The following is a 144,179-nucleotide window of genomic DNA, read 5'->3' as shown; positions in this document are numbered from 1 at the left end:
TACAGACAACATACCCCTCTGGCAGATCCTTAAACTTCCAAGTGTTCCGTTCGTTTTAATTACAATGTATAATGAAGTAAAAATGACTTCATCCAAGAAAAATCAGTCTATACTTAAAGGTCACAAAAAAATCATCAAACATAATTCAAACACAATTATCAGTGAATCATGACATATAATATATACTGCTGCTTGCAAAAAAAATAAATAAACAGAATTATAAGTGTACAATCGCGATTCAAAAGTGCATTATTTTGTACTTGGTCTCACTTCCCTAGAAATGAAGCCCTCGGGAGACCGAGCCCAGTCATAGCGGTTCGGGTGCACTCAAGTGTAACGACGGCTTCCGATTGGTTGGTTCATTTGCTGATACAGAAAGATGATCTGTTTGATGGGCATTATAGGAGTATGGCGAGTCACAAGAAAGTAAAGTTCTTCATGGATAACAACGTCTGTTATTGTACTTGATGCGTCCTTTCAGTATGGATTTATATAGCGTTGTCAAACAAAATCATATATACACTAGAAGTTGTTATCCATACAAAATGTATATAGTGATGTTGGGTTTTGTAAAATAAATTTACATGGTCTCTCAATTTGAGTTCTATCCAGTCAAAAATCATCTTAGTAGACATGGTGAACTACTGCGTGGCTGGAAACTGTCATTCATCCACATACAATGCAGGACTTGAAACTGACAAGAGTTTGTACCAGTTTCCGTCAGATACCAGTATCCGAGAAAAATGTATGTTATTATTGTATGATATATACTTGTTAGTATATAATGTTGTGTTAATTATAAAAACAAAACATGTTGTAATCTGAATAAAATTATGAGGAAACGTGTATTGCTTTGCTAAATACGGTATCTGGTTTGAATTACTAAACATGTTTTGACTGCATAACGGGGAGAGCCACATTCCATGTTCATGCAGCCGTAACTATTGTCTGGAGAACCACGTCTTTTGAGGCTCTCTGTTTCGGAAATGTGGCTTTCCCGGCCTGTAACCGTTTGTGTGCAAACCACAGACATAAAGACCATGTCATGTGTACAAGTAGCACACCTGCCTAATTACATAATGTGACAGAGACAGGAGACGGGTGCACAATATATTTTGTTTATGGCGTATAGCCTGATAGGTGTTAAGTTCAAATCACATGTGGTCAATGATTGAAATTTAGTGAACTCCGATTTCGCTGGGTATTTTTCAGTGCGTTCTTTTTTCAACTTTATAGGTTGAATTGGCATTTTTGATGATTTGTCTCGGTAAGTGCATACCGAAAGGTATCAGAATCTGCAAAGTTGTGTTTTACGTTGCGTGTGACCTTTAAACTATCAATTACGCATACGGATGGCGCATCAGAGGTCACCAACCAGTCACGAAGCGTTCGTTTTGAGACCGAATCCCCACATGGGTATCGTGTGTGAAGCCCATCTGTCGTCCGCCTTGATAATTCATGAATAATGCTGACAGCAATGCAAACGCCCACTTACTCGCGATGGCCGGGAAGATACAGATATGAAACGTAAGCATTGATATAGAAATGTTATGTCGTATACTTGATTTAACTGCATCACTGTAGGTATGGAGCCGAGAATTTGTTGGTAAGGTAAGAATAATAATTAAATACATCTGAAATAAAATTGCCACTTACTGTTGCAATGTTTTGAAAAGAAATCTATCCACTCCCGACATGGACTCTGCTTCCCGGCACCGTATCTTTAGCTTTGGCGGTACTTCCGTACTTCTTTGCACAATAGCTCTCCCGGAAATACACAATTTAGCCTTCTCGAGACATGTGAAAAATAAAATTCAGCCTTCTCGGGACGACACCCATTCAATCACGACTAAGACGATTAACACAACCTTTGAGTGCTGGGTAATGCTTTGAATTTTTACGGGGTAACTGATTGATTGAATCAATCTGAGCGGAAACGGTACTCAGTACAACGTGACTTTCACAAAGACACAGATTGCCATGTTTATAATTACTTGGAAATATCTTATCTCATCTATCAAATCATTAATGCTCGTATTCATAATTATTCATTTCCACAGGTAAGTCGATTAGCAGATAATTCCATGGCTATTTTGAGGTGACTTAATTTTAAGCTCCTGCTTGTTGCAAACAGTCAAAATATTCAAACAAAACTTAACACCTTATGCAACTTAGCTCCCATAGTTTCGTCATCAAAGATATTGATATTTCTTACTGTTTGTATGATGAAACAAAGAGGGTTCATGATTCTTATAAACGCACGATTCGTGACAATATCACTTCAGATTTGTCACGATTATAAACTGACAACTTACAACGCAATTGTCTATCGAATTCATAGGTAGCTCAGATGACCTACTTATATCATGGACAAAAGTTACTGCTCTAAAACAACGTTTTCAAGATTTTTCAATACGTTTGCTGGTCACATTCGTGAATGTCAGAACAAGTTGGAGCAGAGAAATAATAACGGTGGTCGCTGTCATTTTACATACAATGGATGTTTGTTGAACCTGACCGGGTCTAAGTGACTACCAGCTTGTAATGATAATTGTCAGATTGTTCCTCCGTCGGCCAACTTTCTCACAATGTTATCGCAGAAACATTTGAACATTTTATCGTTCCATGAATCACTAACGCTGGAATGTCTCAAATGACTATTTTCAGTCTATCTGTTTTGATAACCATGGCGTCAGCTCCAGTAATGTTTGCAAGTGATGATTCACAATAAGAGATATTTCGAAGCAGAGTTGCCGTGTCAAAAGTAGAAACATCTCATTGTTAGGCACTTATGTTTGACAGTTAGTCTGTAACCACATTTGTAGATTTGGGTAATGGGTATTTTGAAAAAAATGGCTGCGAACATAAGGAGACAGCATCACTCTCCCCATAAGAACTGCATTTCACTGAGAAGATTCTCAACGGCATTACGATTAATTATTTGTTAGGGATATTTGTTATTTGTCCATCGCTGATGCCTCTAGTCAGGAATCGGTGGCCATTTGTGAACACGCGAGTGAGTGATTTTATTTTTAATCCGCAATCAGCAATTTTCTAGTTATATTGTGATTGTCTGTGATTAATCAAGTCTGGGCCGGACAAGACAGCGATGAACACCAATCTACTCAGTTGGGACACGATGCCAGCTAGTCCGATTACTCGATCCCTTACAACAAGCATGGGTTACTGAAGATCCATTCTAACAGGGATCTTCATGTAATGTGAACAAGTATAAACTGTAAGAACTTCATGACATACTTGCCGGTTTTGCTTAGAGCACATATTTTGCGCCAGGGCGTAGAACGCCCACGAACTGTTGCATGAGATTTTAACCTTTATTCGGGAGACAATCTGATTTCCTTGTAAAACCAACTCCTCCGCTGATACATGCAACGTTATTCTGGGGAACAGGTAAACGTCGAGTTCAAACGTTTTGATTAAACTCACGGTGCGAGAAAATGTGTCTTTGCAAAACTGAGGTCTTCCTTAATGAGAACCACGGCTTCTTCAGATTTCTACATGTATGGAATGAGAGTACTCTCTGCGAGGAGTTCAGATTGACGAATACAGCACATGAATGCTGACTGATTACCACCCTAACATGAGTGAACTAATGACACAAACCTTCTAAGCGTGTTGATCTTTCAGGACTTCATGGACTGAAGAGGCTTTGACGCTGAATAAACACGTCTGTTAGACTTATTTCAAGGTCAAACTTGGCAAGTCGTGTGACAATGCGCGGTATATTTGGGCTAGCTGTGTCAGAGCGGTTTTACCCAAGACGTCGGATAAGAAAACAACGACTAATCAGTCAACCCTGTTGAAAATACGTGCACTTATATCGTCCTAAAGTAAAAGACCTTGAATAAAGAAACGCCCCTTGAGGTTCCATCATCAATTAGTGACAAATGTAATCTTCAAAACTCTTGCTACTGTAATTACTGCCAAGTGGCGAGTTACAACTTGAAAATATCTCTCTTGTCCTTTCTCGTTACACACATCAAACCAACTTGCGTAATATATACTTCGCTGAAACGTAGTTTATATGATTTAAATCAGTGTATGAAATAGCGTCTGCCCGGCGGCCCGCCGCTTGCTAGTTACATGGCGGGCTTACAACTTTATTTTATAGCCAGTCCTGTGGACCATTCCCTTTTCCATGGGTATATACTTCACCATGTCTTTGACAAAATATACGTCTATATGTATAGTTCATGATCAATCAAACCGTAACTTCCACAGGTCAGTCTACCCTATACTTCACTATGTCTTTGACAAAATATACGTCTATATGTATAGTTCATGATCAATCAAACCGTAACTTCCACAGATCAGTCTACCCTATACTTCACCATGTCTTTGACAAAATATACGTCTATATGTATAGTTCATGATCAATCAAACCGTAACTTCCACAGATCAGTCTACCCTATACTTCACCATGTCTTTGACAAAATATACGTCTATATGTATAGTTCATGATCAATCAAACCGTAACTTCCACAGATCAGTCTACCCTATACTTCACCATGTCTTTGACAAAATATACGTCTATATGTATAGTTCATGATCAATCAAACCGTAACTTCCACAGATCAGTCTACCCTATACTTCACCATGTCTTTGACAAAATATACGTCTATATGTATAGTTCATGATCAATCAAACCGTAACTTCCACAGGTCAGTCTACCCTATACTTCACCATGTCTTTGACAAAATATACGTCTATGTGTATAGTTCATGATCAATCAAACCGTAACTTCCACAGATCATCCTGTCCGTTTATCTAACACTAAACCTGATTGGTCTAAAGAATGCCTCCAGTGACAAAGTTGGTTTTGTTAAATTTGTTATTGCGCATGTTTTCACAAGGAGAGTTAGAAATCCCCTCTGCTTATTGCACGAAGAATATGCAGAGACCACTCTTGCCAAACATACTGACCATTCTGACTTTGCCTGTTTGTCTCAATTTGTAAAATTTGCCTTTGCATATATTTAAGTTTACCTCACTGTAAGTAATTCTTTGACAAGAGTAATTTAACACCTTACCTCAGTTTCCTATTTTTAATACAGAGCTAGTTACATGTTCACAGGGCCGGCAACATTTTTCAGTTATCAGCCCGGTGGGCTTCCTTGTTTTATTAGGAATTTCATACATTGTATAAATGCAATTGCATTTAAAACCGGCGTTATGTCCTTTAAGAAAACATAATAAGCAACGATGATGCAAATCCCCACTGGGGATCATCTGGTTATTGATATAATAGTCTTTGCGACAGATATTTTATCTTCTATGTACAACTTAAAAGTTTGGCTGGGCTGAATAATAAAATGACGGTTTATTTACTCCATCATTCATATAGTTCATTTTACCTGCTACACAAACATGTTTTAATTGCTCAACAGAAATTGCACTCAGAAATGTTGAAGTTATATAACGCTCTAATAACCGCAAATGAGACACGACAGTGGCCATCAGCTACGTCTGACATCCGACCATGAATCTTGAGACATCTGTTACATCATGGATTATCAGAACACCTATCTGGCATACATGTTTTATCAGCCTTCATCTCAGCTCACATATTTCCCATTTAGGAATTGGCAAGCATGTATAATCATCTTAGGCACAAAAAAAGGTCCAGGGGAGTTCACGTTGTTGTATAGAACAACCATATTGTACCAACTGTTCGACATCTCTCGTGAATTAATCAAAATTCTTATTGCATCGACTATGTATTATACTATATAAGTCCTACTGTATCGGTCATACTAACTGTAAATTATTTTTCGAAACATACCTACTTTCATATTCGTTCATATTCATTTTTTTTTTTGTTTTTTGGTTTCTAAACTCATGGGCAAAAGAAACTTATCACTTTAAAATTTCCATTTACGCTTCTAAACAAAACTGAACTAGGTAAAACATACTGAGAAAACATTCGCTAAAACACATTTTTAAGCTGAGTAGCAAGCAAAAAACCCGAGATATTGTGATTTTCGTGAAAGCACGAAAAACAGTGAAAAAGGTTTTTTGAGTGTAACCAAAAGTTCTCGTGCACATTGGTTGCATAAATACAGCTGTTCGACAGTGCAATCATGCATTATCAAAAAGCATATCAAAGTTATGCCACGACTGTCATCGGAGCAACGCAATAGGGCCATCGGTATGGCCCATATGGGGGCGTCACAACGTCAGATTGCCAGAACATTCCACTGCAGCCAGGCAACAATCAGCAACCTCCTGAGACGTTTTCAGCAGACAGGTCAGACCACTGACCGTCCAAGATCAGGTAGACCAAGGGTTACGACGCCCACCGAAGACCGCCATATCCGTACGATACACCTACGGAACAGATTCGTCACAGCGACGTCAACGGCGACCACAGCCTTGGGACACCGCATCAGCAGACGAACCGTACTAAGACGTCTCCGTGCTGCTGGTATCAGAGCTCGCCGTCCATTCCGTGGAATGCCCTTGACCCGCCAACATTGTCAACGTCGGCTGCAGTGGGCACGAACAGTACGTCGGTGGCAGCGACGTGACTGGCAGAGAGTGCTCTTCACTGATGAAAGTCGTTTCAACTTGTACAGAAATGATGGCCGAGCCCGTGTATACCGACGTAGAGGTGAGCGATTGGCGAGGAACTGCATTCAAGAGGTGCACCCATTTGGAGGAGGTGGTATCATGGTGTGGGGTGGGATTTGTGCTGATCAGAGGACACAGCTTGTCATCCTGCATGGAAATCTGACAGCCCAAAGGTATAGGGACGAAGTCTTGAGGCCAGTTGTTTTGCCCTTTGTGCGTCAACAGCCAAGAGGTGTTCTTTTGCAACAGGACAATGCACGTCCGCATACTGCCAGAATCGTTGAAGATTACCTCAACAACGCCAACATCAACGTTTTGCCCTGGCCAGCACGTTCCCCAGACATGAATCCCATTGAACACCTCTGGGATCATCTCGACAGACAGCTAAGACAACGACAGCAACCACCAGCAAATCGCCAACAATTGGAGCAAGTTCTCTTGGAACTGTGGCAGAGGATTCCTCCTGACGTCATCAGGCGTTTGACGACATCAATGCGGAGACGTGTACTAGCGTGCATTGATTCAAGGGGTGGACACACTAGGTACTGAGTGCTCAGACACTTCCAAGATTCAGTTTTCCACACACTCTGTGAATGCAATCCTCTGTGTAAACTTTCACGTCCACCCCATGTGTCATCTACCTCACTTCCTGCATGCATGAACATTGACAGGGCATCAACAAATACAGTTTTTGCTGTGTAAATGGCTTATCTTTCTTATATAAACATTCTTTCTGACATTTTTTTGTTTTTGTCGTTTTTAACACAAATAATGTCGGGTGATAAGTTTCTTTTGCCCATGAGTTTATTTCCGTGAGTTCTTTAACTCACTCTCAGACCTACGAGTCTCCGATGATTTTAATTTTCATGTCAAAAGTGGCAATGGCATCACATTTCTGAAGTGGCTTGTCCCCACAGGGGAACTTCGGAAAATGTTCACCTCGGTCATGACTTTGATGTCGACAAGACGAAAGCTGAATTGATCAGTAATCAAATAGATGACTGTGTAAAGTGCTGTTCCGTGTCATGCTAAAGGCAAACACAATCTAATGGAGCTGTACCGTAAATATCTCTGTATTTCTATAATTCTATGAATGCTCCATGGTGAACATTACTGGAGAGGACATTGACAAATAGACAGCCTCATGTTTATCAAGATGTGTCCGAAGAAAATACCCTGTGACCCTACTTCAAGAAGTGCTCCTTGATCTAGAAGGCGAGAAAACCATTTCCGATTCCAAATATTTCGACCTGATTTCTTGCCGTAAGTGTTCAAAAATACTGACGGTATATAAAATGATTTCTCAGCTAGCTCAAAATGCATATCTCCTAAACGCATATGCAATGTCTGCTAAGAAATGAGTATTTTATGCGATTCCGACAATGTTATGTACTTGTTCATCATGAACCACAACCGAATTGTGGGAATATGCCAACTGATCGGCAAACGGTTAGCATATCCAGCAACAGATACACAAGCTCCACATGCAAACACCAATTGTCCTATTGAAACATAAGACAAATTATAATCAGGTGGTTCAAGTGCTGGAAGCCTCCGAACATAATATCGGTCACTAATGAATCACAAATGAACATCTTCACATTTATTTCATAATTCTGTCTTTGTAGTACCTTTTGAAAAAGAGTGGAGCCGCGATCTTCATAGTACCTGAATTCTCTTGTACGACCGAATTTGTGAAATACCGAGAAAGAATTTTGGAGCTGCTTGAAGAGGGTAGACATGTAGGGGGAAAACAAACAACTCCATGCATATTAAGCGACGTTTCTATACAGATTCCAACTCCAGTATCAAGTTACGGAAGGAAAATTGTCCATTGGAATTTTGTAGCCGTGTGGATTATGGTTTAATCGCTTGTATATGTATAGCTTCTCCATCATCTGATGATGCAATGTAGGCTGAATTGGAGCTGCATCAGCTGGTACGACGTCAGGAAGTGTAGTCAGGTTGTAGAGCAAGGTAGGGACAATTCCATACTTTTGATAACAATTTCTAGAAGACCTTATATTAATTACAAAATATGTATAAAGCTTTATTTATAAAAAACCTGGAAGAAATATCCTTTGTGGAAAATCATATCTGCAAAAATATTTAAAACACCACCACAGCATAAAGGGGTTCTTCTCTTCCCAATACTTTCATGCATTTAGTATGTATCCATACATACTCTATGTCATATTTTTCCTGTACTGACTTACACGTGTTTCATAACATAATAATAATAACGTAATATTTGTACATCATCTATCCATATGCACCAATTTCTGTACATATCACACGGTAATCGTGAGAATCAGTTTAACTAAATAATTACCAAAACATGATAAGTAAATTAGAACATAAAACTGCTTTTTTCAATTTTGTGGTCCTTTATCGTTGATTTACGACCGTTAAATGTAATTTAGAAGCCGAATGCGCCAGCAAAATCGAATTATTTGATTTTTCTCAGGCGAATTATTAATCTTCCCTGCTGTGTGAGAAACAACTTGCACCAGTTCGAGCCGTGAACTCGCTAAGTTTAGTCGGCGCTCTTTTCTTCCACGTACGTAATTGTTGTATGTACGTATGTAATTGTAATTGTTGATAACCACACTACTATTTCTAATCAAGAAAAGGCCCGACATGCCAGCTTACATGAAGGGAACAGTGGAAGGGGAATGACTGTGCATTACGGTCGGGACGGAAGTGGGCAGGGCAGGCCAGGACATGTGTTTGTTTGTTGGGTTTTTTTTGTGTTTTTTTTGTGTGTTTGTTTTGTTTGGGGGGGGGGGGGGTGTTTGTTTTTGTTTTGTTTTGGGTTTTTTTTTCTTTTTTGGGGTTGGGGGGTCTGTTCTTTTTAATTTGTTGTTTGTGTGTGTGTGTGTGTGTGTGTGTGTGTGTGTGTGTGTGTGTGTGTGTGTGTGTGTGTGTGTGTGTGTGTGTGTGTGTGTGTGTGTGTGTGGCAAACCAATCTCATTTTACTTCAAAAACATCCAAGATGTTGCGGAGCTAGAAATCACCGATGGCCGACAGGTTTGTTTACAAACTACAGGATCAGCCAGAAACACGATCAACAAGAAACTGGATCAACGAGAAACTGGATCAACGATTTTGCCGATGGCTATAGCTTTTTCAACCAAAGAAGTATGTTGTCTAACATTACCTAGACCAGGTATTATCTGGCGGTAACCCAAAGAAATATGTTGTCTAACATTACCTAGACCGGGTATTATCTGGCGGTAACATATCAGTTACAAATGACACCTGTTTACATTTTGTGAAAAACGACCCTAATCCAACTGGCTCCTTCCCTCTATTTAATATTTTAGGTTACATTACCATGACTATTCCCTCAGCGTTTATCTTTTTCAACTGACGCAGCTGTAAGGGGTCACGTCAGAATGAATCAAACAATAATGCTGTTTTGGCGATAACCTTGAACGTCACATGAAACAACATTAAACAGTTCCTTTTTTCGAATTTAAGAAAAAGACTGTAAAGTATCTGGGAAACATGAGCGTGGGCAATTAACCATGAAAAATGATTTGACAAGTACTATCAGAAGAAGACTCGTAAGAGATTTGATGATGATGCAGATCTAGCCTCTTCACCATCCTCCTCGAGTTTGTTTGGTTTGGAGCTGCGTGCCATCAAGAGCGTGGCACCAAGGTTATCGTACAAATATAACTATCCTTAAAGAGATCCCTCTAACAAAGATACAGCCATGCTGAATCAGGTGCCTGTCGTGTCTCAACTAAACGGTACTTGAATCCAATGTCAGCAGCCCCAAACTAACCTTGATCGTAGGAACTCGCCATGTTGTTTGTAGAGCCCCGACTAAACAAACTATGTTACACAACCTTGTAGATCTGATATCGTGTCCACCAGTCAGTCAAATGGTTTATTGGGCGATGGGTTTATCCCCCGTCAGCAGGAATTGATGAGGAATTGATTCCTAATGCATGGGATAGCAACGTCTAACGTCTGGAGATAGGCTCAAAGACATGGCTAATATTGCCAGCTATCATGCACCAAGGACCGTTGATCAAGCTTTAAGTCGTGTGTTTGTCTAGTCGACACTCAGCTCTGTAACAGGTCTCCATGACACAGCTAGTGATTAACTGGGATGTTAGGCAACGTTGTTCCACTGTTGTATGACACAGGCTGTAGATAGGTTGTACTCATACGCCAATGACAGTCAAAGGAAATGGAACGATTGAGCTTGCGATGACACAAAGATAATGGAAGCCTTACTTACGAATAAGTACATGAAACTTTACGAAGATTGTAGACACCTGTCTCCATCAGCATAGCTTTCAAGGCAAGTGATTCATTTGTTTGTTCCTTTCTTTAACGCCACAATTTGCAATAATACAACTATATGCTGGGGTTTCTGGATTATTCTGTACCAGACAATCCAGTGATTGAAATCATGCGTAGCTATTTACTCACTTGGGATACAGTGATATCCATCATGCAGGTCAGCAAGAGTATCGATGATCATCGCATCCTGTCAGTCGCTTCTTGGGTAGCAAAACCGGTATATGTCTGTACGTTGCTGAAGATCCATTCTAACCCGAACCTTAGGTTGCTGAAGATCCATTCCAACCCGGATCTTAGGTTGCCGAAGATCCATTCCAACCCGACCTTAGGTTGCTGAAGATCATTCCAACCCGGACCTTAGGTTGCTGAAGATCCATTCCAACCCGGACCTTAGGTTGCTGAAGATCAATACAAATCGGGATTCAACGTTCACTGTTACAGTGTTTTACGCGACGTTGTGAGTCATCCAACCAATTCAAGTAATATTCAAAACGTTGTTATCAGTATGTTACTGCGACAAAAATATTTTAAACAAAAGCCGGAGGTTGGTAACGCTTTCGTTAAGTTTATGCAACCAAACCACCACGTGATCTATTAGTCTTTACAAACTAAATTATCAAATTATCTCGACTACAGTACGTCGTAGGCCATATTATTTCCAACACTGTTTAAAGTTAGGTCAATAAAAGTCATCGTAAATCAGTAAAAGTTTTAAGTGACCGTTTATTTTATCAACGTTCACCCGCAATAGCGATAGGTAAAACAACGAATATGCAAAATTTAATTGGGCTTGATTTATTCAAACAATTTGACACAGGGTATGGAGATTTTTTTCCAGCACGTTTTGATTGAAGACAAACATATACTGGTAACGCCCATTTTGGAATATTTCCTAATAGTGGTGTCAGGACAAATGATCGTACCTTATCTTACACGTATAATGACATGTTCAAGGACTCCTGGGTTGTAGACTAATTGTTGAAATTCCCAACCTGACATCATTCATTATAACCAATATATTATTACGTATATCAGTGGCAGCTGAGACGACACATGTTTTTGTGGGTTCTACATCAATAACACAAGCAGTGTATAAATTCCTGCAACACTCTCCAGGCTCCCCGAGTTAGCGCTGTTGATAAATTACATGCAGCAACTTTGATGATACTCCATAGATGTAAACCTCTCCTTTGTCAGATCTCAAGGGTAATCTGTCGTGAAACCTTGTCAAGTAGTATAAACACTGATAAACATGGAATGTGTAAAAACTACAAAGAATATACATTCAGAAACAAACGAAACACATCAAAGTAGTTGATATCCTACAGCGAATGCTTGGGGAAGTTATCTTTGAGTGACCGTGTATCACAAATCGACAGATATCGGAAGCCCTACCCTGTACATTCCTTGTGTAATGACAAATTATATGGGGGCAGTTGGATACGGTCTAGGAACAGTTTCTACTTTACACACTGATACATACCCTATGTGAGTGTATTTAGATGAGTATGTTTTGTTGTTTGATATACTGATGAAGTGCTTACTACACTTCTCTGATAACGTTCTTGGGGTAGAATGTCATGTGGGAATGTTTTAGACGAATGTGCGGATATATAATTATCATTCCAGCTATTTTAATATGTTGACCAAGATACTTTGTTCTCGCAGCATTGTACATCATCTGATTAAGAAGTATGTCCACGGTCCAGGGCCCCTTTCACAAAGATATCTCAATGCTACGACTGTCGTACCTCCTGTATATCGGTCCAACTATTTTAGTCCCGGACAACCTGAAAACAGCAAGACAGACAAGGAAATACATGGATACAGGACACGCAGTTCTTTCAGGTTAACGTTTCGTTAAGCTGTCTCAACTCAAAGAGAGCTTTGAAAATCTAGGCCCAGTAACATAGATTTACGACAGTCATAGCACAAAGGTTGCTTTGTGAAACGGGGCCCTGGGCTATTTAATTCCTTTATCCCGTCAGAGCTATTTTTCAAGACATGCAAAGATTGATAAAGTATTTGCATGTGTACCCATGGGTGATTGAAGAGCTGTGTTCAGTGCAATGTGATGATCACCTGGCAACAGATGCAGTTGCTTGTGCAACAGTTGCAGATACTACATTCCTTGTAAATTACCATGCCAGACCAGTCATGCATTATAAATACAGACAAGGAAGATGGTGTATTTTCAAATATACCTACGCGAAAGAAGAGTTTAACAACATCCAAAAGTGAAGTATTTTGGGTTTGAAAAATGAGGGATGAGTGTAAAGTCAGAGAACATACACGTAACTGCTGTGCTCGCGGTTTGTATTCACCAACCGTCAGTTTCTCGTACATTCTCCTTAACCGACACTTGTCGACTTGCCATGTTCGTGTTTTGTATTAAGAACCTGTGATTACATCAGAACGCTACTGGTTGTGGCGGTGATTATAATGGCTGTGTTACGAAGCTTTGCGCGTCAACATAGACAACCAAAAGTAGAATTGATATGCGTGCAATATAAACCAGACAGGCAATAGTGGATCGTGGTTTTATGAAATCTTGGCATTTTAATTATAAGATTTCAGGTACCTGAGTGCAAGACCTTCTTCTTTAATCAGTGCTGAATTGACAGCCACACAGATGATGACTGATGGGTCACCTATGTATGCCTCAACATGAACGAGACGATGGGGTAGCCTTGTGGTGAAAGTGTTCGCTCGTCACGCGGAAAACTGGTTCGATTGGCCACACTCGTTAAGGGTGTGGAGCCCATTCTGGTGTTCCCCGCCGTAATATTACTGGAATATTGCTAAAACCGGCTTAAAACTAAACTCATTCACTCAACATGAACATCTGTCAGTTTGGGTATGTTGACAATGAGACTAACAATAATTATAAAAGAACATGTTTAGAACTGTGTAATTCGAGTTGTGTATATTTTATAGAACTGCTAAACTGGGCAATGTCCATTGAAAAAGTAAACATGTCGGAGAAAGCTACCCCAAATGCACGAATGGACGATTATTTTTCTCAGACTTTTTACACGACAGGTTACAATCAATAGGGACTCATACCGGCTTAATTGCACTCTTTCAAGTTGAACTGCTTATTTTCGGAGAACATCTATCTGCGTGGCTCCTTTGTGAGTGAGTAAGTTTTGTTTTACGCCGCTTGTAGCAATATTCCAGCAATATCACGCCGGGGAACACCAGTGACTCAGTCTATCCACGTAGAGGTGCCATGGTAATGACGCTAAGTATACTAGTATATAACCTGAAATGAAACTATTTATACTTGGTTTCATTTCTAACATGATATATCCTAAATTAGCGATACTATGTAAGGGAACATTGACTGCATAATTTGCCTTTAGCCAGCACTCAAGCATTTCTTATGTGTACTTTGAAGGGGTAGGGTTTCTTTCATCTTATTTTATAACTTCAAAGTGAAAGAAGACACGCTTACCGCAGAACGTGCCGAAGCTACATTTTCTGCCATATACATGTTTCGGTCTATTTTGCCTTTTCGAATATCTACAATATATACTTCATGTATAGTAGGAGCATCTGGTTGCAAATTCATTTCTTACTCAAAATCATCACTGATTCAATTTTGTGATATATGTTTATACTCGATATTAACCAGACACATATTGTCTTATTGTTAACCACATTCATTCAAACTGGACCAACGTTGTTTATAATTGTCTACATACAAAATTCTATTGTTCTTCGTGTTCGATCTTTTCGTCAGTGACACCCAAATGATTCCAAAATGTGAACACATGACGAGTGTTCAGTTTATATAGAAACCTATTATACCCTACCTAGCAAATATCTAACATTACAGCTCATTTGAACGGTACAAAAAGTAAACTCTGCATCTTCGTCTGTATCTGCGAGCTTGTTCTAGGGAAAGGAGCTTCAACGGGCACGCACAGCGACCTATCTGTTTTAACCCTCAGTGTGCACGCAGATAAGCAATCTTAGCACTTCAAAGTACAAACTTGAATACGTGTTCAATCAATCAGCGGTGGATCTGATTAAAATCACAGTTGTACCGAAAATAGTATAAAACGTCCTCAGCAAACAATAACCTTTCTCGAATATTCCCTAAACTGGCCTATTTCAGAGAAGTCGATGCATTGTAAAGTACGCAATTTGTGGATACCAGTGCCCTAGCTTATGATACTGTTATGAAACTGGGAAACATTGGGACATAAACTAAGTGTTCTATGCTCCCGAGGACAATATCAAGAGTTACTGATATCGGATTATTGTGAATGTTAACCTGTTGCTTATCACAACATACTGTGTTTATATAATTTCAAATGTTGTACTAGCTGGATAGATATCACAATGTAAAACTGAACGTTTTTCTAGGCAATAAACAAGACGTTGAATAACCATAACAAGCGGACATTGAAACCTTCTTTACCAGTTCTACAACGCTGAAAACCATGCTCAAAGCGAATGGCAGGAACACCTCTAAACAACAACAGCCACCGAAAGGTGTCGTCTACAAAATCAACTGCGACTGTGGCGAGGCATATGTAGGTGAAACCTCCCGGCCCATAAACATCAGAATCAAAGAACACTTATCATCTACAACCAAATCAGATCGGAAATCTGCTATATCCGACCACATCATCAAATGTCCCAATCACAGAATAATTTGGGACAGTGTAGAGATATTATCCAAAAACCACAAGGGCTTCACCCAAAGAAAACTGGCAGAAGCAGTTCAAATCAGGAGACACAAGCCCTCAATCAACAGAGATCAGGGATATCTCATCCCTACTGCATACAATGAACTCATAAAATAACAGATTAGAGCTCACCAGCCACCATTACTAATTACCCTATCAGCCATGTATACTTTGTCACAGCTACAACCACCATTGGCTTCCTCTTATTGTCTCACCATTACTACCACCCATTGTTGTTGTTGTTGTTAATCCCCCGCCTTTGATTCATACCTACGTGTTGTTATTACTTTATCCCTGTCCATGTATATAAGTCTGTTCTGTGATGTATTACTCTACTCTTGCTTGACAACCGTATAAGGATCCATACCGAAACGTCGCATCATATGCAATAAAGAAGTTGTTGTCCATAAAGAATCTTACCCTCTTATCACTTACCAGCTTCTAGTAATGCCAATCAAACAAATAAATATAATCGTCAATGTTTTACTTTATCATACCTATTTATGTTGCACGGGCAGTGGCATGTCTTGCTCCCTACACACATGTATTCTCACATCCGTCACTGTGTTGTTGTTTTGCATTAACCTAGAAATGGCAATGTTTTGTCAGTTTAATGTCCATTGAAGATACTGGGGTACTGAAGTATCATGTACCGGGTACCAGGGAGAAACTGATGTGAACCTTGAAATATCATGTACCGGGTACCAGGGAGAAACTGATGTGAGCCTTGAAATATCATGTACCGGGTACCAGGGAGAAACTGATGTGAGCCTTGAAATATCATGTACCGGGTACCAGGGAGAAATTGATGTGAGCCTTGAAATATCATGTACCGGGTACCAGGGAGAAACCGATGTGAGCCTTGAAATATCATGTACCGGGTACCAGGGAGAAACTGATGTGAACCTTGAAATATCATGTACCGGGTACCAGGGAGAAACCGATGTGAGCCTTGAAATATCATGTACCGGGTACCAGGGAGAAACTGATGTGAACCTTGAAATATCATGTACCAGGTACCAGGGAGAAACTGATGTGAACCTTGAAATATCATGTACCGGGTACCAGGGAGAAACTGATGTGAACCTTGAAATATCATGTACTGGGTACCAGGGAGAAACTGATGTGAACCTTGAAATATCATGTACCGGGTACCAGGGAGAAACTAATGTGAACCTAACAGCACGACTATTTATTTCAGGAAACTATTACTATTTGCGTCCTAAAGCCATTAAGTTAAAATGTGTTGTTTCGACATTCAACACTGTGAGTCCAAAATATTTCATTATCCTAATCCTTTTTTTGTTGTGTCTAAGGCAGTATCCAGTAATCGATTATGACGTCTGTCTTTGTATAATAAATATGAACGTCTCCTCCCGTTAACATGTCGAATTTGTGATAAATTATATAATTACTCATTTATATGTGATGTGTCCTGGCCTTGAGTTTGTTTACAATGAAAGCATTTTAGATTATCAAGGCAGATAAATACTAAAGTATTTGATGTCGAAATGAATGATCATTTAAAGATCTTAAATGTCATGGCGATCGATGTTTCTCTTTGAAATATGGTTGGTTTCGTTATTACCCTGCCATTCACTTTCTAAGAGACGCGAGAGTTTTTTAATAGTACAGATGTGAGCGAGTGAGTTTAGTTATACGCCACATGTTGATCAATAGCATGAGCATGGTTCTAAGCAGTTGCAACTGGCAACCACGTCAACGAGAATGACCACCCCAAACGACAAACACGCACTGAAGACCAATTTTAACCAGGATCTACAAGGTAGGGACTTACTGGTAGCACATCCAGGTAATCAACAATGTATGTTGACTGTTCTACCAGCTTGTGACAACAACATGATCATCGTTTGTTAAATAACTTTTGTCATCAGTAGTATTCTGTCCGAATTGTTAGCTTGTCTCTTGCGATGCACTGTATAAACTGACTCAGAGCCAATTGTATGAGTGACGTCTAGTTTGTCCATAATGACTCGCGAGACGGTCGCGATAATGTGAACTCTGATGTCTCACGGTCGCGATAATGTGAAGTCTGATGTCTCACGGTCGCGATAATGTGAAGTCTGATGTCTCACGGTCGCGATAATGTGAAGTCTGATGTCTCACGGTCGCGATAATGTGAAGTCTGATGTCTCACGGTCGCGATAATGTGAAGTCTGATGTCTCACGGTCGCGATAATGTGAAGTCTGATGTCTCACATGTGAAGGATGTAAAGCAATGGGTCATTATCTGGTTGAAAATCTTTAAAGGGAAAATATTACTGTTACCATATTGCTGTTAATGATGTTGGATATAGCAGTATTCAGTATAAAAATACTCTGCCAATCTGACCATCCTCGTGTGTATGTATCCGTAGATACGTTACCACAAATTACAATGGACCACACAACATCAGGGAAGCGAAAAGAGATCTTTATGTGAACTTTAACCTGTAGCTTTCTCCATAATGCAATCTTGCAATTTCCTAATAGGATATCACGTTTCTTTTTCTTATCACATACAGTACACTTATCGTGTTCCTGATATCCCCCATATATCACCGCTGTCAGCTGCGGAAGGAGCAATAGTTAATACACAATGGGAGAGGCGTATCGCACATACTGGTCGCGATGTTAGATCAGTTTAGGTTTTTGAAACTGAGTTGTTTATCATCAGTGTTAATGAAATGTAATTTTAGTGTGCTTCGGTACAAGAACCCTCACTCTTGAGCAGGGACTTTGTCACTAGAGGGCGCCATCATTACTCCCGGAGTGCTCATTACTCCAACAGAGTAGACCAACCACGCATTCACTCTCCCCGGGCTGAAAGTAGATGCAGTGGTTCAAGCAAGAGTCGTCACTGCCTTAAGCCGGGTTTGTTTCCCATCATTCACATACTGGTGGTGTAAACCACATCAGTACAAAGACCAAGATTCATGCTACATTTTATTTACTCACCAAATGGTTCGGATACAACATGAAGCAGGAAGTTTTGTATTTTTCATGTATTTCAACGAAGACTTTTACTATTTTCTCCAATCCAAACTGAATGTGAAATAAAATGATACAGGTAATATAATGGGCAACATTTGATAAACAACTCGAAGGCATTACTTGTCCCCACAAAAATATTTATTGTACAATCATATTTTGGCGAACACCTGGTGCCAACAAAATATACATATGCTTCGGCATATATTGACAAAATGTATCGATAACGACGTCTTTATTTACTCGAGTGCAGACTCTTGTACCTTTGTACAAGCAGGAACGAAAAACACACCGCACTAATACGAGATAAACAAAATTGTTGTCAGTATTGTACTTCTCAACTTCTAAAATGTCACTCAAAGATAATATCCCCTAAACATGGTGAGAATAGTTCCATCGACCTTGCTTGCAGCTCAGAAATATTCTGGTTTTCCTTGGTTTGTTTTATTTTGACGATGTCTAGCACGGCGTGGTGTTTATTCCTTGCCACGATTCAGTGAATATAAGTTAGAATGTTCGTCTGTTAAAGCAGTGCCATTAATATCATTACAATCTGATGCTTGACTCAACAGGAATCTTGTTAACCTTGCTCAAGCTCATAACTTTTAAATGTCGAAATATCGTACTGGAGACCTTCTTGGAAGTTTCCTGGCCCCGAACAAACGGCCATATTCTGTCAAAATCGGTGGACAGCAATATGTCATCATATTTCTGAACATCAGTACTGTATCTTTTTATTAAGAATCGCTTTCATAGGAAATGAGCCTCAGGCTATTGTGCAAAAGCTACATGACGTACATTTGTTCTAAAAAGCAGGAACAGAAAAGATGACCACCCAACCGATAGTCGTTACGCACATAGCAAAAAGTGAGCCTTCTTTGTGTACATGAAACATCATGGGTTTGTTCCTGGCCTTGATTCGCTGTATCAATGGCATAAGTTGAAAAAATACAGTGTGTGGCATTGACATACACGTAAAGCGTTAACCCGACAGTCTGCCTCGGTTATCGGTCTATAACACATATAACTGGGAGAAAATGTCGATGCAAAATATCGAAAATGAAATAAATTGGTGTCTGAAAATGAACTGCCTGTTTTCACCAAGCGGTAGCTTGAACTCTAGGTGATAAATGTTCATTTTAAAACCTGATGTTGATATGATCAATATTTGTTAATACTCCCATTATTTCAGCAAGGACCTTTGATAATTTCCATTGGCTGAATTAACGACATTTGTACTTTGGATTTCAAACATATCACTTACGGAACCTGCGTCTCTATCAACAGATTATTTTATGATGTTAATAGGGGATATGTTCGAATAATAGAACATGAACACATAAGCGTGAAGCTGTGACGTGATTTACTTTTGGTGACTCATAATGTTTGTTCTTAATAAACCACACATGTGACTGGGTTAGTCACTCACATGATAGGACTCTCGTTCACATGAATGTTGCCATGTAATTGCAACGCGAAGTAATGCCCCAGAAATATATTGCAATATTACTGCACTTGGGCACGTTATGGACTCATATTTATTACACTGCATTTGCTTGTGTAATCACGGAATCACTGATCGCTGGTCTCGAATGTTTATTAATATTATTTTGTATTTTAGTCTGAAAATAACACTTGATCATGTAACAAGTTCGCCTACATCGCGAAGTATGGTGACGTCATTGGTTGAGATATTATGATGACAATGGGCAGTCGATTTTCAAGGAGAGATTTGTGTAAAGTATATATCAGCAGTGAACAACGTACATTAAAAGCTGAAACAATGTAAATGAGCCCTTAGGGCACCTTAACCTAACGTGCAATGCCTGATAAATAGTTCATACTTTCAACGCAAAACAGGGAACACTATAAACATGACATTAGGATGTACCGCTTTGATCAATTACATAATTTGGAAACAAAAAAACCCAAACCTGATGTACAGACTGTTAGATGCGTTCATATGAATAATAATCACTTCGTGTTCGGCATAATTATTTAATGTTTGGGACTTAATACGTCACAAATGTGACTAAAGGATAACGATGAAAAACACAGAGGGACAAACGAATGGATAAAGAGTTTTACGTGATTGTAAACTGCTTACAATTGTAAGCTGTTTATGTCACAGTTACTGAAGTCAATATGTAATCTGGCTGGACTTCGTGTGAACTTGACACAGTGTAATGATTACGTACAAAGCAGAAATACAGACTGAGCGCTTATCGTAAATTTAACGTTTTCAAATGAAAGTCAAATACACGAATACATTATTGACGTGTATTGTTATGTTTGAACTTTACTTTATGTCGTTTCAAGAAATATTTACAATTTATTTTAATATGAGTAGTCAAGTCAGATGAAGTTGTTATATATACATAGTACGTCTACAGCGAGCATACAATATACATGGATGTTTTATATATTACAGGTTTCAGACATTTTGGTCTCTTAAGATTAAACGTTGACAAACATATCTACATAACTTATGTAGTACATCACAACACTTGGAAATCATTAGCCGTCTAAAATGGTGAACATCTGCATTACGGTGATATATACATGGTAAATAACGCTGTCTTAGATTCCTATAATCTTTACATACTCATCTCCAATTCCATATTGTTACACAACTGACACAATCGCTGACTTAACTCAATTCCCAACCAGCCTCTCTCGTTAACGTTTAATTTTAAAATTCCACACCTACGTCTTATCATTATATATACCCGCTCAAAAGTTATGCACCACCAACGTCAACATTATAATTTGACTCCAAGTACAACACTGAGGATATCCTGTGAATACAGTTTACAACGAGGTTATGTTATCAAGAGGTAACATGCATAAGCACATGGGGACGTTATGAATGTGCCGTGTAGTTGATGGTGCATGGTAAACATGGTAACCACATGCATGAAAAAGTTGTCATGTATCGTTTCGTAGCGTCGCTACAATCTGAAATCCATTTTTGCCAGCTGTCTAACTATGCACAGACGACGAATTAGTGACAGCGAACGGTGGCAAGGCATTGGTATCCATAATACAAGTATGTCAAATAGGAAAATTGGGAGGCAACTCAGTTTTAACTATTGTTACGAGTATGTATTTTCTGCATATTTTTGTTATTACGTAAGTAATTATTATTATTGGGTCACAACATTTAGTGTTTTGAATATTATTTATGATGGGTCACATTTCGTTTTAATAGCTGGTCAACACTTTCAGCATTCTGGTTTTCCGAAATTTATCTGCTCCTAGTTTTCAGTGTTTACTTCCGGGAGACTTATCCTAGGGCATTCTGCAGTGTTGACGATGTTCGTTTGTGCCCGCACTTTCGGGAAATGACTTGGTAAATATATATATAGGCTGGTTGCCGTGTTGAGGTAGTCACATTCATTCATATTTGCTGTAGTTACTGCCAACCCTTGAAATCCCGTCAACTCCTGAATCTTCATTATCTGCTGTCGCACCGATCGCTGTGTTGACATTCTGCCATAGCTGTTCTCTCTCACACCAAGGCTTTGGTGAGTTTGCTATATTATATTTTGTGACCCATTAACTTAGATTTTGTCTCTCTTGAATTGTACCTGAAATCTGCATTGTTATATTGACTTGTGACTTTGTATACCTTGCTCTCATTGCATAATAACAGGATTTGAACGTTAATGACTTGTCACTGTTCTATTTTGCTAGTTCACAGGGGATTTCTTAAATTGTTGTCACGGTAAATTATTAACCGTAACACTATAAGCTAATCAGTCGACTGATACGACAGCACAGGACGGTTTTCGCTTACGTGGTTGATTCGAGAACCCCGATATGGCGTTCACTAGGAATTACCTACCATCAACACTACATCCAGCCAGTAATTCAATTTGTTGATGATCTGAGGCTACTGCTCTCATGACTGTAAACTTGATCTTCCCAAGTCCAAGGCAAGGTTGACAAAGGTACCAAGATTAGATCATTGAAAGAGACATTTTGTCAGTCACGCAACCTGTAAGCCGCCCAGTATTCACGGATGATAATGCCCATCCCCACAGATCCCTTAAAGTAAAGGATTATCTTCAAGGTAACACCACTGACATTCCTCCTTGGCCGGCGAGTCCCATCTGAGTCCCACTGAACATTTATGGGACATTTTAGGCCGTAACGGGTGAACTACGGTCCCTGATATTCAAAGTCTTGCAGAACTTGCACAGACACTCCATGCGGAATAGAACAATATTTCTTAGTTGCAAATCAGAAGACTGATTTCCATCATGAGGAGGCGTGTTGAAACTTGTATCCGTGTGAGAGGGATTATACTGACACCCATTTGTGTCTACAAGGAGAGAGGGTTTGCAAGTCGTTTCATCACTCACATTTATGCTAAGGAAAAGTTGACTGGTTATTGTCGTAAAAGTGCTTGTCGTAAGAGGCGACTAACGGGATCGGGTGGTCAGGCTCGCTGACCTCGTTGACACATGCCATTGGTTCCCAGTCGAGCATATCGATGCCCATGCTGTTGATCACTGGATTGTCTGGTCCAGACTCGATTATTTACAGACCGCCGCCATATAGCTGAAACATTGCTGAATGTGGTGTAAAACTAAACTCACTCACGAAAGCTTCAAGTAGGAGGAAACCATTTTAAACATGTGATGTTATTGGTACAGTGCTTGTCAAATTCTACAGCTGTTGAATTCCGACATCCATGACATTAGTATTACATCATGCTTTGACAGTAAACTAGTGCTAATACATAAATGCAATGTTCACTGCAAAATGTTCTTTACATGTACGTGCGTGTATGTTGTTATAGTACCACCCACCTGCTACTCAACAGGATGTATACAAAGTTTAATCTAAGCCACATACATATATGCAAACCAAATATGTTCGCCCTTTTCTAACATCGTCTTCCATTACTTACGAGGGTTGGCTGAAAAGTTCTCAGCCTGAGTGGTTTTTCCCCACCAGGTAGAGACAGGTGTTTGCCACCAATGAGGACAATCATTTAGTGAATCATAGACACAAGAACTACAAACGTACTAATAGTTTTATCTCAACTTCAGCTCTTTTGGTAAACCTACCCTCAGAAATCATCAGAAATGGACAAAACTGAATACAGGGCAGTCATCAAGTACTTGCAAAAGAAAAGGATGTCCCAAACACAGATACATGCTGACATGGTCTCCACTCTAGGGGATGATGCTCCTTCATTTTCCACAGTGAAGAAGTGGGCTGCAGAATTTAAACGTGGCAGACAAAGCCTTGATAATGACCCACGCTCAGGAAGGCCTTCAACAGCAACCACTCCAGAAAACATCACGCGAGTGCTCGATATGTTGATGGATGATCGACGATTGACTACTCGACATATTGCTAGTGTAGTGGGCATCTCTCATGAGGGGGTTGAACATATTATCACCTACGAATTAGGAATGACTAAAGTTTCTGCAAGATGGGTGCCAAAGCTCTTGACAGCAGAACAGAAACGTGTCAGGTTCCAGACGTCCCTTGACAATTTGCGTCGTTTTGAAGCAGATCCCGATGATTTTGTGGCACGATTTGTAACCATGGATGAGACCTGGATACATCACTTTCAACCAGAAACAAAACTACAGTCAAAACAGTGGAAGCATCCTGATTCCGAAGAAAGCCAAGTCTGTTCCTTCAGCTGAAAAGGTCTTCAGCATCAGTCTTTTGGGATTCCAGGAGTATTCTGCTCATTGATTATCTTGAAAAAGGTCAATCTATCAACGGCAGATACTATGCTGATCTACTGAACCAGTTGCGAGAAACAATCAAAGCCAAACGACGAGGGATGATCGCTAAAGGTGTCCTCTTCCACCAAGACAATGCGCCTGTTCACAAATCGGTGGTGGCCATGTCAACAATTTGAGCTTTGAACTCATTGACCATCCTCCTTATTCACCTGATTTGGCTCCTTCTGACTTCCACCTGTTCCCCAAAATGAAAAAGGAACTCGCCGGTCGCCATTTTGCAAGTAATGATGACGTCATTTCCGCTGTGACTGAATTTTTTAAGGTAGCTGAAGAAGATTTCTTCCTGACCGGGATTCGGGCCTTGCAGCATCGCTGGCAAAAGTGTGTGAACTTGGAAGGGGACTATGTAGAAAAATAAATTAAACAAACGTGGACTTTGTAACTTTTTTTCACAGTGAGGCTTAGAACTTTTCAGCCACCCTCGTAGCATGTCTGGCTGCAAATGAAACACAAGTCGTCTTTCAAATTCAGAGTTAAAGAACACCACATTCTAAACTAACAGAACGGCAAAGAAGAAGAAATACTATTGCCAATCTAGAGTCAAGTTAATATCTTATGTCACGTGGGCATCATTTACACCCCAGTACGACAGGCGATCACTGAGATGTATACACCTCCACACTGGGATCAACTGTCACGTTTCCTAGTGTGTCATTCCTCAAACCTGCTTGTATAACCTGCCATCCTGAATATATTCATCTGTTGTGAAGAGTTTCAGTTACGTAGCTCCATCTACAGTTTTCAGTTTCGTAGCTCCATCTACAGTGACATGTTGGTGAGGTTTAAACATGATCCGCACTGATTCGCAGTGATGTGTTCGTTATCGGTAAACACGAGTTTTAGAGATATGCCAGTCGGAGGAGATTGGTCTTGAGCAGAATTTTTAAACTTGAGAAATTGTCACATGATTTCAGATTTCTGATAGTTGATTCCATTGGTCTGCTGGTGTGTGAGAGAAAGACTGTTCGACATTGGCCTTTGCTGTTGGTCTTGGAGCTTGCAAGTTGTTTGTCTGAGATCTCAGAGATCTAGATGGAAAGTATGGCTTGGGAAGTTCTTGCAGACAAACTGGTGCTGTACCCTTGATGCAATGGAGTGTTATACGCAAAGTTTTGTATGTAATCCTCTCTCGAAGAGCTAGCCAGTACAGAGTATTGGTGTTATAGGTTCTCTTTTGGGACACATGTTTGTTTTTGTATGTATTTGTGCTTGCATTTTTCTTTTCTTTTTTGATTTATTTTTTCAAATCAGTAGAAACAAATATACAAAATGTTTAATGCAGACATTATACATACTGGAAATTTCATAAATAATACGTTGGGGGTGTATGCAGTAGTGGTGACATTTTTTCTGCAAAAATACAGTATACTTTCATTCTCACTGGCAATAGATTTCAGTGTCGAGACTCAAAAACTCCAAAACAACACTTTGAAATGTTGTGGTACCGGAACAAACCGCCGAATTTCGCTCCCCACTCATGCACTCTGTCCACTGAACCACATTTCGGACTTAGGGAGATTGTTCGTCTAACTTGTAGTGACCATTTGTGTGTTAGGCGTAATATGTAGTGAAGTATATGATTTCATTACCGGCAGGCGTTAATGAACTATTGGAAACCCTTTGGGTAAATAACCTTAACAAATGTTCAGCTGTACCAGACAGAGATTCTCTGTTCTCTGTTTGAAGTTCTGACTATGCTCTGCATCTAAAGGCGTTTTGATATATAGCACCGAGAATCACTGCATCATGTCTGCAAGTTTCCAGATAGAAGGCACGAGCTGTCTGTGATATCTCAAAATATGAGCATAGAGGAAAACATCCATGTTCTCCTCCCTACACAGGAAGCTGCCACTATTGAAGATCTGAGGTTCTGAACTGTCTGTCTAGACATAATGTTACATGTATAACAAATAGACAGTGTTCCCCAACCTCATGTCATGCTTGGACCGGTTAGTTTAAGTTAAAAGTAATTCGGACAGAAATTACAGACAATTGTCTAGGCTGTGTCATCTTGTTTTCTGTTTAGAGGCACTGGTTTACTTATTCGTCCGTCGATCGAATAGCTCCTTATTTGGGAATACTCCAGCTTTATTACAGCGGTCTGTAAAATCGTCATGGGAGTGGCATTTTGAGCATAGGCCTAGGCAAATAAGATACGATGGCTTTCATCAACCAACTCAAGCATCGTGTTCACCCCTTAGAAGGCTTAAGATCGAATCTTCTGGATCAATTCATTAATTCGTTTCTCAAAGGTTTTTATTGTATGGACTTATCTGTAAAAAGATTCTTATGATTATGAAAGGGTTCAGGTTGTTTCTTACTAGTATCTAGTGAAGTGCACAATGTAGTCTTTCCTGGACACGTCTGTAAACTATGAAAATATACTGCTTTGCTCAACCGCCGGTTGCCTGCTGCATTTAAATAAACGGTTTAACTTATATATTTGAATCCACCTTGATGTAGTCAGCAAAATGATGTTCGAAAATGGATACGGACAACTGCATGATTCCGAAGTGTAATGATGGATGATTTGTAGTCAAGTAAATTGGTTTCAATGGTTTCAGTGATTCACATCTCGGATACAATTATTTTGTTCGGGGATCATCTCTGCCCAATTAAAGATGGCGTTACATGCATCACAAGCACAACCTGCAACACCGTACAATTGAATCACGTACTTCAAAGCAGTCGCTTGATTTAAACTCTGCACAATCAACTGTGTTAAGGGCACTTTACGAATCACGAGTGCAGAATTAATCCATCGATCAATCCGCGTGAAGACCGACTCCTCAAATGAAGGGGAGACAACTCTGAAATATTCGCCTTTGGAATGGCTGACACATAACATGCCGTTAGTCATCGCTGGTGTTTTCTTCAATGAATTTTTTCCACGAGGCAACAACTCGACAATACTTCGGGGCCAAAAATGTCCCGTGTATGCGCCCTTTATAAATCACAATTGTTTTCACAAGGAAACGATATAACAGAAAGAACACTAATCTCCCGCAGTTAGCAGCGCCGTATTTCAATCGTCTGATCGATATGAAAGGCAAAAATCCAATAGCCTTGCCCATTGTAGTTGAAAATTCCCGATAAGAGGATTTGTAGGAAATTTGTACTCAAAAGATTCATATTGATTCAATTTGCAAACGAACAGATCTTGTAAACATCACATGCTGACAGTGAGTGGACATTGTTCTGATGACCCCAGGTCAGTAACTGATGTAGAAGTGATGTGATTGTTGGGCTGTTATAATTTCATCATCTAGATGTTCCACATGCACAACCTCTACAGTGTGTAGGCGTTCGGGGCGGTAGCCTCGTGGGTAAGCGTTCGCTCGTTACGCTGAAAACCCGGGTTGGATTAACCACACATGGGTGCAGTTTGTGAAGCCCATGTTTGGTGCCCCTCACATTGATATTACTGTAATATATACACCGCTAAAAGCTTACTTACTCAAGAGTTGAAACACACAGACGTTTTCATCAGTTCAGTTCGATACATTTTGTCAGCAGTCGTCACTAAGACAAAATCTTATGTTTTGTATCCCGTTAATTATACAGTGTACTCTGCCTAATTCGGACTCCCTTTGGACCGTCAAGAAAGTCCGAATTAGACAGATAGTAGAGTGTTGGGTTAAAAAATGGAGTTACGTCCCTTACTTTGACAGATACATGTACACGTGACAAATACAACAGGAACCAGATAAACAATTCATTTCTTTTTATTGACATACATGTACTACTTAAAGAAGTCTGTCAGCAAGGATTGAGAACTGGTTGCCATCCTTTGTTTGATGACCATATTTTCAGTGTATTGTGGCTGTTGTGTAGCAAACACATCCCTAGATATGTTTAGAGGCACTAGTTTACTTATTCGTCCGTCGATCGAATAGCTCCTTATTTGGAAATACTCCAGCTTTATTACAGCGGTCTGTAAAATCGTCATGGGAGTGGCATTTTGAGCATAGGCCTAGGCAAATAAGATACGATGGCTTTCATCAACCAACTCAAGCATCGTGTTCACCCCTTAGAAGGCTTAAGATCGAATCTTCTGGATCAATTAATTAGTTTCTCAAAGTTTTTTTTATTGTATTGACTTATCTGTTAGAAAAAGATTCTTGTGATTATGTGAAGTGCACAATGTAGTCTTTCCTGGACACGTCTGTCAGCAAGGATTGAGAACTGGTTGCCATCCTTTGTTTGATGACCATATTTTCAGTGTATTGTGGCTGTTGTGTAGCAAACACATCCCTAGATATGTTTGAAAACATTTGTCACAACAAAAGAAAACGATACAGAAAAACTGCATGCAGAAAAGCTTTTCCACATAAACATGAGACATCGACTATAAAAAGGCCAAACCAAATTCACCATTTCATTGTGAAATTTTCCTTTCCTGACATGTTGTATCCAACGATACTCTCGAGACAAGGAAGATGCTATCGCTTGATTGTACTGAATTTCATCATTCAATTTTGTTATTTGGTTCTTTTTGTTGTTTGATTTCGAATTACTCTCGACTTTCCTGTGGTATCAGAGAAGACGTCAGTTACAACACCGGATTTACATAATCTGAACGAGCCATAAATGAAATAGTCGCTACTAAACCTATCGGTGAGTCGGTCTGTCAGCAAGCCCGACATGTAATAATGATTTCATGCTTGAGAACATTACTTTCCAAATTGTGATACCGTCAATTTAAAGAGTTTGTAATGCAGTCCCATTTCTTGCAGCGTGCCAGACAATAATCAGAGGCTTTGAAGATGAGGCATGCACAATATCGCCTCTAGTTAAACTATGGGGATAGACTAATTTTGTCCGAGATCAGAGCGGTGTTATAAATAGATGTTTCAACGCCAACGAGGAGGTTAATTAACTGCTGGGGCGGCAACAATTTTATTTCATCGTATTAGCTGGTGTTCCATTCTTAGAAGGAAATACGTCATCTCAGGTAGAAACCAATGATTATTTAGTTAAACTTAGAAGAGCGATCATTCCCCATTCAACGAAGACAAGCTAGTGGTGTTTGAGTGATAGGGAACTTGTGTCTAGTCTGTCTCACAGTCCCTGATGCACACTGCTGTATCTGTTGCCTAGAACTCTCTGCAATGCTAAGGACTTAAATGGAGCAAGTCTAGATTTACGCGGCTTCAGAATGTGTGGTCTCCCTGAGGCTTCTTTTCAATTTAAATGGGTTCGTTTGTTACTATCACTAAGCATTATTCTGTCCAGCGTTTACGTCTACCAGAACGACCGTCACAGACGTATTTCTTTACGAATAGGTCCTTAAACTGCTGGTAGCATGTTATAAAAGACATTTTACAAATCCGGCAGAGGTTTTGAAGGCCTTGCCTGGACATCATGGTCCCAGAAGGATAAGTATCATGTTCAGGGATGACCCTCAACACTTGCTGGGCGTCAGAAAGATATTAATTTTGTTTGGAAGAAATCAACAAAATATCATGTGAAGGCGTAATTTAGCAGCCACTCTCCATGTTCGGAGTATGTTACACGGGTCACACTCAAGCTGTTCGTGTTAAACTGAAGCCAGCTATCCATTAAAGGGTGCCATTATCGAGCTGCCGCCCTTTTCTCCGATACTAAATTTGCTTGAATTATTTCTGAAGTGCATTCTCCTTCTTGATCTTCAAGACATATGGCATAAAAATTATCAGAAACAGAGGCTGTATGCTCTAGGAATAGAATATCTGCTGGCGAACTGACCACTATCTCTAGATCTATTTGGAGATAATCCTTGTGATGTTCATGCAGGTGAACTGCTGGTCAAGCAGACGCCCACTGAACTGTACAAGAAGTGGAGACTGACTCTAGTAATACCAATACCCAGTTTGGCTTAGAAAGATTTCGTTTTCTTAAAACGGTTTGGCGCCAATATTTTGCCACCCAATACGATTCCATCTGTATATGCTGAACTATTCAGTCGAAACAAGTGCCGCTATATATTCTCGGTCAGATGTTTATGTTTATTTTATTGACTCTTACGGAAAGTACATTCTGATTCTGAACAATTTCAGCTGATATCTTTGAAATGTGGCTTCCGAAGATCCGGGAGAGAATAGGTCTCTGTCATCCCATGCTTGAAGTAAGAGGCGGCAAACGGGATCGGGTGGTCAGGCGAGCTCACTTGGCTGACATGTGGCATTGCATCCTACTTGCGTAGATTGATGCTCATGGTGTTGATCACTGGATTGCCTCGCCCAGACTGGACGAACGCCATACAGATGTTATATTGTTGCGTGCGACGTAAAACAACAAACCAACAACCGTGAAATATGAAATCATGACCTTTGTCTTCTGCAGTTCCACTTTCAAGTAATCATATTACATGCACCGGCTCATTTTCGAACACGCAAGGCATAGCCATAAACAAATATTTTTTCACAAATAAAACAGTTAGCTTTTGCTTAACGACGAGTTACTCTGTGTTTGAAACGACTCCACTCTACTCAGACTAACGCTTTGTCTGTGAATATGTATAATTGGGACAGTAACCTATAATCCCATTAATACTGAAAATCAGTACTTGTTTCATCTGAGACTTTAACATATGATAAGAATGGTTCACAAAAAATGGCAGTAGAGCTTGGTCTGTACCTGTGTACTGATGTCAACAGAACCCACAAAACGTGGTTCAAGAATAGATGACTGGGATTAGTGTTTGATGGCCCCCAAAGGAAATCGTTATCTGCTTATCCCCATCGCAGCCGTAGCGGTAGTCCGATAAAACAGTAGACCACAGACTGTTGATTATGCGGGATGATATCAGCTGAGACGGATTAGTGGATTAAAGTCTCATTCTTCCAAACCAGCGTCTCCGGTACAGTACTATGTTATGTATTTAGTGATGGAAATGCGGAACATATCCAGTCGCTATTTCAGCAACAATTCCTTGTTTGTTTCAAATCTCTGTTACTTGCTCAGTTAAGGCTCCTGCATTTAATTATTCAAATAAAGCTTTTATAGGAGGGATTTGAAACTTTAGCCTTAAAACAGGCATTGTACCGGATAACTCTTCATGACACTGTTTCAAAATGTTTTATTCTATTGAAAGAGTTGTTTGTCATAACCACTTTATTGTTGCAAGGTTTTCTAAACAAATTATTCACAGTTAATATTCAGAAAACATCTAGTTTTGCAGATGAAGTTGAAAGTATGTTATATCTCCCTACTAAATCCCAGCCCCCGTCCGCCGAGGTCCTTTTTAATACCACAGGAATATGCTGTAGTCTGTCTCACAGTCCCCAAACAACATTTTTTACTACTGCCTAGCACTCCGTGCAATGATGAAGCCTTAAAGGAAGCAAGTCTCAGGTTTGGATTTTCCCCTCTCACTGAGCCTAAGTTTCAGTTTGAATGCGTCAGTTTGCAATTGTTACTATGAAAACATGTAAATGTTCAGAAACTAAGCGTTAGTCTAGCAAATACTGGTGCATGAAGCACTGGTTCAGTCTTATCACACTGAGAGGGAAATAATCTGCCCCGTTCATTCACCAGATCTATTCCAAGCCATTATTAGCCCCAACCTCTTGTAACTGCCACCTGGCTGGCTTATTGCATATATTTACGAGGGTGTCCATTTCATCTGTGTCTGTTATAAGCTGTGTTAAGGAAACGCCTGCTATTGTACATATACCTAATCAATTTCAAATTCCGCCCAACTCCAAATATTTACATACAGTCTGACCACGAAATGATTACATTGAAATACGTTTATCATTATAAACAGTTAGGGCCGGTGGCATGTTTAAAGTGGCCCCGACTCGGAGGTCCCATTTGGGATTAAGTATCTGGCCTCTGGGGTATAAAGTAAATGGATCCTGTTTGGTGTAATTTGAGAATTGGGTAAGACGACGTAAGTCTCTGGAGTGAAGATTGCTTGTCTAACTTCATGAGTGTCTCGGCTGAGAATCGATACCTTGTGGATTTTACAAGACGGGTTGTCGACAAGGCGATGATTGAGTCTGTTCCACATCTTCTGCGACACAAAGAACATGTCAAACGCCATGTATATGACTCTACATATACAACAAGTGACTGACGAAAGTCTGCCATTGGAAATTTAATCCACGCAAAACGCTACCACTCGAAAATAATCTGCCCGGATAGTTGTTGACGCGTTCATTCGTCACGTCGAAGACCCGGGTTCGATCCCCCTCACGGGTACAATTTCAGGCGCCCATTTCTGGTGTCCCTCAGCCTGATATGCAAATTGTTGTGTGCATAGCAGGGGCCTTTAAGCACCTTCGCAGCATGGTGTTTATGTCGGCAATGTTATCACTCATCATTATATGGAACATGGCAGTGATTATGTCATATTTTACGCACACTCACTCACATATTACAGAGAACTACAAGGCAGTGAGGGAGTGAGTTTAATTTTACGCGCACTCAGCAATATTCCAACAATATGGCGTCTGTCCGTAAATCATCGAGTGTGGATCAAACAATCCAATGATCAACATCATGAGTATCGATAAACACAATAGGGTCACGATGACATGTGTCACTCAAGTCAGCGAGTGTCACCACAGACATGCATCGGTACGGTAACTGAAGATGATTTCTAACTCGAATCTTCCAAGGTGCTAGCTATTCTTGAACCGTTCGTAGCCCGTCGAATATATTAAGCCCATTCTTAACACAATGGCTACGATCGAAGTCAAGAATTCTTAGGGATACGAACGTTTCGAGAATAAGGGCCTTGATTCTTTTGCTTTGCTGATTATGGGCAGTATTATCCCCATTACTCGCTCCAGCATGAGAAAGTATGCAATAGAAAATTGAATTTGACCCCAAACATGCAAACATTTCGGTTCTGAAAATAGTTGCCAAAAGGGAAACATAAAGTTCACATCCAACTACATTTTATGATATCCGGACCGGATACACCGCAATCGGAAAACCATCTCTGGTTATTTCACTTTAGAAAATATCAACATAGGTTTTTGCCTTTCAACGGAACTGGGTTAAGAGGTACAGTGATCGAGTGTCGATTCCATTCGCTGCTTTGATTATAGGTAAACTGTTTGATTCTAGATTCTATATTACCTCCGTTACTCACGTAGAGTTAGAATCCGATGACTCTTGCTTCGAAGAGTCTTCCTGGCCAGACCTATCGTCATTCCATTCCAGAGTTTTGAGAGGAGGAGTGGGGCGGTATGGTAGCCTATATGTTACACCGAAGACCCACGTCCGTTTCCCACATGGATACAATGTGCTGTAATGTGTCCCCCGCCGTGATAGTGCTGAAATATTCCTAAATGAGTCATGAAACATACTTTCCCAGTCATAATAATTATACTGATCAGTACACTTTCTTATGAATCACAAACATGAATAAGGTAGAGATGTTTTAGGTGTTGACGACATCATTTACTACACTAAACTATAACGATGCTACCGAGTTTCATCATCACTGCGAGTTTAGATATAACAGGTCTGTGGTCTGTCAGTATGAACGGAAAAATGTTTCTATGAGGAGGAGTTTGCGTGATTCATCGCCCGCTTAATGGCGAGTTCATGATGAACCTACATGTAATGAAAGAAAGATAGTCAGTGATAGCAACACGTGACGGTTGAACTATAGATAAATTAAAACTGTAAATGATTGCAAAACGAACATTTGTCATTTTCCCTCCCTTGCATGGAGCGAAATCTCTTCTCGTTAAGTTGAAATCAACCTACATAGCTTCAACAAAACCAGTGACGGCTACCATCTGGGTCTTGATATAGTCATTTTTATCGAGAAGACCAGATATCATTACTCTTTGATGATGATACATACAGCCGTCATGTTGTTCGGGTTTTAGACTGTCTTGGGCATGTAAACCTTGTTTCACGGCAGATATGTCAATGAATACTTTACACTGGTCCATGTCTTTCTTTATTTTAACGTCTTCCGCGTGGCCCCGTTATTCTTTACCTTGTATTTGACGGCTGGACAATTTCCGTGCCTGTGTATGTGTTTGTGACATCATCAATGTGGCAGGATAAATCCAGTTTGTGTCTTCACTCAGTGCAGGTTGATAAAGATTCATACAGACGTGTTTCTGAAACGTTGAATCATAGAATCACTGGGATTTGTCGCTTTTCTATAAATTTACATCTTTTAAACCTTTTATTGATTGATATTCAGATATGTCAAAAACATGCATCACATAAGCTGGAACCGTGTCAGAATTGATCTACAACCCAGGCGACTAACGGGATCGGGTGGTCAGACTCGCTGACTGACCTGGCTGACACATGTCATCGGTTCCTAATTACCTAGATGCTCATGCTGCTTGTCACTGGATTGTCTGGTCCACACTCCATTATTTACAGACTGCCGCCATATAGCTATATATAGCTGTGTAGGAATATTGCTAAGAGCGCATCGACACAAACAAGCAAACAATAAGATGGAACTTACATGTAACACATGCAGTAAGATCCTCTGAAACAAACACTTCAATATCGACAGACTATTGAAACCTGTTGCATTCAGTTCAATATTCCAATTAGTTTAGGTAACATTTTATGGGTATTTTTCAAATGCATGGTTTTTTTACGCCACACTCAGTATCGTTTCCGCTATAGACTGAACCAAACGCAGCAGTTATTTGTCGTGGGTCCCCCACGCTGTCAGGATGCCATGATGGCCAATCAACCAAGTCACCGATCTGCAACTGGTCCAGTTTACTTGTACAATTTGTATTCAGTGTTGAGTCCCGTCCAGCTAGACCACCATTGCCACAACCGCCATATACTATTGATGTTACGATCGTGTTTGTTATGAGAACGCCATGAAGAAAGAGGTCTTGAAGATATATGCCAATTCGACGACACAGTAACCTGTATGTCATATCTTTATATAAACATGGTGACACTGGATGTTTCTTTCATTAAATGCCAAACAAGTGATATGCATTCTTGCAAGCAACGTAATATCTGAAGAATATTTAGCATATGTCCTGTGGACTGCTACCATTTTTTTCGCAATTTAGAGTTCTAGTATTATGTCCTCCCAGGTTTTCGTTTAAAATGGAATTCCTTTTTCACTTCAGTTAACAACATTGTATGATCGTGATGATGTGATGATGGTCATCAATTTTTCCAAAGACAAAAATAGGATGTTTGCGAAATAATCAATCAAAACATGACAAATAGGAACTATACACCTGGGAAAAGGTTTAAGTATTGTAATAACATTTTAATTTACGTCTACTCATGGAAATGATTTTTTTCTGTGAGCAATGTCTTAGACGTGACTGTTATCTCCTAAGAGCGCTGGTTGATTCTCAAGCTTATGGCAAATAATATTGTCCCAGAAAATGCTTGTAAATACAACTATGACATCAGGCAAGCGAAAAAGGCAATTGACCTAAAATACAGTTAGCTAATGCGTTTGGGGTGGGTTTAGTATTTAACAAAACTAGAACACAAAGTGGTTTTCATTTACCATGTATCAACACAAGTGCCCTGAGGACACTTGATTATACAATACTATATCATTATTATTATCGTTCCGACCATACACATAAACAAGCTATGGTTGTTTTACAAGGCTTTGATATATGGAATTATTTCATGGAAGAAGTGTTTGATGTATTTGTCGCTTTCGATGGAAAATAGATGAGGACGAACACAATGTCAGATTCTGAGTACAGTGGATTTTGTCTAAAAACGACATTCCTGCATCGACGCATTTGTCCGGACCATAGAGCAGTCCGGATTAGTCAAGTTTTGTCGTAACCGTAGAGTACATTATGAGTTAGCTCCCTTTGTAATGGACAACGGTAATTGTGCATATCATTAGCGTGTGTAAGAATTCCTGCCCCACCAACAATCAGAGACATGTCGCCTGCTCATCCTGAAAGAAACAAAACAACATGACATATGGTGCTTGTCAAACTATGAAATTACGTCGGAAATCACTTCCTGATACTTTTGTGGCAAATACTGAAATGTGTTCAATTGACCTATTGTAAAATAGTTTAAAACCTTTGCAGAAATGTTGAATATTGTAAACAACATTTGAACAAACGGCGCTCTTTCATTGCTTTTATTAACAGAATGTCCGATATGTATTTGAAAGGAAAATCGTAATGCATCACAGCACAGCACAAATGCAAGATAGCAGGTCAAACTGGAATGAAACGAGGAAATAAACGTGTCTAAAGAGACTCCCACCCATCAACCATTATGTAGAACTACAAAGGTCCTCTATCTAAACTGCCTGACTGGGATACATCCGGCAGTGTCTGCGTGCATTCTGTTTGAAGCGTTGGACAGCCATTAACCTTCTTCTTCACATGAAGAGATGACTCAGCATGTCTCTTTCGTCCCCAGGTAACCTGCATGAACGTAGTTTATACATGTCAATAACTGCAACTTCATAGCAAAGTCATTATCAATATCAACATCAATAGGGATAAAAGGCGCGGTTCTCGGACGTCGCTGTCTTTCATTGCGTCTCAGATCTCGGACTGTTTCCCTGAGCATACAAAGGTAATGGCCATTCACGCTCAAACTGCATCCTGCTGAAGTAGACACAATAACTCTGTGACCCAGTTGTCTTTTACATTCTGCAGTCGTATCAGTTGTGTCGCTGTCAACAACGCTGGTTGTGTTGTCATGGTGATAACGACGTGGTGAAACAACGCTAAACATAGCCTACTTCATGTAAGTGATCTGTTTTCGTAAGATTTTATACATATGGCTTGTTCGAAATAAACACAAATAGAGTCCGTTTAGATACAGGGTTTCTTTGTTGTACAGGGTTATAATTATTGGTCAGGATGCTATTTCATACCAACTAGTGGTTCACTGGAAATCAATGTCCATCTCGACACGCAGGAGATCGAAAATGTTGTTTTTCCTGCGATATTTGAAAAGGATTTTTTCGAACCCACCAGTGTCCAACTGCTGATCACTGGACACTTGTTGTCGGTACCTCGTTCAAAATGTCACTGATTGGTTATCTATAACGATTCTCCATCAGATTCTTATGTTATGTTTGAACCCAACATCTTGTTGTGTGTCCTTACGGATCACCAAACAGGATCAAATATTTTCCCTTGTAGAATACCTTACACTTGATTCTACTTGAAACCGATGTCCTCAGCGTACAGTTGTTAACAAACATTGTCCACTATCTAATTGCAGGGACTTGTGATCGAGGCTTTCCCTTATACACAGTGTATCAGTGACCAGAGTGACAGGTTTGGGTCTCAAGTTGATTATCATCCTCAACTGGCCAGTATATTACACGTTCTCGTCGGAATCGCAAATTTTGTAAACCATTGGAATTTGGGGGGATTTCAGGGGGACAGAACATTTGATAATTAGGGTAGGGATTGAAAACGTTTTCAGGTTCTGCTGCAAAAGCAATCATTTTAATCCAATAAATAGTAATATTTAAACCTACGTGTGGGTCTGGATATACATTAAAGAAAACCGTTTGACTACAGCGAAACATTTGTGCATATTTTATTATTATATAAAGCAAATGTACCATGTCATTCATGCCTGTTAGAAACACGTATTCATGACTTTGGGAATGTGTAGGAATTTCATTATATACTTCTTCAAGGGTTTAATGAAGTTTCCACACTTATGTCGCGAAAACCACTTCCGTGTTGCACGTGTATAAACCATACCGTCATCATAACCTCGGATTCCGCAAAGGTGTCGATGTCCATATTACGAACTATTTTTTACAGTGTTAGTATTTATTAGATCTCAACATAAAAACTTGCGTCCAAACAAACTCCACCAAGCATTTTTGCTTCTTAAGCTAAATATGGTAAAATTATATGTTCTACTGCAAAAGTCAATTATTCAGCAACAGTATTTAAAGGAGAAAAACGCCCGTGCTCGTGATCTAAGATCACGTGACAGACACTGGGGTGCATTGTCCAGTATTCGATCACCATTGCAGAAACGGCAACTTTCTGGGCAACACATATTGTTCACTGTTGGGTGTGACCACCTCTAGCAAGGAATCCGCAGTCGAAATAAGTCTTCTGACGTCTTGATTAGGGATCCGACGCCATTCCTTTAAAAATAGCAGAGCAGCTGCCAAAGCGTTTCTCGTCAATGGCTGGTTTTGGCGTTTCCGAATACGACGTCCCAGTTATTCCTAACCGTGCTCAGTTGGGAACAGATCTTGAAGATCTTGAAGCTGCAACCACCAAAGTTCACCCTTCGCAAGTTTCGCTGCTGGCAGCGTGGCACAGTCCTGGTTCATCTCAGTCTGGCACGTTGGCTTTGGCACGTCAACGTCATTTTCTTGAAAGGTCGATCGGCACGGAGACCATGAATGCGGAGTCGTCTGATCACAGCCTCTCTCCTGACTGGATGTCCAATGCTGCTTGCGCTTGATGACGTCACACTGACGTAACGGTCCGTCAAGTGAAACAGCCGTAAATATTGGTCTTCTTTTTGGATAGTGACCTTCGGTCTGCCACTCTTTGGTCTGTCCACAGTACTGCCAGTCTGTCGTAGACATGTGACAAGTCTCCCGATGCTGGATTTGCAGCATCCTATGGTCCTAGCCACATGCTTTTCTCATTATGGAAGGTTCTGACCTTTTAACTAACATACCATTGAACGCTGGCCCTCCCTGGCCTCACTTGGGTACTGGTAGATTAACCAAGTGTCTCTTTAAGTGGCATTTAAAAGCTACGTTGATGAAGAGTAACAACCTTTATGGACAGACAAAAGTTTTATTGCAAAAGATGATATATTGCACCCACTGCAATAAAGACGTTGTGTATCCATAAAGATTGTTTCCCCTCTTTCCATGCGTAAAATACTAATAAAATCTTAAGCAAACTTTGTGGATAACAACTTCTATATTTTGTGAGTGCGACGTTTCGATACAAATTCTTGTACCGTTGTCAAGTTGATATCTGTGATGTTTGGTCAATAATTGTTTCTTAACCCTACATGCTGCAGTTCACCTAACTATGGTAACAGATAGGAATAATATATTATTACAAATAAGCAGGGGATAGTTTGTTTTCGGATTAAACTGCATGAACATGAACTAGTATCTGGCAGGAAACATGTTCACTTTTGTGAACATAGAATATTTCAGAAGAAATGACAATATAAAATCAACATTGTGACAGTATTGAGAGAACGTAACCATTGTCATTCAAACCTTTGTGATCAGAGCCAAATTTGTATGGATTCACACCCTCAAAGACAATCCATTACGCTCCTTATAGTCTCTGAAGAAGTAATAATATCGATCATGTGAAATCTTCCATGTATCCGAAGGTCCTTCGTCATGTTGTAGGCCTGTACACGAATACTCTACGTTGCCTAACTGTTACATGTTTCTCAATCACCATTGATCCACACCTCTGTGGGCGCCACATGGCAACAACTCTGGCAAGACAGATTGGTGAAAGCACTGACATGAAGAAATCGCTGACTAAATTCGCTAACTAGCACCCAGATAAAGGGCAGGTTGTTACAAGTAGCTGACGAGAGTACATGCCAAGATGCTGCAACAAGGTCTGCACAGGTGGCGTTTCTGAGCAAGATATCCACACTTCTAGACAACTTTCTCTAGACGATCAAGTGCTGTGGGTAACGTCAGGACGGGAATAGTCGACGTTGGTTGGTTGGTTGGCTGGTTGGCTGGTTGGCTGGTTGACTGGTTGGTTGGTTGGTTAACTTCGTATTCATTCAGTCCAGCGGTCTGTATATAGTCTTGTCTGGACCAGACACACCTGTGATCATCAACATGAGCAGCGATCTACGTAAGTGGAATACGGTGACATGTGTCAACCAAGTCAGCGAGTCGGCCCGCTCGGTCCCGTTAATTGCCTCTTACAATAAACAATGGTTGCTGAAGAACAGTTTAACCCAGATCTTAATGTGTATCGACATGGGGCATTCTTTGGACGAGTGCAAGGACGAATCGAGTGTAAAGACATGAGACTTTAATGTATGCCTCTAACGGTTTGAGTGGTATCACGACCAAATGCATAGAAAATGAATTGAAGTGTAGCTTTAGAAGGTGTTCAAGCTAGTCGTAGTTTTAACCCAGCCACTGTTATCAGGGAGAAGAACAGATCCTTGAACATCAGTAACTCAGTGACCGCTTTGATCCCGGGCCCTCCCCACATCAGACATACGTTAATGGTCTCGTGGTCTAAACTGTACAGTTTCGCGCTATCGAATCTGGATTCTGCATTCGCGCGGAGATTTTATCGCCACATCTGAGATGAAACGTTAACTGGCTCAAAAGTATATTTAACAGAGAGATATGCAAGTCCACGGGATTGGTTCCTCTACCAGTATATATGCCATCAGTGCGAGTGGACTTTACAATATTTGTAGAGTGAGATATCTCTAAGTATGAATGTTTCCTTGTCTGCAAAGATTTTTCCGTTTTTTCTTCTTTTCTTTTACGTCCTATGTTTTACTATTTGGAGTTACTTAATAATAATACTATAAGAATTCATGAGAGATTCATGACATACTTGACAGATCTAACAAAAACATGACAGAAATACGAATCATGTTAAATGGTTAGCGCGTGTATTTGTAGCATTCGAATAGAGAAAAGAAAGATCTACTTTCAGAATTAATCATGATGATTTGAGGTCGATTCTTTGGATACTGACTCAGGCAGACTTCACGTATACAATCAAATCCAATGTAGTCGCTTCTTCAGGAGGATATCGGTCATGGTCGTGTTGTCATGAAAAGGGGGCCTTCGTCTAGCCCAAAGACTAAAGTAAAGTGTCCGTTCGTCGTGATTGTGGGTCAGTCTTTTTGATATTTTGTTGCCTGAAGTGTTAAAATTAGTCGTGAATAAATTCCAGACGTATTATTCCCTAAAAGCTGGTCAACTTAACCTTGATTAATCAATGTATTCTGAGTGCTGGCAACCCATTAATACTTTTACGATATAACGTCTTTGAAACAATGTATATGAAAAGTACATGCCTTGCGATGGTGTTAAGAGACTTTTAAATAAACCAACAATTCAATATTCAATGTTACTCTCTTCTTCATTGTACGTCTCCAAGTATCACGTATGTTTATTAGCCTCTATCAAATAGTAGAGATGTTTTTGAAAGAATTACATCGAATAGACCCATGGATGTCTTGTGTTGACGGCTGGAAAGGGTTTTTTTTATGTTAAAGACGAAATTTTATATTTGGATTTCATTTCAGTGTCGCACACAAAAACTATATCAACACAATTTCTGTCTCAGCATCGTGAGGAGAATAATATGCGGCAGTAAAAATATATCAGTGTTTCATGGCGTGGGCATTACTGTCACGGTCTCTTGGAATGGTTGGCGGTCAGATCAAAGGCGCCCAGAGTTCATAATTAGAAAACAAATTATTCCTCCGGGATTTTTTTGTGTGTTAAAGTTGTATGACAGAAGCATAATTACTCCTCGGCTCAGTTCTCTCATTTTCTTCTGTCTGAAATGCAAATTAACAGCCTAAAGAATTGTCAGTGTGAAAAGGGGAAGTTTTACTGTCTGGCTCGCTGCGTCACGATTGTTAATCGGTTGTCCTGATTTTATTTTAAAAATGGTTTCTGATTGCTAATAGAAATGTCCTAAGAAGATTAAATAAAATCGATTATTTAGAAGTTTACAAAGTTTTGCCTTCTGAAATAGATGTAAACTTTGTGAGATGATCTGCAATTTTCCTCACTCTAAATGAGATGACGTAATATAAGTTTTTTGCTTATCCGTAGTCGGTGTATTAACTTGATAATGTTTCAAATGAGGGAGCCTTTCTTACAATCGGCCGCACACAGATGGACACTGTTAAGGTTTCCCTTTGCGTACTTGATGAGCGCATATATGCCAACTGTTTGCTGCAATGTGGGGCGGCGGGGTAGCCTAGCGCTTAAGCGTACACATGTCACGCCGATGGCCCGGGTTCGATTCCCGACATCGGTACAATGTGTGAGGGCCATTTCTGGTATCCCCTGCTGTGATGTTGCTTGAATATTGCTAAACGCGGCGTAATTCAATATACATTCTCTTACTCACTTGCTACTGTGTTAAGTTGGAAAAACAACGTATCAAACGTGTGTATATTTACGACCCAATGCCATTCTACACGAAATACATATGCGGATCCTGAAGTGGAAGTAGAGAGCATCTGCAAAACATCCACACCAGTTTCACATTTGGTATCCACTGCCATACGGTGGATTGGCAGAATCTTTCAAACATAAATAATGCCACAACCGATCGGAGATTTATTGTCTGAAAAGCAATAAGATATATCTAACAATATTTGGAGTGTAAATCGTGTCGCGCTTTTAACAAAATGCAAACGGCTTCCTTGCCTGTAAATGCAGGTCAACATAACCCAAATAAAAACGTTCAATGTTACTTTTCTATGTATTTAATGTCGGTAAAGGAACGCAGTTCACTGACAGGCTTCGCTGTCTTTCCCCTGTCTATTTAAGGCTATCAACGTCACCATTTGGCTTTTATACTGCAGGATAGCAGACTCAGACTTTTTTGACGAATGGACAGCGAAACGAGAGCTGTTTTGTTGAGACGCTGAGTCATGTCTCTTGGGTAATATGAAAATTTGATCTGTGGGAGTCATTCTCAAAACATTACATATTCTTCGATTTCAGTCGCAAACATTTTTTCAGTTTTCAGTGTTATTTTAGCTGTTCTGTGCTGTGCGTACAGACCGTCAGCGTCATTGTGGTAGCTGTAGTTTGAGTTTATGTTGCTGGTGGAGAGGTTGACGTTTGAGCCATCAGTGGAACCTTTTCAACCAAGTACGTGGTGGTAGGAATAGGCAATCACTTGACAGTGTGTGTATGTGCGCGCGCGCGTGTGTGTGCGTGTGTGTCTGTGTGTTTGTGTGTGTGCGTGCGTGTGTTTGTGTCTGTGTGTGTTTGTGTGTTTGTTTGTGTGGGTGTGTCTGTGTGTGTCTGTGTGTGTGGACACCGTCTTACAGGCATTATGTATTCAGAGCTTCTGGCAAGGAAGCCAGTTAACACCTGTGAGAGGGGTACGCAATGTGTGTGATCTAAACTGCCAGTTTTCACGTTCAGTGTGTGTGGAAACGGCGGTCGCTGACTGGGTTAGATCGCTGATTTTGCATGCTGGCGTTGAGGTGTCTCCCTCTGAGTATGTGGGTTTGAATCCCGAATGAGACTCAACCTCGTGGAGTACCAGGATCTGTACTATCAGAAATTCAACGTACTTTACATTGTGAATGGCAGTTTAAACTATCCTCCCTCGACCAAATGCAGACCTTGGACTTACATGAGTTCGAGTCAGTAATTGCCTGGATATATGCTTGGAGCAATATTGCTAAAAGCTGTGTACAACATGTATCATCTGATGTTCGGTAACTACGACACCCCACCATGGACCACGACAACCACGTCTGGAATGTCCCTATATGTCCATACGTCAGCTTCTTTGTGCCTTGGGCGGCGGTGGTGTAGACCAAGAGTTAAGGTGTTCACTCACGACGGTGAGCCGTGTTCGATTCTTTAAGTGGGTTCAGTTTATGAAGCCCATTTCTGGTTTGTTCCACAATGATATTCCGGGAATATTGCTAAAAGCGGTGAAAAACTAAACTCACTCACCCACTCACCTTGTCCCAATTGTCAGGAATGTGAGTGCAATATTCCTTAATACCAAGGGATGCCTGGATTGAGCTTCTCACGATATGCCTTTGTTAGGAATCGAACCCAGTGACACGATTGAACCACCTTGACACCCCCTCGTGAATGCATGCCCGGCATCCATCTGTTGTTATATAGGGGGGGCTTCAACTCGGTCTAACCTCATTACTGTGTCCTGCTACATGAATGAGTGTGGTTTTACACCGCTTTTAACTAATTCAAGCAATATCACGGTGATAGACACCACAAATAAGTTGCACATTTTGAACCCTCGAGGTGAATCGAACTCGTTTCTTCACTGTGACGAGCGAACAGTATAACCACTGGGCCACCACCACTGGTCCCCCGGAAAGATAACTGGAAGATATTTGGTTGTATTTTGTGATTATGAAAAAGGTCTAGTCATGACTGTTCAACATTTCGTGAAGACGTTCTCACGGGTTAAAGTTCGTCTGCTGCTTCTAACATTCGCGTGATCAATTTTCGATTGTCATCACTTCGCCAAAAACAGATGCGACATTATGAAAAGGAAATACTAGGTAGTAGCGCTAGCCATCATGCTGCAGTCACACATGGACCCGGACCCGTGAAGATCCGGGTTAGAACTGGTCTTCACTAAGCCATGCTTGTCGTAAGAGACGATTAACGGGATCGAGTGGTCAGCCTTGTTGACTTGGTTGACACGTCATCGTATTCTAATTGCGCAGATCGATGCTCATGCTGTTTTACATTGGACTGTCTTTTTCAAGATTCGATTATTTACAGATGATCGTCATATAGCTGGACTATTGATGGAGTGCGGCGTAAAACTAAATTCATTTACACACATATTTCCGCTACCATAGTTACATCCAACATCAGATCTACTATCCGCTACCATAGTTACATCCATCTACTATCCAATGTTCATCTCCCTGGCGTGAAATACATGTGCAGATGTTCACTGATGAAATTCTGCATTTTGTGTTTTGCATTTATTTATTTTAAAATATTAGCGAAAATAGGGATCAGAAATTGATACGAATTAATCTTCCAGTTTAAACACTCATAAGACACTTCATCCCCCAAACGCGATCCGTTTGATAACAAAAATGCGAACTTGAAAACAGAAAACGGAACGCATTTCGGGGAAGTCAAGCAAGTTCAACGCTTCCATGTTGATAAATTACCAACGCACCCACACACTGCTCTTCTTGATCAGATATTAAAATACTCCAGCTCGGACTTTTTTTTTCGTACTCTGCATCCTGAGTGTGTGAACATCTTGTAAGAATATTATTTCTTTCTTCACATTTGTGCTGGCTAATCCCAAAAAATACCTTATGAATTCGTGTGAGAATAAATGAAAGCTTGGAAATATAAGCCGGCGATATGAGAGCTACCTTTATACACTTCACGTTCCACGTGATACACAGCATCCTGTCAGCGTAATTGTAGGAGCGGAATGTACAAGATAGCAGCTGGATGAATCCCTCCCTCATCTATTGGACACAAGCCTGACCGAATGAGCACATTCTTCATCAATGCAAATCACTGTGAGGAGTTAGCTTAGTCTAGCGGCGTATGGACGACTAAGAGGCTCAAGAATGGCAGTGTTGGGAGCGGTGCGCTTGGAGTTAAATAATCCACACAAAATCGTTTGAGCCGGATTGAATACATGTGCTTAATTTGTGTCCAGTCGGAAAATTGTACACAGGAATGTTAAAATTGACAAGTTTGGACTCGGATATTGTGACATATTTTGTTTTAATTTAGCAGCGGATTTAAATCAATTTAGAAATATGTGACTACCGACACCGTGTCAAACAACGATATGTGTTCATGGAGCTTTGCAAGGTAGACAGCGAGCTGAATTATTGACAAGACTTTAACATGACACCGAGTAGGGATTAAATGAGCCAGCCGGATGTCCATATAAACTCGCTTTGTACAGTTGAGACTAAAGGCTGACCCGATCACAGGCCATCCCGACAGACTACCGTCCAGTAGGAGGAGTGAACACTTGGAGATTTCTCCAGTGTCCGCACACACGTGCCATGCGTTTATTGATTTCTTTGAGAGAATGAATGATACACGGCAGCGGAAAAGTCGACAGTCTTTCACCATTTCTTTGTCACCCTTGGCATTATCAGTCTGCTCCGGATGCTAAAGAAAAACTTGAGGTCCAAGACTTAAAACAACTGGACGATATGCAGATTGCATCTATCGCTGAAGGATGTTTTAATGGTGAACACCGGACAGGTCTTCTTGAATGGGATGTTGCTTTTTATATGTAAATGAAAAATATGCTTCTTGCAGGATAAATCAACTGAGACACGTTTGAAAGAGCGCAGAAGAGCACAGTGAAATCCCAGTCAACTTACAGGCTTTGGAGTATAACAGATGTAAGGACTTAAGCCTGAAATGTCAACTATAATTGCTGCTTTGGCATCAGGCATTTCTTAAAAGATCGACTTGAGAACTTAATGTCAACGCAGTTCATTTTCAGTTCTTTACACATGTTGTTTGGAGTTTATACTGTATTGAATTTCGAAGTGATCTGTGACTTACAACTAGGTGAAATTCATGGATATTATGTTTACTCCTTAAACGTGATACGGAACTCAGTCACAATGTGGATTAACATTTGCTGAAAACCTAATACGAAAAACTATTGTGTGTGATTTTCTTTGCTGACGCACTAAGATTAGCATCGGGGGATAGTAAAACCAATTGCCTGGCGCTTTGGTAACATCATCACATTGATCGTAGGTGGAGGAATCAAGTGGAAACGTCGCTGGAGCTAGACTCTCAATAGTTCACGATGTGTCAAATAACTGGAACTTGTTGAAAAGTTTAAAAGCATTGCCCTGAGAACTAATCAAAAGCAACGTTGTGAAAAAATCCAAAACGTTTACCTCCGCTGTAGTGACGCGCCTGGGGCGATAAGGTTGATCAAAAAGACGAATACTACCCAAGGAGGGAATTAGAAAAGAAACATGAATTCATCGATGTCGGATGAGGTAAGTGTAACATTGTTACGTGCTTGGTTGGACATATTGGCGTTTGGGCAATGAACCTTTAACTGGTTCGGTCATCAGTATACGGGTGTGCGGTACTCGTGTGACACCATTACGTCATCTGAGATTGGCGTGTCAGTCCACAACTCAAGCGTAACTTAGCCGTGGCGTTGTGTCCTAGCAATTCCAAAGAACTTAAGAAAATACCCAATGCTCTGATTTTGATTTGCGATTGTGTTTAATATGTTAGCTGAATAGAGCTAGACGTCTTGTCTGACGGTTGGTCAAACACGATACTATCTAGCGATGACAGGCCAATTACATGTGTGGTTTGTTTTCATTGTACTTGGGGAGTAACCTTTTGAATTGATTTTCATGGCTACCTGCCGCTACAGGTTTTACTGGATATCTGTACATGGAGCTGTATGTTATGTTTGGTTGACGTCGCTGCTGTCGGCTAATGCGAAGACGTTTGTCATATTGCGTTTAATACTATTGACGGAATGTACTTCTCTAAACAACTCTGAAGGAATTTGAGTGTTTACTGAGCCGTAAACATGTTTGTTGCGTGGTGGACTTTCATTTGGGTAATAGCATCCTGCCTATTGTATTTAATCGACATCGTATTATATGGCGTAGTGACTGTGCGTGCGTGCGTGCGCGTCTGTGTGTCGTTACAGTGCGTGCGTCAGCTTATGTTTGTCGTGACTGTGTGCGCCCGCCTGTGTGTGTATGCGTATATGTCATTGGATATGTGTCGTATATTTGATATATATCTCACGGAAACAGGCTTTTTCCTCCCGCTCAATACCGAGTTCCTGACAGGGTACGGTCTTTTCCCTACTTATGGTACGACGCTGCCAGCTAGGTACCTATCTCCTGACCTTCGTAAGTAGTACCAACATCATTGATAAACTCTGCCCGGAGGAGGTGATCTGGATAACGGTATCTTCTATTGAATGTGATGGGGAACAGCGCCCCTTCTGGAATTCACACATTTGTTTCGGCGTTGTTACCTTAACTGAACCGCAGGTAGTTGGCGTCAGGTCGCCAATAATATTCGAGTCTTACTTTTATTGACATGACATGAAGCGTATCCTCACACATTCATGTTAGAGAAGAACAGACGTAGATATATTTTAGATTACAGTGTACATATACTTTTATTGACATCACATGAAGCGTATCCTCACACATTCATGTTAGAGAAGAACAGACGTAGATATATTTTAGATTACAGTGTACATATACTTTTATTGACATGACATGAAGCGTATCCTCACACATTCATGTTAGAGAAGAACAGACGTAGATATATTTTAGATTACAGTGTACATATACTTTTATTGACATGACATGAAGCGTATCCTCACACATTCATGTTAGAGAAGAACAGACGTAGATATATTTTAGATTACAGTGTACATATATTTTTATTGACATGACATGAAGCGCATCCTCACACATTCATGTTAGAGAAGAACAGACGTAGATATATTTTAGATTACAGTGTATATATACTTTGTTCATATCTCCGTACAAAATATAGGTTTACTTGTATGTCCTGTTGTATCCAGGAAGATGGGATTCACATCTTCAGCTTCTAATACGATTATATGTTCATTTGCGTGAGTTCCTCTATTATTTGTTTTCTATTGTAAATCATCATGGTTCACTTTGAAACAAGACCTGTTGCTTTCAATGTGTCCTTGTGACAGAATGTCAGTCTGTGCCTCACACGGTCAGAAGTTGATGTAGAACGTCAACGTTTACAACCAGTCTCTCTTGTCTGCAAAAACAAAGTTCATTTACTCCAGCAGTCGCAAAAGACAAGCCAGCATCGCCAATTAGGCTGATAACTGATCTGAAATATGCTTGTGAAGTATGTATCCAGAAGGATATGATGGCGGTGTGACTGTTAACCCTCAAGAGGCAACGTTGGTCTGTATTATTCCCAGGGAGATGAGCACGATTTTGAGCGCAGGAATCCGAAGATCTGCTGCATAATACGGGTTCATTTGGTTCACTGAAGAAGTTAATAAACAGTAGTAGTAGCAGTAGTAGTAGTAGCAGCAGCGGTAGCAGTAGTAGCAGCAGTAGTAGTAGCAGCAGCAGTAGTAGTAGCAGCAGCGGTAGTAGTAGTAGCAGTAGTAGTAGCAGCAGCAGTAGTAGTAGTAGCAGTAGTAGTAGTAGTAGCAGTAGTAGTGGCAGCAGCAGCAGTAGTAGTGAGTGAGTGAAGAAGTCAAGATTTTAAGTATCGTCGGCAATATTTCAGCTATACCGTGACTAAAAGCAAGCTATGACTTCCTAATGAATATAGGTAAATTACAAAAAAAAACTGTCGGCTGAGGACCGTAAAACAACTAGAATATTACAGATATAAACACAGATGACAAAACAATATTAAAGCAGGATTGATTTGATCACCAACAACTGAAGGTAGATCACCATTCTAGGGACCGTGATCACCAACATCTGAAGGTAGGTCACCATTCTAAGGACCGTGATCACCAACAACTGAAGGTAGGTCACCATTTTAGGGACCGTGGGTACTTAACGTTCACTTGCCTAGCAGCAGCAGCAGCAGCAGCTGCTGCTGCAGCAGTAGTAGTGGTAGTGCTCTGATACAACAGGACATGTCCGTAGCATTGATTCATTGTAGGTCATGATCAGACTGTTTTTGAAGGTCTTTTCAATTCAATGAACTTGGTGCCATTGTACAAAGCATATACAGACATACGAATGGCGTAACTTTAAGGTTGCTTTATACCGCGACACCCAGTTTAGTATCTGTCCAAGGAAACAGGACGGCGGGTTCGCCTAGTGGTATATTTATGAGCATTATGCTAGCACCCTTTCTACATGCTGTATGTTCGTGGAATGAGGGGTATTTTATCGTTATTTAATCACTGGGAAATAAAGTTGATTGATTTATTTTGAACGCTATGTTTTGTGAATATATTAATGATGTTTTATGATCGGTAGACTCAATCAGCATCTAAGATAGTTAGTGGCTGTATCCTCGAAGGAAGTTAAAGTACTGTAACATGTCCTCCTGGGAGAGTACGTAAGTCCCCAAACTCAAGGCAGTTTAGCGCTAAACACTTGTTAATCGTAGAGTGTTGTTTAATTGTGGCTACATACCAGTACAGTCACCAATGGCTGAAGAGATGGTATGTATCCAGCCAAGATCCATGCAGGTAGCCAAAGTACTGTAAGTCCCCATGGTCCCTAGGGTGGCCTTATTTTATATTCAGTTTGTATTGTCCACGTTTGCAGTCATATTTCAGAGATGTGTGCTAGTTTTAGTTCTTGTTACTTTGATATTCTAGTTGGTTTTACTGGACTTCGTCGACAGGTCTTTACAATATACCGTTAATCGCTGTGTCTATGCTCATTTGTTCTCGTCGCGATATGGCTGAAATATTGCCGATGTGACGAAGAATTTTAACTCAGTCAGATTTTATTTTACGCAACACTCACCAATATTCTAGCTATGTGGCGTCAGTCTGTAAATAGTCGACCCTGGACGTGACAATTATGGTTCAACGTCATGAGCATTGATCTACGCCGTTGGTATACGCTGGCATTTGTCAGCCAAGTTAGCCCCCTCACCCGATCTCGTTTGAGGGTGCGGGCTCATGTATATATATACTCCTTAGTTAAACTTACTCGAATGCCATGTACATACTGATCCGCGAAATTACATAACGTGAGCATGCTTTATGTAATATCTACATTGGAAATGGCTACTTACTGGTATGGTACAATAGGTCAACAGACCCCCTCGTTCACTGCGATTAGTTGCTGGTAAGTACGATTCTGAGCAGTTATCAACGTCGGTCAGTTGGAAGACGAGTCTAGTCGTGTACTGTACTTCTATAAAGACGAATGTCATGCTCATTTGTAAAAGTACACTTCTGTGCATGTAGTTGCTAACATAACAAAGTTGAGCTGACAACACGTCAAAACACCCACGTCACACATGCTCATCTGACTGTACTTCACTAGCATTACCTCACCTGTAGGGTACTCTCGTTCACGTTGACATGATGAAGTGATCACGTTTCATCATTTAAAACAGCTCCGCATCACGATACATTAATGTTTTATACATTGCAAAGTATTTACGCGTAGATACCAGAAACAGGCAGCCATGTGGAAAATAGAACCCGGATGTACAGCAAGATGAAGCTATGTAACCACTTATCCTGCCTCTCCAGGGATGAGATGGTGGTGGGGGGGGGGGGGGGGGGAGGGAGCCAAACCAACATTACCGTTGCCCATACACGTAGTATGAAGATAGCAGTGATTGTGCTGTGTTGCTGTGTTAAACAAAGACACTTTAACGCAAAGATGTAACTGATTTTAGTTGTTTAACAGTGTTATAAACGATGAGTTGTATGTAGAGGTCGCGATCAGGAACGACGTATGTAGGACTTCGTCATGTAGTGAAGACCAAGTAAAGTTGTAACAGTACACAGTGAAACATATAGTCAGGAGAACTACTTGGTCCTGTGTTTGTAGTTTCGGTGAAAAACTGAAGTATCTTGTTAACATTTTCCAAGGATGATGGAATTATCTGGAAATGGAACTCGCGTGACGGGGCTACCCCAGTATCAGCGCCGGGCTTCTCTGCTTGTTTATCATCAACTGGAAATGTGATGTTCACCGCTGACCTAAAATTAAAAATGGCTCTATTTATTTATTGCTCTAACACCATGAAATACCAAAGGTAAAAACACAACCTTGAACAAGGTAACCACTTGCTAGCGCCATTGGTGGTACGTCCCTTAGGTTGGCTGTTTGGTTGTATAACGCCGCACTCAGCAATATTCCAGCTGTGTGGCAGCGGTCTGTACATAATCGAGTCCGGCCGAGACAGTGATGAACAGCATGAGCATCGGTTTATACAACCTTGACACGATGACCTGTGTTAGCCATGTCAGAGAACCTCATCACCCGATCCTATTATTCGGTTATTATGACAAGCATGTGTTGCAGAAGATAAATTCAAACACGGGACGCATCCCTTGTGGGAGGGATGTTGGGTCCCATGCTCCGAATCTTAGAATTTATCAGCATGCTTTTGTTTGTTATTCGTTTGCGGGGCTCTAAGTCGTTTGTTAGACATGTTGAAGACCTCGGCTCTTTTCCCAATATCTGTCCAATATGTGAGACCCATTTGTGTTCTCTAACATGGAGTTCTGTATTACTCCTCAAAGCAGTGTAAACCATATTCGTTCACTGAGTCACCATATCCGAACTCCTAAAATTCATCAAACATGATATTACTGCACCTGTAGTTCTAAACTAACATGGCACACGGTGGCTTGACCGAGGCAAGTTGATTCAACTCGTTCAATCAATTTCGCCTAACGTCCTTCCAATACCGTATGTCATTTCTCCTGATTTGGGCAGAACTCAGATGAGAACTCAACATAAACATCACCTTGATCTTTATTTCAACCATTGTACCATGACTATTTGACCATGTGTCCATTCGCCCCAAATACGATTGGACTGGACAGGCGGAAATAATGATGCATTATTCCCCATTAACGGGAGGTTCTGATCAAATTGTTCATCATGGCCACAGCGTCGAGACATTCGAAGACATGGTTCACAGTCAACGGTTGACCTTCCTGTGAACCATGTGTTGCTCTGTAGACGTGTATAGTCGGAGTGCAGACGGTGGGAACGGTATCTGTTTTCAGAGACTGTTTCTACAATTTTCAGAGACTACATTTATCATATACGACAGTTGACATTTGACATATGTTTCATTGTCTGTGTGTACAGCGACATAGCGATCCGGCTGTTGTGATGTAGCTTTAAATGACTTTGTGCATACGTACCTAAGTTCGCTGACTTGACGCATAAGGACCTTGTCATCTACATGTTGTCAGCATCAAGGTTTTCTGCCATAAATAGAAAGTGGTTATCTGTGTTTCAACGAAGCCTGTTTTGATGAAAATTCGCTCACCCCTTGGTGACGGCTTTCGTTTTTAGTACCAAGAAAGTTAGACGATGTAAAACAGCAGAGACAGGACGTTTGTGCCAACTGGAAGATAGGTGTCCGGACAAGGAAAGGTCGAGGTTTGATTCCAGCCCGTGTCAAACCAAATCGCGCTAAAAGATGCTTATTGTTACCTTACCTGGTCTTCGGGATCCGACTTTCAATGGTCATTTTCATCCGAGTTTCAATGGCCATATAACAAAATTTTAGGACAAAAAGAGCGGGAGGGGTTAACAAGGGCTGTTAGACAAGCGATGTATTGTGTGTGTAGGGTACCTGTGTTACACCTTGTGGCGTTAAGGGGTTAAACAAGGACTGTTGATCGAGGGATGTATTGTGTGTGTCTGTGTAGGGTACCTGTGTTACACCTTGTCAGTACTAAAAAGTGATATCACTGAATTGTCTGGTCTTGTGTCAATTATTTACAGATATTTGCCACACAGCTGGAATATTGCTGAGTGTGGCTTTTAATCAGAACTAAAACACGCCGACACAACACATACAACCATTAACATAGACTCTCTCACACACAGATATACACACAACCATAAACATACACTTTCTCACACACAGATATACACACAACCATAAACATACACTTTCTCACACACAGATATACACACAACCATAAACATACTCTCTCTCATACACACAGATTTACACTCACATTCAAAACACTAACACACACACGTAAGTACAGATTGCACACACACACGCACACACACATAAAACCACACATACACACACACACACACACACACACACACACTTGCACATTTCAAAATAAATGCAACAGGTTTAAACGCAACTTTCAGCATTTTTTCACAGCCCTGACTTTCGCATCAAGGACCAGCATATTTGAGATCCCCCCAGAAGCGCCAGGAGGGTTCATAATTCCCTCAGACGACCAGGAGGAAGTTTATTTCACATGAATCACGGGAAAGACGCTGAAAATCTGACAAGCAAAACTTGTATACCCAGTAATGTGTCGTTAAATTTAATGTTTTGTCGAACCTGACGTTTATTTTTTCAAACCAAGTTCATTCTAGGGATAAAGAGTTTACTTCCAAGACAAAGCTTCTCGTCAAAGCACATGTTAATCAAATAGTTCCCACATTCAGACAAGTCCCACCGACGTAAACAGGACGTTCTAGGTTTCTGTGATCATAAACACAAAACAATGTTCAGTTCATAGCAGGACACTCTAGGTTTCTGTGATCAGAAACACACAAAGTATTCAGCTCATAGCATAACCTGCCATCGACATAAGTACAGTCTGGCAGCTCTCGTCTCCGCATGGCAAAAGCCGTTTCTGTCTTTTAAGCTATTGTATGTGAATGTTGTTTAGCTTTTTGCGATTTTACAGATGATAGAACTCTGCACCTGAATTTTGTGAAAACCATCAATTTCTTGTCATCTTCAAGGTGACACCGCGTATCTTTCGAGATCTTACCATGATAGATTGTATTTGTACATTTACAAAAGAGTTTTCGTAATTCCAATTCCAAAAAGCAGTTCCGCTTACCATGGAGTCTAACTAAATATGGGATTCATCAGTAAATTGTTGCATTTTGAGCATGGAGAAATATGACATTTATCTTTTAGTTTTACAAAAAGGAGAAGCCATTTGTTTCTCTTTTATGATGAAGGAATGATCGGTAAGGATCAATCATGTAGTTCAATCAATCATCTCAGTGAGGAGATTATGATGGGGGTAGACGTCCTCAGACTCTCTCTTGGGATGGCCTCAGTCGGAGGGAGGTGAAAGGGTGGGTAGAGGACGGCAGTGAGGGTGGGGTAGATGGACGGCAGTGAGGGTGGGGTAGATGGACGGCATGACTCCATTTGTTATCAAGAAATTGAAGTTCATGCATCATGTACCTAAACACTTGAAAGCGCTATGTGTCAATATTTTAGCTTATATTTTAGCTAGTATTATAATTTAATGGGGCATATGGACTCTCTTTAGTCTCCTATTGATGCAAAAGACTTACGACTTGTCTGAAATCGGTAAAGGAAGCTTCGAGGCCAGCAGCTGCCAAACGGAGAAGTCTTGAAGTTGGCGATTTTACAAGAACTAGTTTCAGTTCGTATATGATATTCGTGAAGAGCGCCCGTAAAGGCATAACTCTTAGAGCTTCGCTTGAAATAATGTTCGACCGGTAGAGAGCCGATTTAATATAACGTTGAATATTTCATTCGAACTTTTCAATCTAAAATTATAATTTAAATACGTCATTTTTTAAAATAAATTATGTGGTAGCTTCCCTTAGAGCTGATAGTTTGTATTCTTGGCAGAAATGCAAAATTTATTTGTATGGCGAGGTATAGTGCCTTTAAGTGTGGCACTGCGATACTGTGGTATTTCAAGTTCACCAACTTCACAGCTAAGAATATTTTCTGTAATTTTGGACTTGTTTCAAAGACAAAGAATAAAAGAAAGAATCAAAGACACCAACTCAAAGGATTTAAATAGACTCTTGGATCGCTTGTACTACCATGCAACACACATTTTGCCATCTGTGCACGTTGTTAGAGGACAGGCCTGGAGCTATCTGACTCCCATGTTCAAGCGAACTGGACTCATACTATGGCGTAAAAAGGTCAATGAAAAAGCAACTGTCTTACGCTGTCATCATGACCTAATTTAAAGAATTCTCCGATGAACAACTCAATCATACTCTTCAGAAAAAAGTGCTGATTATTGAGTTTTGTTTTTACATTTTGATTTAGAAGTTCTGAGATTGGAAACGTCACACACTTCAAGACGTTGATGACACTCCGAGTCGCCTCAGACATACTTTTTCGTCCTGTAGAATGGTTCTTCTTGAAGTGCCAGTAGATTCGTCCTCTATGAGTAAAGAATAATAGCTCTGAAATATCTGCAGAAACGGATTCGGATTAAAATGTACAGAAGTGGTTAAATTACAGGACTGCATCTCCAGTATTGAGGAGCTCGGGGCAACTGAAAGCAGGCTGTGCTTTAATTTATTCACCCAGTTCCTACTTTAGCGTTATGTCACCATGTCCAGTATGAAAAAATAACTTTACCAGAAACACGTTCGTGAAAGACCTCGATATTAACGCTACAAATAACAAAGAAATATTAATACAGCTGATAATTGTAGAGCACAATGAAGATTCTTTACCAATGAAAATACTGCAGAGGAATTGCATGAGACCACAAAGAGGGAATGCTAATACAGTGGTTGATAAATACACAAGTACTGATTTTAGCAATTTACACAGGTTTAACAATCTTCTGTGGTCAAGCTTGAGACATATACCTGGTTATACCTATATATCTCTAGTTATGATGTGATTAAACTGAATTGTCTATATGTGATGTGAGACGAGAGAGACTGGCTCTCTGTATAGTGTGTATGTGATGTGAGACGAGAGAGACTGACTCCTTGTATAGTGTGTATGTTATAAGAGACCAGAGAGACTGGCTCTTTGTATTGTGTGTTTGTCGCTTCTTGAACACTCTGTAACAAACTGGATGAGACGATGCAGGATTGTGTTCCGAATTATTCCAGATTGCCCACAAACACATTATTGCCTTCGAATCTTAACAGAAACAATGTAACAGATTTGCAGCACTGTTGAAAATGAAATGCACCACCCTGAAACAACATTGATGTATGGTTGTCATTTCCCTGTAATAGTACATTTACCCACGGAGACGGGTTGATACGTACTTCACTTTGTGGGGGCGGCAATATCAACTGACACCATTGATTGTTCAGATTCATTATTAAAAGAGCCTCTGCGTAAACATGTTTTTACATATCGACTACGAAAAATAATAAAAAAACAAACAAACATGCATTCTTTTAACAACAGACTTGACAAGTAGTATTTTGTGTCGATCGGTTTGGCAATTGTGTTTGCAAGGATTTGTGTTCAGGTCCAAAACTACCGCTAGATGATCACGTTAGCTCACTGCAACTACCGCTAGATGATCACGTTAGCTCAATGCAACTACCGCCAGATGATCACGTTAGCTCAATGCAACTACCGCTAGATTATCACGTTAGCTCAATGCAACTACCGCTAGATGATCACGTTAGCTCAATGCAACTACCGCTAGATGATCACGTTAGCTCAATGCAACTACCACCAGATGATCACGTTAGCTCACTGCAACTACCACCAGATGATCGCGTTAGCTCACTGCAACTACCGCTAGATGATCACGTTAGCTCAATGCAACTACCACCAGATGATCGCGTTAGCTCACTGCAACTACCGCTAGATGATCACGTTAGCTCACCGCAACTACCGCCAGATGATCACGTGTGACGTGGGTTGACGTGCTTTTGCCACGCCATGTAACGATGTGTTATCAACACAACCGCCTAAAGGTCAATGACACCATGTACAGATTACACATGAGCAGGGTAATAATAATATGTACACCTACAATACGACAAGTCGTCATAGGCATAGTGCTAACCTCTTATTCAGAGACAGACGTTCATTCGGTACATCTGCCCGTTATGTAACTGCTGGGGATCAAGCTTACCTGCAACTGATCACAGTAAACAAGGGGCGTCTGCTGACGCATCATAATTAGTGTGTCATCACTTCAATTATTACATAAACGTAATTTGTCAAGTCAGCGGATCAGGATTTACACGACGTTGCCAGGTTTATCCACGTAGAAAAGAGCGTGAATGGTATCTCACTTATACGTCTGAGACATCCTAATCTGTCCATCTCTCCATCCTGCCAGTCCTGAATTCAAATAGGCAGGGTTTAAAAAATTTAGCCATGTTGTGGCTGTGGACCTCTCTGGTAGCATCTCAGGAGCATGCATCACATGACATGCACTCATAGTAAGTTTAGTTTTACGCCGTCTTTAGCAATCTTCCAACAATATCTCAGCGGTGGACCAGAAATGGTCATCACCCATTGTACCCATGTGGGGAATCGGACCCAGGTTTTTGAAGAGCGAACTCTTGAACCACTGGGCTACCCACCGCCAGATGCATGATATCTGTGTAATAGAACCCAGTAGCCAAGGAAGGTCCAACTATGTGAGACACCTGACGTTGGTTCGACACCCCATTACCGTATAAACGATGTCCCTATATCGTGCACACGATCTGCCGTTCTCGAACGATAAGCGCTATAATCTGCTCCCGCTGTTTCTTTTTTTTCATTCTCTATTATCCATTTCACCATGACCTCATCGTCGTACCGTGTGCCGTATTAGATGAACGTAACTGACGTACAAGTTACGGGCAATGTAAATTATGCTGTAAACTACCCATAGACAAAATCACTCGCACCTGTGGGTCAAATACAGCAGGCGAGTTTACGACGGGTGCGTGTAGAATATGAACGGTATGTCGAGATACTGGGTCTTTATAACGGCGTAGATCACGCGCGGAAACCATAACAGTTACAGTAGGCATATTATGTAAATAATGGGGTCATTTGCACCAGAACTAAACAATAGGGTCTAACGTCAGTTGTGACATGTGATCACGTGATCACAGGATCAGGGTGATTCATGGCATTATTTCCTGTTTGCTTTTAAGTTGCAAACCCCAAAGTTAAACTGTAAACTTTTTCAATTGCTGCTAAAGGGTTAGTCACATACTATTCTGACGAAATTCTTCCATGGACACCCGAAATATGGCTATGAAATTCCGAAAGATGACATGCTGTAATGGGCTGAAAACCGTCTAAGATCAAGGTCTAAGTTCAAACGTGTTGAAACGTCACGTCATAGTCGGTGTATGAGGAATGGATAATTCTAAAGATGCGATTCTTAATATTAACATCAGTGTTTACGAAACCTTCCACAACTTGGGTTGGTTCCATGTATAAGAACAGGATTATGGCTGTATTATTTCAAGTTGCCATGGCAATCTTTCCTGACATTTTGTAATAGTTGATCTAAACAGAATAAGTTCAAGGTCAGTAAGGAATATTTGAAGACTTGTAGATGAGAGGGTTATTAAAGACTTTAAAAAATAAAAAAAGACAATTGCGCTTTGTGTACTCACAAGTACATCAAGTGACCAAACTGTTTCTAAATAAACATGGTTCATGCCAGGCAATGTCAAACATCTGAAAGTTATGTCCTATTACTGCTTGAGTAGTGGTCTTATGTTGTGTTAACGAAGTCAAAGTGACGTTTCACCAATTCCTTGTTAGTTCTCATTCTGTAATATGTTTCACCTCGACACTAACTTGACGTAGCGTCACGCCTGACTTTGGTGGGATTTTATTACCGTTTTACGATCAGCAAGAATTGCGGAGAATGTAGTGTGTTCTCATGGTGCTCTTAGACAAGGTCTTGCATCTGTGGGTGACATCAGCAAGGTTTACGACGGGGATGTGTAGAATATGCTCGGTATGTCGAAATACGGCGTCTTTATGATACCACGGGTCACGGGCAAAACCATAACTGTTCAAAGTCGGCTTATTATATTGTCAATGAGCTCATTTTTACCAGATCAAAGCTATTTACAATCAACAGTGAAGCATTTCTGAAAATATACTGTTTTAGGGTCGATAGTGGCAGCCCATCACGTGATCACAAGATCGGCGTGATTAGCTGTATTGTTTCATGTTTGCAGAAAAGATGCAATCGTCACTTGTGAATGTTCTGATGGCTGCTTCACAAAGATTATTGGCATCTTATGTGGTCGATACCGCTTAAACGCCAAGGTCACGAGAAATGAAAAAGCAGTAACGTTTACCAATGATATCACAAAGATGTCATTAAAATGAAAGATGATTATTTAGAACACTACCTTGTTGGAAGGTCAATGTCATTGTCAGTTTCGGACCCACCGTTACCAGCAGGTAAATGAAACACATTAACTTTAGCATTTTCAACTGTGTTTATGAGAAAGGCCAAGGTCGTCTTTAAGATAACTGCCAGTGAAACCTGCTCCTGTTTTGTAGCTCAGATGAAATGTGAATTCGTCTCGTTTCAGTCAACAGTCTAGTATTTATAAGTATATAGACTGGCAAAACAAAAATTGTGATCAGGAATCAATTTCAGAAATGGAAATCTTGACTGTGAACACCATGAAACCTAATGTTCCTGTGAGGCCTGCATGCATCGGGTTCTCCTCGCTAATGAAGCAGTCAAGTCATTAGAAACCGAAAATCCAATTGGAATCTGGGTGGGACACATTAGCATATTACATGGCAACAATTACCAGAGTACTGGATAATACCAACTGCGTATCTTCTACACCCAAAAAAGAGATTTGGGCGTATTTCGGAAGTAAACCACATGCCACAAAATACGTGTATGTTGTTAAAGGGTCTGGTCCATTAGAGGTACTCCTGTATTGTGACAGGTCATTACACTTTTAAAAAACCCATCTAATTATATAATGTCAAAGATACTAAACAGAACGCCTAAAATTGCTTTTTATGATCCCGTATGGATTTGAGGTTAAACACAAACGAGCCGTGAGGTGTAAGTGAGGCTAATTTGAGCTTACATGTGCTCATTTTCATGGTGCAGACATATGGCACGTGCTTCTTGCAGATCTGATTACATTCATAGTTGGATAGACATTTACTTTGCTCTTTCCCAAGCTCACTACCCCAGGACTTTAATAATGGAAATAATGTCAACCCTTTACATCCGAGTCAAATTAAATTAACTAAAGTAATATAGTGGTTATTTTTTTACCATTATGCACGAAGGATACACTGCGTCTTTTAAGTAATGTTTTTCCGCTTCATTCATCTTTTCGGAGCTCAAATTCTCAAGAATGGACATCCTCAAGATCTAAAAGACAAAGCTAGACAGGTCATATCGAGATATATCATATAATGGTATTTGCTTGTACCCTGCCTTGTACTTTATATTTAAGGATGAGAGACGGACAGGTCGACTTGGCCCCTGTGTACAGGGTCTGACTGCTTTGGGAGTGTAAAACCTCGAGATGGCGTTACAGTAGGGGTGGCGTGCGTACCAACACGTGCGTGCATGTAGTTACACACGTGCACGAACCGACGCCAAGCCTCACGTCACCTAGCGTCAGACATAGCATGTCATGTCAAACATGTTGTGCGCCAGCAGTTAAAACTCGAAACATCAATCGCACAGTGACTCCTGTACCATATGATAATTGTTAGTTTGGTTTTACACTTGGCCATATGACGGCGGGGGACACCAGAGATGGGCTTCACGCATTCTCACCATCATGGGAAGTGAACTCCCGTCTTCGGCGTGACGAAGGGTGACGACTCTTTGACTGTTAGGCTAGCTCACCGCCATGAAACCTAGCTGTCGAACACGTGTTCGCTGCTAATAGCGCATTATAGTCAGAGCGAAACTTGGATACAAACTCACGCACAGTGTCGGCTGAGAAAATAACTAGGGAACGTATCTATATTCTGAGGATTGCAGAGAGTGAGGTTCCTGAGCCGACAGTTGGAAATAATACGTTTCGTGGCATTCCAAAGTGCTTTACGTAGTCACGGGGGTCATGCCATTTGTAATCACACACTAATTATTCTTCTCGTTTAATATACGTGTCCCTTCTCAACAAGTCAAAAACCATTGTAACTGAGTTATTTGAATTGCACTCTCCCTTTAAAGGGTTGGCGTAGGTATTTCCGATCCATAATGTCACTAGGTTCTCCTTGCGCTACATTCGCCGCCGGGACTATTTTATTACAAATAATGAATATTCATGAAGTGTCCCTTTCCTGGAAAACATGTTGTATTCAGCTGAAATAGCCACGTGAATCGTGACAGATGGGGATTGTTTTGAGCAAGTTATATAAAGAAGATCATTTAGAGGCAGGTTATTGAGACACGATGTCTGACTCGGAACAGAGCCTTTCCGACAGTTTCCTTGTCGGGACGAATTACAGTAATCAACACTCTTTCCGCTCTGCTTGAACAAAACACAAATGGTTTAGCAGAACATTTTCACGAAGCACTTTTCGCTGTTATTCTGGTGAGGCTTCTGACTATCATGATAATATGTTTTTAACTATAGTGCAAATTTACCCAGTTACTGAGCCTAAAAACGTACAGTTGCCTCGGGTGTTTTAATGGCTGTCCTTCAAAGTCTTTGCTTGACACGTCATGTCCTGGTTGAAGGCCGGGCTAAAAGTGCGTGGACTTCGACTTTCCAACAGTCATCTTGTCTCTGTATGTCGAACAACATCCTGTCTTTGGTGGTAACGCTTCTACTTTTGATGACCATGTTCAACAACAATTTCATAGAGATACACTATCAACTATCAATTTCTTTGACAAGGACGTTTTATTGTGGACGCGTGGAGGACATTTGAAGGTGTAAGAAATATGAAAGACAAAGCGTAAATGTAAACGATATCAGATTATCTGATATCTGAATGATAAACACTATAGGACTGGTAGACTAACGCTTAGTCTCTGAATATATAATTTGGATTTTAACAAATAAACCCGTTTAAATTAAAAAAGGAGCCCAAGATTCAGGACCTGGGAAGTCTTCCTTCATGTAGGGCTTCAGCGCTGCTGAAAAAAAATAATATGGTTTAGGGACTGTGATGCAGACTAGACTTGGTGCTTTTGTCCACGTGCATGACCTTTACATCGCAGTTGTGCTTGTAATCTGTCCTCATGGCAGACAACTGGTGGATGTCGGGCCTTATTTCCAAGTTTAGGGACATTAGTCAGTTCAGCTAGAGATCCGTGAAGGTCCCTGGGTTGAACAGGCCTTCAGCAACCCATGTCTGCCATAAAATGCGACTATGCTTGTCGTAAGAGGCGACTAACGGAATCGGGTGGTCAGGTTCGCTGACTTGGTTGGCACATGTCATCTGTTCCCAACTGCGCAGATCTATGCTCATGTTGTTTATCACTGGTCCAGACTCTGGTCCAGACTCGATTATTTACAGACCGCTGCAATATAGCTGTAATATTGCTGAGTGCGGCGTAAAACTAAACTCACTCACTCACTCAGTTCAGCTAGCCTAATTAGTACCATGGTTCTCAATGCCTTGGGCCAGCCAATGCTTGAAAATGTATATCAAATGAACACAAGACTAATTCGACTTAGAAGTTGGCCAGAACACGGACAAACGTGTCAAATTTTATCATAACTACGGAAACACAAAGTGCTAATTTTCATTGGACTTCAGCGGGAATGTCAAAGTCAAGAAAATAGCTAAGATGCTGAGAGTAGTGTCCATTGTCATAAATATATGCTAGTGGTTTCATGTGACAGTTTTAATCTGTCCTTGAAATTCAACACCGTGATAAGCATTACAATTGTCAATAAAACACCTGAGGCTGGGATGGGAGACAGGCGAGGGGGTGGGGATGGTATTAGAGGAGGGGGTTGGGACAGGAAAAACGTGATGATGGGGGAGAGTGGTTCCTTTGTGCTGGAGTGAGTGAGTTTTGGTTTACGCCGCACTCAACAATATTCCAGCTATATGGCGGTGGTCTGTAATAATAGAGTCTAGACAAGATCACAAGCATGAAAACTGATCTGCGTAATTGGGAATCAAATCAGCGAGTCTGACCACTCGATCGCGTTAGTCGCCTCTTGCGACAAGCATGGTCGCCTTTTATGGCAAGCATGGGTTGCTGAAGGCCTATTCTACCCCAAACCTTCACGGGTCCTTTGTGCTGAAAGAAAGGGGAGAATTTATCTTCTGTTTTTAAGCCTTTTCTCGTGTTTTGGTATCACGTTATCTCGTGGATCGGACAACGGTGTTACCATTGAACCCTATGTAGAAATTACTTTCCAATGTTTGCAATGACCACTAAGAAATGAGCAAATATTGCCTGATTAATTGTCAGTTTTTCAGGGTACCAAGTAAATTGTTCGTGTTTTATATAAGCTAGTTTATGTCATTTCAAAATATTACAGACACAATCATTGACCGTGTATTGACAAATAAATTACCAAAGTTGTGGTCAGTGTATCTGTTGACAAACATGTTGAAGCAGGGTGAATTTTGTGCAGACAGTCGAGATTGCATGCCTCGCTGTGTTAGAGATTCTGTGATGTTCAAGGAAAAAACGTTAGCTCGTTTAACCCTTGATGACACCTTCTGACATGTCTTCATACAATGCATTGAGTACTCTACCCTGTAATAATGGATTGCAGGATCTATTTGTGACAGTTTAGGTTCCTACATTTTACAATTTAACGACAGGTAAATACAACCCTTGACCATCCCGTGAAACAATGCATACAGGCTACTCAAAACCAGGTGTTATTTCATGTACTTCCATTGTGTGTGTACACACACACACACACAGAATATATATATATATAAAGCGAATCGCTAACAGCTATTAAATGTGTATATGTACACTTGAGACTGGTTAACCATTTTCATTTCCCCGTACAGGAAGTTGAACTTTGAACCCCAGTTCAGCAGTAACTCCGAGATCCCGTAGGACAAAGCAAAATGGGAATCAACTGCAGAATAATTTTTGTCCCCACAACGCGTTTTGCGAGAGGCATCAAATGCGCTCCGGCCGTTCGTGCGTCCGTGCATACGTACGTCCGATCTCAGCTGTCTTTACCTGAGCAGAAGTTCAAAACCGTTTACTATTTCTCAACCAAACTATTCACACAGATAGATCTGGTGTACTTGTGTCTTTGGTGTCTTTCCCGGAGCAGAACTTTAAAAATTTCTGCACCAAACATGGCACATGGATGGATATATGTGCTTGTATACTAGTGCCCTCTGGTATCTTGGAATTCTACATATATTCTTGTGTGCTTCCATGCCAACACCTTTTGCATCTACTGAATCTGGTGACAGTGCTCCTTTCTGAAGCAGAACCTAAAAACCTTAGGATACTCTTAGTCCAATTTGCCATATGCACACCTAAACATAACTAATAGACATATCTATGAAGAATATTTTGCGGGGGATATTGATGATTTTTGTCTTCTTGTTCAAGTTAAGATTGCTCCTGTTTCTCATTAAGCATTGCTTGAGGATTTTATTAGAATTTTAGTTATCGAGAAATATATTGTTAAATGGGATACTTTTAAATTATCAGCCACTAAAATAATTTAAAATTCGCAGAGCATTTGTAGGAATTGTCCTCCAATTTGATTTATCAAAGAAAGCTATTTCGGCGCCATTACTTAATGTCTTGACATTCACTTCATGCTCTGATCGCGACTCGCCGATTAGCTTTAGTACTGCTTTGTGGCGTCAGGCACCGGGGAAATCCTTCTTGTACGAATTGTGCGAGAGGCCACTAGAAGGACAGGCCATTATGCGAAACCTTTGTGCCATCATTGATGGATTAATCTGTGACCCATTCATATACTTTTTACATCTATTTTGCATTGTGACTCCAAAGCTAGCAACTCCCTGGTCTTCACGTGTATGCTGAAGCGATTTCGACAATGAATGATGTCTAACCTTTAATCGATTGATGTATTCTTAAATGTCATCATGGTGTCGAACACGTGGTGGTTTAATCCAGTTACTACCATACCTCATTTACGACCTGCCACAAACAGTTCTGCAATTTAGATCGATATTCGGTCTGCTTCCGGTAAGCCTCTCTTTCGTCTAGTGGTCGTTGTTAGGATCAGACTTGACCTGACAGATTTCAAATTGATTGCAGTGGAGATGACCAATTCAGACTGTTGTGTAGTCACACGTGGGTGTTGTGGATACACTCCTGTGGACACAGGACCTGCTGCTGATTGCATGTGGCACGTATAACATCTTTGATTACAAGATAAAGTCTATTTGTTGCAGAAATACATTCATGTGGAAGATTTAACATTAAACAAACAAACGTAAATATTTTCCTTCGTGGGAACTTCGTGTCATTTCGTATTAATGACGATTCTTTTAAAACTAGAAGCTGGTATCCTTGATTTGTGTGACGAGGCGTTAAAAATAAAATGTTACGAGAGGAGGCAATTAAGTCCATGTTAGTACAGACAGATGTATCAGATTACTGACTTGAACTAAATGACATGTTGTACAAGATTGTTCACTGGCTCAAATAGAAGGTCTGTCCCCCACAGTTCCTGAACCACATTATTTTCTGGTTCGCTCGGTCGTTACTGTACTACCATAGTTCTAAATGATGCAAGTCTTGATCTTTCAAAGGATCACATTTGGAAGATCGTACCTTACTCAAACTCTATTCCTAATAAAACCATACATCTTCAGAGACTAGGTGGTTGTCTTCTGGACAAGTTGTGGAATGTGATAATTCTTTTTGACCTGCCAAAAGTACTTACATACCTGGCAGCTTGTTATTTGACAAGGAAAAGCCACCTGAACATTTTCATTGTATTTTCACCAGTGCAGGCATTGCAGGAGGGAATCAATCATTGTACCCTGACTATTCCTCTCTGCAACCTTTGCAATTCACAAGTCACAAATATTTATATAGTTACGGAATTGTTGAGATACGATACAGTCTGTTCCGGTTACGAATGAGTGTTTATTTCTTGTACACGTTGATCTCAATGGGGATGTCAGAAAAAGAACTTCCTGTGTGAATATTCACCGTCACTACTGCTGAGCTCATATTTTCTAGGTTAGGTTTTCTTATCCTCTGTCTTCGTACGAGTGTTTCAATATAGGGACAGTGTCTTATTGCCGGGCACTTTAATAGGGCAACTATCACACAGGTTGTGAGCAGTCCAGCTCCCTGCAAATGTGGTATAACACAAAGAGCCGGACATCGACCTCCATTTTATCATCGGCATTTGAGATCGTATAAATGCAGCTTCACCAGTTCTCGCACACTCCGTAACAGCCGGAAATCATGCGCTGGGATCCCCTGACTGACATACCACAATGAATTCCGGTCATCAATTATGTGTTCCCTGCCGGAGTGGAAGGGTGTTTTAGAGGGGCGTTATTTTTGTAGCAGCTGTTTCTGTAATGCAAGTGTCTCACGCCGTGATGTTGCGGTAATGCCCTTGTTCTCGACACTTGATGTGTTGTCCCTTCTAAACTACTCCAAGATTACAACTTCTGGTGATATTACGGTACAGCCCTTGTTCTCAACGCTTGATGTGTTGTCCCTTCTAAACTACTCGAAGATTACAACTTCTGGTGATATTGTGGTGGTACCCTTGTTCTGAACGCTTGATGTGTTGTCCCTTCTAAACTACTCCAAGATTACAACTTCTGGTGATATTGTGGTGGTACCCTTGTTCTGAACGCTTGATGTGTTGTCCCCTTCTAAACTACTCCAACATTACAACTCCTGGTGATATTACGGTACAGCCCTTGTTCTCAACGCTTGTGCGTTGTACCTGCTGTATTTAGAATAGATGGGACTATTTATATGAATTACGGTTATATTGAAGTTACGCTTGTCCTACTATTGATTGTTGTGGCACTGATTGTTTCACGACTTATGACTGTTTTGAAACAAACTATATCACACGACCAATGGATGTGGTGAAATAGCGTTTGTAGTACTAATATTGATTATGTGACTGCATTTCGTAAGACTGGTTGTTGCTGATGAATGAGTGATGATTATTGGTGTGTATTATCACTAGTATAGAATGTACTGCACAGTGTTACTGTTGGTTGTATGTGAAATTACACGCAGTCCGTCTGGTTTGTTCCACAGATCCTCCATCACGACATTTTATATGCCGACCAGTCATTTATGAAATACAAAGTGCTAAGTGCAGCTGTATTTCCCTCAGGTGAAATGGTGCACTTTTTGAGACTAAAGTCATTTAATTGTGCATTTTCAGAGATTACTAGTCACTCTATAAATCCACTAAGAGGCAACGGAGTGAGTGGGTCAGCTGAAATCTAAGTCACGTCGGCAGTATTTCAGGCAGCCATATCGGGACTAAGAAAGTTGTAAATTTTTAAAATAAATAAATATAAAGTTTGATATTATACTTGCCTGTCTGCAGAGGTCTGTAAAGCAGCTAGATTATCAAAGAAATACATTTAACAAACAAGATACTAAACATAAAATATTTTAAATATAAAGGACAATACAATATTATTAAAGCAGGCTATATATTGGCAACAGCTGAAGCCAGATCACTACAATGAGACCATGGAGACTTACAGTGTATTTGCTTCCTGCATGCATGGCAACTGCGTCTTGTACCCCACCCCTTTCCTCCAAACCCCCCCCCCCCACCTTCCCATTCCCACCACCACCTCCACCCCCACTCGTCATTGTACACCACCAGCCATCATGTTACCCATTGCAAAACCAAACACAGCTCACCTATTATTTTCATTTATTTTCAAATATTTAAAGTGAAACAACTACAGTGTGTCGTGGAAGCCGAGTGGTTGACGGTGTCTTTCGTCAATCTGAAGACCCGGATTCGATTTTCTGGATGGGTATGCTGTTTTAAACCTCACTTCGGGTTTCCCCTGCTGGTTATGGCTGGAATATTGTGGTCTCTGGTGGGATAGTTGCTAAAACTTCACTCACTCATTCACTGGAAACAGCGTTAGTAGGTGATTGTATTCATTAAATAGCATCATTGTATCAATATGTTTCCAATGTGCACCTGGACGACTTCGTCAGTTTAATAGTTTAGAATTCAGCATACATTCGATGTGTGTCTCTGATCATAATCCGTTGGTAAGTGCTAATTACCATTTCCTCAAGTCTCCGGATGTTACGTTTACACACATGCACGGATCGCTGACTTTGAACCACGTTGAACGAACAAATCCTACTGACTTGGTCAGAGAGCCGCTCCAGATAAACGAAACGTGGTACAGGTTACACGGATTACAATGACTTTGTCGACCGTGAAGAGCTGTTGTCCTACTTAATCCAGCAATAGTATTAGGCTTTAAGAGAATTAAGGTACTATTAACAAACTGCATCTGTCTTTCAGGCTGTCGTTTAACAGTATCGAAAGAGGTTTACAGCACGTATAATGTTTCCGTTTTCAGAGTTGCTGCATTTCCTGTTGCCATTCTGTGCACATAATTGACGTACCATACGGTAACATACATACGCAACTCCTGTAATGGAACTAGTGTTGCTAGTTTGCCAATCTGCGCGAGTTTCTAACACTTGATGGTAAGCAAACAGTGCCAGACACTGATAACTGCCGCCGACCCCCGTCTGTTAGTTGAAATCGGGGGTCAGGTGGTCCTATAAAGACTCTGTAAAATTCCGACCAAGATAACCTACCCTGTTGATGAAGGGCGTTCAGTACCTTTAATTACTGCGCTAATGTTCTGTTCACAGTGATCTTGAGTTATTGTAAACCCTGGCATGTAATTAATCATCAACGACCCTGTTTGTTTTCAAATTTCTTCCAACGGGCAGTGTAGTAGAATCGCCTATCACCAGTATGGTTCACTTTGTGGACCTTGCCTCCAAAAGCTTCACAGTGGGGTGTTAACGGGCATTAAGTGCTTTAGTTCAGTTCATTGTTGCTTTTTGTTGTCTGTCTGATGTAGTTGTGTGTTGAAGTCTTGTGTTAATGGTTACATAAACAGTGCTCCAATGATTATGTGGCATTGAATCGAAAAACCAAACGTATTGTGGGTTTGTTAGCGTGAACCAGAGAGTAATTCCTCTAACAGACAACCGTTTTTATTGGTTGCTTGAGCAGCATTAGACTCCTGAACGATGTCGTTCAATCAACACAGCTGTTGTTTGTTTTCCGTTTTTATTTCGTTTTCGTTAGTGATTGAATAGACAGTCAGTGACATTCTTATTGATATAGTTCTGAATAAAAAATGCGAATGGACTCAATGTTCATGCATATAGCATAGTACAAAAATGAAGTTTTGAAGAAGTATTTGATGAACCAGACGGTGTACGAAAACGAAATATTCCAGAGATAATGTGACACATACCATGTATGGTGGTGAACAGCAACTTGAGCCCCAGCATGAGGAAGGTGAATGGAAGCTGTAGAAGCCTAGTGGCACACTGTGCTAGCTGGCTCATTAACATAAACTTCTCAGGTACAGTACTGGACAAAACAAAGATACCTCGAATACTTCAGATGAGAAGAAGGTATTAATACGTTTCTTCACTCGAAACATCTTCCCTAACCAATTTTTAGTTTGCAAAAGAGCTCAGCACTTATATACATGTAGGTCTTCATCTGACCAATGTTGGAACAATTGCAGTTCATTTTGAGCAGTTCCTCAAAATATTAAGGTCTACAGATAGCGTGACTTTAACACCTTAGATGTATTGACTATTGGTCCGAGAATATATGTGTATATTGAGAGTAACTGATTTTGAAATATGTAGTAAAACTGATTATACCCATCTAGGGTGGGACAGTGACAGACATCAGTACCCAAAGTGACTGTCCCAATGTTAGTCAGGAACCACCAGCAACAGCTGCCTTAAAGACACTTCTAAATTCTTACTGCTGGGTATTGGGGGTAGCCTAGTGGTTAATGCATTCGCTCGTCACGTCGTCACGTTGTTCGAATTTCAATTTGTGAAGCACATCTGTGTCATGATGTTGCTGGGATATTCCCAAGAAGGGCGTAAAACAACACTCACTCACTCACTCACTCACTCACAACAAGGGTTAATACCTTTTACTGCCACACTAATGTCCTGTTAATTCAGTTTGTTAGTTTTTATGACATCATGATTCCGTTTAATCACCAACAAGCCCTAATTTGTTTTCGAGTTTATGCGAACATGTGCTATTTAGCGGCATCGCGTTACAACCAAAGGGCGTATTGCAGACCGAGAAGCGTTGCATCTAAATACTACAAAGAGGTTCATTTCCGGTAATCAAACGTGTATGCCTGTACTACTTATCTTTGGAAAGGTTATTCACTTTCGGCGTCTTCTGTCCATGTTTATATGTGTAACTGGCTAACGAGACAGAGGAGGATCTCAAGTGGTAATGTAACACACATCACGGTTACTAGTGAGGGAGCTACTTGAGAGCAGATATAGAGTCAGAGCCGAGATGGGCCTGTGTAGACTTGTACCGTTGCTAAACATCTACAGGTAGACAAATGCTTAGTCTGTCAATAGATACAATTTTCATAGTAACAAACAATAAACCTATTAAACATTGAAAGGGAGCGCCAGGGAGAGCAGAGATTCAGAACCTGGAGAAATCTGGATTTGCTATGTATATTTAGAGCTTTTAGTAGGTAAAAGTAGGTAGGTAAATAATGTGGTTCAGGGAGACAGACTAATCTACAGACTTAACTCACAGGTACACCTCTAGTCCTAATATCTGTATTCAAGGCACTACCTAGACCAAGTGAATGGATGTACTTTTCAAGTCTAGAATAATTTGTCTATTCTACATTGCCTCAACTCCTGAGCCCAGTGTGTTGCTTTGGTTTTGATTTTCGGTTGGTTGTTTCTGTTGTTTGTTTTTTTTTTCTGATATATGCTTTTAGTTATATTTGTAAATACCATAGTGTTAACGTCTGGAATCAGACGCTAGTCAAGGAATAACCAATGGCAACATAACTCTCTTTTTGTTTTGATAATAGATATTAATGTTTAACACGCGCTCAGATTTCATGGTAACGGCCAAGGAGTTATGTACTGTGAAACTAGTATTCAAACCGTTCATTAACGGTTTTAGGGATCCTTCATCCAAGTTTGTGAGATAGGTTATAACAATGGAGGTTACTTCAATGGAAGACATCGCACAGATCAATATACATACCAATGTCTGAAACATTTATTCAGTTTGGCTTGTACCGTATTTTCTTGTGTTGTTTTGCCTGTACATGTGTTTGGGTCATGTGCCATCACTGATGAGCGAGCACGGGGTGTCTTTACTAATTGACAATGCGATTCATGAGCACAATGCTGTTTGATGTCTTAATGGTAGAACGGGCTAAATATCCAAAAGTTATGCATCTGTGACAAAGGTTATGTCTGATGCAATACCCTATTTTGATTTATGCCATAGGTTCCCGAATTATTTCAGGTGAACAACTGACTAGACTTAACACATGTGTATGACGGGTGCCACCGGTGGGGCAGGATACGCTCCCCATTTATGTGCCACCGGTGGGGCAGGATACGTTCCTCATTTATGTGCCACCGGTGGGGCAGGATACGTTCCTCATTTATGTGCCACCGGTGGGGCAGGATACGCTCCCCATTTATGTGCCCTAAGTGGGACAGGATACGCTCCCCGTTTATGTGCCACCGGTGGGGCAGGATACGCTCCCCATTTGAGTGCCACCGGTGGGGCAGGATACGCTCCCCATTTAAGTGCCCTAAGTGGGACAGGATACGCTCCCCATTTAAGTGCCACCGGTGGGGCAGGATACGTTCCTCATTTATGTGCCACCGGTGGGGCAGGATACGCTCCCCATTTATGTGCCCTAAGTGGGACAGGATACGCTCCCCGTTTATGTGCCCTAGGTGGGGCAGGATACGCTCCCCATTTGAGTGCCACCGGTGGGGCAGGATACGCTCCCCATTTATGTGCCCTAAGTGGGACAGGATACGCTCCCCGTTTATGTGCCCTAGGTGGGGCAGGATACGCTCCCCATTTGAGTGCCACCGGTGGGGCAGGATACGCTCCCCATTTAAGTGCCACCGGTGGGGCAGGATACGCTCCTCATTTATGTTCCACCGGTGGGGCAGGATACGCTCCCCATTTACGAACACCTGGTGTCATCACTATTTCATAGTGATTCATAAACACGTAGTCTGTGTTCGTATTGCATGCTTCAGATCGCTTTGTTTGTTTGTAAACAACATCATACAATTGTTTTACTGCTGAAACAAACATCTGCTCATGACATAGTTATAACTGTACAATCGACTCTCCTTTTGGCAGAGAGTTTTTATGAATATTGAAAGGGTTTTGTCGCTTCTATATAAGTTCCTTACAAGACTGTTTGTTGCTGTCATCATTATCATCACATTTAACATGTGTGAACAAGGTTGTATCCACGTGCGATCCAGCCCTCTATATGTACCGATACATCCTTGTCAATCCTTGTGGATGATTGTTAGAATACCTGTAGCGCTAAAACAAACAAACAAACAGTAGATTTCGTAACAGCAAACCAAGACGCAATGTACAAGCGTCAATCAGAGGCAAAACACATAGCAGTGAGAGAGAAGACTGGCAACGAGCAGTCGGACTACGCGAGTAGATTATCAGCGAACGCTTTTAGACTGTTGTATGTGGGCCAGGTGTTGAGAAGAAACATACCCGCATACATTCCAGCAGTCGTTCCTAAGTTACCATACAATTAGAACTGATTGGATGGTTTGTGGTTTGCAAACTTAGTAGCGCTGGGTAGAGTTACATCATCATCGTCATCATTATCATCATCGTCATCATCACATCCATCATCATCATCATCATCATCATCGTCCCCACCATCACTATCATCGTGCCCACCATCACTATCATCGTGCCCACCATCACTATCATCGTGCCCACCATCACTATCATCGTCCCCACCATCACTATCATCGTCCCCACAATCACTATCATCGTCCCCACCATCACTATCATCGTGTCCACCATCACTATCATCGTGCCCACCATCATTATCAAGGGACAAGGGGTAGCCTACTACTTAAGGGATCGTTCATAATTTAATGCTGGGGTGATGGAGTTTCATTTACAATGTGAATGACACCCCGCCCCACCTCACCCCACTCCCCACTCCCTACCCCCTCTCCCCTTTAAATTAATGTACAAAATTAATACAGATATGTCTGAACCTGAATGCCCAAATTCAAAGGGGCTCAGTGTACATATTTCAGTGTAAACTGTTCTCTTTTGCCACCATCGAAATGCGTGTGAGCGTGTGCGTTTGCGTGTATGTGTGTGCGCGCGTGCATGCTTGCGTGAGAAACACAGATACATACAAGGCAGACGACGGGCTTAGTTGGTGTTCTCATTTATCTGTCCATGCTTTTGGACGCACTAGGTTCGTGCTGCTGTAGTCATAATTAATCGTAGCTCGACACCTCCGTAACAGGAGTCAGTGGTAGGTGCAAAACGCAAATATCCCTAAGCACAATCCCGTGAAGATACGGGTTATAACTGAGTGTCAGTCACCCATGTGTGTCGTCAGTATAGTGACGGGATCTGGGGCTCAGTCTCGCTGACTGGTTTGACACATGTCGTCAGTATAGTGACGGGATCTGGGGCTCAGTCTCGCTGACTGGTTTGACACATGTCGTCAGTATAGTGACGGGATCTGGGGCTCAGTCTCGCTGACTGGTTTGACACATGTCGTCAGTATAGTGACGGGATTTGGGGGGCTCAGTCTCGCTGACTGGTTTGACACATGTCGTCAGTATAGTGACGGGATTTGGGGGGCTCAGTCTCGCTGACTGGTTTGACACATGTCGTCAGTATAGTGACGGGATCTGGGGGGCTCATGTCGTCGTATCGCAGTTGTGTTGCTGAGTATTGATGACTACGGCATAAAACTAACACACTCGCTAACCCTCACAGGGTTACAGAGCAGAGGTCAAGTAGGGGCCACATGTATAAAACTCCCTTACAATTTGTTTCCTCTGCCTTCTTTCCGTAACCACTCCGTATATCGCGTAATTAATCCCGTGATTTCAGTAACACTTTGTTTGTGGCGTGTAGCTACCACCAGCTTTCATAGCTTCAGCAGGATCATTCCGCATGGTTAACAATTACCATTTAATATGCATCCTCCCCGGAACTAGGGTTGAATACTGTGAAGGAACGAAATGTTTTGTCGCTGTTCATCCTTAACATGGGATATTAATTCTCACTGGCAGAAAAGCTTCACAAATTCCCACTTTAACAGAAACCAACGACCATTAATCCCGGGGTCCGTTGCAGGTGATCATATCGCTTGTGTTTACCACCGATACCTGTGTTGCAGCATGGCGTTTTTCTGTTAATAACATATAACGGCCATTATCCTAAAGGAAACTTTTTGTGCAGTTTCCGCACAGCTGATTAATGGTAGGTGAAATTCACAGCATGACATCCGGTGTGGTCTGCTTCAATGGATGATGCTCAACATGTTTTGTTATGGAGTTGGAGTTTTAGGGTGATTGTTGTCTTATGCCGTGTTTGGCATTATCCCTGCAATATCACAGCTTGGCACATCCTATACTGGTTTTGCAGTGGTACCCATTACTGGCACTGAACCCAGGTCTTCGCCGTGACAAGTGAACACCTTACCCACAAGGCCCTTCCACCTGCGTCATTGATGGTTTATGTTTGTATAGTTTTCTAACAAAACATTTCTATGTGTTATTTATATCTAAATACAAATGGACATTTGCTAAGAATCATTTTAACAATTTGTTTAAAATCTGTTGTGTATCGTTTCATCCAGAGAATATTGTTGCTTGGTGCCAACTGTTGTTCGTGTTTGCAAACTACTGTGATTGAAAAGTAAGTCTCCCATTTTAAAAAAATATCACGTCCGTCTCTTCTTCCAGTGAATTGTTTAATTGAGTGGCATCTATAGATGATTTAATTCCATGGTAAACGATAATACTGACAAGGAACATCATCAACATCATCATCATCATCATCATCGTCGTCGTCGTCGTCGTCGTCGTCGTCGTCGTCGTCATTATTATCATCCTTGTTACAATATACCTAGATTAGAACGGCCTACCACCATGGACTTTCAACAGATGATTTTGAACAGATGTATGAACCCGGGTTAAAAAGCAAAGATTCCTTTGTACGGCGAGAATTAACGGATTAACGCACACTCGTGTGTTACTCCGCCTCCACGAGGGACTACATCGAGAACACTGGCCACCCCATCAGTTGTCTAGATGACGAACAGCCAGACGGCTGTCAACACTAACATGCCAAAGCAATCAATCGGACACAGAAATGCATATTGCCATTTAAAACGTCACACACAATGGGACATTCCTGTTCACGTAGTTGTCACGTGACAGGAAATAACTGGTTCCGGCCTAAACGAAAGTCTCGTCTGTGAGAGCATTGGAAAGCCTCTTTATTACAATCATTCTCCTGGCTTTGTGTATTCGTTGCTGGGCAACGAACATTTTTGTTATTGTTACCTATTTTGATAAACAAAGCCTAACTTCCTTGTACAGTGTTTGATTGCATGCAGCATGTTTGTAACAGGAATGGTTTGAAGTTAGATGCCTTGAAAATACACTTTCTCAGATAGAATTTAATCAAATGTCAAACGCCGACTGATTCCTGAGCGATGATAGATTGGGTGGTAGGCGACTAACGGGGTCAGACAGTCACTCGTGCAGACTTGGTTGATACGTTTCCGAAGTTCGATGCTCATGATGTTGATCACTTGATTGGCTGGTCGAGATTACTTCCAGAATATTGCTGGTTATGACGTTAAACAGCAGATAATTGAACCAAACCCATTTCAACCTCAACCAGCAAGAGAGCAGGCCAGCAAAAATGCGGCTTTTAACAACAAACAAACAAAACAGGGTAGACTCACACAAATGCAATAATCAAGACTTGACATTATTGAATCTGATAAGGTGATTTTTGCGACAATTCTCACATGATAACTGCCGCGAACAAAACACAAGGATAAATTGTTCCTGACAGGAAGTGACGTCATAGATTAAGAGTAGTTGATATGCGTAACATTCTTACAGAGCAATACGCTTGCCGTTGGTCATCAGATTTTGCACGGAAATATCCATTTTCTTAAAAGTTGATGCGTAATTATGTATTTATAAAGACATCCAGGAACGCCTTCAGTGTCGTAATGCTTCATCCAGTTACCTGAAAACTAAGCATGTAAAGTACTTACTTCTATCCAAATGGCATAAAGTACATGATAATCAGCTAATCTAATACTTCCTTGTGTTAGCTCTTCCACTGACTAGCACATTGTCTTTTATTAATGCCTTTCGAATTTGGATGGATACAAGTAACTTTTTTTAAAACTGAAAAAAGACAATGACACGGAAACATCATCAGGGGAATTACATCACTTGGACCTGTCATTGTAATAAGCGATGGGCAGAAGGAAAATAATGTTGTTCAGGGACTGTGAGACCGATTACACTGTACACAAAATGTACATTTTTTCTGCACATCGTTATAATTTTCAAAGCAGACATGCCACTGTACATGAGCTGATACACAGTAGATAAAGCATATGATTTCAGTGTAGAATTACTTGTTAACTCTCAACTTCTCGTGTGAAACATGACAGTGGTGCCGAATACTGGAATCTTTGCTAACGTGGATCTGTTCATAGTATTTTCCTATCAAAAACCTACATTAGGCCATTACAAAATGCATTGCAGTGTGTGTGTGTGTGTGTGTGTGTGTGTGTGTGTGTGTGTGTGTGTGTGTGTGTGTGTGTGTGTGTGTGAGGGAGGGAGTAGGGGGGGGGGGGATGTTAGCACTGTCCACCCCAAAATCTACATTCGCCCTGAAAAGTTGTCTGTCTTAAGAATGTCAGCAGTTCACTTGCTTGTAACATTACACAGTGCCTGCAGCTGTTGTTTCCAGGATATACCCATGGATACGCATCTGTGTAACTTTTAACCAACAAATGAATTAATTACGACAGACAGATGGGAGAATCCTCTATCGTGCGAGGACCCCAAGCATGCGAAACGTGCCTGCCTGTTAGGATGGTGATTACACTAATGCCATGAGCCGCTGGGGGTGGGGGTGGGTGTCTGATGGGGTCGGGCAGATGTTCTACTATGTACCAGCTGTGTGACATGTCAATGTTTAGTGAGTGTTGTGTAAGCAGGAAATGCTACATCGTGCGTCCTTAGTCTTCAGATCAACAATGCTGTCGTATCTTTACGTCTTCAGTGCTTGTCAGTGCCTTCACTTTGCCTTCAGCAATATGGCAGCACTATCGGTCAGAACGAGAGGCACTGGGCACTTTGAGTGAAGGGTACTGTAGGTGTATACAGAGACCCACCCTAGTGAAACCCACAATACAACAATGTACCCTAGTCAAGGTCAGAATAAAGAAACGTACCCCAGTCAAGATCAGAATACAGAAACGTACCCTAGTTAAGGTCAGAATACAGAAACGGGCCTTGGTCAAACTCAGGATAGAGAAACATGCCTTACTCAAAATCAAAATGCAGAAACGTACCCTAGTCACTCACTCACTCACTCACTCACTCATTAGTATGTGATTGTATGAATGTCACGTCTAATACCCCTATAACTCAACTATTCATCCCCGCAAAATTGCTGATTCACCGTTAAGACCATTGAACAACGTAACTATGCATTATCTTACATAGTCATTTTAGAATAGATTCAGCAAAACCAGAAACCCATGTATTGGTGACGCTTTAATGTGACGTATAACGTACGAACTTCCTCTTTTGATAGAATACACAACAAATTATCGGGTACGAACACCAGATTGTGTGTCATGGCACCGTCAGCTTGGTTTACATTGGTGACACTGGTGAGTTGCAATACCAAGATATCCGCCTTGATCCTTACACCCTCTTCCGTGCCCGAAGTACAACGATATATAATCACCGTTTCATGTCATGACAAACAAAACGATTGGTGACTCACAAACCTAGTTATTGAGATGATAGGACCGCCTTTACGACCCAAGGCAAGGGAGTTGCGATGAACTAGATCCTTTGTCTCAGATGTAGGTCCTTGGTATAAGCCAGGAGATCGGTACACAGGTGTCATACAGATATGTCCAGCCTCTGGTGGTCTGTATATCCTTGTCGGGATATCGTTGATTGTTACCAACGGAGACAAATGATACGTCTGTGCACAAGTTGTGAAAGATGGAATGTCGGAAATAATAATTGTGGAAATCAACTTGTTAATAACCCAATATCTCACTGGGCGGAGTAGTGTGTTGGTCGTCGAATAGAGTGACTAGGAGAAGGATGCAGTGAAGTGTTGACGACCCACTCTCACTCAGTGATTCAGATGGTGTAGTCTGTCTCGCAGTTTCACAAGCATGGTATTTTCACTTACGCCTATTGTAACACAAGCACGTTGAGATTTCCCGTAGCTTGTGGACCTTCCATATACCGATGGAAAAAACATAAGGGAGCGCACAAGTGATTCTTTATTCTTTACCAAGCTTTTTTTCACAAGCTTTGTATCGCGTCGCTTGTGAAGAAACCTTGAAAAAATAAAGCAACACTTGCGTTTTTATGTGAACCCTTATTTGTTTCGCTCAGTATATCTAACTAAGATCCTTATAGGTTTACATGCATACATTACATTACATATTCTATCAATATTATGGGTTTTTTTCAGGAGTTATGTAAGTGTGCAAACAATACTTTAACACACATGTAGCAGATGCACTAAAATCATTGTGTGTACAGTCCCAAGCTCTCGTAATCCCTGGGCCTCCTTTCACAAAGCGCTAAGGTGATCGTAAGTCATTATGGCAGCCTTAGTGCCAGTGTTAAAGAATGGGAGTTAACCTTAGTGTAGGTTGCCTCGTGAAAGGAGCCCATGAACCATATTGTTTTCCGGCTGTACATTGACACCTCAAGATCACCTCAGATCAGGAGTCTGAGTCTCCCATCTCACTAGGCACTTTCAGTAGATTTCTTTGTATCAAACTAATAATTATGACAGTGCTAGTTAGACATGCTGGCAATTGTGTTGACAGGGTGCCTGTCCCTGAAGGTGTGAGTTCGAATCCCGGATGGGGCTTAATCCAACAAAAATAATAGAATCTGTTCTCTACTGAGAAAGTGTAATCTCGATTGTAACATGTGTGGCATTACACTGCCCCTGTATCCACTAGGACTTCCACTGTTAGAGATGTATTCTGTGATGAGATCAGTCATATAACCTGGCGTAAGATCTTGTGGACACTTGTAGACAACACGAGCTTAAAGTCAACACGAGAAGCACTGGGAAGCCGGAGTAAGAATGTGACATAGAGGTTTTGTGATGTGAATTTACAGAAAAAATGCGAGCAGCTGCATTTTGAGTTCATGCCTCTTTCCCTTAACGGCTATCATCAGGCAAGGTAACGGCAATTAGCATGTTTAACTTGCTTTGATGTGTACTGACTGCCCGGTGTCCGTATTGTGCTTTACACAGCGGGCTGCTGTTCTCAAACGGGAAGTAGGCAGGATAATGATTTCCCAACTGCAATCAAGGTCTAGACATTGCAATTAGTGTCCAAGCAGCATGCTAAATCGAGGCACGTATCCAGTTATGCTATATCTTTAGTTTCAAACGGCCAAGTGAATGCTGGGCAGTCTAAACTTGCCCACTTGAACCATAACTGAGGAGTATCAACTATCATAAACACCAGGCGTTTAGACACTCAGTTTAAAATGAACAGTTATCTAGTCGTTCGTTTTATTTAAAGTACAGTTCTGAGATTCCCAAAAGCACATTTACGATTTCAAGATGAAATTCATTCTCAACACGACTTAAGGTTAGTCCTTGAAACACAGATATTATATTTCAAAAATGCTTTTTTCGGAAAGTGCTTAGGCTTACAATGATAGACTTTTCTTCGTATTAGATATATTCAACTAAATCGGTCATCAGAATTAGTTACGTGGCTAACTGTCTGTCGTTGTCCAGTTGTTGTCCATCTTCAACTGTCACCTTTCGTGCCCGAGTGGGGCTTTAAACAGCATTCATTCATCAATTCATTCATCTAGTCGGTAAGCTCCCTATGGCGACTGAACATCCTAATACGACGGTGCAACCAACAGTTTCATCTTTGTAAATGATTACGTGATGCCAAACGTTCCACATATATTTGGCTCCTCATCATAAGCTCCTTGTCTCTACATGTTTTCCCGTGATAAGACTTCATGAAGATGTTCAATAAGGAAAGAAAAAGAAGGAAGAACACGATCAGCAAGAAGGATGAAGCTGGTGCTTGTGGTGCGCTGTACTGTCACGTGTATGTATATCGTTATATCTCACTTCAGGACAGCAAATTGTACCTTGTGATCAGGATATGCATGTATAACGAAAACCGGACAACCGTCAGTGGTTGTTCGTTTCCAGATTGGAACATCTGTCCCTAGATGTAGCAGTTAGTGTTTTGTGGGTTAATGCAGAAAAAGATTAAGACTGCTCAAGATTTCAAAATTTATGCCTTCATGCCTTTTAATACGGAGTCAATTGGTATAGTAATATAACACACATCTCCCTCGACATGTCGCATTCACTGAAACTGGCGGAATGCGAATCAAAGGTCAGGAGGTTGAGGAAAACTGGTATTTAATAAGATCCAGACTGCCACAAAGTGGCCAGAGTGTTCGTTATAATGTCAGGTGTTATTCAACAGATCCAGGTCGTGCCCGAATTCGTGTAATCATCATGGGTCAACGTCGTATGTCACGATGGGATGGCATTTCAGAATATTTTTGGTGCCTTTCTGGAGCCGAAATCATTTTAAGGAATGTTATCTGCTTCAATAACGAATGTCCTCAGGATAATAGCCAGCTTGTCTTAAAGATTAGCCGTTCTCAGAACTGCCCTTAAGATTTATTTGTCTTTAAATATTAGGTCGTTCGATTATAGGGAAAGACAAACTGGTTTATGGAACTTTATGACATTCTATGACGCTATATCTCGTTATCTGACATTGTATGACGTCTCGAACCTTTCCATGTTATCAACAGCTTTGAAATGATTTGTAATCCTCGAATACCACACACATTATTTCAGTATGAACGAGTAGATATTTAATGCAAATCGAGCCAAACTGATCTATGATTTATAACAGTACATATAACCAGAAAAGACAGTCTTCACTGATGTCTTCACCTGCTGTTGTTTCTTGTTTTATGACTACATCTAAAATACATCAAAGACACTTCAAACGTGACGTTTTAATCATGACAGCAATTTGTTGACCCAAATTTATTCACTTGAGTCTTTCACTTATTTTCACACTTTATTTAGGAAAGAACACTTTGTGACCCATGTTATACGAGGATTACATGGTCATGTTATCAGCAGTAAAACCTATTGTAAAAATGTTTTATTTATCTTCAGGTTTTCTGAAACTGTTAACTCAAAACTCCTATATTTTCATAAATGATACCGGTTTTTTTTTTTTTTGTTTCATCACCGTAAATATGGACGACAACGTGACACTTTCAAGTTTTGTTTGTGGTGTGACTCGCTCTCCTTTTCCCTTTATACGAATGTTGAGAGTAGTGGTGGTGTCCAAGGCAGGACGAGCATAAACTTCTTGAGACTACCCTTTGTCGTCACTGACTCTCTTTACATATGATTTACTGTAGTATTTTGTTCTTGCGGCGAAAGAAATATGTTTGCCCAGATTATCGAGAAATACTATGAACTGGCAACACGTTATATGAAAATCGTTATTTTCACTTCCCTAACGAGATATACAACAGTTTAAAAGAACCTTTTAGTGTTATTCGTTTTAATCGTGATACAAAAGAGTAATGCTACGAAAAGCAAATGCAATTTCCTTTGTAGAAAAGTGGTCATGTTCGGAAACTGAGAAATATCATTTGAAACAAAATGGCTCACGTGTTGTTCACATTACAGGAACTACTTTCATTCAAAAGAATTGTTACCACACTCTTGTAATAACACCCCTCGGCTCCGACATCCAAGTTAACTAGCTGGCCTGAAAGTGGTCCCGTTGAGCCCACCTCCAATCGATAATTGTCGGGTGTTTCCGGTTTTAACTATATTTCTCATTGATCAGACGTAATCTGTGCAATCGGAACGTATTCATCAAGATCAACCAGGATCTCAGCAATTGACGTGTCACCTTCCTGACATACTACTTGATTATATCAGGACTGCCCTAATGGCTGCTCTCAAGCGTTGACAATCACGAACTCAAAAACAATAAACAAGCAATGATTTCAGCTGATAAAAATGATAATTTCAAACAAGGAAATGATTTTATTGAATCCAATAAAAGCAGTACTATTTCCAGATAGCCCTTTCAGTTAAAACCTTGCGAGTTTTTATGATAGGAATCTACATACATGTCTAATTCGACTTACGTCACTGTGAAGAGTTGTGTCCCTTGTATCTGACAGGTTCCGGGCTATGTTGTTCAGTGTGATAATGGAACTGGTAGGTTACACAAAATCAATATATGCCCAGGACGTGTATAAGCTGACTTTTCCCACAGCTTAAGATTACTAAGCATACGGTTATTATTAGTCACATGTACTCACTAAACTCTGTGTCTCTCTCTCACGACCTTTTAAAGAGTCTCCTCTGTCGAACTGCTTTACAGTGAACAACAAAGCCTCCCATAATCATTAGTATATTATCAGTTTGATAGATTCTGAAACAGACGGGACCAAGTGAAAATAAAGAAAAATATGTTATCTTTGTCTGTGGGTTGCTTTCAAGCATATAGCACTTGTCACAATGTTTGAGCCGCGTCGATCACATCTAAAGATTCCAAGGTTCTTTTCAAAAGACGGAAAAAGTGAATGAGTTTAGTTTCACGCCGCACTGAGCATTATTCCAGCTACATGGCGGCGGTCTGTAAATAATCGAGTCTGGACCAGACAATACAGTGATCAACAACATGAGCATTGATCTGCACGAGCGGGAACCAATGACGTGCTTCAGTCAAGTTGACCACTCACCACCCGATCATCCCTGACGACAAACATTGGTTACTAAAGACCAATTATAACACGAAACGTCATGGGTCCACATTACGCTTGAAGAATTCAGGATTTATTTTTAGAAGCCCAGAATGTAACACACACTATCAAGCTGTGTGCTCTCGTCTAAGTTACACACAAAGACACACTCACGGACACACTCACAGACACAGACACAGACGCATGCACGCGCACGCACGCACACACACACACACACACACACACACACATCAACTACCACGCCCCGACTCCACCTCAAACCGGAACTACCCCTTCCCCACCCCCACCGAAAACCCGGCCCCATCAGTCAGTGGCTGAGTGACACCACAAACCTCTAGACGTAATCTCACTGATTTCACGGTCCCTCGGCTGAGCGAGACAACATTTGCGTGAGCAATCGTTGATGTTTATGTCGCTTTGTTACATTGCACCTAGCAACATAGCTACAAATTCCTTCACTGCAAAGTTATTGTTTCAGGAACTGTTTTTCGACATACCACAATATAAATCACTTCAAATAATTACTCTATGAATCAGACTGACTGTATGTTTTTTGGGGGAGAATTCGAACTTTTTACACGTACTTAAAGAACTAAATCAAATAATTAGTAGCCCGGGAAGTTGTCTTATAGCGTCACGTGAGAAATTGAGTTTATTAAGCACGTTCACATAAACCATTCCGCATGAAGGTTTTGTTCTGGCCTCATTTCTGATCTTCTTCTACTGATAATTAGAAGTCGCTTTTCTCTTGCACTCATCAATTCCACTTTAACTTTAAGATTCTTCCATTTATGAAAGGCTTTGGGGCTATTTATCAGGATTGAAACAAGGCCTCCCTTTAATTATGCTATCAGTTCGAAATTAAATAAAAGAGTTGAAATGAGAATGAAAATGAGCTAGTCATTAAGATCAAAATGTCAGTTTTTTCCATTGACAAATAAACCAGGTGTGCAGTAGTGGATCCCGGGGTACGGAAGGGGGTGTTCACGGGTGGGGGTTGGGATGGGGGTGGGGGGTACGGAAGGGAGGTGCTCACGGGTGGGGGTGGGGTGTGATAGGGTGGGGCTGCACACGATTGGGCGGGGGGGGGGGGCGTTTTCACATTTACAAAGCGAATACTTCCACAAATTTCGCAGAAAGTGAAAATCACGGAAATATGAACCCTGGTAACCCTACTCCCGCTGAAGGGGTCGTTGCCGGCACAGGTACTACAGATTGTACGCGGATTGTACAGATTGTTTCGTCTCACTCCGAGTGACACCGTGCATAGTCAGATAATCGTCGCTGAGTATAAAACATACTTAAAACATACAATCGATTTTCTCATGCAAGGGTATGAAAAACGTTTTGTTCAAGAAAACGGCGCAGAATAAACTAATCCTAGGATACATTTCTGTAGTCTGAGTTCGGCTTGGGTACAAACCAGATGTACATCTGGACTTCAGCCGTGTCCATCGAATACCCCTCCCTTGATGCACGCTTAATGCCTCTTATATGGGTTGATGGGGTAGCCTAGTGGTTAAAGCGTTCGCTTGCCACGCTGAAGACCAGGGTCCGATTCCCTACATACATGCAAATTCTGGTGCCCCATGTCATGATATTGCTGAAAGCTAAACTTACCACGCTTGTTGTGATTTGTCCTATTGGGGCTATTCGAAGGCGCCCGGCTGATTTTGTATATTATCTTGCTTATTCGTCCAAGTTGATGTCAGTCGATAAACGTGAAAGTTTCATCACTTGGGGTCTCCGTTCCCTCCATGCCAACCACACTCCATCCTCGGACTCTACCCCGGCATTCTTTGTAGGATATAACATGACCCGAAGATACATGGTTGGTTTTTAAGTTGAAAATAGCATGAGCGGTAGGCATTATTGAAAATAGTAAGCCCAAGGAACTTCCCCAAGGGAAGAGGGCTTACTTTTCAATAATGCCTACGGCTCATGCTATATTCAACTTAAAAACCGATCGAAGATACACACTTTAGACATAATTTCAATAGTTGATATTCACTGATGAAATCAACTGCGATGAGACAGGCAGCCGACGCCTTGCAGGTGCTCCGCACGCCCTACCCGTTCCCTGCACGTGCGCTGCCCGCACTGCCAGTCTTGGGAGAAACACACGCTTCGAACCTGAAAACAATTCTTCCCAGCGATCCGCCCCAGCCTGGTGGACATAACCGCCAAGCCAGCTAGCGAGAGATTGCGGGTTCGAAACTGGGTGTACACTACATGTTGGAAAATGTAAATAATGTGACTTTATGACCATATTCAATGATGGCAAGACAAAGTCGTATCAATCTCCAAAACAAGCAATAATTCAAAGGCCCCAGGCAGAGGAACAGTATTTAGATAATGCCCTAGGCAGAAGGACGTTATTACGATAATTGCCAACGGAAGCGAGATCGTATCAGATTTGATGGATATAACGAGAAAAAGCGTCAAAAAGAACAATAATGTGACGTCACTTTGGGTTTATAAAAGACAGTTGATAACAGCTTCACACCACGCTCATACCTGCAACCTTCTATATTCTAATGATCCTGACTATATTCTCATTCACTTTGACATAAGTAATGGAAAGGTAAAACAACAGTCGCAAGAAAGACATTTTCTCCACAACAACACCCACTTGAAGTATGACTAGGAAATTGGATTGTATCATATTCACCAACACCTTGCATGTCCACGTGAAACACATCATCTTCCTGATGTCGGAGGACGCCAGTGTACGGCGGTGGCCTCATCACTGCTTTACCAATATTGGTAATACATGGACCTTTAGGGAGTTCTCGCTAGTTTAAATGCAAAACACTCCAGACAATGTCGTAATATGTACAGCCTCGTTCAGCTGAAGTCTGAAACAGACTCTGACACAGTTGATAGGTCAGGAAAAACCGTCTTTAGTGATTTGTCAAGCAGCTTATCTGCAGATTAGGGTAGCGCTAGTAGGTAGGTAGACGCAGCTACCGAGGAATGGTCCGTGGTTTCTGTCAATGTTGATGTTTTGTTTGTATATTTGTTGTTTACGCCGCACTCAGTGGTAGTCCAGCGGTCTGCTAATAATCAAATCTGGACGAGACTATCCTATGTTCGACAGCATGAGCATCGATCTATACCAGTTTGGATACGACAACATGAGTCAACCAAGTCAGTAAGCCTGACTACACGACCCCGTTAGTGGCCTCTTACACAAGCATGGAGATCAGCTGTAACCCGGATCTTCTCGGGTCAGCCAAGTCAGTAAGTCTGACTACACGATCCCGTTAGTGGCCTCTTACACAAGCATGGAGATCAGCTGTAACCCGGATCTTCTCGGGTCAGTCAAGTCAGTGAGTCTGACTACACGATCCCGTTAGTGGCCTCTTACACAAACATGGAGTCTGCAGATCAGCTGCAACCCGGATCTTCTCGGGTCAGCCAAGTCAGTAAGTCTGACTACACGATCCCGTTAGTGGCCTCTTACACAAGCATGGAGATCAGCTGTAACCCGGATCTTCTCGGGTCAGTCAAGTCAGTGAGTCTGACTACACGATCCCGTTAGTGTCCTCTTACACAAACATGGAGTCTGCAGATCAGCTGCAACCCGGATCTTCTCGGGTCAGTCAAGTCAGTAAGTCTGACTACACGATCCCGTTAGTGGCCTCTTACACAAGCATGGATTCTTCAGATCAGCTGTAACCCGGTTATCCTCGGGTCAGTCAAGTCAGTAAGTCTGACTACACGATCCCGTTAGTGGCCTCTTACACAAGCATGGAGATCAGCTGTAACCCGGTTATTCTCGGGTCAGTCAAGTCAGTAAGTCTGACTACACGATCCCGTTAGTGGCCTCTTACACAAGCATGGATTCTTCAGATCAGCTGTAACCCGGTTATCCTCGGGTCAGTCAAGTCAGTAAGTCTGACTACACGATCCCGTTAGTGGCCTCTTACACAAGCATGGATTCTTCAGATCAGCTGTAACCCGGATCTTCTCGGATCAACCAAGTCAGTAAGTCTGACTACACGACCTCGTTAGTGGCCTCTTACACAAGCATGGATTCTTCAGATCAGCTGTAACCCGGATCTTCGCGCGTCATATTACTGTGTACTCAGATATAGATGGAAGTAATATTCGATGTAAGTAAGCTACTAGTTAGAAAACCCGATAACTCTTATTTTAAAGCACGCAACTTGTTTTCACATCTCCAATATATTTCTGCAAACAAGAGAGTCGTTTGTACGATTTTAATTATACCACGTGCATATGTTGATGAATAATTTATTATTATCAAATGGTTATAAACATCGGCTGTTCACGTAACGGTAAACTCTCGAAACTGTATGTAAATCCTGTTAGTCAATAGACTGTCTTAGAACATGTATATTTTTGACAAATAATTCCAATTAAATGGGAAAAGAGACACGGTGAGGTGGGAGACTGTGAACCTGAGGGATCCACACTTCCTTCATGTAAGGTCTTGGCATTGTAGGAACGGACAGGCAGTAGGGCGTTTCAGAGAGTATGAAGCAAACTAAGAGAGTGTTACAAAGAACAAACGCAGCCAACTGTAAGTGTTCAACTTATTTCAGCAGTTGCTATTTCGAGACTACAAAGCTGTTAATTACCCTTGTCATTAGAAGTTCCGATTTCGGCTGCCAGGGTCGTTCCTACTCTCATCCTCCGTTATTTGCGGAACCTGTTGTCAACATTGTCCTCTCGCTAACCGCAAGCCTGTACTGAATACATGTCGATGTATTTGGCACAGCGATACATTAACCATTATTATACTAATTGTCAGGTAATTGATATAACATGGATGTAATAGTACTAAGAACGATTTACATCCCGCAGCAGGTAAACTCGTGTAAAGTTACTTCCTTCCAAATATCTTCCTATGTAATAGAACATGGAACAAAATCCTCCACATGTTTAAGCTTGATTCAAGTCATCTTGCCAACTGTAATGCATTAGGATCTACCGGATGACCCATTTGGAAACCATAAAATGTTGTTATTATTAATACGGAAGCTCTAGGATGTGTGCATTCGGCGGCATCACTTAGATATATCAAACCCACCGCACCGACCTCATAGCTCTTAGAAGTTATGGAAATGTCGGGATTTCTAACCCTGAGTAATCCCTTATACTTCAAGACCAACGTCGATAACCCAAAGCTCTGTGATCTACGGTGAAGACAGGCATGGCAGTTATCTCGATCTAGACACACATACATTGTTAGATCTTGTTGGTAAAACATATTTTATTGCAGGCAAGAAAAATACAATTATTTTTTCAAACCATTAATATCGGCATTTACTGTAGTTGTTTTGTCAAAATATTTGCAGTAACCTCCGACTGCCTAAAATATTCGAATGCATACAAGGGAGTGGGGCGGTTTGACTGTTATACAGATACGACGCATGGAAAGAGCTAGGGTGTTTTGGGGGCACTGTTGTCTGTAAGACTTAGTGAAAAGGGTTGGGCGGTTTACAGACTGTCTTACAGATACAATGCATGAAAAGGGATGGGACATTATTGGCAAGCTCTACACTTCATATGTGAAAATGGCAAAAAAAACTAGTGAAATAGTGTCAGTCTTGCAGACATTCATCTGTGTGTGTGTGTGTGTGTGTGTGTGTGTGTGTGTGTGTGTGTGTGTGTGTGTGTGTGTGTGTGTGTGTTATTTTTCTTTAATTTCGAAGCAACTGTTTGAAGATGTCAGTAGTCGTTTGTATACCTGCATCAGCATCCCCGGACAAATGACGTAAAGAAACTGCACATCAACATATCACAAAAAACTGCTCGTTTTAAAATCAGTCACGTCATTTTTTTTGCACATGTTCCAACAACAAAAACGCAAAACCTTGCATCTTGACATGGCCAAGTCTTCCCAGTCAGTATATTCTTGTAAATATTTTCCCATGTGGCTAAAACTAATCGCTGATATGTTGTCCTTTGTCAGGAGTCATAGACTGCCATGACTGCAGTAAAGTGATCACGAAAAGTTTTGTATAGACATCTATGGACTTTGAGATTTCGTCAAGCATAAAAGATCGATAGATGTGTAGCATGTGGCCTCGTGTATTTTCCACATCAACTATGTCTTATAGGAAATCTGTACTGTCACACATGGCACATGAAATGAGCCAGTTTTCTCAGTCCTGTGGTCATATTACCAAGAATGTGTTTTCATCAAAGCTGCAAACGCTAAAATGTCAAGCTGGTGTTTTCTTCGAAATAATTCACACGCCAGAAAGTTTGATGTTCCTTTGTGGTATTCTCCCCTAATCCCTGACTAATCCTTCACGGTTGCCCATCTGCACGGTAAAAGTTAAAGAGTGAGTGAGTGAGTTAGATTAGTTTACGCCGCAACAATATTCCAACTTGTCAGAAATCGAGTATGGACCAGACAATCCAATGATCGACAACATGATCATCGGTTTATACAAATGGAAAACGATGCCATGCGTCAAGCAAGTCAGCGAACCCGACCACACGATCCTGATAGTCACCTCTTACGACAAGCATGAGTTGCTGAAAATCAACCTTCACGGGTCGTGAACTTTTGTGAATAAAGTTAGACTGTTCTTCAAAACGTGACGAAAACATTTCCTTAAACTTTTTCTGCCCCTCCACACCGCACATCAGAGTCTATTCTGTGTTCCACGGGCTTCTGTGTATGAGGTAATTAATGACTATAGTCTGAAGTCCGCATAATCGGCACAGGGAAGTATTATTGAAAATTTACGTTACGTTTTGTGAGGAGCATGGAATTATACATCGCTTTGTAACGGGAAATAAATTCAAAGCACAAATGTTCAAAATATCCCAATCGTTGTCCTGTTATATTGTTGTAACACCAGTGTTGATCCTGAACATTTTATTTTGTGATATTTTTATCACAAGCCGTATAACACACTGCGTTATTATTCGACAGTTTCTTCTTCACCTCCGAATTACGTTTCCCCCTATTAAACCGTAGTTCAATCACAGCACGTTATCAGTTACAGTGTATTTTGTTCTGGCTTTTTTATAATTATTGCGGTTAATTTCAAAGTGAACCTTCCACATTAATTTTAAAGGTATTTGCCATTAAACAGACTTCAGTGATTTTCGGAGATGCTTCCTCCTGCCTTTGAAAGTACAGGTGCACAAGCACTTACAATAAATCACCGGAAACGTCTTATATCCACGAGAAAAGAGTGTATGTGTGAGTTTCGCATGGAAGAATGTTTTCCCAAAATACAGAAGCCAAAATAACGGTAGTAAATGTTGTGCGCTGATGACCCTGCTGAGACATCATTACACAAAGCGCCCACGTTATACGTCGTAACTGTTAACGACCCAAGAGATGCAGTAAAATTAAATAGGTATATGACGCAAGGGTTGTGACTGTCAGTAACATATCAACTTCACATGAAACGTTCGGTAGTTTATTTTTAGTATTTCCAAAGTCCATGAACCCTGTCTAGACCATATCCATTTACATTTGAGCTTATCGACGATGAGATTCACATTGATATCAATATTCTGATATAATACTAGACGGCGTGGCCTTTTGAAACATTCGGAAGCACTTCGTTTGATGTTTCGTACATTATAAATAACATCTCTACAGAAAAAAACCATTTCTATTGAAAAATGCATGTAGAATTACACTTCAAAAAGGAAAAAAATATGTAATTTTTTTTTCAACTTTTCATGGAAATAGATACAAGAAACAAGTTATTGATTTTTTATATATAAGTTGTCAAGGAAAATTGGGGAGACGAAGACATCAGCTACTGAGATAAACCCCCGAGAAATAAACTTGTAATATCTAACCATGTCTCGCAATCAGGGGTTCGAGCCTGTAATTGTTGTAACAGCGCTATTCTAATTCTATACTTATTTACAGCTTGAATGCTGCTAGTGCGGTGTAAAACTAAACTCATCACTCACTCCGTCCAAGGTGTAAGACTTAAATGAATGAATTGGATTTTACGTCTCTATGATCCGGGTTCGTTTTATTCAGTAATATCAGTTTCAAGTGTGTTAATCATTAACTGTTACCTTATGACCGTTGTTGTTTCACATGTACATTTGTAGCTGTCTGTTTCCTGTTGTTTCGTCAACTGATGACGCATAAGGAAATACTGAACATCGTGTCCTCAGATGAAATAGTTCACATCCATAAACCGATCCTCGTACAATCACCCGTGAAGATCCGGGTTAGAATATTGGCCTCCGGTAACCCATGCGTTAGAGGTGACTAAGGTTATCAGGTGGTCAGGCTCGCTGACTTGGTTGACACATGTCATCGGTTATCGATTGCACAGATCGACGCTCATGCTGTTGATCACTGGATTGTCTGATCCAGACTCGATGATTTACAGACCAATGCCATATAGCTGGAATAGTGCTGAGTGTGGCGTAAAACTAAACTCACTCACTCACTCCTTGTGCAATCAGTGCGACTAGAGGATGTGAACCTCAAATAACGAGTCCTGAGAGGTCAAAGGTAGGCAACTCTGTACAGTGAAATGTGGAGGTCGCTGGACCACCTGTTCCTCCGTATAGCGTGTGTGCACGTACATGTTCATCAACTACTTAGTCAGCTGTCGATACAGGTGTCAGGAGGATTGGCTATACACATCCCGATAGATCCCTAGCTCATTCATCACCGTCTCTGGCTGAATCTGCGTTTGGAGAATCTTTACCAGTTAACATCCGCGATTAGATAACAGCACCAACAAGCTCCTCTGCCTCATGTTTCGGGAACACCTGTTGTTATTACTCTTTCGGGGGATCTTTCTATGTACGTTATCTCTGCTGTTTTGGGGGATTTGGGTATTTTTTTTCATCCAGTCGATCCTTCCCCCGGGCTAGCCGAGACCGGTTATTCCGGCACTGATGGAAAACATTTGTTGTTTGAAAAGCAAGTTAGTCGAGTTTTGTTCTTTCCCTATGGTTACTATTGTTTTATTTGTTTGTTTGCTTGGGTTTTCTTTTTACTTTAGTTTTTTTTTTATTTTGGGGGTTGGTTTTGTGTACTTTGTTGGTTTGTGGATGGGTGGGTCTTTTAGTTTGTTTGGGGGTTTGTTTTGTTGTTGTTGTTAATGTGTTGTTTTTCATTTGTTTGTTGGGTTTTTTTCGTTGTTTTGGGTTTGCTTTTTTTATTTTATTTCGGGTGCTTTTCTGGTATGTTCACGTCTACAAGCATAACGTAAGATAGCGAATGCTCAAGTTGTGAACAGAAGGAATAGTTCAACTATGGAATCACTGTCAGTGTCAGTGCTATGCTGCATTCTGTCGACATTTGTAAGATACACTGCAGGGGGACTACTTAGAGGATGCCCCAAACACAACCTCCATTCCACTTCGTTATAGACCGTAAATCAACTTCGCCACGCATTTGAAACTAAATGTCATAAAACGAAACGTTCATTCTTAAAAGCAAATGCTAAGCCTTAAATGGCGCTGGTAGGTACAGCAATGGACAATGAAAGACGCTGATAGAATGAATGGAAGTACCGCTGGTTAGTTAACCCTGTAATTGACAAGCGAGGCAGATCGGTAATTAGCCCCGAGACATGATTGTCATGGACACATGGAAGTCAGCTGGAATAATTGCCTTGGTGTATCGAATTGGTATTTAGAAATGGCCCATATTAGGAAGATAGGTGTGTGGATGTCACCTTGTTAATTATGAGGAACATATCCTTACGCCTTCAATTGGGCGATAAAGAAGAATGAATGTGCGCCTTCATCACTCGATGTAGGAGAAAGGATATACTCCGAAACGCTGAGTTCCCTCTAATAAAGAAGCTGGCATCCACGAAAACTCTCTTTCCCCGGTATCATAATGAAACCAACAGGTTCCAAGAGCTAGGCAGGGATATCCCCTGGCCAGTGTGCATTTCTGCGACCTACTGGAATGTCTGCTTGTTTGTCCGGTGTGGTCCATAGTGCGACACGGTTGATACGATGCTGCCATCAGGGAATCCGATCATGTTATGGTACTGTTGATACGATACTGCCATTAGGAATGACGTTATGATACTATCGATACGCTGCTGCCATTAGGAATGTTGTTATGGTACTGTTGATACGATACTGCCATTAGGAATGACGTTATGGTACTATCGATACGATACTGCCATTAGGAATAATATTATGGCACTGTTGATACGATACTGCCATTAGGAATAATATTATGGTACTGTTGATACGATACTGCCATTAGGAATAATATTATGGTACTGTTGATACGATACTGCCATTAGGAATAATATTATGGTACTGTTGATACGATACTGCCATTAGGAATAATATTATGGTACTGTTGATACGCTGCTGCCATTAGGAATGACGTTATGGTACTATCGATACGCTGCTGCCATTAGGAATGTTGTTATGGTACTGTTGATACGCTGCTGCCATTAGGAATGACGTTATGGTACTATCGATACGCTACTGCCATTAGGAATAATATTATGGTACTGTTGATACGATACTGCCATTAGGAATAATCTTATGGTACTGTTGATACGATACTGCCATTAGGAATAATATTATGGTACTGTTGATACGCTGCTGCCATTAGGAATGACGTTATGGTACTATCGATACGCTGCTGCCATTAGGAATGTTGTTATGGTACTGTTGATACGCTGCTGCCATTAGGAATGACGTTATGGTACTATCGATACGCTACTGCCATTAGGAATAATATTATGGTACTGTTGATACGATACTGCCATTAGGAATAATCTTATGGTACTGTTGATACGATACTGCCAATAGGAATGATGTTATGGTACTATCGATACGCTGCTGCCATTAGGAATGTTGTTATGGTACTGTTGATACGATACTGCCATTAGGAATGTTGTTATGGTACTGTTGATACGATACTGCCATTAGGAATGACGTTATGGTACTATCGATACGCTGCTGCCATTAGGAATAATATTATGGTACTGTTGATACGATACTGCCATTAGGAATAATATTATGGTACTGTTGATACGATACTGCCATTAGGAATAATATTATGGTACTGTTGATACGATACTGCCATTAGGAATAATATTATGGTACTGTTGATACGATACTGCCATTAGGAATAATATTATGGTACTGTTGATACGCTGCTGCCATTAGGAATGTTGTTATGGTACTATCGATACGCTGCCGCCATTAGGAATGATGTTATGGTACTGTTGATACGCTGCTGCCATCAGGGATGATGTTATGGTACTATCGATACGCTGCTGCCATTAGGAATGATGTTATGGTACTGTTGATACGCTGCTGCCATCAGGGATGATGTTATGGTACTGTCGATACGCTGCTGCCATTAGAAATGATGTTATGGTACTGTTGATACGCTGCTGCCATCAGGGATGATGTTATGGTACTATCGATACGCTGCTGCCATTAGGAATGATGTTATGGTACTGTTGATACGCTGCTGCCATCAGGGATGATGTTATGGTACTGTTGATACGATACTGCCATCAGGGATGATGTTATGGTACTATCGATACGCTGCTGCCATTAGGAATGATGTTGTGGTACTGTTGATACGCTGCTGCCATTAGGAATGATGTTATGGTACTGTCGATACGCTGCTGCCATTAGGAATAATATTATGGTACTGTTGATACGATACTGCCATTAGGAATAATATTATGGTACTGTTGATACGATACTGCCATTAGGAATAATATTATGGTACTCTTGATACGCTGCTGCCATTAGGAATGTTGTTATGGTACTGTTGATACGATACTGCCATTAGGAATGTTGTTATGGTACTGTTGATACGATACTGCCAATAGGAGTGACGTTATGGTACTATCGATACGATACTGCCATTAGGAATAATATTATGGCACTGTTGATACGATACTGCCATTAGGAATAATATTATGGTACTGTTGATACGATACTGCCATTAGGAATAATATTATGGTACTGTTGATACGATACTGCCATTAGGAATAATATTATGGTACTGTTGATACGATACTGCCATTAGGAATAATATCATGGTACTGTTGATACGATACTGCCATTAGGAATAATATTATGGTACTGTTGATACGCTGCTGCCATTAGGAATAATATTATGGTACTGTTGATACGCTGCTGCCATCAGGGATGATGTTATGGTACTATCGATACGCTGCTGCCATCAGGGATGATGTTGTGGTACTGTCGATGCGCTGCTGCCATCAGGGATGATGTTATGGTACTGTTGATACGCTGCTGCCATCAGGGATGATGTTATGGTACTATCGATACGCTGCTGCCATCAGGGATAGTGTTATGGTACTGTTGATACGCTGCTGCCATCAGGGATGATGTTATGGTACTATCGATACGCTGCTGCCATTAGGAATGTTGTTATGGTACTGTTGATACGATACTGCCATTAGGAATAATATCATGGTACTATCGATGCGCTGCTGCCATTAGGAATGATGTTATGGTACTGTTGATACGCTGCTGCCATCAGGGATGATGTTATGGTACTGTTGATACGCTGCTGCCATTAGGAATAATATTATGGTACTGTTGATACGCTGCTGCCATCAGGGATGATGTTATGGTACTATCGATACGCTGCTGCCATCAGGGATGATGTTATGGTACTGTCGATGCGCTGCTGCCATCAGGGATGATGTTATGGTACTGTTGATACGCTGCTGCCATCAGGGATGATGTTATGGTACTATCGATACGCTGCTGCCATCAGGGATAGTGTTATGGTACTGTTGATACGCTGCTGCCATCAGGGATGATGTTATGGTACTATCGATACGCTGCTGCCATTAGGAATGTTGTTATGGTACTGTTGATACGATACTGCCATTAGGAAAAATATTATGGTACTGTTGATACGATACTGCCATTAGGAATGATGTTATGGTAATATCGATACGCTGCTGCCATTAGGAATGATGTTATGGTACTATCGATACGCTGCTGCCATTAGGAATGACGTTATGGTACTATCGATACGCTGCTGCCATTAGGAATGATGTTATGGTACTATCGATACGCTGCTGCCATTAGGAATGACGTTATGGTACTATCGATACGCTGCTGCCATTAGGAATAATGTTATGGTACTGTTGATACGCTGCTGCCATCAGGGATGATGTTATGGTACTATCGATACGCTGCTGCCATTAGGAATGACGTTATGGTACTGTTGATACGCTGCTGCCATTAGGAATGTTGTTATGGTACTATCGATACGCTTCTGCCATTAGGAATGACGTTATGGTACTATCGATACGCTGCTGCCATTAGGAATGACGTTATGGTACTATCGATACGCTGCTGCCATTAGGAATGACGTTATGGTACTGTTGATACGATGCTGCCATCAGGGATGATGTTATGGTACTGTCGACATGATGCTGCCCCCATTAGGAATGATTTTATGATACTGTGGATAGGATGCTCCCATTAGGAATGATGTTATGAGTGATACTGTCGATACGATACTGCCATTAGGAATGACGTTATGGTACTATCGATACGCTGCTGCCATCAGGAATGACGTTATGGTACTGTTGATACGCTGCTGCCATCAGGGATGATGTTATGGTACTGTCGACATGATGCTGCTCCCATTAGGAATGATTTTATGATACTGTGGATAGGATGCTCCCATTAGGAATGATGTTATGAGTGATACTGTCGATACGATACTGCCATTAGGAATGATGTTATGGCACTGTCGATACGATGTTGCTTCCATTAGGGATGATGTTTTGTACGGTTGAACAATGCTTCATCCACCAGTCATAGTTCAAAACTGTATTAGCATGTAATTTGAACATTTTCTCTCCATACTTAACAGAGACAATTACAGTCGGGTTTCAGGGGTGACATTTATAGTCTGGTTTCAGAGGGGAGACTCCCAGTCTGGTTGCGGGTGTGGTTTCATGGGTGGCGGGGGGGGGGGGGGGGGGGGGGGTCACTTACAGTCTGGTTTCATGGGGTGGCACTTTCAGTCTGGTTTCAGAGGTGACACTTACAGTGTGGTTTCATGGGGTTGACACTTACAGTCTGGTTTCATGGGGGGACACTTACAGTCTGGTTTCAGTGGGGGGACACTTACAGTCTGGTTTCATGGGGGGACACTTACAGTCTGGTTTCAGTGGGGGGACACTTACAGTCTGGTTTCATTGAGTTGACACATACAGTCTGGTTTCAGGGGTGATACTTACAGTCTGGTTTCAGAGGGGACACATACAGTCTGCTTTCAGGGGTGACACTGTTGAAGTGGATTTCATGAGGTGCATATTCTGCTAGGCTTCAGGTCTCTCGTCTGTGTCTAGTATATTTATGCTGAATTCAACTTCCTCGAATTTGTAGATATTAATTATTAAAGCGTGACTCGACCTGTCATTGTTTCACTGTATCAACATTCTTTCCCACGCACACACCCGCCAGTATGACCGATGGTTGGAAGGAAGAAACGATCTAACATTTTGGCATGATGTTGTGACAGCACATGAGAGTGAGTCCAGCTTTACTTGGACTCTCTAGCTGCAGTGTGATAACATTGACATTTGTTGAAAACACTTGTTTCTCTGTGTGTCTGAATTATCGGAGTCTTCAAACCAGTCTGCAGATGGGTTGTCATGGCTACAGCCATTTCAAAGTTTATTTAACTTTAACTGGTTATACAATGACGCAGTTCTCTCACCAGAAAGGCTACAACTACTTCAATTCATGCCTTTATTTTTATGCGAGCCCTTCGGAGAGAAGTCTGTTTTTGTTTTCCCGTAAAACCGTTATCACGAGTGTATACAGAGAAGCGCATTTAATAAATATGTCATGTTTTCTTGTAAACGTATCGGAAACTGATGTAACATTTATGTGGCAGTGTCTCTATACGTGTACGTACATTCATATTTAGAATACAATACCCTGGTCTGTTTAACTGGGCAATGTAAGTCATTCATGCAGCATTATCAAGGCAAGAGAGAGAGACCAGCACAGCAGACGTCATTTTCAGCAAATACCGAAATATACTAATGTTGCTGACGGCTAATGCACGCTCATATGATGATGGTCGTGGATTCACCCTTACGTTAGTTGTCAGGCGCTTAGGAACGAGTGCTGTCTGTTGTTTAAGGCTGGTTATTCTCTAGTGTTGCTTTGCAAAAAGCTTCAAGTTATATTCTTGCTATTCGACGTCACAGCTAGTTTATCCTGGCTTCAGCACCATTTAGTAGCGATTACCCGATGGCCCTTAACAGACAAAGATGCTGAATACATGTAACAGCGTTGTTGTTTTTTATTACGCTTGTTCTTTGCAACCCTAACGCGTGATAAATTTTCACTATCACTTTGTTCAACTGGCAGACAAAGACATGCTTGGAAGAAATCAATTAATACTGACAAGGACGCCTTATGCCGTTAAGGAACAACATGCAGTGTATCTAGATGAAAACAACCAAACCCTTCCATTTTTATCTCTGCTAAAAGTCGAACATACGACTCGCGAAATTATGAACCATTTTGAAATTGTGTTGAGAAGGGGAACTGACGTTGTCCTACGTATGGAAGCCATTGCAAGTATTGGAAACTGTAAATCGGTGAGAGAAACAATGCCTGTTTGTAACTCGTTTTATTTTCAAAATACCAATCGAGAGAAGTAACCTTACATGCTTTTGGAGTGGTGATTACAAACTTTTCTGGAAAGTGGACAAGCTTCTTTAGCAATGTCAGTGATTCTGCCACATACACTTGCTGCAAGGTTTGTCGTCAGTGGTTCCTGCTTTTTACAACAATGGTCAAAACTGGAAATCGAGTAGTCATGATGCATAACGGAATTGTTGTTCATGCTTTCAATCTTGGGTCCATAGTTACTTCTTTGGATTCTTCTGATTATAACTGTGACATAGCGGGACTATTTATTGCAGCACAAAACAACATTCATAGCTATAATGTATTGAGAGAGAGAAAGAGAAAATGCCACAACACACATGCCTCTAACTATTTGTCCAGTTTGCACAGACAGACAAGAGGGGACACAGAGAGTTTATTATGGAAATATTATATTTAAATAATGTTTATCTGATTAATCGATATGATGTCGGGGGTGCCTAAAAATGAAACACACATGTTCATTTGATACTGGTATGATTAAAATGGATTCTGTTTGGGTCGAGGTTTGTCGGTTTCAACGACTGTTTTCAGTCTCATAATTTCAATATTTCGGCGTTAATGGGTCAAATTCAAATTTCAAGTGTGTGCTTTCTTTCGCCTGGCATTTGATTTGCCCTTACAGCAGATGTCCTAAAATTATACCCTTTTGCTACAAGTGAATAATGTGTATATTTTGTTTTCAGCTGATTTCAATTGAGAGCAGGCATCACCAGTCATTCCTCTTGCACAAGGCAGAATTCAGATGTGTGAAACGCATCAACGCATCCGGTGAGTAACATACTTCATGGTTAGCTCTCATCTTACATTGCATGAAAATACCAGCTTTCTCATTCTGTTGACCACAGTTGACATACAGCTGGTGTGGCGCGTAAAGCTCGCTCACTCACTCACTCATGGTCACTCATTCAGTAGCGTTTGTTTATTGACTGTAAACATTATGTAGACATGTAGATATAGTTTTATGAATGTTGGAGTGGCATTTTAGAATTTTAGAAGTTGCGGTGTACAAATACGACGAAACGTTATGGATAACAACTTCTTTATTGTGTGATTGCGATGTTTCGATACATGTTCTTGTACCGTTGTGAAGCAGGAATCCAGAACGTATGTATACATACATACATACATACATACATACATACATACATACACACATACACACACACACACACACACACACACACACACACACACGCAAACATCTCATCTTCCATTGTAAATCCTTCATTGTAACTCCTTTATTTGTACATGTCTGGCTTCCATTCACTATCCTTTGTGTACTAACTGGCTTCTCCAGCTTTCTGCTTCTCCAATCATGGCATTATGTTGCTCCGGTTGTCAGCTGTGTTTTCCTTGCATACTATGTTATCTCATTGTTTTAATTAGTATATATATACATGTTCTGGATTTCATGCATCATTCCTGCTTGACAACGGTACAAGTAACTGTATCGAAACGTCGCAATCACACAATAAAGAAGTTGTTATCCATAACAATTTGTCCTATTTGTGCTCATGTACTTTGTAACATAACCAAACCTCCAGTTCTGTTGAATGCGAAGGCGAATAGCCTTTTTTCAGACGACACAAGGTAAACAGATTTAGAGGTATCTCCCTTTCATCGATTTTCAATCGCAAAACATCGCTAATTTCCGTGCTTCATGCGTGAATCAATGCTATTCGAGGCTGAAAAGTACTATCATGAAGCACCAGATCTAGAGTTCGGAATTACCAGCGGTGTACGCTGAAAATAATACATCGCCTGTAAGCAGGGTACATTGAAAATAACAGAACGGCGCTTAGCCAATCAGAAAGCGACATTCATGTGTGAGGTAAGATAATGTGGAATATATATCGGTATTTTTCTTAATATTTAATAGGTGGCATCCGGAGTGAGGTACTACCCCCAATATTATTTTCCTTTTAAACAGATGGGTTTTTTTCTAAAAGAAATACTATATCAATAAACTGTTTATCCAGTGACTGTAATTTCATCAGTAAATGTATGTTCTTATAAACTGATGAGTTGTTTCGTGTTTTTGAATGAAGACTTACATTGGTAGCTCCGTATAAAATCAACGTAAATAGCAGTGAATGTCTCCGGATCTGACTATGTACTGGAAGGATTCGTAAGGTAAAGAACAAGGAAATGCAATCGCACAAAGGATGGTGTGGAAATAATATATTTTATATGTGATTTTAGTCTACAAAATGACAAATTTACACGCAGTGACATTCACCAGGCAGATCATGGTGGAACCGCTTCATTCACGCTGTAATGTGATATTATGTGGTACGTTCACTTAATACTGAGACAAAGCTCCTTCATACATCAAGTAAAATACTGATTGCACTTCACTATAATTTCACTTTACACTGTTATGTCCCTTGCATTATGATTTCTGGACTGCGACTATCAAAGAATGTAACTGAAACACCATCAGCAATTAAATTTGTAGACCGTTTTAATTTTAGGATGTAAAACTGAGATCATGTTTGGATAACTTTCGGAGCAATGAAAACTGAGACCTTGAGTTTGATGCTTGATAGTAATATCAACAAAATCATATTTCCTGTTTCCAATGTACTTTCAGTGAATTTTGTTCGCTTTTGTTTATTTCGTATTATTATTTTATTTATTTATTTTTTTTATTTATTTATTTTTTTTTTTTTTTTGCTTATTTCTTTGTTTGGTTGATTTTTGGAGGGGGTGGGTGCGGTTGGTATTGTTTGTTTGGGTGTTTTCTTTTTGGGGGGGTTCCTTCTCGGCATATGGTGTGACGACAACCAGTGGTTCTCGACACATTGTGTGACTTTAACCTATCGTACTTGGCATATGGTGTGATGTCAGCCAGTGCTTCTCGACACATTGTGTGACATTAACCTATTATTCATGGCACATGGTGTAATGTCAACCGGTGCTTCTCGACACATTGTGTGACATTAACCTATCACTCTCGGCATATGGTGTGATGTCAACCAGTCCCTCCCGAGATATGTTGTGTTGCCCCATAGTGTAAGCCTAATCGTTAGAGAATCCCGGGGACACGGCCTCGCGCATTTAGTTGCAGATTAATGACATGATGCTATATTGTGACCAGCCATAATTTGGAGTGGCAGCTACAATGTTATCACATGACCGCCTTTGTTGAAAATTGTTTGTCATCACACACTGTCACAATATCACTTCGACGTTCACATTGGAAAGGGTGAGTTTACATCAGCTCAAACCCCGGTCTAAATTCCAACTATTTAGTACAACATGTATGCACTCATGCTCCATGGTGAATCAGTACTAAATAAACAAGAAACGGCCATTAGATTCAGATGTATCCTTATCAGTATCACCTGCACACGATCTCACATACACAAGGTCAGTGTTCAGGCTACCCATGCTCCTGAAAAAAATGAGCGTATTCAACCTTCCATAAATACAGATTGTGTTTTGTCGGAAGGGTGAAAGTATAAGAAATACACTGTCCGATATTTTCCGCCCTGTACTCATCCGTTGTAATTTTGTTTTGGTTTGGTTTGGTTGGGTTAGGTTTTTATTATTGTTTCTTTGTAACTGTTGTTTATTTGTTTGTGTTTGTTTGTTTGTTTGTTTGTTTGTTTGCTTGCTTTGTTTATTTGGGTTTTTATTGCTTTTTTACCCGTTTGTTTTTGTTTTAGTTTTTGGGGGGTTTTGTTTTGTTTTGTTTTGTTTGTTTGTGTTGGGGTTTATTTTTGCCTTTGACATCATGCCGACGTATAAAATTATTATGTACACTACTGAGGCACAGTAAGAATACTGACTACTTGTCTCCCCCTCTCATGTCAACTGTCAGGCATGCAAAAACAAATGCCAATTTTTAACGTCACATGGGTATCGAACCACTAACCTTCCTCTGTATTGCCCCCTTGTTGCGTCATCAAATTCAGCAGCCTGACATTTGAGGAACGTTGTGCAACAAACTCATGGAAAATGAAATCAATTTTGGTTTCCATCCTTCCCGTTCCCGTGCAAAACTTCATTTACAATGGGTATGACGTATAGTTGTTATCTCCAGGCTGGTATTACATAATTTTAAATCGGTTGTCAGGCTTCCTCATCCAATTGGCTCCCTCACCGTAAACCTAGATAAAACCCTGTGATTTTCGTGCTATAACAAGTTATGTCATCATAAAATAACAGCAAAATATGCCAGTATCTCTTCTATCCTTGGGAATCAGCTTTTAACTTAAATACCTTGACCTTTCTGCAATATAGGGTGTACGTATGTGATGTTTTTCATTTATTTGATTTTATTTTTATTTTTGATCCTCACATCCTCGTGAATGAAAATATTCATTCTTGATGGAATGCATAACAGCTTCTCAAAAAAAAGATTTCGATCCTGTTTCCTTATTGCACTGTTGACGCAAACGCAAACGCACTGTTACTTAAATCACGTCATGTACATGTACACTACATGAACCTGTACACGTACACTACATGAACCTGTACACGTACACTACATGAACCTGTACGTGTACACTACATGAACCTGTACACGTACACTACATGAACCTGTACACGTACACTACATGAACCTGTACGTGTACACTACATGAACCTGTACACGTACACTACATGAACCTGTACACGTACACTACATGAACCTGTACGTGTACACTACATGAACCTGTACGTGTACACTACATGAACCTGTACACGTACACTACATGAACCTCTGGAATTTCGACGCGGTTGACTATATTTTGCATAAATACACGCATCTCTACCCTTGAAAATAGAACGAATAGCTGTTTATCATCTGTCACATGTCTCATCAAAACAGATTGGGACTTCGACATACATGGAGGCCAGTGGTGCCCCCCGGCTTGGGACCAACTTCTCTGCTGGGACAAAGCCCCTGCAGGACAGACAGTTCATCAGCGATGCCCCAACTACATCAGTGGTTTCGACCCTGACAGTAAGTACCTACACCTCACTAACTCACTTCGGATATGTCCATGTCCAAGGACTCTCAAAATCAGTCTGTGTTATCAGTAGTGATGCCGACGACTGTAGCGTTATCGCCCGATGGAATCGTAATTGTTTTGTTTCTCCACTTGACAGTCTCATTAAATAACTCAGCACCGGTGCCGTATGCAGAAATGACATTTCATCGTGACGTTAACATGTCATGTGATAAATCAGATCTTCCAGCCTATCGGTATCGCTCAATGGCTTCCTCTGTATTGGGGACTGACACTTTTCATACCAGGGGTACCGCATGTACCTGTGATTAAAGGAGCGCTAGGATCACAGTCGTATGTTCGTTCCTATGCTGGTCTAGTCTAGTGATTAAAGCGTTCGTTCGTCACGCAGGAGACTCGGGTTCGATTTCACACCCAGGTTCAATGTGTGAAGTCTATTTCTGGTGTCCCTGTCGTGATATTGCTGGAATATTGCTAAAAGCGGCGTAAAACATTACTCACCCACGGTCGCACCTACCGGTTAGTCTGACCTAAATGTATACCTAACAAGCAACTGAGGTAACGAGTGTGCAACCATTTGGTTTTGAGGATTACTCCCTAAACACATACAGCTCACAACAATATTTAATTCACTCCCCCCCCCCCCCCCCCTTCCAAGTTCTACTTCATTCCACATATAATTTATCTTATCACGTCACACAAAAATTCAGCTCAGTCGAGAAAAAAGAAAAACAACTTGCAAAATAAATAAGTCATTTTTATACAAGGGAAAGACGTTTTTCATTTGTATGGTCCTTGCAGGCATACCTCTACATGAACACTACAATTGTTCCCATTTCCCTTTCCTCAACATTGTGAATTACAAAGTCATCAGTTTTTACATCTGAGGATGTTCATCCGTCTAACTCGTCGTGAAACAGGAAGGAAGCATCGCAATGGAGTGCTCGCTGAGAGGGGGGCATCAATCTATTCCTCCATCGCTCTTCACGGGGCACGACATCGTGGCTTCACAAGGATTAACGCTGAAGGGCAGTAGTAGATGGTGCTAGATTGATGCAGAACAGGTTACGAAACCGGAATGAAGGACATATCAGTGAAATTAATTGATGGTATCACTACACGCCCTTTGTCCAGGTTCATTATATGAGCAAATCATATTAATTGTTCTATGTACAGAGATAAGATGACATTTTCCGTGAATTTCTACCTTATATCAGTCAGCTCAAAGCATACTTGTAGTCTGGGCCGTTACAAGGGGGTTGACAAGACCGATTCAGCAACAGGTCATGAAGGGACGTGAAAGGCTGATAAATATGGTACATTGCGCTTTCATGGCGCCTGCACACGGGGGATCAATGGGTTGGGGGTGGGGTTGGGTTCATGACAATGTCCGGACAAGCGCTGCTTTAGAGTGCTTCCACACTCAGGCACAGTCCCACAGCCAGTCACGAACATCCCACAAAGTATTTTAATCCAAGCCACCAGTTTTGGTTTTGTTCCCTTGGCAGGATATCATGTTCAACGTAATTCTGTGTGAGTGAGTGAGTTTAGTACTACGCCACCTTGGAAATATCACTACGGGGGACACGCGTTATACCCATGTGGGTCTTTGGCGTGACGGGCGAACGCTTTAACGACTAGACTACCCCACCACCCATATATTTTGAAAAGTCGGGGTCGGAGATCGAACCGCCAGTCCTTCGCAGACGTTCGGTGCGTTTCATGAGGGCGGCGGTCGCTTTACCATTGATCATCGCCATCAACGCGAACATATAGATCTTGGTTAGAAAAGGTCTTCAGCGACCTATGCTTGTCATATGAGGCGACTAACGGGATCGATTGGTCCGGCTCCCTGACTCCCACATGTCATCATGTCCCATCTGTGTAGATGATGGTCATGATGTCAATCTCTGGATTGTAAGATCCAGCTCATTCAAAACCAAAACCAACATGCATACACTTACATACAATTGGGCTTTCTTGTTTTCCCGTGGTCTAAGGAAGTACACATATTAGTTTTCGTGTATACAATGTTCATACTCGCCGATGACTTATGTCACCGCTATAATCCGTTAAATCTACCTGTATGATTACTGTATGATCATTGTGCTCACATCGGTAATGTATTCGTCCCTAGAAACACTTCACCAACATTATATCGATAGAAACAAATAAGTAGCTTATCAAACACGATAAAAATCTACAGTTATTTTTGCCTAGATTGTGTAATAATATTCTTTTGCATTGGCATTCTATATTATACATAAGTCGATAAAAACGCAATCAGCAGCATTTCTGTTATGTACCGTGAATAACATTTAATACAAATAGTTTATATATAAAATGAAAGAAAAATAGCGGTGTTGACGTAGACACAACTATAAATCAAATATATCTATTGGGCCTACGGGACTGCTGAGGATGTTCGACTCTACCGACTACCTGGCGCCATGACTGGTTTTCAACGATTCAATAATTATAAGTTTGCTATCAATAGATAGTTTGCCTTATGCCCAATAAAGTGTCTTTCAGCTGATCAGTTCTGCTTATGCTCCAGCTTGGAGGTGTTTCCTTTACAAAATACCAGCATGGTTGATATTGAAAGAATGAGCCAAGGTATTTCTTATTCCTCGTTATCAGTTCGTTCCGAATGCAACAAACACCCCTGGAAAATAAGACTGTATGTAATAGTTGTTAAAAAAAAAATTTGTTTCAAATTTCTTTGCATTTCCAACAATGAAACTGAAACTAAAAATGAATAACTAAAGTAAATTATTATCTTCAAGTTAAGAAAAGTTCACCCTTTTCAGACTATGCTGAGAGAACATGCACGGAGAACGGCACATGGTGGATTAACCCAGACATCAACAAGACATGGACCAACTTCTCACAGTGCAGCCCAATCTTGAACCTAGAGAATCACGAGGTAGTCCATCTTTGGCAACATTTTAGATATTACTGGTTGTGGGAAGTATTGTAACGTACACCCTTATACTGTCTGGTAGGGATGTATATGGTATTGGTTGACATGGTAGCTGGTTGTGGGAAGTATTGTAACGTACACCCTTATACTGTCTGGTAGGGATGTATATGGTATTGGTTGACATGGTAGCTGGTTGTGGGAAGTATTGTAACGTACACCCTTATACTGTCTGGTAGGGATGTTTATATGGCCTTGTTTGTCATGGTAGCTGGTTGTGGGAAGTATTGTAACGTACACCTGTATACTATCTGGTAGGGTTGTATATAGTATTGGTTGACATGGTAGCTAGTTGTAGGAAGTGTGGTAACGCACACCCGTATACTGTCTGGTAGGATTGTATATAGTGTTGGTAGTAGTAGTAGTAGTAGTAGTAGTAGTAGTAGTAGTAGTAGTAGTAGTAGTAGTAGTAGTAGTAGTAGTAGTAGTAGTAGTAGTAGTAGTATAATCCCATGTTCTCCTGTGTTGTCCAGCACGACGCCAACAGACTGGAGCTGCTGTACCGGGTGGGGTATGGGGTATCTCTCGGCTCCCTCATCATCGCCGTCATCATCATGCTGTGCTGCAGGTAACACGCGGTCACATGTCCTTGGCTGGGGCCCAATGCTCACAAATGTATGGCGTAGAATCAATGTAATCAAGCTGAAGTTTATACTGGAGTTATTATTATACATGTATGTTATTGTTACATTCTTTTAATTTGGACTCTCTAATGATGTCCTTGAACCTTCGTTAAGTTAATGACGCTCTAATGATGCCCCCAAACCTTCGTTCTTTACATGCCCCACAGCCTTGGTTAAGTTAATGACCCTCTTATGATGGCCCAGAGCCTTCGTTATGTTAATGACCCTCTTATGATGGCCCAGAGCCTTTGTTAAGTTACCGACGCTCTAATGATGCCCCAAAACCATCGTTATGGTAATGACGCTCTTTGGATGCCCCACAACCTGCGTTATGTTAATGACGCTCTTTGGATGCCCCACAACCTTCGTTATGTTAATGACCCTCTTATGATGGCCCAGAGCCTTTGTTAAGTTACTGACGCTCTAATGATGCCCCAAAACCTTCGTTATGTTAATGACGCTCTTTGGATGCCCCACAACCTTCGTTAAATTAATGACGCTCTTTAGATGCCCCACAGTCGTCGTTAAATTAATGGCGCGTTAGCGTTATTGACAAAAAGGCGTAACTAAATTGTTAGTCAAACAAAATCTATTGACACGTTAGTTAATGACACGTTAATACTTCCGTGTCTTTGTTAATATTCTTTCAATTAAGTGGCTATTGAATAATAGTGGTATGTTAGAATATGTTCAATAGTTGTACCAATTTAGCAGCAATATCGCCATCGGGATTACGGTGAAAACTGATCATGAAATGTGACGTACACTACCGGAGAATAGACAGTTGCCTGTGATCAGGGTTTTAACTGGGCTTTAGCATCCCATACTCGTGAGAGTTACTGGCCCAGATTCGAGTATTTACAGATACATTAAATATATGTACAGCGCCGATATCCAACCCACCTGCTCAAAAGTGCTTTGTTTTTCCCTCGATCTCCACGGCATGTCTTATTATCAATCTCAAGTACTTTGTTTTAGTGTACTGCACTTTGCTGTACCCGCAACTAGGTGTTTGCACGTATTCCTGTGGCCACCATCTGCTCATATACCAACGGATTCGTGAGTTCTTTTAAGTGCACCGGTTTGTGTACAGTAAGGGTTGAGACAACACTGAAAGAGTCTGCACACAAACATGACTCCAAGGTTTTTACACTATGATGTAGCTAGAATTTTGTTGAGTGCGGTATTAAACAAAAAGAGAAACATTGTCAGGCACATGGTGCTTTATTTAAAACATTCGCCGAAACACTGCAAAGGTCACGGAACACAAGACTAGGACCCGTTTAAATCCATCAGCATCAAATACCCATTCCTCGTTGACTGTAATTTCAGCCATTACAACACATGGATGGATGTACGTGCGAAGACCTAATGTTGCTACTTTTGCAGCCTAAATTATATTTTTTAGCGAAAGTTGTCGTTGCTTTTAATTGGTTTATTTGCTGCTGCGATTACATGTATTTTCTCGCTGCTTCAACATTTTTCATTGGTTAAATTATTTTCTTGTTACTCCAAGTTCCCGTCCTATACTTTCGAGTATGTTCTCTTTGTTTAATATTTTATCAATAGTATTTTCTCGTTGCTTCTAGTTGTTTTCCAAACTTTGAAATGTCGAGTATTTACCCGTTGCTTAGAGTATCTTCCCGTTCCACCAAACGTGTGAAAGAAAATTGAAGGAAAGTGAAATAGCGACGAGATAATCAAGATAGCGAAGAGATAATTGACGTAACGAGAAATTACTCGTAGAAACGGTGAATACTCAAGATTTCAAGTTTTTAAAATACATTTTAAGTAATGAGAAGATACTCGAAGCAACGCGTAAATAATCGAGAGCAACGGTCGCTGAAAACAATATTATACGCTAAAGAAATGATAGCTTTATGCATTCGTAGGTTCGTACTTTGTACTTGACTCTTTATAAGGATATACCCTGACATTTATTATTCACGGATAGATATTACCAATCTATACGTCTATATTTGCAGGCGACTCAACTCCAAGAGTAACACGCTCCATATCAATCTATTCTTTGCCTTCATTCTGCGAGCATCGATTTCATTTATGAAGGGGGCGCTGTTTGTCAGCGAAGTCGGCCTTGAGAAGGATGTGAGACAGAAGGAAGACGGCACGTTGGAGTTTATAGAAGAGGGGACGGTCAGTACAGTTTCTGCTCCGTGACGTATTGTGTTAAAATCATAATGGGCAGGGTGAGAGTGTGACACACACAGCAGTTTATATATTCCAAAAGTTGTACTGGTAACGAACACACACACACACATATTGTCTCAGACAAGTCCTTTAACTTTGTCTTTTTCATAACTGACCGACCGAAATGACCGAAACATCATGTTTGCTCTTTTTCCAGTTTTCTCCAAGCGTCGTTGGCTGTGCCAAGATTCGCTTTTCTCCTCGCTATACCGCTATTTGCGCTCTGAAATGGAACGAAATGACATCGGTACTTCCATTTGTAGAACTAGTTCATCCACTTGCAGCTGTCGCGTTTTGCGAATTCTGTGAAACGAGAATATCTGAAAATTGCATGTCATTGTTGTGTACATTACTGCAAGGGAAAGAAAGAAAATAGCGTACGTCTCTCCACTATTACGTCACAGCTGCGGCTCCGCCGAAGCTGGGATAACGATGTGCATATTTGTTGTGTCGGGGTAATTATTTGGGGATTGTCGCTTGAAGGAAAATGCTATAACTTTATTTGTGAGTACACGTGTACTTACTATGACAGCTTGAAAGTTTGATTCAATAGATCTCCGTTAAAATTGCGGGGTGAGGAATATTGGTCCAAGTGGGCCGAGAATCAGGAGAGAGCATTTCTGTATGTGTTTAAGATAATGTCGTAAAGTGGCAAGGTTATTAGAGGAGTCGCACACTCATCGCCCTGCGAGTTTACATGGATATTTGTCAGCGGCATGAAGGTCGCAGAGAGTATTTTGACGAGTGCCTGTGTTCCTTGGCTTTTTACTGTTGAGGTCCTCAACGACAGGATTTACACGTGTGTCGTGCTGTCTCCTTCAGCTACTGAGTTTGTTATGAACATGAATGTAAACTCGGCTTTGAATGGGTACCCGACAGGAATAAATGGTAATTTGAATACAGCGGCAAATTCAGACATTCATTTGATTTAAAAGGAAAGAACCTAATTATTTTTCTCATAATGTCAACGAGTTATGGTTTAGGGTTCTAACAAACCCTAGTAGAAGACATCCTCGGTGTCTCCAGGGTAAGTCTCAAAGTCTCCACTATACCCTGGATGCATCTACGGCCTGATTTTATTATCTCCCTTTGCTGCCCTTTCTCACAGTAGCCAATCAGCTAGGCAGCCGTTACAATCGAGCCACACCGAAGGTTTGTTCGCAGTGAGACTCAGATTTGGGGGGAAATAATAAAGACAAACTGACAGGTGCGAAACTTTTAAAAATATAGGCAAGAAAACCTACTTCTTTCAGAGAACCTCTGCATCGTTTCAGTTTCCACGTTTAATCGGGTTGATAATTTAAGAAGCGAAAATGACGTGTGATTGGTACGCTCATCTTACCAGTGTAGACACCTAATTGGATAAAAAGTCAGTCAAGGGACATGAAGGAGGTCGCGACAGTTAACTTTTCAGACTGACCAATCGAAAGTTGGCGTATTATTATACATACATATTGAACTTTTACTTCGAGGAAACTTTGTTGAGGATCAGTGTCAGAGACCAGGCAATTTTTAAAGTCTCGCCGTACCCTAAACAGTACCTGTCTGATCGGTTAAATCCGTTCGACCGACTTGCATTTAACTGGACGGTCAAAGGCGCTCAAAGGTAACTTAATGCGACCTTCTACCAGGGTTTGTTAGACTCAGCGAGGAATGTAAGGCTAAGTTCACTTACACTACATTGAATGGGTACCCGATATAATTAGATAGCAACTTGATTACAGCCGCTAAACAATGTGGGGTGTTTTTGCTTAAAGTGTAATTCCTGCATGTTCATTGATAAGATCCGGGTAGAATATGTCTTTAGCAACCCATTCTCGTCGTGCGAGGCTACTAACGGGATCTAGTGGTCATACTCACTGACTTGGTAGACACGTGTCATCTTTTCACAGTTGCGTAGAACGATGTTCATATTGTTGGTCTATGGTCTATGACTATGTTATTTACAGACAGTCGACTTATAGCTGGCATATTGCTGAATGCGGCGTTAACCAACAACCAACCCAAACAAAATCTTAGATAAAACCTTCACGTATATAAACTTCAAACATCAAGACCTCTTAAACGGTATTTTACGTTCTTCAGTAGCATCGGCTAAGCTCGCCCAGAAGTCACCTCATTCTGTCCCTTCGATCAATGGACGTTAAGTGCCTTAGGTACTACGAGGTTATAAAGATGAAAGACTTCAACTACTCAATTAGTAGCAATACAAGATTCCGGTACTGACGTTACATCAAAAGGAATACTAGATAATTCCGGAACGAGCTTCAGGTAGGGTGGAGTACATTGACTCTTCTTTGTCGTTTTTCGTCAACAAGCGGAAGTTGGGATGTCGGAGGAGAAATCGGACATATTTTCAAGCTCCACTACCATCACCTCAGTGAAGAAGTCGACGTATCTCAACTCATACATCAAACGACACTTTTATGTACGATCTTGTCAGTTGAGATCAACGTACTTGGAGGTGGAAACAAAACTTCACATGTAGTTCCTTGATGTTAATGGTTCTTAGAGACCTCTCAACATCTCCTAATCATTCCTCAATTACACAATTATGAAACATTCTGTCTGATACGGAGTAGCATACACACAGTCCAGATTGTAACCACTTATATCTGTTTTCATTGGACTCGTGTTTAGGTCTGTTTTTATTTTTATTATTTACTTATAGCAATTGGTGAAAGTGGTCATCTCGCGAATTATACCCGTTGATATTTAGGGTGGAATTTTCACCTGAAATGACGAGTTTATACGATTCGGTCAACACATGCTGGTGGCCAGAATGGCAGCAGGTCATGCTTATCTATGTCGTGAACACCCGGTGTCTTCACCGGGTTTCGGTCATCATTCAGCAATAGTTTTCGCTGCTATTATCCCTTTCAAGCACATAGAAATCTGTTTCAGTAGAATAACGTAACTGGTGGTGGTGGTGATGATGATGATGATGATGATGATGATGATGATGATGATGATGATGGTGGTGGTGGTGGTGGTGATGGTTTAGAGGTTTGAAGTGTGGTTTCAGACATAAAGTAATGTGGGCCTGGTTACTTGAATGGCTATTTTATATATGTTGACAGACTGACTGTGTTGGTGACGTGCGTCCATGTCTCTAACTTGTATTAAGTTGTTGATTGTCTGATGTAAGCATCATGTCACGTAAATATCGGATGCAGGATATACGGACAGGACGCTCTAGCCATTACTATCCTGAGCTGATTGGACACAAGAACACTGGATATTGCCAGCACCGGAAATTACTTTTTCGTTGTGGATAATGAATACTTTTGTTTGCTGTGTAGGATAATGGTCATCTGTTGTAGAGTGTCGATGCCCACGGGCTAGCAGCAGCTGATGTCCGAACATCTTGGTATGACGTGTTTACATTTTGTAACACTGACTACCAGGTGGATGTAAAAGCGACGAACAAAGCGTTGTTGAACGAGTTTCAGAAATGGGATAAGGTTACTAACTGCCCCAAGCAATATTCCCCCAGTTATGTGTGGCACATTGAACAGGAAGGATGAACCAGACTGAAGTTATTTAATGTAACCCCTAGACGTCTTAATGTGTATTTCCGTGAAGGTAATATATGATAGAATCATATCATCGTCCTGTGAAGACAGATAGGTTGACAGTTTTGCTGATTTGCTATGTTACACTCAGGAGACCTATTGGTCTACTTCCAGCTTATAGGACTTAAAGTGAGTCTGACCTGGAGTAGTCTCCTAGCAGTAGGTCGTGATGGGATCTATCTATCTATCTGTCTATCTATCTATCTATCTATCTATCTATCTATCTATCTATCACGCTCAGTCTGTGAGAGGAGAGACAGACTGATCACAAGAGAGTGCGTCTAGGCGTGAGTATCCACGGGGACCCTTCATCACCTCATTGCTTGGTGCATGTGTAACAGCTGGGTACTGGAGTTATCTGAAAATACAGCTGGGTACTGGAGTTATCTGAAAATACAGCTGGGTACTGGAGTTATCTGAAAATACAGCTGGGTATTGAATTATTATTTTCGTCTCGGTTGCCTTAATGGCGTGTTTTGCTGTTGTTGTGGTATCAGTGATGTCCCATGGACGTATGCTGAAATATATATCTGACGAGGTTGAGCAGCCAAAGTCTGTAACACTCCACATTTCGGTGTCTTAGTAATATACCCCCTTTAGCCCCTGCTACGTGTATCGCCTGATGGGAACCACCCACAAGACGAAGCATCAGAGCATACATGTTCAGGGAAAATGAGAAAAAAGAGAATGAGGATTTCATATGGATCTTCACCCTTAGGCGAGAAATTATATATAGCTATGAAAAAGATAAATGGATTTAAATGTGTTGCAGAACGTGTCATTGTTCTTGCAGCCTGTGTTTCATAAATATACAAAACGAAAAAACATAGACATGAGTTTCAAGCAAATGAATATGTTCTTGCCCCCGAGCAAGGTATTTTGTCGGCGCTATATATTTGTTGACCTGTATAATGTGCAGTGGTTCTGCAATACCAGTACTGAAGGCTGGGTGATATTCTCGGCATCTACCTGCACACTGAAAATGGCTTTCAAGAATTTATTGCAATTATGGATGCAGTTATGTGTAATTATCGATGTAAGTCGTGAACATGTTGTGTTGAGTATTTAATACGTATTCTTTCTCACAGTCTTTCTGGATATGGCGCCTCAATGTTTAACATACATCCGTGCTTAAAATAAGAAAAACCCATTTTTAACAATCAGTACTAGTTTTGTCTGAAATGAAATTCTAAACTCTCTCCGAAAAACATTTATAATTCGATAGTGCAAGCATTTCACATTACAAAACTGAAACCATCATTAAAATTACCATGCATTTTAATTAGCATATCTGCCTCTCTTTGAAACAGCTGTTTTTTTTCTGTCTTAAACAAGTTACCTTATTTTGAAAAGTGAGGGTAATACTTGATTGTTATGTTACCTATAAAATCGTTTCTAATTGTGTATGGATGAAAGTTTGTAAACTACGATTTAGGAGAAGTTAGAGTCAAACTAAGAAACAGTAAAAGTTTACACACAAAACAAAGATTTAGTCCCATTTCTGGCAGTTACGTTATAACACCTTTCCGTTGGTCCAGCGAGTGTTCCCATTTCTGGCAGTGTGCTGTTCACACCGCTTAGTGAACAGGTAATAACTTACTACTTGGACGGGGACTAATTTTAGTAGGTTAATTAAATGGATTAACCTAACCGATCAATGGTACCTTACCATGAGAGAAAAGCAAATAAAAGAAACGTGGTTGGCATGTCATGTGATTTCATAATATACAAGGATAACAATAATCATGATATACCACCGCTTGAATCACCTTAGAGTTCAGTTCAGTATATCACTGAGTTCAAGCCTTGAAAGAACCTGCAAGCACTGCACCAAAAGCTGATACATAGGGAGCAATGTCTCTCGCACAGGTTACATACTAACGACCAAGGTCGTAAAGAGTGCAGTCGTTTTCCTGCAGCCGACGGCATTTGGTCGGCTTCTGGCAAGCTTCTGGTTGAAGTAAAAATGTTGCCTTCTTAACTGCTCTCTTCCACCTTGAATAAATAAGAAAATAAGGTCATAAATGTTCAAATGGCTTTCATCTGCTCGCTTTACCAGACGACTGTTGTAGCCTTCGCATCAGTTGCTCGTCCCAGGATTATCACTTCTAAAGTGGGTCCAGATTCTCACGGGAGAGCTGCCACTAATCCTGACTGCCACTAATGTCTGGCGCGTAACAAGTAACAATCAATTCGTATCCTGTCAAAACATCTGCCACTGGTAAAAATGGAAAATCCAGTCAACATTCTGAACCACCGACGAACGTCTTCACTTCTCTATACCTTGGTCCCAAGCCCAATCCTTGCCGGAACTGAACAACGATTAGCCAAAGTGAAACAAACACCCGTTCAGGCTGGTAGCTGGAAGAAGGTCACGGATAACGTTGTGGACTGCCAGTTCCAACTGCAGAATGAGTGTTGTGGGCTGGAATGTCAACATCTGTTCAGTAGCCTTCAACTCCAAAAAGTTGATCATTTGCTGGTGCGTTCCCATCTGTCAGGTAGCAGACAGACTAAATCAGGGACACTGGAAATGACTGATATAAAACCGTCGGAAGAGTTTGGGACTGATCTTAAAAGCTCCATCCATAGCTGGTGGTGGTGAATCACAGAGTCTCTTCAGGTCAGAGTGGGTACCAAAAACTAGAATCCTGCTGTCGTTATAATTGTCATCAGTCAGGAGAATCCCATGCCCATGATATTATTCTCTTGATGCTCACTCGCCTTCCTAAGGCATTGCTTCTTCACGGTCATCCAGCAGGTGTTATCGCTCCTCGTAGATCTTAGTTTATGTTGCTGGTCAAACGTCTCGCAGCAATATCTCCTAGATCGGTAGCAAGTGTGTTCATACACCCTATTCTGTCCAAAATCTGAAAATTTCCCGGAGACAAACACACTGTGTTCTTAATCATTAGATGACCATAATCCCATTATCATTAACCTGCCCAAGTAGCAATTGATGTCCCATCTCTTGCAGTGGAATATAACACCTCCCTAATTACGTCATACCAAAACAAATAGACGTTAGCTGTAATTATCAGTATCCGGAATAGAGAAGGGTTTATTCAATACAAAAAACTCAAAATCAAGTTTTGTCAATTAGCAATCCGAATCGTTGAAAAAAGGTCTGAACCTTTGACACTCGTATACTTCCTGATTCTATATATAATAAAAAGATTTCATGATGCATAAATAACATCTTGGTATATAACAGAATAGTTATTTTGGGTAATAACTCTGTTTCAGTAGGAGAGGGACAGTTATTTTGGGTACAGAATCAAACAAAAGTCTTATGACATGTTAAGTTATATATTCTTCATAAAGAACAGAAAAAGATATGGTAGTTATAACACTGTTAATGAATAAAGCATCTCTAACTATTAAATTAAATGTAATCAATTGATTAAACGTTTCTGTAGCATCACATCTTATTTTCAAAATAGAGTGGTGCACGGATGTTATAGATTGCGCGTATGTGAAACCTGTCTGTAGGTTTACACTAGCCAGATACGTAGTGATTGATAAACCACGCTCACTCACTTAACTGTCCACCCAAAACTCACCACTCCCACAATCGTCAACTCAACACTCACCCATTCACTCAGCCGTACACCACTCACTCACTCACTCACTCACTCACCTGTGTCCCGTGTCGTAAATACTTATTATATATTAGTAATCCTTGGACACTAATTTCATACAAACTTACTTCAAACAACAGATTCGTAGACTCATCTTCTTAATCTGCACTCAAACATGTCGTGTCTTCCATAACGTCGTGATCCTGATTGTATTACAATCCCGCGAAGCATCAGACAATTATCTCCCCAGATGAATCCGCAGAAACGATGAATGTGATATCACATACATGAAGGAATTCACGACATGTCTAGACGCAAGCTAATATGATTATGATAGGAGTTCCAGACAAATGAAATGTAATGTTTTCATTCTTCGTATATCGAAATTCATTAACATTGTTTCTATGACTTTTGGAAAATACATGATGTCATTTAAAAGGCATATCACATGCAAGGCTAGCATTTTCCACATGTATGAAGTTTGTTGCTCTTGTATTCAGTATTTCTACAACGCCACAGGCTTAACATTTACATTGCCGACATCTTGCTTCTGTATTTGGACTACCTCAAACTCAAACTCAAACTCAAACTTCTTTATTCTCCTTCCACCACCCAGCGGTGGTACAAGAGTACAGAAAATCGGACTGCATAGAAAAAATGCAAGATGGGGCATAGTTAATGTTTAAAGTGTGACAGTATACAATTAATAAATATCGACATCTTTTTCCAATTCTGCAGGGTTTTTTTGTACACATTAATTGGCGGAGGGTAACCAAGTTTTTCCATTTGAGGTATCGTGCCGCTTTCTTGTTGTCATCTCTATATTCGACTCTTCTAATCGTCTTCCCTTTGGGATCTTCATACAAGCCTCTTTCAGCATTTGCAGTGCCGTTTTCTTTCTTAGATCCTCATGTATGTCAATTCCAGTATTGGCAGTGCCACTGTCTTTGTAGGATTCTTATGTATGTCAATTCCAGCACCATGAGTGTCAACGTCTTTGGATGATCCCAATAAACGTCTGTTTCAGCATTGCAAGTGCCATTTACTTTGTATGATCAGGTTTACGGGTGACATCTTTACATGATCATCAGATATGTCAGTTCCAGCAATGGGGTGTCATCGTCTTTGTATGATCCCAATAAACGTATGTTTCAGAACTGGCAATACCATCCTCTTTATATGATCTTCTTCATGAACGTCTGTTTCAGCATTGGGAGTGCCGCCTTATTGTAACGATCTTCATGTATTCCATCTGTGTGAGTCAGCTATGGATCTTCATGGAGGGCCTGTATCTCCACAACCTCATCTACAGGACTCTATCCACGGAGAGGAGAGGCGTCAAGCCATACATATTCCTTGGGTGGCGTGAGTACCGCAATGTCACGTAGTATGTTATTATAGGCGATTTACACGCCCAATTATAAGTGTTGCTGACTATTATGTCCCAATGTTTCTTCATTGTAGTCTGCGACATTCCACCTTTGTCACAACATAAAAATTGTCAGTACAACTCAGAAGTCGAAAACTGCTACACAATAGTAGGATTAGAGAGCCTTCCTAAAAATACACTAGCACATTACGACGCAGCAGTGGTCTCGGGACCACTGTTTAAAGGTTATAGTTTCAGAGCAATGGTCTACAACATTACAGCAACATAATAGATATTCGTGATATTTCATATATAAGTTTAATCTGAGGCGACAGTCTGGCAAACAGTTACAACGGTTGCATCACTATAATCTTCTGATGTGTCTCCACCAACAGCTGGAGGTGACATAGAGACTGTCTATTTCCACGAAGGATTAGACACCACAGTCTACAAGGAAGCCTGTTTCTCTCCGTTATATAGCGTCGCCATGCGACTTGACATGATAGCACCTGCCTCTTGTACATGACACACCTTCGCTCGTGTTATCCAGCAGATAACTTCTAACATGTACAAGCAGGAGTAGCTTGTCTTTGTCACCCTTCCCCAGGATTTCAAATCTGCTGATATTTTTATCCTTCATTTCAACTGTCTAATAACATAGCTTGAGCTGTTTACAGCTATGATCCGTGACCATGATATAACAGGCAACTTCTAACATGTACAAGAGAGTTCATTGTCATGGAACCGTGGTGGTGTAACAATCCGACATCGCGTGAGTGGTTTAATGCTTTGATCTGACCAAGTTACAACCTGATTGCTTAAGACCAGATTAAACCTTTTTAAAAAAAACGTGGTCTTTTCGTGCCACAGTACGTCCATTTATAATCGGTATCGAAGGTTGCCAGAAATACTCACTATCCGTGGTGAACCCGAATTATGTGTGAATAATGACGACGGACAAAGTAACAATTTCCAACGTATTATTTGCTGACAAAGGTCTGCAGATACTCACAGCACTGGTATCACGATCTGCTAATTTTTAAGATCCAATGGATAGCGTGTTAGACGTTTGTGAGTAACGTTTAAATCTATATGCTTTATTAATGGCAAGGTCTTTATGACATCGTGAATTCATGTTTCGGTATGGCGTGTTATTCGGTAGACGAGCAAGTGGCCAGCAGGAGTACCAGGCCTTTGTCACCCTTCTCACATTGTCAGGATTTCAACTAAATTTTATATTTGAAATGTCTCATTTTCTTGATTGATATATGTTTTTTCCCTATTTCAGTAAGCTAAAACATCTATGTAGGTGAGACTGTCATCAGAGGACAAGAATCATTCAGATTACGAAAATTAGTAAAGCATACATTTTACGAACAGTACAACAGTGCTAGAAGTCGGCAATCATGTGCGTTTCAGGTTTTCTTTGTGAAATCTCTCACTTCCTTTTGCTTTTCAGTCTTACCTTTCACATTCCTTATACCCTGGGTCGTCGTCAAGTATGCTCTGGACAACCATTTGTAAGTACACGGTAATGCTGAAGACACGGACATTGCTAGTAATTTCTTCACCCGTTAGTATTCGTGACATTTGTTAATCTGAAGAACTCTTAAGAAATATGCACATGGGAACCTATATATAGTTATATAAAAAGATATTATTCAATTAAGTACAAAGTAGTCAGTTCAATTCGAAGATTACTTAAAATTGAATATTTATAAATTAAAACATTTATCGTATCGGGCTGACATTATATCATAAAATTAGATAGACCTGACTGTAAATCCTGAAAATAGTGCTACGATGAAATTATTACAAAGAATTTGAGACTCCTTCCTTTTATTATGACGGTGTACACTAGCATGTGTCCTTGTTGTTTGGTCATACTTATTTGATGTATAGTCACAACTACGGATACGGAATTGGTACGGTGAAAAGATTAACCAGCACAGTAAGGATGCAATGAAAATACGAACCGCAAAGCCTGGGATTAACCTTTAAGACGCAACATCACAATAATACAAGCTTGCATCAATTCATTCAATTTTTCTTAATCTAATATTGTGATCCAAATACGTATGTTTTTTTTAAAAAAATAAATTAGATGCTAGCTTTCCATGCATTATTTACTTTTAGAGAAGTGTGGTGTAATATTGTGCCTTCAAAATTGCAAACGTTACATGAGCGTTACAAGACTGATCCCAGTTGCCGAAACACTGCATACTGAAGGTGCAGAACACAAGCATTATCTTCGTATAAAATACATCGCCAATAAATGACACTCTTCTTGCTGCGTTTTAGTTTATTCACTAACAGAATGAACGTGAACGTAGTTTAAAGGAGAATGCAAGAAAATTGCAATGGCTCACTGGGTTAAAGATAGCAAGGTTGCAAATGTTACAACTGCTTTCCAAGGTGGTGGTAGCTACCACTGTGAAGAAATATAACTGACTTACACATAGTACTATATCTACAACCCATAGGCCTTACACGAAACATTTGGCATACCTGTTTACCTGATCCCCTTGATGAACAATTGTGTTCATGTAAATACAGTAAAATACATACATACAAACGTACATAGCAAACATGCTTATAAGAAACTGATGTATCTAAATAATTTCCGATGGGTCACGTGCTTTACTTTTAATAGAAATTACATAAATTATAAGAAAATAACATTATTTGTGTTGGATATAACTGTAGTTTACTGTTCAAGGAGCTGATTTGTGGGGCGATTAGAGTTGGATAGAACTGTAGTTTACTGTTCAAGGAGCTGATTTGTGGGGCGATTAGAGTTGGATAGAACTGTAGTTTACTGTTCAAGGAGCTGATTATTGGGGTGATTAGAGTTGGATAGAACTGTAGTTTACTGTTCAAGGAGCTGATTATTGGGGTGATTTGAACTGGAGATAACTGTAGTTAGTTTACTGTTCAAGGAGCTCATTATTGGGGTCACTGGAGTTGGCTGTAACCGGGTTCTGTGTTTACGGGAGGGTCACATGTCTCTGTTCTTCTGCAGCTGCTGGACTGTGACTAAAAGGAAAGAACTGTTCTGGATGATACACGGACCTCTGCTGGCGACAGCCGTGGTAAGTACATGAGGGAATTTGGTTCAATGTAGCGGTTGAACAATTATTCTGTCACAACAGCTTGTCAATTTCTTGTGCCAGAAAATCCTGAAAACATGTAGTCTTCAGTCCCTTGCCACTTTGACGAAATTGGATACTGATGACGATACAGTTCAGTCAAAGGATTCAAACCCACGTTCATAACTCCTACAGACAAGGGTTTTATTTATGGCTTTGGTGTAAACACCTTGGCACCAGTGGCATTGTTAAATTCTTAAGAGACTAAACTGCTGTTGATGTCATCAACTATTCAGGAACTCAAGTTTAAATAATAGTTCCTCTGATAATAGTTGACAGGACGGATACTCACGATGTCAGCATCAGGGTAGTCTGGTGCAAACTTTATTATTTACAGACCGCCACATTGGCATATTGCTGTGAGTGAGTGAGTGAGTGAGTCACCCCTGTATAAGGGATTAGTAGGTGCATAGGTTAATGGCACCAGCCAACGTCTTTTAACAGCATCATATATATCATATCACTCGGCAGTATAATATATTTTCTGTTGTAGATAAACTTCATATTCTTTTTGGATATATTACGAGTACTTTGCACGAGGGTCCGGGCATCGGCGCGACACATGGGGCGTACTAAATACAGGTGAGGAGACAGTCCGGTGCATGAACTCCAGCTTTCTTCAATATCACGTCATCTTAAGCATTTCTCTTGTTTCATATTAACAAAGTATTTTTTCGAAATAGGAGCTTGACAATCACATTAAGATCTCACTCTACCGGGTACCCGTTCACTGCTGAGTGAACTGAGACATGTTTGGTGAATGTAATATGCACATATAATAATTATTCAATTTTGTTCACCACCGAGGCCCAAGAACCTTCAGTCAAGCACGACCAAACTGCAAACTGCCAAACATTATTAGTTACCTGTGCAAGCCAAGAACACGAACCAGCACTGTGTTCATTCTAACAACCATCTGTTTCTCTCTTCCGGATTCGGTTCATGGTGACGTGTTCAAGCAGCAAATGTGCTAACAACGCCCAACAAAAGTACCAGAATCTTTACAAAGAAATTGGAATTCCAACATTCTGAATTGCACTGTGTGTTCAACGGCTTAGATGTCTGGCATATTCTGTGACATGTGTTTTTTTATTCTGTTCCAGACGATTGGCCAAGTTCGTGTTGGTTTTAATCCCCTTATTTGGAGTTCTGTTCATCGCGTTTCACGTGGCTTTCCCCATCAGATTCAAAAATAAATTCGACCTGACTCATCTCTATATAGAGATGACGTATAACTCCTTTCAGGTACGTGAAGACTTTGAGTATCACAAATCACTTTATAGTATAGCGTCCATGGTAAGCCGTGGTGAAACGACAGTCACAGGAGTGAGTGAGTTTAGTTATAAGCCGCTTTTAGCAATATTTCAGCATTATTATGGCGGTGGACACCTGAAATGTGCTTAACACATCCTGTTCAACAGCAGGACCATGTGGGTTTCCTTGGTGGCTAGAGAGTGGGAGTTAATGAGAGGTTCAGCAATATCACTGTGCGGAGCAGAAATGGGCTTCAAACATTGCACCTATTTTGGGAATCGAACCCGGGTCTTCCGCGTAACGCTTAAAACCACTCGGCTACCCCAACTCCCCCAAGACATGATACATAAGAGGTATCCTACAGAGGAGAAGAACCGGGTCTTTAGCAACCCATGCTTGTCGTAAGACGCGACTGGTGAGGTTTGCTGACTTAACTGACACATGCCATGGTATACCATCGACGTTAGTGATGCTCATGATGTTGATCACTGAATTGTCTGACTCGATTATTTCGGGAATATTGCTGAGTGTGGCGTTAAACAACAGGTAACTTTAGAGTTGGCCAGTAAACTGCCAGACGAAATTAAAGTTGGCGTTTGAATAAAGTTTGAAATTTATTGTCAACCCGTTTTTCACGGGCAATCCTACTTTTTGGTGCACGTCGTAGGTTGCCCGGTGAGTTAGGGAAATGAATTCATGCCGAAGACTATTATCACTTACTATAGCTGGAATGTTCTTGAAAGGGACGAAAACTCAATTCATTCTCTTAATCCCCTGGGATTGCCTAATTTCTCACCTTATGACCAATTAGGAATGTGAATATTCCTCTCAGCAAGTTCATTACCTGGACTGGTGTTCATAGTCCTCGTCATTGTGCGTACTTCTCTCATGGGGCTCCATGGAGGGTCCAATGATAGCCGATTTTGTGAATGTGAATGTAGAGATGTTTGAATGTTTAAGGCTGCAAATGTGATGCAAACAGCCAAGATTAAGTAATCTGTGAAACTGTAAGTGTATTACCCTATTTACCGTTGAGGAGATGGGAAAGAATGATTATTCATTATACTCTACAAACAAAGACAGCAAACTCTCGAAATGATGCATTTACAATTTCGAAACTGTAACACAAGTTTTAAGTGCCTTTTGTGACGTCAGATATTGTTCTGTTTCAGGGATTCATACTGTCATTGTTGTTCTGCTTTTTAAACGAGGAGGTAAGTATTACAGACTCTGTCGTGTTTCTACTCGACGGCTCAGTGAGTTACCTCAAGACTTTTAAATGTGGAGATTTTAACCAACATGAAGTTCCAAAAACAACTACCCGGGAGTATATCTTAAATATATTGATCAAATTTTATGTGAAATAGTGTTCTTCTATACAATCAGCAATGTCGGACAATTCCATTTAATAAACAGGGGAGTTAAGTTGGTTCAGCCTGCATTAAAATGCTCAACATTCCATAGGGGCTTATTGGGACATATCTCCAAATACTGATTGCCACCTCTTGCCGGATTTCCTTCCTATACCCTGCCGACCTGTACTTAATGGTACCGACCACCTACTCTCAAGTAACTGAAAGGTGTGTCTGTCACATTGCGTCATGAAGTGGAAATGGTGTTAGCTGGTTACAGGTCGTCTTTGCGCATGCTCAGCTAATGATGTGATAGACGGGGTCCAGCTAATTGTATGTCGAAGATCCAGAAACGACACCATGGTAGATCAATCGGAAATAACCACGTTCTCCGATGTTTAAGGGAATGTATTTTATGTTTGTTTTTCAGGTCCATGCAGAGATAAAACGCATGTGGTATAGGCGAAAGAGTCGACGCGGTGACAGTGTGGCCTTGACGAAATCATTTGTGGTATCCTCCTTTAAGAGGGCTTCATATATTAACAGAGGACAAGTACGAAAAAATGGTACAGTAGTGCCAGTGGAGGTTCCCAAAAATGACGATATTTTAGCCAAATTACGCACAAGGGCTTTAAGGATATTCAGAAAGCAGGAGAGTATTGATGACGGAGAACTGAACGAACTCCAGTCTGTTGGAGACAGCAAAATAGCCAAAGACAAGAACGATAACCGTGCAGAGTCTTCAGGTCGTGGGGATTGTTCCGATCGGGTATCGTGAATTCAATCGGACCAGATCGTTTTTCAGTGCAGTGCGAGATTCCGATTGTCAGAAGATGAATGGTGGACCAGCGAACTGTACATGTGCACAAATTCATTGTGATTGTGTGTTGATCACAACAATATGCTTAAACGTTATGGTATGTTCATTGTTAAAGAACATATATCATGTGGACATTTTGTTCGAATCTGTCTTGTACCCGGATGGTGGTTCCTGCTTGCACGAATGCCTATATCTCACCATCAGCACCTTAAATAATGTGTATTGACAGAAGCAATGTCAAATCCTTGTTCACAGTTTGAAAATAAGTATTGTGTTTCAAGTGAATCAATATGTTTGGGAGTCGTTGAAGGGACTGGGGGATATTTTAGATTTCTTTCAGTTTTTTACAGTATTCCCTTGAACGTGTAACCTAGACCTGGTTATGTTTCATGGAGCCGAGCCGCTGTAGTAATAACGGGTGAGAAACTAGTTTACATTATACAGCATTTAGGGAGACAGTTTTATTTTAACGCATTCCCCAGACGATCGCAATGTCCGCCTAGTGGTTTATCCAGCTTTCGTATTGCGAGCCTCTGGTAAAGAGCCACAGAGACGTATGTTTAGCTTCACATGTCATCGCATCCCAGTTACCTAGATCGATGCTCATGTTGTCAGTCACTGGATTGTCTGGCCCAGATCAATTATTTGCGATATCGACGTTAAACAACAAACCAACCAATGGCGGGTTATGGAAAAGTGAAGTAGAGTTAACGTCGGTTCGGAGTTATGGGGCGTATGTGTGAGTGTGAACGTAGTGTGTGAGTGTTGCTTGTACCAGACCAGACTAGCGTCGGTCCGAGATTACAGCGCGTGTGTAAGTGTTGCTTGTACCAGACCAGACTAGCGTCGGTCCGAGATTACAGCGCGTGTGTGAGTGTTGCTTGTACCAAACCAGACTAGCGTCGGTCCGAGATTACAGCGCGTGTGTGAGTGTTGCTTGTACCAGACCAGACTAGCGTCGGTCCGAGATTACAGCGCGTGTGTGAGTGTGAGCGTGCTTTTATATGATTGCGAGAGAGTGTGTGTGTGTGTGCGTGTGTGTCTCTGCGTGCGGGGACTTGTGGCTGCTTTTACTGGACCAGGGACCCCTTTGACAAAGCTTTCGTAAGCCTAAGGTGACTTTTCTCGTACGTTCCTACTTCCTATGTTACAGTGAAGGAGGTACGGATGCCAACACAAAACTTACGAGGTCTAAGACTTACGAGAGCTTTGTGAAACGGATCCCTGGGCGTAGATTTCCGAAGCTCTGTTAGCGCCAAGGTAACCGTATGTGGCATACATCACCTATCTTAGCGCTGAGAGAGTTTCCAACATCCAGGCCCAGACTAACGCCGAGTATTACTGAGGCAATCCACTAACTGACCATGCCGCAGTTGTTTTGGATTCTCCTCTCAAACTGAGAATATCGACTCAGATCCGACAGTTCTTGTTTAATTCCCATTAATACCGTGCTCCAAGCAGGGCAACAACAGATGTCACATTTAACGTCTTTTGCTGCAGGTCTGGCGGGTCATTGAAAAGATCTTACAAGATAATGACAATTATCTGAGACGACAATAAAATCACTAATTGTGATTTCTACTTATTTTCATTTCTAATCACACGGTTGACACAGAACAGAGACACCAGGATTGTTTTTATTTCACAGTTATTATACAGTTATTATAAGTTACAAATGTTCTCCCAAGTTTTCTTTATTATAGGGCGGGAAAATAACCGGGAAATTATGTAATCATATCACACACGAATAATTCCCAGATGGCGGTTCACGAAGAAATACGAGATGATGATGCCAGGACAGAGTTATTTGGAGTCGTTATTGATCTGGTGAGCCGAATAGATGCCTCACCGTTTCTCCCGGCGTATCGTGACGTTAGGGATTGAACATGTGAAGGTTTAACTGTACCAATTGAATTCTAAAAAACAAACACGTAGCCGACGCTGATTTGATTTTGTGTAAAAACTTCAACCTTCGTTATCAGTGATGGTTTTCAGTGAAAGTCGTTTTGTTTCCGGGGAGGAAATAATTGCAGTTCTACATGAGCACTTTATCCTTGTCACTGGATCCGTTCTTCAGTGTCATTTTGCCTTGTGTTCAAAGGCATGATCAATCATTACACAGTTACAATGAATGTCCGGAGCAAATTGTTTGAATGTTTAAAAGTAATGGATCATCCGTTACATTGCAAAGTGTATGTGAATGAGGTTGGAATTGTTATTGACAAGGAATTCGGGTGAGTGACGGAGTAGATACTTAACACTGCTCCGTACAATACATCACTGGTGTCGACAATGTGTAGGGTGGGAATGAGGGGGTGTAGAGGTGTGGGGTATGAATGAGGGGGTGTAGAGGTGTGGAGTAGGACTGAGGGGGTGTAGAGTTTTGGGGTAGGAATAAGGGGGTGTAGAGGTGTGGGGTAGGGATGAGGGGGTGTAGAGGTGTGGAGTAGGACTGAGGGGGTGTAGAGGTTTGGGGTAGGAATAAGGGGGTGTAGAGGTGTGGGGTAGGGATGAGGGGTGTAGAATTGTGGGGTAGGAATGAGGGGGTGTAGAGGTGTGGGGTAGGAATGAGGGATTGTAGAGGTGCGGGGTAGGAATGAGGGGTGTAGAGGTGTGGGGTAGGAATGAGGGGTGTAGAGGTGTGGGGTAGAAATGAGGGCGTGTAGAGGTGTGGGGTAGAAATGAGGGGGTGTGGAGGTGTGGGTGTTAGAGAGTTTGATGAAGCCTACGCATATGGATATATTTTATGAAAGGTTAGTTTGGGATCACGATCAGGATATGTCGGCACATACTAAATAATAAATAAATCTATAAAATTCAATGATCAAATGATGAGATACTCTATGTACACGTAAGGCCCCAACTGCACCAAACAAAACCCTGCTGGTAGGGTTTAGAGTAGTAAACTTGTGGAGGGCTGTGGGGCGTGTTTTCTTCCCAGACCCAGGTGACGCGCGGGACGTAACTACAATACTGTTCTTTAAACCCACTCACTCACTCACTCACTCATTCACTCATACACCACTGTTGGCATCGGCTAAAGGCAACTAGCGCAGCAACTATTGACAGAAACAGCAGCACGGTATTGAGAAGTACAATCTCCAGGAACCGACACGAATCACGTGACAAACTTGTGACTGTTTAGTGCACAATACACGAGTACCGTTTGTTGTTTGAACTGGAACTGGCATAAAAAATCTTTGATCATAATCGTCACAGGATAACACATCTCTGAGTTAGGATCTCACTTGGAGCTCGAGTAAGGTCATCTTGTCAGCCATATCTAAATATAGGTTACGCATGTTCAGTCACATGTAAACTGTCCTTACCACTTTGGACTGGGAATGTTTATCGTTAGCAATAAGCACATCAATAGCTACCCTTTTGTAAGCCGGTACCAAAACGCTCAGAAACGACTGGTCATACCAAATATTGATTCTACATTTGGGGCGACCGTTTCACATGCGCTGTTGTGAAGCCTTCGCTGGGACCAGTTTCTCCTGAGATGGAGTCTTGTCGAACCTTCTTATATCTTCACACAAAGAAGTATCGTATCCCAGTAAAATATGTGATTTGAATGAGACTGGTGTTTTCCTTCAGGTCCTTCTTACTTGCTGCTGTGTAAACAGACCTATAAACCGGCACTATAACAGAATATTCCAGTGCGTGTATAGCTCATGTAGGTATGTAATGCTTACATGATACATATACGATATTGAGCAATGGGACTTTCAATTATGTTTCTGAAATCGGAGTAAATTATCTATGGCGTTTGTTCTTTAGATAAAATAAGTTGTCAGGTAAAGTTCTGAACTACTAATGTCACATCGGTGTCATAATGTTCGTATTTTTAATACTTGCAAGCATCTGGCGGGAAATGATTGCTCACAGAGCAGATTCCTCAGCAACATCAGTCGCCATTTTGTGATTAGACTTGTCCGTGAGGCATGCTGACTTAACCCGAAATGTTGATGCTAAACATTTGTCAGGCATTATAAACTTCTGTCATAAATGAAATGAAATCAAGCTCGAGTTTCAGTTTCATTTGATGTCTTTTTACAGATGATTAATCGCACGATGTATTGTTTGTGTGATCACTGTCTGAAGATGTTTCACAGACTGCGACACTCCGAATATCCGGCAAAAGAAAGCATACTCTCGGAAATTAAATCTATCCGAAAAACTAAAACGTGATAGAAACCTAGCATGGCATGAAGCAGTTGCTTAAACACTACAAACTTAACGCTCAAAACACAACTGTGACACACTGGCAGATAACGCCGTCGAACTACCGTGTCCTGTTTGTTGTCACCCAGCGTTAAACATGGGTGTGCACTTTGTTTTACAGGGATGTCTTTTTCAAATGATTATGTGATGATATATATATTATTAATATAATGAAATAAAAATTCCATATGATGCTCAAAGTGACGACATTTGTTACTGTCAAGACACGTATGCAGTGACACAATAGTGTTTAATTGTTTATTCTGTTTGTCTATTGTGACGTGTTTGTTTATTGTGACGTGTTTGTCTATATATTATGCGTAGGTTGTGTCTGTGATCCTGTATACAAGACAACACGTGCTATCGGTTGCTCATATTTGTATTAAATATTTATCTCGTCAGACTCGTGTTTTACGTATTATGTTTGTTTAATGCCGTTTTGAACTGCACTGATGATATATCAGAGAGTATCAAGTTCAAGAAACTCATTCATCCAAGATCACAAGCTGGGAGACATTGAGTAACACCGAGAGTCTCTTGTTACATCACTCTTCCGAACACGGCACCAGTTGTTTGACTTCAGTTTTTGTGTTGTTTAACGTTGCAATCAGCAATATCCCAGCAATATGGCGGTTGTGTGTAAGTAATCGATTCTAGACCAGACAATCCAGTGATCAATATCATGATCTGCACAATCAACCAAGTCGGCGGGCATAAGCTGTCCCTTACTACGAGCATAAGCTACTGAAGAACAGTTTTAGATCGGGTCTTCCTGGAACAATTGCTTTTTTGTCTTAAATATCTCAGTGAGGCTGATGATAATTATAATGTTGGTGAAAGCATCAACATATTTTGACAAGCATTAAAAGTCTCTGCCAAAAGAGGGGTAGAAACTCCCAAAAATGTCAACCAGGCCACTGGACTGTTTAAATGTAAACGTGCCAGGCCTGATCAAATCTTACCTGCCCACAAATAATTATTTTTGACAAGCTACGTATTTTATCATCCAGTTGGAATTCATTATTTATTTTACGTCTGAATTAATAATGATTTAAAATCATGAGAATAATACGTATTTAGTAAATGTGATAACTCCAACATTGAGTCTCCCACAGAGAGACATACTGGAAAAAGAACTAGACATAAATGAAATATCATCAGCAATAGGAAATATGAAAAATAACAAAAGCCCCGGTATAGATGGATTTCCAACTGATTTCTTTAAATTCTTCTGGAAAGAACTTAAGGTCTGGATTTTTAGATTTATTAAGGATGTATCAAAACGAAATAAGATGTCTCAGACTATGACGAGAGGGGTTATCACTTGTATACCTAAAGCAAATTAAAATAGGACTTTATTGAAGAATTGGAGACCAGTTACCTTATTAAATGCTCTGTATAAACTAATAAGCGCATGTATCTCAAACCGATTAAAAACTACTCTTGATTCCTTGATACACAATAACCAAACTGGATTTATTCCGGGGAGAACATTAAGTGAAAATATTAATAGGTTATTATATGACATTATGTTTGAAACTAAGAAAAGAGACATGTCAGGTTTACTAATTTTGATTGATTTCGAAAAAGCATTTGACACAGTTTCCAAGGATTTCATTGATTCTGTTCTAGCAAAATTCGGTTTCGGTCCAAATATTATACGTTGGAATAATGTCTTATCATGTGACACATCCTCGTGTGTTATTCAAAATGGGCACCTCTCCGACTTCTTCCCAAACCAACGGGGTTGCAGGCAAGGAGTTGCAGGCAAGGGGTTGCAGGCAAGGGGTTGCAGGCAAGGGGTTGCAGGCAAGGGGTTGTAGGCAAGGGGTTGTAGGCAAGGGGTTGCAGGCAAGGGGTTGCAGGCAAGGGGTTGCAGGCAAGGGGATCCCATGATCCCAAGACAACATGAGGTTATAAAGGGCATCATAACTGACGATCAAGAATACAAATTGGGTCAATTTGCAGATGACAATGAACTGTTTCCGGATGGCACTGAGGAAAATTTGTACTCCGCTATAGACACACTTAATACATTTTACAATATGTCAGGACTAAAAATAAGCATAGATAAGACTAAAGCAATCTGGATAGGCTCAAAAGCTGGTAGCAGGGATATACTATGTCATGATCTGAATATAGAATGGCAAAGAGAACAATTTGAAGTTTTAGGAATTAAATTCTTTCGGGATTTGACGGATCTATGGGTTATAAACACAAAGAAAAGATTGGAGATCAATAGATTACTGGCGTTCTGGAGAACAAGACAATTGACTCTAATAGTCTAGTTTATTGTTGTTAAGACAATGGCCCTCTCAAAATTAGTTCATATTTTTAACACTTTACCTAACCCTACTGAGGACATTATTGCTGCTCTTGACCGAATGTTTTTTTAAATTCATCTGGAATGACAAAAACGACCATATCAAAAGATTATAAAAATGGGGGTCTACGCATGATTGATGTCAAGATCTTTGTTAACGCCATGAAATTATCTACTCTCAAACAATACTGGAAAAAAACAAATCCTTATAACCCATGCAATTTCCCTTTTAAGGACATACTAAAACATAGACGCAAACTTTCAAAATATAACAGCAGTTGATAATCCTTTTTGGAAAGACGTTTTAAGTGCATGGAAATTATATTGTACCAAAAATATTATTGATGCTGAGAATATTAATGAAATCTTATCCCAGTCCCTCTAGTTGAATGACAATTTCAAAAACTCAAACCACGTTATTAGACACTGGGCTAAAGAGGAATCTTGACAATCAAGGACCTATGTGATGAACGTGGTTTTATATCCTTTGAACATCTGAAGCGTAAATTTGGTATAAGAGGTACATACCTAGATCTTGAATATGTTATGTATATTTTACCTGAATCTTGGAAAAAGACTATAAGGAAACATGGATATATAAACACAAATGACCTCGCCATAAATTCTTTCCAAGAGGATTTCATAGCCCCAAGAAAAGGTGCAAGGGTTTTCTATGATAAATTGCTAGCTGGAAATGTTAAACTCCAAAGGTGCCAAAAATGGGAAACATTATTTAATTGTATTGATTTTGATTGGTGTCTCATTTTTTATACTTGCAGAAAGAATTTAAAACATTTGAAATTATTAGATTTCCAATATAGATTTCTGCATGGAATTGTATATACCGAAAAAGAACCTTTTAGGATGAATCTGGTTGACAACACATTATGTTCCTTTTTGTAATGGATCTGATGAAACCTTATGCCAAGTATACTGAGATTGTGAGGAAACCAAAACTTTCTGGAAGAAACTTGAACAGTGGATTACTACACAAATCCAAGCATATCATTTGACAAAAAAAATGATTTGGTTTGGCTTTTTGGGTAGGAACCAATTACCGACTAACGTATTGTTAACTGCTAGGAGGTACACTTGCTCTTTGGAAAAAACAATTCCAAAAGTTGATAAGTACTTGAAGACATTGAAAGACATATTTACCATCGAAGCTTTTATTGCCAGAAAAAATAATAATGTTGGAAGATTTTTAGCCAAATGTTTCCTCTCGTCCATGAATTCAAACCCCGATGACCACAAATACATACCACTGATATTGATATTGATATGTGATGTACACTTAATCAACTGTATGCTTTTTTATATCTATGTACCCGCTACAGTGGGATATGTGATGTACTCAATTTATTCTATTCACCTCACTTGTTGTATGTACACTAATTCTACTACACGTTTTTATCATATCTTTGTACTAACTATAATGGGGAACAATAAAAAAGATGGAAAAAAATAATGATTTAGCATCTTGGAATATCATGAATATCTTCATATACATGTCTAAATCTTAACCCGACCTTCGGGCAGGTAAATTAGAACATCTGCCAGTTCGTGTTGAAAATAACCCATCAAGGACGGTCGGGGAGGCCGGTATTTCGAACGCCGCGAAACGTCCACCTTGCGATTCCTACTCTCTCTCTCTCAAAGACAAGTAGTGACACCAGGTGTTCGGGAGAAGGTGAGTGAGCCCTGGCCCAACGGTAACATCTGTTACAAATACACGCTAAGGCAAGACAATTCTTCACTCGGAGAACATATGGTGGAGATGAAACCAGTGCATTACTTGAATTAAATCGCAGAATGTAGAAGCTGGTGTAGACAGGTTTGTGCTATATTTTTCTACCTTTAATGTGGGCGGCAAGCGTGGTCTTGTGCATAGAGCTCATGTTGCAAATCAGCTGAAGTGATGCAACGTTGGGGGCTGACTGGCCTTGGATGGGTGAGCGTGTTTGGCAGCCTGACTTGTGATAGTTTCTTGGACTTCAGTCCTACCCCATAAGGAAGCATGTGGTCTCAACTTAGGCAAGTGAGTTTGTTCAAAATGGCACAATTCATCCAGCAGAGAATGGGTACACGATAGGATTAAGTCATGTGACTACAACCTGACCAAAGTCACCTATCTATTAACGGTACTAATGTCTTGCCCAGGTCGGCAAACTCCGATGATTAACATTCCCTTTCAGCTGAAGCTGGCCATGTTTCCGTGCAGCGATTGCCTCAGTCCACGATGGTCTGAAGTGAATATAGTTCTAGGGCGCTATTAGCAATATTCCAGCATATGACAATAGAATTTGCTTCACACAACGTACCACAGCGCCCAAAGGGAATTATTCTATATTAGAGAAGGGCGTGGAGAAAGAAGCGATGTTGTATAGAGACAGCCTTTGTCAGCGTCAACCCGTGAAGGTCCAGGGGGAGAAATGCTGATCTTCAGTAACCCATGCTTGTCGCAACCAACGGAATGGGTTTTCATGCTGTCTCACTTGGCTAACACAAATCACGACCTCGTATCCCAATTGCGGAGATCGATGTATATGCTGCTGATCAATGGATTGTCTGGTCCAGACTTCATCATTTAAATATCAACGCCTTGTAGCTGGAATATGGCTGAAAACTAAACTCACTCACTTTTTCAGTTTCAACTTACAATCTTGAAAAAATGTATTGTTGTGGTTGACATTTACAATCGGAGCATGTCTACAGCTAGAATAACGCTTAGTCTCTGAATGTTTGTAATTTTGAGAGTAGCAAGTAACCCGTTTGAGGGATATCCTTAACCCGAAGAAACACAGCTTGCTTCATTTACGGGTTTAGCATTGCAGGAAGTGCTGAGCAGTAGGGACAAGTATGTGGTTCATGGACTCTGAGACAAGCTACTCCACAACCTGAAGCCGATTTAGTTACTTCATGCATTTGTCCCATTGTAATGGCTGATGTTTGTTTCTTGTGTCATAGACTGAATCATTTCAGTAAGTTTCTTTAAACGTCATTTATCCAAACGATCTATTAGACAGACAGACAGACAGACAGACATTTAAGTCTCACCTCACAGCTGACACAAGATATACTGTAAAAGTGAGCCACCCTTTAAGGGTTATGAGACTATAAAGCATTGTAAACTAAATTGCATTATGCACTAAAAAGATGCAAATACATGAAGGTATAGTTAAGTAGGGTAAAAAAATCTATCCATATAAAATATGTTTTCTTCTTTGTAAAATATAAAAGCAGGTTTTGGCACTGAAATATACATGGTATTTAAAAAGTAAAACTAATTTATAATTATCGCAGCCATCTAAGAAGTTGTGATAGCTAAAACAGACATTTTGATATAAACTTTCACGCAAATCATTATACATAAGGCAGTAGAACAGAACATGTCTTTCATCCTCAACATTCTCGCTGCGCTGAAAACACACCCTTCATTCACATTCACATCTGAGTATCTGCCGGTTTCCAAATGCAGAGGAGCAGTAACTGACCTGAATTTGGAGAAGGCAGAGCGGTAACAACGGGGCATACGGGGCACGCACGCATGTACATGTGCATGAGCCAGTGACCTTGTACAATGTGGCGTAATGGCTCTGTGTATAAAAACTTCACTGATATGGTCAGTCTGGGAGACCAACCAGCGAGACCAACCTGGGAGACCAGTCACGGGAACCAAGCTGTTAAACCAGATCATCGACAGAAGTGGACGAATACGTCGACGATGATGAATCGCCATCCGACTTCTGAATGTGTGCAAGTGACTGAGGGAACATTGTCCACTCAGTCCTGATGTGCGTTCTGTCACATGTTTACCACTGTGTGTACCATTTCGACCATCATTCGACCAAGCAATAATAAAGCATGGCTGCTGTTGCCTTCATCTCTACCACAGACTCCTGTGTTGCCTCCGCCTCTTGTCCACCATCCTGAACTACCACCCAAGAGTAACAACAACGGACGCTCTTGGACTCTTATTTACCGCCGGACAACATTTCTGCTGTATGTCGGGATACCATTTGTCATATTTGGGATGACACTTTTTCAGTCAATTACAGTTGATACAACTGTTGAGTCGGGCACTCAACCTCCAGCACAGAAGACCCGTGATCTAACCCACTCAGCCATCGCGGCTCCCTCATGTGAGGAGGCTGAGTGGGTTAGATCGCTGACCTTGTGTGCTGGCGATAAGGTTCCTGACTCGAATCAGAATTTGTAGAATCGCATATTCACCATTATATCGGGCTTAAAACACTAAACACTTTGATTTCTTTTTTTTTCTTTTGGTTCGGCGGCCAAATTGCAGTCGAACGGGCGTTGAGATAACAAATACAATACGCTTCTGTTATCTGCTGATGGTCATCATGAGAGAGTGAGTGAGTGAGTGAGGTATATGTAAACAAAGGTTCCGTCGACACTGTTTCAGTCAAAGTGGTATTCATCTCTTCGAATCTCGTGCTACCTCACACACACACATGCACACACACAAAAAACCAAAAGAAGCAAAAAACAAAACACATACGCTCTCGTCAACTTGCTCTTATATATATATATATATATATATATATATATATATATATATATATATATATATATATATATATATATATATACCAACAAACACTCCAAATAATTAAGGGCACTCAAACATTTGCAAACTCCTATAATACTCTATCATCTTGTGTCATATCAGACGTGTAAGACACACTCTTTCAATGTCACGACAATGTCAGGCGAGGTCAAGGTGACCAAACCGAGAACAGATTTCATGATTTAGCCCATGATGGTCATCAAACCACTCGTGACGGACAGAGAACTAGCCACAAAGCCGCCGGACATCCGCCAAGCACCCTAGAACCAAGTGTTAACCGAGCTTCGTTTCACACACAGACCACCACCGATGGTATCAATATACCCGCTAACGAGCTGGGTAAGTGCCTGTATAGAGGCGGAAGTTACGTGATACCATAAACCAATGCTTTTAAGGAACCCACAATAATTTAGTACTCATCGGAGGGTCGTCGAACGTTCATAGCGACTGGTGCATGAAACCAATAGCAAGAATCACATCATCAATCAATGTTCCAGTTGACAATTTCTGGATTCACAGTGGATGTCCTGGACAGACTCGGTCCACCAAACGCTTCTGTAATGAGTCGAGCGAGTACCAGAGAGTTTAGTTTTACTACGCTTTTAGCAATATTTAAGAAAATGAAACTATATTCTTAAGAAAAAGTAGTGGAAGCGTGCCGTTCGAACGCCTTAACATCTAGGCTACCCCACCTAGAGGTTACGTAAGGCCCAAATTCAATAACTCAGAAGTATCTGTTCAAGTGACAGGGATGCACACCCAGAGCCCCTGTCGTTCCGTGTCAGACTAGTTCAGCAACCCATGCTTGTCGCAAGAGTGACTAATGGGATCAACTTCGTTAACACATCTTATCCTAATTGCGTATCCCAATTCTTATGATGTTAATCAAAGGATTGTCCTTAAATAATGGATTCTGGACCAGACAATCCAGTGATCAACAACATGAGCATCGATCTGCGCAGCTGGGAACCGATGACATGTGTCAACCATGTCAGCGAGCCTGACCATCCGATCCCGTTAGTCGCCTCTTACAAGCATGGGTTGCTGAAGGCCTATTCTACCCCGGGGCCTTCACTGGTCGGGGAGACAATGAAACGATAATCATAATCAACATTATCAGCGCGCAGTGGGGTCGCCTAATGGTTAAAGCGCTCTTCAGGCGGGCGACCCGGGTTCCATTCCCCACATTGGTACAATGTGTGAAGCCCATTGCTGGTGTCCCAGGCGATAATGCTGAAATGTTTTAGAAAGCACATCACTAACTCACCAATAGCGAGTCCACAAATCTTCGCTGTTGAGTAGGATGTGCTGAGCCCATCTCTGGTTTCCCCTTGCTGGGACATTGCTAAAAGCGGCATAAAAACATACCCTACCACAAAGTCATACCTGTGTTCTTAACGTGGTTTGAGATATTACCACTCTTCTAGAAGACTGACGAAAGGACACCAAGCTTAAGGTATGTTCGCTGATACTCCACCTTGCATTTCTGCAGGCAAGCAGACAATTGCTAGGTATTGAACAAAACATGAGAAGCGTCGTTTAGCGTATCTTCAACCAGTTTGTTTGCGAGGCGTTTGACCAAAATCGTACGTCATAGAGCATCTTCCGCTCAAATTCTTCAAATGTCATGTGATGCTTGTGTAAATGTCAAAAGTACGGCACCAAGGCATAACACATTTAGATTTAATTATCACTCCAATAGGACAAGAAAAAATATATTATCTGATAACACTGATGATATATTCGTGTCTTTGAATGTCTTTAATGTGGCATGAGGAAGCAAAATAGGACGAAACATGAATGAATGATTTGGTTCTGAATGTCAAAGATGTATGTAGAGCTTTGATTCAGAAAACGTAAGCATAATTACGTATTAAGGAACAAGTTTAATGTAACATTAACAAATAGATACAGAACTAATTTAGACATGGATAGAGACGAAGGCAGATCACTTGAAATACGTTGTGACGGTTCAGAATTCTTTAATCTAAAGGTCAGAAGGAACACTCTCCAAGTTTACCGTTGTTACATAATTCAATTCACAAGGATTCATATGATGAGGTTACACTTCTTACTCGAGGAGGAGTGGCAATCTGTTGGTGCCAGATCTGCTTCAAGGATGGAGACTAACATGTTTTTGCCACTCTAAGCAATATTCCAGCTACATGGCGGCGACCTGTCAATAATCAGACAGGACCAGACAATCCAGTATTTAACACCATCACCACTATGACGTGCCAACACAGACAGCGAGCCCGACCACCCGATCCAGTAAGTCGTCTCTAACGGCAAGCATTGGTTGCTTTAGACCAATTCTTTTGCGAGCTTCTCATGACTTGTAGCCTTGCCTTGTGTTGCAGTACCCTAAGCATAATCGGCATTGCTCTGACCACTTTTCTGGAGTTCCTCCATCCGTAGCATTTCCAGTAATGCCAGTAAAGCTAAGCTATGACCCTGCCGGCTGATGGCACAAGCATGGCAGGAACCACATAAAATCTGCTGAGTTTCAGGCCCACGCACCTTCAGCTTTAAAATACGACACTGAATAATTAATATAACCGGGATATGCTTATCTGGGCCGTCAAATAAAACAACTCGTTATGATCCATGTGCAGCTGTGGGTAACACCCTATGCTATGTTCAAGATTTCATCCGTTTCATTTCCTTTTCTGAAGGGTATATACGTAGCAGGTGCTCTCTCGTATGTCTTTGGTTCATGGGCTTGTTCACTGAAATGGGAACGCGGTTTCATATTTTACGGCGCTTCACGTTTAATGCGTTGCCATGCCTTCTATACTTCACAATTTCTGAAACAAAGTAATATCAGGCATGTTTCGCGCATACCAAGAGAAAATAATGGTTAATAAACGAAAATTCCGGGAATGGATGACAACCGGTGTGAATGCATCGGAACATGAGGCGAGTTGCGAGCAGCATTAATGGTTCGTTCCCGACTGAGTGAGTAAACTTAAGCTACACTCAGCAATATTCCAGCTATATGGCGACGATCTATAAATAATCGAGTAGAAAATCCCGTGATCACCAAAGTGAGAATCGATCCACGCAACTGGATACTATACTCTTCAAAAAATAAGTCTGGCAGAAAGAACGTTACAATGACATTCATCTTGTTTATGCAGCAACATTTCACGCTTTCACCACACGCAAGCACAATGCATGGGAAGCACGTGCACAACGTGGGAGCCTCCTACACGTGCATGGGGTGTCGTTTAGGAATCTTGACGTTTTTCAAGCAGGCCGATAAATCACTGTAGACCAGTTTCGATAATTTTCTGGAACCTGAGCTTGGCGCGGGTTTTCACAATCAAATCGCACACTACTGACTGAAAATTGTAAACCTGAAATTTTCAGGTCATAATCCAGTTACCTAACAAGGGTTATAACTGAACGAGCAGCTTTGCTTTGAATGAAATCCATGTGGTGACGCATTCTCAAAACATCCATTAATATTATATCAACATTGATTCAAACCCATATATCTCCCAATTTCGACAATCGTACATTGAAAGCACAGTTCCCCTACCTTTTTAAAGAGTATATGACATGTCAACCAAGAGTCAGCCTGACCACCTGATCCCGTTAGTCGTCTCTCACGACAAGCATGGGTTTGGTCAGTTTGGTTGGTTTATACCCGAAGCGCCTAATACTAGTACTGTTACTAAGACATTCTTGACACCTAACCTAGTGTGTGAGGAAGTTCTAGTTCACCTTGAATCAATGCTAATATGGCCCTGATCCCAAGTTAATCATACATCTGCCTGTCAGCTTTCACATTGTTTCCGTGTGGTTTTTTACTTCCATCACATCCCGCTAATGTCACTGCCCATGATCAATGGGAGCTCTGAGTTACTCGGAACCAATTCTCGGTGACATGATGTTTGTTTCGAGTCGGGCAGTATTCATCAAGCTGGCCATAGGCTTACAAAATACAGTCAGATGTACACAACGACATCACATATTTCTGCCAGATCAAACTTATTACACTTTAGGAAAGGACAGCAGAGGACAGCAGATGGTGAGTTAATCTGCGGAGTGTCCATAATATTGGTTTCGCTATTCACCCTGTATCTAAAAAACTGCCCAAATATGTAATACTTCTAAACAAGACCTCAGTCTCGGTGTTTGTACTAACACTGAAGATCCAGTTTCTCATGATTACACATAGATAATTCTGCCTTTAGTGTCAGAAAGGTGACGCTTTTTGTTTAAAACACAAGAGTGTGCGACCCACACTACGTATCTTGCCGTGTTTGCATTTGTGTCCCTATATGACCCTGATATGTCCCCAAAAGATACCGTTTTCTTCAGTTCACATCCTCCTAACACATTCCCCTTATACCATAAATCAACTGCTTCATATGAGAGGTCTTTTACCTGTACCACATAGTCACATGAAAATGCAACAAGGATTTGTTGGGTGATTAATGGGACGCAACTCTGCATAGCTTACTGCGTTGCCTCAGGTGACGGGAACTTCCTTAATTCGTTTTATACAGATCTGCTTTACAAACCTTGCGTTCAAATTTGTCAACATGGTTGCCCAACTTTTTTGCAGTGCTGAAGGCAGCATTGTATTACCTAGCACTGTCACTGTGTCTAATAATCTTTGTTGAAGGTTCAATGTTGATTTGGCAAGTTTTGTTTTGATTGAACTGTTTTCTTTAGGTATACACCACAGTAAGCTATATCACATATCTGCCTGTATATCCACACCAGATTAATTCCATCGTTTGGTGTTACATATCACACAGTGTTTGGGCTTTCACATGTTGGATTATCAGGATTTCTTGGGTAGACTAGTAGCACTTTGATGTTGATCCTGTGATTCTTTACTGAAACATGGACCTGTCCAGGCCAAGAAACTCCAGGGCATTGGCAGCCAGCAAGTTGTCCTGAAATAAATTCATCATGTTAGTGGCTTAGTAAATAAGCCTAAAGAGTGGATACAGCACCAAACAGGTAATTCAGTTGTGACTTTGTAAAACTATGTGTGCCAATACCTTTTCCTGATCCTGTCAAACTGAAAACATCACATCAACTTTCATTTCAATTCATAATCAGCAAACAATACATAAACCTGTAAACTCGGAAGTGGAATTTCTTGAAAACTATCATGATATCATGACTTCAAGAATAGTTCAGTCCATTTGACTTAAACCCATAGACTGAGCCACAAACTGTGTTACCATCCAAACTGAGATTTCATGTTATTTGCAATGACATTCAAAATGGCCACGTCCAGAGTGAGTGAGTGAGTGAGTGAGTGAGTGAGTGAGTGAGTGAGTGAGTGAGTGAGTGAGTGAGTGAGTGAGTGAGTGAGTGAGTGAGTGAGTGAGTGAGTGAGTGAGTGAGTAATGTTTGTAGCATTATTCCACCAATATCACTGCAGGGTACACCAGAAATGGGCTTCAAAAATTATATCCATGTGGATATTGAATCCGGATCTCACTACCCCTTATATGTTGTTGAGATAGAGCCACTGATACACAGTTTGTTTGGCTGCAATAATAAATTAGCAATTGTTTGAGTTGGTTTATTACATCTTCTATAAATTGACTCATGGTGTAAAGATTCTGTCTTTAAATACTTTGTTTAACTTGGAGTACCTTCAGACTTGAATCAAATTCCTCCATGGACTCCACCAACTTGCCTGGGTGGTGTTCTCCCAGAGGGAACGGGTAGTCACTCCCAAGTAGCACTCTCTCCTGTGACAACACACAAGCAAAGATCACAACCCTTTCAAGTTTGAAATAATCAACTGGCACCTTTTCAACAGAAAATACCTACAACAATATCTACAACACTAACCAAGCTCAGGCAGGGCTTACGTACCAACCTATAATTAATACCTGGGCATCTTGGGTCCATGTACCATCTACATGAACCTGAACCTCTAGGGCCTATGTACCATCTACATCAACCTGGGACTCTAGGGTCCATGTTACATCTACATAAACCTGCACCTCTAGGGTCCATGTACCATCTACATCAACCTCGACCTCAAGAGTCCATGCATCATCTACATCAACCTGGGCCTCAAGAGTCCATGTAACATCTACATCAAGCTGGGCCTCAAGAGTCCATGTACCATCTACATCAACTTGGGCCTCAAGAGTTCATGTACCATCTACATCAACCTGGGCCTCAAGAGTTCATGTAACATCTATATCAACCTGGGCCTTTAGGGCCCATGTACCATCTACTTCAACTTGGGCCTCAAGAGTCCATGTACCATCTACATCAACCTGGACCTCTAGGGCCCATGTATCATCTACATCAACCTGGGCCTCAAGAGTCCATGTAACATCTACATCAACCTGGGCCTCAAGAGTCCATGTACCATCTACATCAACTTGGGCCTCAAGAGTCCATGTACCATCTACATCAACCTAGGCCTCTACATCAACCTGGGCCTCAAGAGTCCATGTACCATCTACATCAACCTGGACCTCTAGGGCCCATGTACCATCTACATCAACTTGGACCTCAAGAGCCCATGTACCATCTACATCAACCTGGGCCTCTAGGGCCCATGTACCATCTACATCAACTTGGGCCTCAAGGGCCCATGTACCATCTACATCAACCTGGACCTCAAGAGTCCATGTACCATCTACATCAACCTGGGCCTCTAGGGCCCATGTGTCATCTACATCAACTTGGGCCTCAAGAGCCCATGTACCATCTACATCAACCTGGACCTCTAGGGCCCATGTACCATCTACATCAACCTGGGCCTCAAGAGCCCATGCACCATCTACATCAACCTGGACCTCTAGGGTCCATGTACCATCTACATCAACCTGGGCCTCTAGGGCCCATGTACCATCTACATCAACCTGGGCCTCAAGAGTCCATGTACCATCTACATCAACCTGGGCCTCAAGAGTCCATGCATCATCTATATCAACCTGGGCCTCTAGGGCCCATGTACCATCTACATCAACCTGGGCCTCTAGGGCCCATGTAACATCTACATCAACTTGGGCCTCAAGGGCCCATGTACCATCTACATCAACCTGGACCTCTAGGGTCCATGTACCATCTACGTCAACCTGGGCCATTAGGGCCCATGTACCATCTACATCAACCTGGGCCTCTAGGGCCCATGTACCATCTACATCAACCTGGGCCTCAAGAGTCCATGTATCATCTACATCAACCTGGGCCTCTAGGGCCCATGTACCATCTACATCAACCTGGGCCTCTAGGGCCCATGTACCATCTACATCAACTTGGGCCTCAAGGGCCCATGTACCATCTACATCAACCTGGACCTCAAGAGTCCATGTACCATCTACATCAACCTGGACCTCTAGGGCCCATGTACCATCTACATCAACCTGGGCCTCTAGAGTCCATGTACCATCTACATCAACCTGGGCCTCTAGGGCCCATGTACCATCTACATCAACCTGGGCCTCTAGGGCCCATGTACCATCTACATCAACTTGGGCCTCAAGGGCCCATGTACCATCTACATCAACCTGGACCTCAAGAGTCCATGTACCATCTACATCAACTTGGACCTCAAGGGCCCATGTACCATCTACATCAACTTGGGCCTCAAGAGCCCATGTACCATCTACATCAAGCTGGACCTCTAGGGCCCATGTACCATCTACATCAACCTGGGCCTCTAGGGCCCATGTAACATCTACATCAACTTGGGCCTCAAGAGTCCATGTACCATCTACATCAACCTGGGCCTCTAGGGCCCATGTAACATCTACATCAACTTGGGCCTCTAGGGCCCATGTACCATCTACATCAACCTGGACCTCAAGAGTCCATGTAACATCTACATCAAGCTGGGCCTCAAGAGTCCATGTAACATCTACATCAACCTGGGCCTCTAGGGCCCATGTACCATCTACATCAACCTCAGCCTCAAGAGTCCATGTATCATCTACATCAACCTGG

General features: G+C 40.9%; 2 protein-coding genes across 2 annotated transcripts in view; one reads left to right on the top strand and one right to left on the bottom strand.

Annotated features, from left to right (window-relative positions):
- Window positions 1-46,961: 46,961 nt before the first annotated feature.
- LOC137256258 (parathyroid hormone/parathyroid hormone-related peptide receptor-like) lies at window positions 46,962-125,052 on the top strand. Its single transcript, XM_067793990.1, has 13 exons — window positions 46,962-47,035; window positions 99,906-99,990; window positions 104,042-104,176; window positions 106,994-107,109; window positions 107,637-107,731; window positions 109,772-109,940; window positions 118,359-118,515; window positions 119,979-120,039; window positions 121,542-121,611; window positions 122,162-122,250; window positions 122,772-122,913; window positions 124,095-124,136; window positions 124,705-125,052. Exons 1-13 carry the CDS (start codon window positions 47,012-47,014, stop codon window positions 125,050-125,052), a joined length of 1,533 nt encoding a protein of 510 aa, XP_067650091.1. The 5' UTR covers window positions 46,962-47,011.
- A 13,049-nt stretch (window positions 125,053-138,101) lies between these two features.
- The window catches only part of LOC137256068 (2-amino-3-carboxymuconate-6-semialdehyde decarboxylase-like), a 15,636-nt gene continuing 9,558 nt past the window's right edge, over window positions 138,102-144,179 (bottom strand). The window contains exons 9-10 of the mRNA XM_067793752.1: window positions 141,863-141,961; window positions 138,102-141,148 (exon numbers count right to left, since the gene is read on the bottom strand). Of these exons, the coding sequence (XP_067649853.1) occupies window positions 141,086-141,148; window positions 141,863-141,961 (162 nt within the window). The 3' untranslated portion in view covers window positions 138,102-141,085. The remainder of the gene's footprint in view (window positions 141,149-141,862; window positions 141,962-144,179) is intronic.

The sequence above is a fragment of the Haliotis asinina genome, chromosome 11 (assembly GCF_037392515.1).
Source record: "Haliotis asinina isolate JCU_RB_2024 chromosome 11, JCU_Hal_asi_v2, whole genome shotgun sequence".
NCBI classification, from domain to species: domain Eukaryota; kingdom Metazoa; phylum Mollusca; class Gastropoda; order Lepetellida; family Haliotidae; genus Haliotis; species Haliotis asinina.
Note: the sequence above shows the minus strand (reverse complement) of the source record. Positions and strands in the feature narration are given on the sequence as shown.

Bases quoted from the DNA above. Each gene is read 5' to 3' on its own strand.
- LOC137256258 (XM_067793990.1), top strand. From the start codon at position 47,012: ATGAATTCATCGATGTCGGATGAG. The intron at 104,177-106,993 runs GTAAGTACCTAC...CACCCTTTTCAG, and splicing joins CAGTGGTTTCGACCCTGACA to ACTATGCTGAGAGAACATGC. The intron at 118,516-119,978 runs GTGAGTACCGCA...TTTGCTTTTCAG, and splicing joins ATACATATTCCTTGGGTGGC to TCTTACCTTTCACATTCCTT.